Source organism: Trachurus trachurus, assembly GCF_905171665.1.
Source record: "Trachurus trachurus genome assembly, chromosome: 16".
NCBI lineage: Eukaryota > Metazoa > Chordata > Actinopteri > Carangiformes > Carangidae > Trachurus > Trachurus trachurus.
In genome coordinates, this window is record NC_139902.1 from 19,351,692 (window position 1) to 19,495,870 (window position 144,179).

The 144,179-nt window shown below is 40.1% G+C and overlaps 4 protein-coding genes across 4 annotated transcripts; 3 read left to right on the plus strand and 1 right to left on the minus strand.

Annotated features, from left to right (window-relative positions):
* The first annotated feature begins 32,207 nt into the window (after positions 1–32,207).
* LOC310999428 (lysophosphatidylcholine acyltransferase 1) lies at positions 32,208–51,155 on the plus strand. Its single transcript, XM_083989854.1, has 14 exons — positions 32,208–32,367; positions 38,240–38,379; positions 39,708–39,922; positions 43,856–43,968; positions 44,387–44,447; positions 44,750–44,808; positions 46,838–46,872; positions 47,383–47,437; positions 47,673–47,755; positions 48,983–49,108; positions 49,480–49,633; positions 49,880–49,978; positions 50,266–50,407; positions 50,634–51,155. The coding sequence occupies exons 1-14, from the start codon at positions 32,245–32,247 to the stop codon at positions 50,864–50,866; spliced, it is 1,638 nt and encodes a 545-aa protein (XP_083845980.1). The 5' UTR covers positions 32,208–32,244; the 3' UTR covers positions 50,867–51,155.
* Positions 51,156–59,630: 8,475 nt separating this feature from the next.
* Positions 59,631–73,112, plus strand: slc6a3 (solute carrier family 6 member 3; the record flags this gene model as incomplete). Its single annotated transcript, XM_083988926.1, has 15 exons — positions 59,631–59,717; positions 60,114–60,324; positions 61,077–61,208; positions 63,258–63,462; positions 64,379–64,517; positions 65,173–65,307; positions 66,183–66,286; positions 66,839–66,963; positions 67,586–67,698; positions 67,870–67,998; positions 70,021–70,120; positions 72,100–72,200; positions 72,502–72,669; positions 72,835–72,906; positions 73,089–73,112. The coding sequence occupies 15 exons, from the start codon at positions 59,631–59,633 to the stop codon at positions 73,110–73,112; spliced, it is 1,845 nt and encodes a 614-aa protein (XP_083845052.1).
* Positions 73,113–79,319: 6,207 nt separating this feature from the next.
* Positions 79,320–101,653, plus strand: LOC310999749 (uncharacterized protein; the record flags this gene model as incomplete). Its single annotated transcript, XM_083990303.1, has 9 exons — positions 79,320–79,606; positions 80,287–80,341; positions 83,286–83,362; positions 83,580–83,714; positions 84,129–84,278; positions 86,824–86,878; positions 87,882–88,056; positions 99,362–99,432; positions 100,736–101,653. 9 exons carry the CDS (start codon positions 79,320–79,322, stop codon positions 101,651–101,653), a joined length of 1,923 nt encoding a protein of 640 aa, XP_083846429.1.
* A 5,221-nt stretch (positions 101,654–106,874) lies between these two features.
* nrsn1 (neurensin 1) lies at positions 106,875–108,804 on the minus strand (the record flags this gene model as incomplete). The annotated part of the gene is made up of 5 exons (XM_083988942.1): positions 106,875–106,978; positions 107,151–107,338; positions 108,137–108,255; positions 108,364–108,456; positions 108,706–108,804. 5 exons carry the CDS (start codon positions 108,802–108,804, stop codon positions 106,875–106,877), a joined length of 603 nt encoding a protein of 200 aa, XP_083845068.1.
* Positions 108,805–144,179: the final 35,375 nt, after the last annotated feature.

Below are 144,179 nucleotides of genomic sequence, written 5' to 3' on the forward strand. Positions count from 1 at the left end.
GGTATTCAGCAGGAGGAGGCCCACGCAGGCCACTTACACTGGCTGCAGCTAAGCTGTTTATGTCCCCCATTTAGCAGTTACAGAGACCAGCGAGTGTAAACACAACAGTATCTTTTTAATTGTGCTGTTTCAAGCCTCGCTTCTCTGTCGAATTAGAGAGCAGACCACTCTCTGTCTCTCCCCCAGTCTGGCAGATTAGGGGCCTCGCTGTAAGGAAATGCCGGGGTGGCTCAGTTTGGGTTGTCACCGAATCAGCTTAAACTTTGCTCAGCGAGCATGGCAAAGAGCGATAACAACCGGACGCTTGTTTGCGGTGCAGAGATGCTGCAGCAGGGGCGGCTGGGTGCAGGCGTGCCACGTGTGCGTGATTGTGTGTGTATGTGTGTGTGTGTGTGTTCAGTCGACTTTCCCGCTTGTTGTCACCTTATTTGTTAGAAAGCGGGAGATAAGGAGAAACAGAGTGAGCGAAAGGGACAGAGATAGGTCCGTTGTGCGTGCATGAGTGTGTGATAGAGAGACGCTGAGTATGAAAAGCAGGAAATGTGAGTGAGAGATCATTCACTCCCATTGTGCACAGTGTACAGTGCAGTGGGTTTATAGTGTTTACATGTTGGATAAGACGGCTGTTATACAGTATCTTAACATTTATACAAAAAGATCGTGGACAGTCTTTTGTATTTGGGGTAGACTAGAGTTACCTTGATTAACAACAGGAACAATAATGTCATATGCAACAAGGCCTCACTCTGACATGATTATGGAATTACTGGCCAAGTGGATGTTGCAGAATGAGGCTATATCTCTGCAACTAGCCTATACTAACGATATGATGAGTTTATTTGTTCTTCATATGAGATGTGTTGAAGACCAAAAAGCATGTCTGATGAAAAATAGCAGCAATAAGTCTGTTGGAATGAAATTTGTTGATGTAATCATCTTTTTCTCTATTTTGAACACACAAACACACACGTACACTCACACTCAATGTTTCCAGCACTAGGGTACTCTGTTGAATGCTTTGCTCAGACAGCCATTTGTTTCCCATTCCCAACACACAGTCAACCTTGGCTCCTATAGGTATGTCAATGTAACCAAGCACTAAGCACAATGACAAAGGTTCTCTCACGACCAAAACTATGATCTTTCCCAAACCTTAACCAAGTTGGTTTTGGTGCATCATGTTCAACGTCAGAAAATGGCAATATGCACTTCAGATAGGCTAGAACATTTTTATAACTTTATCTTCCAGTAAAACAGCACTACCACATTCTTGTGCTCAAGCACACCACAGAGGTTACTGTATTACACCACAGCCACCTGTCGCAGCTCCCTCCACAGTTTGAAATCGAGTTATTAGACAGGTTAATCCCACACAAGGATACACAACTCAGTAATGTAGTAGGTTTAGACCCTATACCCTCACTTCATTCAAACCACCAACACAAGGCATAAAAGACTATAGCAAAAAAGAGAATTGCCAATGCAGCTCAATTAATCTCAAGTGAAAGAAAAAAAATCTTTTTCAGACATAACCATAAAAACAAATTGTCTAAAATGCCACCTACCAACAATAAACAACACAAAACAGTTCAGTTCAACCAGCAGAAAGTTAAGTTTATCTCAGTCCCATAAAATCTCTCAAAGTGACCCCTCCTTCTCAACAAAACATCTTCGGGTCAGTTTCTCTCCCCCCATAACTCTTCACACGAAAAAACAATAAAGGATCTTCCATCAAAGAAAGTATTCGTAGCAAGTAGCCTATAGGCTGCGGCCTTGCGCTTGACAGTTGTCAGACTTACCTTATGCCAGGTGGCTGGGATGCTTGCTGACCGCAGCGTAGCTCCGATGTTTGTGTAGGTCCAGGCTTTCTAATCCACAGGAGCAGGACGTCATGATCGATCTGAAACGACCGCGGACTACTGCAAAGGCCAGGGATAGACATGGTGCTGAGATGTCCCTACAGCTACTCGGACACTGCTGCTACTACTCCGGCATGGTCTTCTTCTTCTTCTTCTTTCGGCGGTTGGCATCCCTCCGGTATGGTGAGTCGCCATCTTGCTTCTGATGGCACCATTTTGAAAAACAGGTGTGTATTGTTGAGGGGGCGCCATTGGCTGGTGCTACAGCTAACAGTAGCCTAGCCGTTAGCACAGAGCTAACAGTAGCCTAGCCGTTAGCACTGGATGCTTTATAGACACATGTGACTTCCTGTGTTTACGTATCACTCGGGGCTGCTCACTATCAACGTTACAATATCAGACATGAAACTCTGCGACCAGCTGCGGCTGCAGTTATTGGTCTTTTAAAAAACGATTTATTTCCAAAAACCTTCTTTCTTGTGTGTTGTGACTCTATCTCCTCTGCTCATGTCCTGCTACTGCTCTGTCAATAAGCGTTCTTCCTGGTCGGGAGGGGGGAGAGGAGGAGAGGGGTGCACAAAGTGATTACATATTAAGTAGGTTCGGTCGCTCGTCAAATCTTATTAATCGGACCGAATAATATTATTGGTCAGACTTTTCTCAGAATTATATGAGAATGAAAAAATGATGAGTTTTTGACCCTGTTGGGTTTCTCTTACATTTTAATGTATCATCAGATTATTAATAGCATTTTAACTTAGACAAAGAAATGTGCAAAAGTTCCAGAAAGGTAAGTATTGCTTTAAAGGACAAATTCAACTCGGGGCTGTATTTTCCTAACATTTTCAGTCTAAAAGAAGGAATCTGAAGATTTTCAGTTTAATTGCTCCTGTTTGTGTAGTTGTGTCTGTCCCCGCATTGTCAGGGCAGCGATGGATGAATCTAACGTTTTTTCAATGTTCATAATGGGCTCCGGAATAATTTTAAAGTTGTTATGTGGTCGCAAAGTAACGTCACCGAATTTTGATTTACCGCGGCTTCCACATTGTTCCTTTCCGGGTCTCTTTTGCTGCTGTCACTGCAGAAAACTACACTTCACAAAGATATTATGTTTGTAATGGAAGCAGGTTTTCAGTGCTTTTGTGGTGATCTCAGGACCCTCAGCTTTGATCAAGAATGCTCTGAGATTTGAAGTTTTCTGTGAAGCGATTAAGTGGTGGAGAGCTGGTTGCCACATTTATTACACACAGTGGAGCTTGGAGCATGTAAATCACCCCTTGCAATGAGCCCGTAATTTAAAGCAGAAGTAAGCAGAATGTTTGTGTTAATATAAATGTTAAATAGTTAGATCTTCCGACAGCAATCACTTATATAGAGTGTTTGATCTGAAACACGGGCCTTTCAGTCACTCTGCTCTGCTGTAAGCCGAGGAGAAAACTTTCCTTGTATCCTACAAACTTTATCCAATGAGGAGAGAGAACGGCATAAATGGGCGGTCCTCTCTGTGTGTGCAGCCAAGGGATGCGGGTGAATGTGGTGACGTAGGGACGAGGGCGGGGACTGCCAGTGTTGGGAAAGTTCACTTTCTACATGAACTAGTTCAAAGTTCAGTTCACAAATTTTAAAATGAACTAGTTCAGTTCATAGTTCATAATTCAAAATTTTGAACTAAGTTCACGGTTCCAAAACTGAACTAGTTAATAGTTCTTTTTTTCCCCCAATATGTTTCTACAAGCTATTATTTTTCAAAATTATTGCCTCAGCCCATATCGAACCACAGACAGCTATTATTTTAGCAGTTCTATTAGTTATAGTTACTACTTTACTTTACCCAAAAAGTAACTGAGTTAGATGTGTCCAAAGTACGTTTGTAGCCTATTTGTGTTTATTAATCCAAACAGAGCGTGAGAGAGAAACACAGACACACACACACACACACACACACACACATACACCTACACACACATGTAGGCTACACACACACACACACACACACAGCTGAGGGGCAGAAGCGCTTCTCGACCGCGCGGAGAAGCGTCTGATGTGAACAGGAGGGCCGCGTCTCGCGCGTCCGGTGTGGCCCCAGCGTAACCCCCGTTTATCTTTTACCAAAGACGGTTTATAAAATAGAGTATCTTTGCTTTTACTAACAACTGGGTCAGTATTCCTCCAGACAGACAGGCTCCGCGACGCGCTGTATCACTCCGTCTCTACCATGCGCCGCTGATCCAAACAGCTGATAGGTGTTGCCAGATTGGGTGGTTTTTCCACTACATATTAACGCCTGTTTACAGTGTGTTTTAGCTGGGTTTTCTATGGAAATCTGGCACACTCCTGAACGAAGTCGAGAGCGGCGTTCACAAACGCCAGAATGAACGCGTTCACAATAACGTTCATCAAGCAGAAATACCTACGTTCAGTTCACGTTCGCCCAAAATATGAACGAGTTCATGAACGATCGTTCATTGAACGCGTTCAGGCACAACACTGGGGACTGCTAACTCCATCGGCTGACAAGAAGTTAGCCAAAACGACCGGATCGCTTACTTCTGCTTTAACTCTTTGACTCTTGTTTTTTCTTTTAAGTGCAGCTTTGTTGGCAGTGGTCGGGTCTTCTGTCGTCTCATTATTGAGTCTTTCCCGGTGATGTGTGATTTTACTCTATTACCGTGCGTTCCAAGCTTACATTCAAAATCAATGTAAATGACGCAATGACGCTTTGGGCGATAAGATAAGCGCGACGCGATGAAGCATCCATCGCGTCCATTGGAACCCCTGGTATACAGTAGGCTATACCAACTCTGCATGACTAGGCCTACCACAATAAAAAAATAAAAAAAAAGATTTGAAGCAGTTGAACCATTTGCAGTTAGCCACAGAAACTACATGAGGAAGTATGGCAGCATTAGTCTACACAAATTGAAAAATATAGCAAGAATGTAATTTACCAAGCAACTTTTTTTGAGAATTTATGTTTGAATGGTATATTTTGACATATCCGACCTATGTTTGCATTTGAATCAGTTTGAATGAATTACATGTTAGCCCCATCAGTTCACGAAGGCAGCTCAAGACGCGTTACTTGGATTAATCTTGGTAAACCCCAAGATTGTAAGTAATTCTCATTACTCGATGAAAATGAGACGCAGTTCTTTTTTTTCTCTGTCTCCATCCCAACCATTAAAAACTACTCCGAGATTGGTTTGGATGCATTTTTCATTGTGCCATTTTGTAGAATGATCAGCTGGAATTAAATTGGTTAGGACATGCAGCTTTTTAAATTTTAAACACTGTCTTTAAGAGATGGGGGCAAGGATATAACCCTGGCGGTTGAAATGAGGTCTGTACACACTGAAGGAATTAACCTTTTCTGTATTTAAGAGCTGTTTAAAAAGAGACAGAAAAGTCTCTGTCTGTCACCTCTGGCATTCAGGAGCGAAGAGATGGAGAGTTAAAGAGGAAGGCAATGAGGGGAGAAAAGATAAAGGGGGAGGGAAGGCAAGTGAAAGCTTATGAATATTATAATGAAAGTGGTTAAATTTATGTTTTTCAATACTATAGGTACTTCAGACCTTGATCATTTTGCTGACATGAGAGTGGCATGATACTGCATCCCAAATGTACTGTCTAAAAGTATACCAAGCTTTAACGGATCTCTGTATTTGAAAGTGAGGGCACTGTAGCCAGTTGGCCCTGTTTTAATGTTCAGATCACATTAAGGTTTAGGTTAGGGTTGTACCAGAACCTGGTGTACAACACAGTCGAGACAAACTCTGCTTACTCATTTCTGCTTCTACTCATATGTTAATATTCATTCGTTTTGCATTAAAACCGTCATAATTGAGAACTTAAAAGAAGCCTACTGTAGCCTACATGCCATTTACTTTTGTAGATAACAAGTGTTAATCTTGTGTTTCAAAACAAAAGGAAGAAATAAGAAAGTAAAGCTGTTTTAGATGGACATCATGTCAATAATCTGGCTCTCTAAGTTGGAGGAGTCACTTTTAACCAACAGGGTGCAAAATGAGATGTCTCAACTTAAAGCAGTCTTGATCAGTGAGGATCTATTTTTTTTCTTGAGAAATGATGACTTGCATTGGCAGCAATGCAGTTTGGTACAGCATGGTACAGTTAATTTAATTGTACACTATATTTTATCATCATCATCATCATCATCATCACCATTTTTTATTGTAAGACTCAAGATCCACAACACTCAATACATAAAAACATATCACTCAATCAATTAATCTGTCAGTTTATCAATATCAACAACATATCCTAGACATACGATTTTAAGAATAATACAAATATTGAAAAAGACTTATGATTGCAAGTCCACTAAATAGGGTATAACTCTCACTTTACTTTTGGACAGCACCATGAAATGGCAAGTTCTTTACAACAGACTATACAGGCAGTAGTTAGTGATAGTTGTAGTGGACCTTTGATTAACATTGATTTTTACATAATATTTTACTTTATGTATCAGCAATATGCTAATCAGTATTGTTAGCATTGTTATTATAACCATGTTATCATGCTGATGTTAGCATACAGCTCAATCACTACACAAGTGAAACATCAGAGAGTCTCTAGCAAAACTGCAAGGCTAAGTCTTGTTTCATTCTACAGTTTGATGAGTGTGACAGAACTGAATTCTGCGAGGTTTAAAACATTTTATTGATTTCTGGTATGGGTGTTGTATGCATTTGTATCATTTAACACAATTCAGGGTCTAAAGGGAGTTTAATGTCTGAGCCTGCAAAAGGTGTAGGTACATCATTAAAATGAATAAATCTAAAAAATAAAGTTGTACCCGAAGAATCACCTCTCTACTGAATGTCACTTGGTTTCAGAAGTTGCTGCAGTTGAAAAGCAGAGACATCTGTGTGAATCTCACCTGTGTAGATCTTAGAAAATACCTTTCATTGCCTTGATTGTAAAATGTCATTGATATGCTCTCAGTCAGGAGAGATGTTTTAAAATACATAAATTCAGCAGAAAAAAAATGAATTCATATTAATATTTTCAAAGGCAAAGAAAAAATCCAGTCTAAAGAGCAGTGAGGTGATGCCTATTAATCCCCCTCTATCCGACAGCAGCGTTGGAAAAGGTAGAATTGTGAAATGACAAGCCCCTAAAAAAAGTGAACGAGCACACTTGAACGATTTCGACTACAGCTCCCTTCAACCATGCCTGTGGTTTTGAAAAGGAGGCGAATATGGTGAATTCTGTCTGTAGACTGACGCAAAGCCGAGTGGACAGGCAGGTAATAGGAGGGCGAGGTGGGGAGAGAGAGACGGGCAGGGAGCAATCATGAAAATGAATGCAAATGGAGGCAAGGGCAGCCATGGGAGGTCCAGGAGCACAGAGAAGAGTGTACATTCAATAAAAAAGATCTGTCTGAAGAGCCCACAAGGCCTAACCCAAATTAATAGGAACAAATGGGTTAAAATCCTGGATAACTTTATAGCATAGTTACATTTTTAAAGAGTTAATGGTTCTGATTTTTGGCAGTTAGCCTTGATTTCACTGCAGTGTGTTGCACTGACTTTCTTGCCTTTCAGTATAGTATGCATAAACAGGAAGCACCTACTATCAAAATGACACATCAAAAGTTTAAGTGGACCAGTCTCTCAGGTGCTTTTATTTGTATCTGACTTGGAAATAACCATCACCTGTTTCACAAAGACAAGCTGATGGATTTTGTTCTATCACTTTCTGGTGTACCCAGGCAATAATACCTCAACGTTGTTTTGCCTTCCCTTTGTATAGATCTAGATTTGTATCTGTAGATCATCTCTACAAGCCCTTGCTTCTGTCTTTTCTCCTACTACCTTACCACTCCCCTCACCTCCTTCTCTCCATCCATGCCCACCACCTTCTCCCAGTTCCCTTTTCTCACTGTTATTCCATCTCCATTTTCTCCTCTTCTTTTCTACGGCCCTCAGCTCCCTCCTCTTCCTCCCCCCATCGTCCCCCTCCTTTCATCCTCCCCACAGTGTGGATGCAGGATAGCAGCTTTTCCGCTCAGTCGTCCCAGACTGACAAGTACCTTAAAAACCCCTGTCAGTTTGAAAACATGACACCCCGTGACCTTCCCACGCCCAGCAAATGAATGGAAATATATATCAAAACCCCAGATGTGTGTGTGTGGTGGGTTGGTTTCCACATGTGCAAATGCAAAATAAAAATGAATGAAAGAGTGTATATGAATAAACCAGACCTGGCAATCCTACTTTTGTAATACGTAAAAGTGTAAAATATTTTAACTGCACATTGCAATGGAAACAGACAAAAAGTAGCTTTGTGTGGCGTTGATTACAGTTCCTGGAGTTTAGTGACTTTCCAGATAACTTTGAAGCTGGGCTAGGTAGGGGCTCCTGATGAAGTGTTGGCAAACATGCATACATAATTCCTCTGTCTGTTTCCCTCTCACTTATCTGCCCTCTTTCCCTGCACCACAGGTTCTGTCCTTCCTGCAGCTTTGAACATCTCAGCTTGTGGTTCCAGATTAATAAAACAGGAAATTAATGAATTTTGGATGAAATCTTCCCAGTTGGGGGCAGGTTGCGCCTCATTAAGGCCTGTATTATTGATCAGATTGAAAACCTCCACCACCTCTGGAACCAAACTGTTATAACCAGTCACCCACATCCCCCTCCATAAAGAATGCTAATTGCACGGAGGTAAAGGATTAATAGCTAATTGAGCATATTTTCAGACAAATCATCGTCATGGCTTGACACTAAAACGAATGTCTTTAATATGCATGGGGCATGTCACACACAGTTAGCATGGTAATGTTGTGGATAAGATAAAGAAAGGTCTTGCAAAATCAAAAGGCCCATAAACCATAGTGTGTATTGTAAGACTTATATTCCACCGATATTATATGGATGAACTGGGGGGAAATTAAAGCAAAATGCAAACACACTATTCGGTACATGCATTTATAGACTTACACTCTTATCTGTAACATCCTCCACAATGCATCGCTTGTTTGATAGGCAATGACTTTCACTGAAAGATTGTTCTTCCTCAGCTGCTAAATCTTGAACTTGGTGTCCTTGAGGTTAATGTGCACTCTATTTTTATTTATTTGTTTATTTCTTTCAGGTTTACTCAGCTGGGTTCAAAGCTCAGACTGAACTCGAGGTTTTTGCACTTCACTGTCAATATGTTTCTTGTCCCCTCTCTGTGTCACAACTGTATAGTTGCATCTTCTGTGCTTCCACTTGCTTGTTTTCTCTTTGGTGACTATATTTCTTTCTCCCAAGCAGCTTGTCATGAAAAATTAAATGGATGCTAAGTGAGTAATGCATTTTCTCAGTCATGTGTTGAGACAATAAAAAATTAACAATAGAAATAATTAATTTTGATTGGTGCCCACAGTACTCAAAACTTGTGTTGTGCCCTTATAACTAATTCATATCTCATGCAAATTTGCTTCTTCACTTACATGCAAAATAATGTTGCATCCATGTTATATGAATTCTGAAAGACCTTTAACTTATGTTCCAGCATGTTGCAATTTCAATATGCTCCCCTGCACCTCTGTGTAGCCTTGACATTTTATTTGCTTTTATTTTGAAGTTCCACCCAGTCATCTAATATGCATTTAACCAGAGGTAAACATGCATCCCAAGCAAGATTTCACTTTGTAACTATTAATTCTTACCTTTCTCCCTGGCATAGTTCATTGTCACACTATTGTAAACATCGCTCCCTTTGTTTTGCTGTCTGCTACTTGGCATATCGCTACCAGCACTGCATGTCTTAGATTTAACTGTCATTTAGCCTAATGCGGCATCCAGTTCTCCTTGTTTACATGATGTTAGCCTGACTACTACCACTGTGGTTACGTTAGTTTGTCTGTTTCCTAAAGTGATTCAACAAATAGATTCAATGTTACCGAAATACCTACAGCACAAGTGTGAGTCACTGTGTTTACAGGAAAAAGAAAGTCTCTAATTACCTTGTGTAGAAGTGACTGCATGAGCAAAGGTTGAGCTGTGGACATTGTATTCTTTTTATTGTTAGGTATAACACTAGACCTGAGTAGAACTTGCATTTGCAATATATAATATAATGTATAATGTATCCATAAGGACTTCATGTTCTTTGTGCAATCCACACAGGTTTACTCCATAATGTAAGTTCTTGCACTGTCTTCTTCATGTTCCAGGTGTTTTGTAGGCTTTACACGGTCAGGATTTTTGGGGCCGATCACCGATTAGTGAGTTAAAATAAACCGATAACCGATCACGATCCGATCATGTGACGGAGCAATATGTCTATTTAAATAACTTGTTTATTTAGGCTAGTGTCTTATCAACTAATGAAGAACATTTTCAGAGAAATAAAACAGGCATTATAATATATATATATATATATATATATATATATATATATATATTTGTATATATTGTTTATATTCAAGCAGGTTTCAAAGACAACATTTAGTAGCTTGACTCAACTGTAATCAGTTATGATCTATGGAGAAAAAAGAGGAGGGGCCCGCACCGTACCCCCGGTCCGTTTGTTGTGTGAACACGGCCAGACTTCAATCCGCTCCAACTGCCTGGTGTCTCCATTGTGAAAGTTTAACGTTAGCCTATCAGAGTTTCATCAATCAGATCATTTTCTTTCGAGGCAAGTCTCATTCTCTCTCTCTCTCTCTCGCTCTCTTTTTTACCGGCCGTGTCCTGCTGACTCGCATGGCTGTTGTGGCTTTTTGTGCTGTGTGCGTAAACCTAACCTAGAGCGGCTCTATTCCAGCCACATAGCAACTCTCAGGCTATTTGTATTGTATGTCAAAACACGACTGAACTATCAACCATGTCTCATATCGTTATCGTTTTATCACCCAGCCCTATGACGTCATTGATCAGATCGGTTAATTAAGACATTACGGCCGATCACACAAATTGCATAAAATGCGAAATATCGGCCTATCCGATATACTGTAGCTGATCAGATCGGTGGAAAGCCTAGGTTTTGCCTGTATACTATGATCTAAACAGTCAGTGACAGAAGTTCAACTACAAACATTTTATCTATTTATTAACTATATTTGTACAGGGACATTGAATAACAACCCATCTATAAATAATGATGAACATATATAGACATGAATAAATAGTATATGATGCTGTTTATCTCATGTCACCTGCACTTTTTGTCTCTGGATATTGGATAGATGAGCATAAAAAAAGAAAGCACAAAGCACTGTGAAATATATGGTTAGAAATTTACAACAATACAATAACGGTGCATTTTCCCTCAGCCGTGCCTCAGCCTCCACCCGACCACTTAGACAAGAAAAGTTCTCTCTATGAACACTGACAATCCCACACACACTGACACACAATCTCCTCTCTGCCCCTCATGATCCCCCTTGTTATCCCCGTATGGCATCTCACTGAATGAGTGAATCCATCCTGACAACAAATGGGATATAAGACAAAGAATATGTTTCCCTTCACTCTCCCATATTACTAATAGATAGACTGTTGGGTTGCATAGCATAAATACTTTAACCATGTCGTCTACATTTGTAACAGTGTGGCCCAAACTGATTCAAACAGGAACATATGAAATATAAATTGGCATTTTATAATGGTGTGTGTGTGTGTGTGTGTGTGTGTGTGTGTGTGTGTGTGTGTGTGTGTGTGTGTGTGTGTGTGTGTGTGTGTGTGTGTGTGTGTGTGTGTGTGTGTGTGTGTGTGTGTGTGTGTGTGTGTGTGTGTGTGTGTGTGTGTTGCATTGTAGTGACACTCTACTGGGACTCTGCAGCCCTTGTAGACAAAGTAAATTGAGGAAGAAGAGAGACCAGGCTTTTCTGTGGGGATTTGAGTTGAGATGGCAGGGCAGCTGCAGCAGGTCAACTCAGGGAAAATGCATTTCATCCAGCAACATTTCTGCCCTAATTACACACACCAGCACTTTCAAAACCATTCAAATATGGGAGATTATTGTGCATATCAATAAAAATATTAAAACACAAAAGGTGCACAAGTACACATGGCAATTTTACTGTCATAATTAGGAAGCCCAAGATTTTGGCAAATGTTAAACAGACATATTTTGAAGTTGAGTAGTATAATAGCATTGCAGCAGTGTTCAGTTTTGTTGTTTCAAAATCCATCAAGGTTTTTGAGACAGTGTTCTTCAGAATTGTCATCTTGACTGCATAACACTGTAAGATGTCTCTGTGATGCATGCCGTATGCTGATTTATACATGACTTTTAAAACTACATAGTCAGAAAGGAAGACAAAAAGCTGAATATTAAAATGAAAGTTTAAAAAAAAAACTTAAACAAAAAGGGTCAAATAAAAGACTTGAGGGAGGAGGGGCGCCAGAGGGGGAGGAAAGCTGCCCAGAGGTGGAAAGTGCTTACCACAAGAGGAAACCTAGTTAGCAGAGCAAATGCACAGAGCATGTAGACCAGAAGCAACATGGTTTCCTGAAGCTTGTACTACACTCCTGTTGGACATCATGTCAACCCAGGGCTGATCCATCACACTCAGCAACACCACACACTCTAGTTGTGCATCTCCAACCACAGATCTGTCATTGTACAGGCTGTAAAACATCTTGTCTGTCTAACACACATACACACACTGGAGCTAAACTGCTGTACTACATCTTAAATCACAGATCCATCATTGAAAAGGGTGAAGAACATCTAGTCTGTCTTGTTACAAACTTAAGACTACGAACCAAGGCAATTATGGCCTTGTGGATTTAACACATGCACCAGACGCACGGCTTTTTCACTTTTGCTTGATTATATTGATGTGCACATCATTACACAATGACTTCATTGTAAGATTGTTAATAAATACATGTGTCTATAAAGCACACTTCACAGACTGACCAGTGTGCCTCACTTGGTCCTCAAACACACTCCAATACATAAAGACCTCCTGCCTGCACACATAAATGATAATTGAGAAGCACTCTGGTGTTTTCGACAAATGGGGTTGTTATAATATATCTTTTACTACTATGTTTCCAGGTCTTATGACTTTAAACACTTTTAATTTTATTTAATTCTGTTCAATGTCAGTTAAATGTGTTGCCATGGGTGGATAAGAGATTGTTCATTTTAGATGGGACACAAACCTTTGTCTTCAGCATCAATGTTTTCTGCTCTCTTAGTTGCATATCTCGGTGTTCGCATTATCTCGTCACAATTGTTCCTGTTGTACAGGCGCAAATTCACAGTTAGCAGCGGTTTGCTCAGCATGCCTTGTTTCGCGGAGCTGAAGTTCCACTACGATCTGTGATCACTTCATTCCGTTATTGATTTCCAGTGAGTTCAGAGAGAGTGGAGGAGAAGTGGCAGAGACAAAAACAGAGGGAAAGGCAGAGACAGTGCCTGTCCATCCAGCTCAGGGAAGTACCTGTTCCGATAGCACTGGCAGCCTTTGATTTAGAGATAATCTCCTTATCCTCTCCATTGTGATAAGTGGACATTGGATATATCTGGAGTGACTCACTGCTGCTCTCTGCCTGTCAGCCTGATTGCTTTAGTCTGGCACACATCGACACACATCTCTGCACTCATGCACATGCTGTCTGACCATACTGCAGTTAAACAGAGACAAATGCAAATTCAGAAACATTGTTAGGACTTTTATCAGCTCTCAGACGCAGACACACAATTGGTTTTCAGCACAGATGAACATTCTTTCTCTCTGAGACTCACACGCGCACACACACAGACACACACATATACCATCTGAGGGTCTGACAGAACACCCAAGGGATGGATAGCATCACATTTAAACACTTAACAGGCCAACTGGCTGTCTTAATGTATCTCAGACTCTTCCTCTCCATCCTACAGCTGCTGTGAGCGATAGACAGATACTGCAGATGTTTCTGCTAATGGATCAAAAGACAAATGGGGCTTTAAAAGGGACAGCCGCCCCACAGGAGTGGTGTGTCCTGAGGAGATAATTATATGACATATTCTTTGTCTGCTGATTTTATCATTTGCCATTTTTATTAGCTCAGGTGAAAATGTATTCTGCAACTGCAGCAGTGCAATGTATCACATCGTATGCTACATGTTTTATTACATTCTCTGTGGCCAATGATTTTGTCATAGGTGGCTGTCATTATAAACATCCAAGACAGATGACATCAGTTTTACATTGTTACATGTGCATGTTTATTATATCTTGCTAGTGTTATGCACTGGTGAACGTGCTGACTTGAATGCATTCTGTCTAAAACATGAAGGTCCTTCCTTGGTTTTGGTTCAAATTTTTGTGTCACTGTAGAAAATTAAGCAGAAAATGGTTGTAAATCCCTGGCGCCTGTATTGTCACAGCTCTCACACAAAAACACTTATTCATGAATAATGATATTATGTAGAATTATAGGCTTTTTTTACTTCCCTTTTCACTGCCTCTGCAAAACTTGACGCCTTGCATTTCATTTAACTCATTTGAAATGTACCAGTAAATGAGCCCCCCAAAATATCATAAATACAGGAATCCTATTTCTTTCATTGTTGTGACTGGAAACAAGGGCAACCAGATTGTCTACGAATCAATTCCATAAATGTTGAACTTTTCCTTCACGTTAACTCACACTGCAGTGAGAAATCAGACTCAGACAAACTTAGACGAACTTGCATCATGGTTTGACTTGTGTTTTGTGTGATGAACAGTCAGATTCTGTTTTTATTCTTTGTACAAATACACATGCCAGAAGAAGACACTTTATAAAACACAACTGATCTGATAACTGAGCTGTTTGCAGCATGTGTCTGCCTCACTGGCTGTTGATGTGCAGTATGAAAACATTAGTAATGTTGTTCTATCTATTTTCAAGTATAGAAATGAGAAAAAGGTGTTAGAGAGAAAGCCGCCAAGAGAGAAAAAGAGAACGAATTAAACCATTAGTCAAATGTTATTAATGACTCGCCCATATGCATGTGCTGGACAATTAACCATTCACAGGTGAATGTAACCGATAGGCGCTTTGCCTTCTCTGTGGCAAATCAAATGAACTTCGATAACATCAATGGCATCCCTCTTTTTTCCTGCACTCATTCATTCTGCTCCTTCTTTTTTAATGCGGTGTCCCCAGCACGCTGGTGTCCCCTTGGTTATCAAACTATCGCCAAAATTTGCTCACCCATCTATCGAGGCGGAAAGAGGGAAGGAGGGCAGGAGAGAAGGAGAGAGGGAAGAGCCTAATTACTTTAGCCTGTTCCACTGTCAGGTCATTAATAAAACCTAGTTATCTTCCAGTGACGCCCAGCCAGGAGCCTCCCTCAGCCATATCTTCACCTTATCTACCATAGAATATTTGGGAATTTTTTCTCAGAAAATAATTCAAGATTTTTGTCTGGGTTAGATATTAAGAAAAAGGAGGGGGGCATACTGGCCATGCCAGAGATATTCATGGCATAATGGAAAAATCCAGCTAAGTGTGTGAGCCTGCTGTATGTTTCCATGTGCATGTCTACACACATGTGTGTGTTCCACCCGGATAAATGTTCTAGAATTACACTGGCCTTGGCTTCATAAACATTGATGGATATGGGCAACCTGCAAATGCAGATAAGGGCTGTGGAAAAATCACTGGTGCAGCTTTATACTTCTTGGCCAATGTATATTTAAAAAGAAGTATACAGTATATGCTATAGGTTACATATGCATTACTTTGCCCACATACATCAATGACAAGCAGGGAAAATGAATAGTCAATAATAGGTTGTCCCACGAAGTCCAGCCTTGCATATTTTACACCTACCTCTATCAAAAAGAAACAGTTATGTGATATTGAGTTCATTTCCTGTAGTGTAACCTCTCTGGCCTCCTTGCCTGGGAGTCTGGTAGATAGAAAACAGAGTACAGAGTCTGTAAATCAGGTATGGAACATGGGCCAACACTTTTTCTTTTTTTACCGGCTTTCATTCGTCATTTAATCCACAGCCAGCTGTAGCAAAATCAGACTCCGACCACAGTAGTAACAGTGTGAGTGATAATTCCTGGATATTATGCTATGGTCAAATTGGCAATTTGTCTTCTAGTTTCTGCTAACAAAGTATGAATTGTACCAGTTCAGCTGTCTGGCTTTAGCTCCCAAACCCTGTTGTTACTCAGGTATTACACTTGAAACACATAACATGTGTGCATGCATGTGTCAATGGTGTATGATGTTCCTAAGCTTTCAGATACAACCCATAATACCCATCCATTTTCTTCTCTCCCCCCACTGATGACAGACCATTTCCAGCTGCTTTGAAACAGTAGCACCCTCAGCTGTGTACAGGTCTCTGATCACACAAGAGCTGTATTCAGTGGGAAACTGAGCCACTGGATAACTGGATATGGACTATAAAAGATGCTGTTCACTCAGAATATCCCATCCAAAGCATTCCAGGGAAACTTAACTCAACGGAGGAGGGCGGAGGAGTGTCAAGTTCAAACAAAGTGTCTGGAGAGAACATGAACAGGTGTCTCCTCATGTTCACTGGTCAAAGAGAATGGGAAACTATATTCAGTCTATTTCAAGTCATTGCACAGTTTTTCCAGTTTATTTATGAGCAGCAAAGTGGTCCTTTGTTACAACAAAATAGGTTCTGTTCATAATTCTCAACATTTGCTTAAAGCAGAAGTAAGCGATCCGGTCGTTTTGGCTAACTTCTTGTCAGCCGATGGAGTTAGCAGTCCCCGCCCTCGTCCCTACGTCACCACATTCACGCGCATCCCTTGGCTGCACACACAGCCCTTCATGCCGTTCTCTCTCCTCATTGGATAAAGGTTGTAGGATACAAGGAAGTATACAAGAAGTTTTCTCCTCTGTTAGCTGTATGTGCTAAGAAATGTCTTTAAAGTTGTTGTTGTTTTTTTAGTACATCCCATTTTTCCTTAAATCTAACCATTGTGTGCAGAAAAGAAAATTGAAAGAGCTGGTTAAATATGAGCTTTATTTATTAAAAAAAAAAAAAAGATACAGAATTGCATAAATGTTATAAAATACATCTTTCGCCTTGGGACACTTCAGCCTTGGCAACACTACTTCAGGTTTGTTTTGGTCTGTCCTAAGCCCTGTCCTCACGTAACCTCCATGAATTACACATTGTTGGAAAGCTCTAAGTCTCCTGAATCTATCAGTGCAATGCATTTCCAGATACCTCATATCACTGCATCTGCTGGGTAACAGGTAAGCACACACCAAAAAGTCGCTCTTCACATTTCTGGTTGTTTGTGTGAAAATACACGTCTCCATGGTAAAACCACTTGTTTTACGCCATTAATGTTTCACACCGGCTTTCCTACAGTTAACCTGTTGTCATGGAGAAGAAGTCCAAAAATCTTTCCATTTTATTTTCAGGCTTGTGCACAAAAATTGAGGTGTTTAAAAGCCTTTTAAAGAATTGTTAGCAGTAGTGTAAAATATGTAATTTGTTACTAATTGGCTAAAACATGCAAAACCAATCAGGTTAATTTAGCAGTTAATTTAAATAAAGACATGTTAGTAGTGTATCAAGAGTACTGACTGTATCCTTAAAGGATCCCAGACACAACACTTGACTACTCGCATACCCTCTCTGTCAAAAACTTGGAGTGCTTGGGCGCGACGAACGAACATGTTTTATAAATAAAGATTGCATATGCTCTTTGTTTATCTTAGATGGCCCTGTAGATAAAGTCAACATCCCAGCTGGTGCACCGAGTTTGATTCAATCACGCAGCTTTCATCTAATATCCCCCACCACACACGCACACACACCCATAACCCACCCCCTATGATTCAGGGTCAGCCATGCCCATCTCCTCTGCTCTGCATTTAGGACTCATGAATAAGTAATGACATCTCTCATCACCTCAGAGCACTGACAGTCAGGCCAAGAGCTTTCATCTGCTCCAGCCCATGTTCAATGTTAATGTTTTTCTTCCTTCCTGATCATGTGACAGACAAGCAGCTGACCCGAAACCACCATAAACAGTAGCAACCTGTAGGTGCATGACGGTGAGGAAATGGAAGTATCTAGCTAGATTATTTGATTTTCTTTTCAAGTCATTACCCAAGTGGAGTCAACACTCAAGTTTGCAAAGTTTTTTAAACCTAAACGCTAAAATGTATGGATGTTAAAATTAATTTTAAAATGTGTTTTCTCTTTTTTAATTACTTGAAATTGTTCTATGCTTTTGAATAAGGCATTAACATTAAAAGAAAGCAGTAGGCTATAATTCTCAAAATGAGAAGATAGGTAATCTAAATATCAAAGTCAAGTAGTAAAAGCAAAAATATTGGCATAAAATAAATGTTTTATTTTAATCGTAAACATCATATAGCTAAAGTGTTGCAATATTACAGTATATGAAGCATGAAGGATTCTCAGATGATCACACAGCATCAATTAATATTACATAATCTATAGGCCTACTTAAACCCAACCCAACCCAATCACAATTATACATTTTCACACCTAGCGTTTGGAGCATCTTTGAACATATTTAAATTCACTGTTCACATTCACTCACTAGTGAAGTGCATTGTACATTCTGAACGTCCCTCCTCATACAACAGTTGTACTTGCTCATAGTCCTCTTCATGGCTTTTCCCTGGCATATTCTTGAAATTGCACCTGTAGCTGATTGGAGCTGTGAAAGTCATAGCAAGAATATGCACAGGGACAATTTTTTTGCTCTACATTGCTACTCATGGCCAAAAACTATACCTTTAAAATTCAGTCAAAGTGAAGAAAAGTCTACGATTTTGGTTAAACACCAAAAAGGTCATTGCATCCCAGTTAGTTTTGTTATACCACAATTTTTCACCAACCAACCCCCCCCCCCCCCCCCCCCCCCCTCAGACCTGGGCCTTGTTCTGAAGTTGTCCTACGTATGAGACATAGTGAGCGTTGTCCTCACGGGTCGGTTGATTCATCTTAGGTGGTGTTACAATGGTGATGTATTTTCATTAGGTGATTTATTGTGTGTGAGCAACAATGAATTTGTGATTGTGATTTGGCTCCATTGCATCTTATCTGTCATTCTGAAATATGGTGGAAAAACAAAACATCTGCTGATGGATTTGCCTTGAGGATGGGAGTGTGGTTTCTGTAGGTAGTGGCTAATAATACCAAACCCATCGCCATCCGTTATGTTTCTTTTTCACTCTCTCTCTTTCTGTTCTCTTTCATTTATTTGTCCTCCTCTTTTGTCATTGTTGAAGAGGTTGGCCGATGCCCACTCCCCTTCCCCCCACCCTCCTACCACTTTTGCATATTCATTTCATGTTAAATTGATGGATTAAGTTATCCCTGGCTCAAAATCAATCGTGGCTTGCTTTTCCTTATTCCTTTACACTGGACCACAATCCCGGAGAGTGAGAGAGAAAGAGAGAGTGTGACTGGAAGAGAGAGAGAATGCATTGAGACACTGATAAGGCTCAGTCCCATTATATGTCATTTTAAACAAAGAAGCAAAGCAGCCTGTGGAGACTCCCTATCAGCTATTAAACAGAGACGTAGCATGCAGCCTGAGATTGATGATTAGCATTTTCTCCTGGTAGAATAAAGATGCCGGCCTGGACCAGCGATAACCGGAGAGAGTAAAAAGCTCCCCTTTTTCTCCCCTCATTTTCTCCTTTTTCGTTTGTTTTTTTCTCCTCTCACTGCTTTTGAGTCCATAAATACCCATATCCAGAAATAACTATTTCTTTCTCTTTTTTTCCCTTCACTCTCTGTTTCTCCCACTCCCATCACCCTCTCAACCTTCCCTCCCTCTCTCTTTACCAAGGCAAATAAATGCGCAGGCCATGTTGCTGTCCTTTTGTCTTCCATCCTTGTGTAATCTGTTAGGAGTGGACAACATGGAATCCCTTATGTCACAGCCGGAGACTTGTAAGTCCCGGCCAGATACAAGGCAGAATGACACAGAATGAAAGCGGGGTAAAAGGAGGGATTTAAGTAAGAGTTTGATAGGAGCATGTCGGGCTATTGTTTTCTTTGCAGCAAGACCAATGTCAACCATTGTGCTGGGACAGTTTTAACAGCATGTACGTGCTTCGAGACAGCTGGGTTTTAGATGTAAAGAAAGGATGTTTCTGCTTGATAATCTGTCTGCTGTTGAATGTCATTGTATGAAGCCACAGTGGAAAATTACATTTGCTCTTCAAAACTTCTGTTCCTTCCCTCCCTTTTCCCAGTAGAAGCTTTTCCACAATAATAATCTTTTCCTACATAATTACATGTTATGGGAGCAGTGTCACCAAAGTCAAATACACACTGACCTTCCCTTCCTTACTTAACTGTTTTTATGAAACTGCTGTCTGTTTAAATTGTTTTATGAGGGGGGAAAAAATCAGCTTTGCTCATGTTATTTGAGCTGTAAATCTTAATTCTAATTTCACAAAATACCTACCTTTAACACTTTTACAAACAGAAGGATTAAGAGACAGACATTTCTGTACAGTTTTATTTGATTCATACTTTGATTTAACTTTCCATAAAGATGTGTTAGTATTTGATGTTGTCTTTAGAATTAAAAGCAGATTCCCTATCGCATTTACATAACAAATCAAGTCACCTCCACTTATAGTAGGGAGGTTAAGTGACTTTTTACTTCGAGTCATGATGCAAAGGTCCCCTTTGGCATGGAAGTACCTTGGGGTCATACAAATAAATCTATCCTAAGACACAAGTGAGATCACACTTTGTATCTGAAATAAACACGTTTTTAAAATGCCTTTTTTTAATTGAGAAAACGCATGTTAAAAGCACATTCCATTTAGAATGTCCATATAAACTACAATGTTTTCAGCTCCTGGATGTTATCTACAGCTTATTTGTAACATGATTGCAATATTTCAGGATTGTTTCTCTGTTTGAATGATGAACAGGGATCTAATGCCTTTCAATCTGTAGGGTGGACTGACATAGGAAGCATAAAGTCCAGTCACAACATTCCATTGTGGCTAATTTGAAGTAAGAAATAAAGATACTATAACATCATGAGATTGATAAGATGAGCATTAATTCACAAAAGTAAAAATCTACCAAAATAATGAAGCTTACCAGTTTCTTAGCATTACTCTAAGAGAGGATCTTAGCCAGCTATACTGTGCAGGTGAAATAAGTCAGTCCTAATCATATGCTTTATGTGGGAGCTGCGACCTAAACTTCCCTATATGTACATAAAAGCTGAACATTGCTTATTAAGGGCGCTCTACACTAACATTTGTTAGTTTACTTTAGGAGCACAATGAAAAATGTTTTCAGTATCGGGTTATATAAGCTTTAAATAACGTAGAGGGTCCAATGTGACCCATTTTTACATTTGAGAACAGTAAAAACATTTTTCCTTTGACCTTAAGTTGACGTATAATATGACCCAGAATGGGTCATACATGAAAATTCAACTTTTTTAAATCAACATACACAAGGAGTAACTAGTTATAGGTACAGTAGGCCTATATTTTGACTAACACAATATTTGGCTAATTGGTCTTTCCTGAAACCACTGTGATATGAATTACACCTTATTATTTAACTACTTGTAGGCTATATTTGTTGCACTCCATCTGATGTTCAACAAATCAGTATCAGTATAGTTTTATTAATGTTTTTACATTAATAAAAACCAATATCCTGTCACACAATTAGCTCCATGTTGTCTTAGAAGCTGTAGATCACATCCAGGAGCTGAAGGCATCAGGGGATCTGCATGAGTTTATATGGACATTCTATGGAATGTGCTTTTAACATGCGTTTTCTCAATTAAAAAAAGGCATTTTAAAAACGTGTTTATTTCGGATACAAAGTGTGATCTCACTTGTGTCTTAGGATAGATTTATTTGTATGACCCCAAGGTACTTCCATGCCAAAGGGGACCTTTGCATCATGACTTGAAGTCAAAGGCCTATTTTTTGGGCTTAACTTTAAGTGTGCAAGAGAAAATGTGAAACACCTATAATCTCACACTGCTATGTAGCTACTGTAGAAGTTATGTACATTTGGCAGGTATACATGTCTCCCCTGCTTATCCTCTTTGGCCTTCGGATTCTTCCCCAGTCAACTTATGTATTTAAGCCACTGTTAGTTGTGTGTGATCTTTTTTTGCTCAAGTCAAAAGCTGTGCTTGACGTGGTAAATCTAACATTGTACAAACTTTCCAAATGGTGAGTTGCATGAGACTCTCAGTCAATACTGTCCATGTGATTAACCAACCAAATTCCACTCCAATAATGCAGACAGACCTTGTTTTCATAGGCACAAAGAAAGCAATGTTTTACCCGTGACCACAGAACCAACCGCTCTTGTATTTAATTGTTTCAAAACAGCATTGTTTTTAGTTGATGTCCTAGAATTCACATGGCCACCCCTGCATACACAAAATAACTGAAGGGGCATTCACATAATAAACACAAGTAAGAGAGAATATGAGTGTAAAACCAGATTTGACCTCCCTAAAGTCACGCAAAACCAAAATTGGTTTTCAGAGGGTAGCCATACATAATGTACATGAAGTATAACACAGAAACAGTAAGGAGGCTTATACACACATTTGTGCAGATTTAGACATTCACACACACACACACACATAGACACACACAATATTTATCTTTTGGTCCACCCAGCGGTCTTCCCAAGTGGGCTGAAGAACATCACCAGAGCTCCTCCCTTTGCTCACAGCTAGTACTGCAACAAAGACAAAAAAAAAAAAAAAAAAAACCTGCATGATTAGTTCCACCTTGGAGCAGCAGACAACACATAGGTATCTATTTACATATCTATTTAGCAATGTAAGTAATATATTTTTCTGTAACATTGTTGGTGTTGTGAGTAATATCATACCCTCAGATTCAAAACATTTGTATTAGCAGGTACATTAATTCAGAAATTAAGATGTGATACATAAGATGTAGTCATTTTTTTTTCACAATATATTTTTCTAAGATAAAAAATTGAATTTAACTATGCAAAATATAGAAATTAGCAGCTATATGATTATGGCCTGTCCCACAACAATATGCATGTTTATTTTTGCAGCAAATGACAATCTTCTATATGCTTACATGTAACATACTGACTGTATGTGTTGCCTTTTTACCTACCTAAAGCTCGGGTATACATGCATATACTAAAAAATAAGATGACATGACGGCTAAATCAACTAAACTTGACAGAAGTTCATGTTAGAATAATTATGACAAATGACAGGATTGTCATATTTATGTCTGAGGATTAGAACTTTCATAGTCTCAAAGTTTGACATTGTCACCACCACCATAGATTTTAGATGGACACAATGGAAAAGATTAGGAAATGACCAAGTGAAAAATTTAGAAAGGCACAAGGGGGAAAATAGGTCAAAATCCCATTACCTTGATACCTTCGGCATCACTTCAAATGATCAATTAGACTACACAGTATCTGGTGTACAGAACAGGAAATGATGACAAGTGAGTTTGAGAGTGGGAGAGAAAAAAGGGACACATGTGTTGACTGATGTGGGGAAATTTCCCTAAAAACTTACCAAGAAACGTGACATCTGCCTTTTACCAATCTGACTGCAAATTCATCCTCCAATGTCCCACACCATTTCTTTAATTCTCCCATTATCTCAACCATCTGTTTTAAGCAAAGGGTGGTTCATTTTGATTTGTCTTAAACTTTTCAATGTGCATGTTGACAAAATAATTAACCCTCTGCTCCTCTTGGCGAGTCTCTCTTTCTCTGCAGCCTTGTCTATTTGTCCTGTCTGGTGATATGATCAGTCCCGTCCTGTGTCAGCGAATTGAGCCAAAGCTTTCTTTTGAAACTACAGTCGCTGATTTTGCATGAGTGGCGATGTAGCCTACTATTTAATTATTATGTGTTGTGGATAAATCTGAGAGAGTCCAGTAGAAGAAGAGAGGCAGAATGAAATAAGTAGAGGAGGAACTTCAAGAATTTGGAGTGATGCATAACTAAGGTGTGTGGCCACATTCAAACCATGGGCATTGCAGTTGAAGTTAGATATCCAAGACCCAAAGAGATGGCATTAGAAATGAGCAAAAAATGTTGACACAATAAACAACTAACATTAATTGTTTATTTAAAACACATTTTAAGGTGTATTTGGACAAATTTACCTTCTCTTGAACAAGGCTAGATAAGAAGATCAGTAGCCTACTATTTTTGTGGTATAATGCTTCATGGTGATCCTGACATCTCAGCTTTACAGCAACAACAAGACTTGACAGAATTAGCACAACTGGTGAAGAAATAGTCCTGCAAGTAACCATCTGTAACACAACACCATGTTGTTTTTACTTATGTTTTTGTATAAATTAAATTAGTTATTTATAAGTTTTGCTACCAAAATCAGTTGTTTTCTTGCCAACATTTAGGCTGATTATGTCAGTTCAACATCAAACTTCACTTCTTTACTAGCCAAGAGCGGTTTCTGTGGAGGGCAAACTTTCTGTTTAGCTTATGTTTCTTTTTCTTAAATGGAAGCTAGCATGCTAACCAGTGTCCCTTTCAGATACCAAGTCACTGAGGTGTCTTGGATGCCCTGAAGAGGTAGCACTCTTCAGAGAATGTATTATTGTTTCTTGACTTGTAAATACAACAGTGACTGAAGCTCTGAAGGAAACAGCTGTTAATGCTAATGTTGGCAATGTAGCGATAGCAAAATTTGAAATAGCTCCCAAGACGTCAAATTACTGAGCTTTACAGTTAGTTTACCTTTAGGAAGACTCAGGATAGCCCTTCCTCAGTTGCCTGTCTTTGTGCTAATCTAAGCTTGCACAAGAGTATTGTATCACTCATCTCATCTATCTCTAATCAAAAAGAGAAGACAAGCCATTTTGAAAACATGCTGAACTATTCCTGTGATATGAGATGATGCTGCTTCACCATGTGTGAGTTCAGAAACTGACTTTTTAACCTTTCAAATCCTCAACTGTGCATTTGTCTGCTTTAAAACATGGAATCTACCATGAAATGCAAGAACATCTCCATATTACGTAATCTCAGGAGCTCCAACCCCTGCTTGTTTTCAAATGAGAGACCAGCTGAAATCAGTGTTTGGCAAAACCAACACCAAACATGGAGCATATTAGAATGACAAATTTCAAAGCAATGTGTAGGCTTTCATAGTCGTCATCTCACATATAACAAGAGTGGTGGTTCCACTGAAGTGATGGGTGTGCCTTTTAGTGAGTATCATTTAAGTCAAATCATATACATAATGGATTATTCCTACTAAATTATGAAGCATAACACCTGCCACACTATGATGTTGACAGTGTTGTTTTATACTTCAGAAGCCAGAGTGACACTCTTAACCAGTGTAGCATCATAGTCTGGTGAACATTGTCTTAATCTTTGAGATAAAAAAGAAGAGAGAGATCAATGATCACAACCTGTACCTCCTGTTTTGTCTCCTAAAGCAAAAGCCTTCTATATTTCATGTTTCACTCTTCCTTTACACACACACACACACACACAGGCACAGGTCACACATGTCCTAGTGCCTTATCAAGGTTTTAGCACTGAGGCAGATCGTTGGTTTCTGTCAACTAACACTCAACCCTTGTTGATAGCACAACAGGGTAGATTTATCTGTATTGTGTGTGTGTGTGTTTGTACAAAGGCTGCATGCAAGAGTTTATCTTCTTCCTCTTCCTGCTCTCGATCACCCAGTCACATTCCACAGCCATGACCTCCCCTTTCATCCTCAAATAGTTCTGTGTCTCTATTTATTGTGCCTCCTCTCTGTATTCAATGTGTCCGTGTATTTTATCGTGTATTTTATTTTTACCATCAGCGAATCAAAGAACAATTTAAGTTTTTTTAACCAACAATTTGTTTGTTAAATCAAGGTGAAAATCCCAAATTTACTCACTCAGTAATCACTCTGGTCATTGTCAAGCTTTCTCTCAAGGTCAAAGGTCATATCTTGAACAGTCCAATAACATTTTTTAGTGTCAAGTGCTAAGCATCGCATTCATTTCAGTTCAGTGTGTCAGTCTCACCTCCTGAGAGGCGGACTCCATTGAGATGGAAGGTGATGATGTTCCCCCATCAAACATTACCCTTCACAAGAGGGCACTCAGCTCCACTTACTGAATTCTTTACAAAGGAAACACACACACACACACACACACACACACACACACACACACACACACACACACACACACACACTCTCACACACACACACGCCTGTATAATCCCTCTTTATACACACACCCTGTGTAGCATGTCTTTGTTTTTGCTTGTGTAAAATTACAATTGTACAGGTGTCCACCAAGCAAAGCAATGCTGACAGACAGGCATGCAAGAGGACAGCCAAGCACTTGTGTTCGCCACAAAGATCTTTCTTGTCTTACAACTGGCTGTGTCCTGCCCAACATGTGGCGTTGGTTACAAAAACCCGCTCCTGCAGCAGCAGCCCCCTTCATCTCCCCGAGGAACACAGAGGACGATGGAAGGTGCTTTCCAAGATGAGCCGCAAAGTGGCTTCCTCTTTCAAAGGGCCGTGGATGTACATGGCTCATGGATTCCTGTGTTAGCTGTGAGATAGCGCAGCACCTGGAGAGGCCAGACAGGAAAAAAGGACAAGAGGCGAGAGGAGGGAGATGAGAAGAAAAAAGAGAGACAGAGAGAAGCCGCTTAGATGCGATGCCAGGGACCAGACCAGCAGCTCTCTCAGATTTCAGTTGTCCGTTGTGTGAAATTGTGGTTTCAAATGCGAACAATCTGACTCTCTTCCCACTGTTACCCCTCTCATCCTGCACTCATCATCAGCATATCATGAAATGTGTAGCATGCTGCGCAGAGCTGACTGTTGTGAATTCCACTCTCACCTGTCGGCTTTCAACAAAATCCCCTCCTGGGATAAATCTACAGCATTATATATTTTGTTTGAGCTTTTTTTTTTATCTTAGAAAAAAAGTGTCTCTTTCCCCTCAATCCAAATGTAAAAGAAAATTCATGTTTTTTTATATCATGTACAAAGGCAAATGAAACTGAAGGAAAATGTCTGTGTTCTTAAAGCTTGGGACAGAGGTAAAACAAAGGGCCTTTAGTGATTGACACATCCAGAGAGTCCCCTGCCAATCTTACGCACAATCCATTTCCTCAAGCCAAAGTGTTCTCTTTGTGTGTTGAATATGTTTTGGAACATGCCGGCCATTGATTGACATGGGCGCAGGGGCTGGTAAAACATTACTGTGGTGTGGAGCAAACAACGGTCCGTCTGTCACTCTGCCTCAGATGTTTGGCCTGAGGGGGTATACTGGTATTATAGTGGTACAAAACCCGGAAATTTTCGTTCTTGTTCTCATTCTCCCTCCTCTTGCTTCATTTCAGTCATTCAAACCACTTTAAATAAGAATGATCATTCTCATTTGGATTTTGACCCTCAAATTATCGTTCAACTCTCAGCCAAAGCTTCTGACCTTCTTGTGTTTCAGAAAAAGATCTTCAAACTTCCTTTTTCCGTGGGCTGATTCAACCGAGTGAAAGAAACACAGCCAACGTCAACATTAACAGATGTTTACAGAAGATGTAAAATAAATCTGGTACTGATTAACATGCTAACCAACTAGCTCAGGCAGGAATGGGTCATGTCATCACTTTCCAACACAAGATCAGTGTGGCATCCTGATCGCCATGAAGAAGACGGATTTGAAACTCTTTGCAAACATAACAATAACTGAAGCTCTTTGACAGACTGGTAAGCAATTGTGACATTGGCCTACAATAAATCTTACAAATAGCATCTTCAAACAAATTATTATATTCAACCATTTGCATATCTCCTTATAAATGGAAGCCATTTATTACTCCTCTATAGGCTATACATTTAATGATAATCACCACAAAGACACATGAATACATTGGAAAGTGTCCTATATGGTACACTGTACATGTGGCTTTTGGGTAAATGCTTTGTAGAAAAGTGATAGTGACATATTTATATATTTGTTTAGGATATTGAAACTTTATTTTCTTTCCTCAAACAGTTGGAAGGCATAGTAGTGACACCCAGTGCGAGTCACCACCTTGCACCTTTTTGTTTCAAATGAAAACAACAACAACAAAAATGCTGTCTATATAAAATGTCCTGATACTTGTGTATTTCCAAAATGTCATATGGATTGATTCAACACCGACATTACAATTTTAATCAGCGGTGTAGAACCAGGTGTTAAAACGCATGCGGCAGCCCTCCAGGCCATAAGAAATTGGACAAGGCAGCAGGAAATTGTGTCTCCTACAGAAACAAGTGTTTTGTGATTGTTTACCCCATGTCTTTAAATTGCATTTCTTCCTTTTTAATTTAAGCACCTCAGCTATGGGATTAAGAGAGAGGGAAGGGGATGTGGGAGAAATGGGGGAAACCTTTTCGACAGTTTTTCTTTTTTTTCCATCCCTCCTTTCTCTCTAGTATTAACCCTGTGTGATGTGATTTCTGTCAAATGCAAATGTCACGACCTGATATGGTCAGCCCATAGGGCACTTTCACTACATGCTTCACACCCAAATTAAAATAAGAGGGTGAATGGCATGTGTGTGTGTGTGTGTGGGGGGGGGGGATGTGTGTCCCCTCCTGCACTTGCCACATGCTTGTGCGCATGTGCATGTTTGACTGGTTGATCTTGACATGGTTGCAATTACAAAAGCCTAAGCAAAAACATGATTGCTGTGAGGACAAAGAGAAATCAAGTGTGATAAATAAAGTACAGCCTCCAAAATGCAGCAGTCACACTATGCTTGAGTACCTGCATGAACATGTCTTCCAGTCAATAGGTTTGCGAACAAGGGACTTTAGAAACTGCTGTGCGTGCACAAATTCAGCTTATAAACAATAGAACAAATCTCCGTGGTGTAGGTAAATGATGCTTTTATCTCCCTAGACAATATGTTCCCTTTGTATCAACTCTGTCTTCAAATAACTTTTCTTTCCAAAAGGTTGGCTGTTTTCTATACTGAACTTTCATACTTCAATAAAATGATTTTTAAATCACATAGCTGCACAGACAGTGGGCAAATATGGAATATAGATACTCCTCCATGGGGACAGTTCTGTGTTGTGTTCAAAATTAAATAATAAACAATTTCACAAGGTATTCTGTCATTTCATGCATGAGATTCATTGAAAGAACTGTTTTAGTTCTGTTTTCATACTGCAAAACATCCTTTACTCTTCCCTATACTTCTTTACTTACCTTTTACTTTACACCACCTGGCATGGTGTAAAAGAAATAAAAAAGTAAATCAAGTGTAAGATGTTATGACTCAGAGTAAGTCTATAGTACGTTGCCAGTCCACTACTGTTGTGTTGAGGATGAAAATTATCTACATGCAGGCCACCTCTATTACATGGCAGGTTTTGTCTCACTGACTCATTATACTTACTGAGAAGTTTTTATTCTTGGAGCTAAGAGTGAGACAGTACCTGCTTTATTGAGAATTAAAAAAAAAAAAAAAAAGGTTGTGTCAATTATTAAACTAGAGATGCTGTCCAGACCAGGCTCTTTGTGTATTGCACTGAGTAGACCACCAACCAAAAACTGACCCACTCACCCTGTACAATAATTAACAGTGCCGTATTATAGCAACATCCATACTGTTATACCATCTTTTTTGTTTTGAATATTTTTATTTTGTGTTTTTTTGTCCACTTTACCAATTACACTGCAAATTTCCTGGGCTGGGCTAATATTGCACATATCTTGTATCTTATCACAGTATAAACATTATCGTTTTCAAAGAAGGGATAAAATGTTTTGTAATGTACCTTAAAGCCATTGCTGTGCGTATGTGTGTCTGTGTGCACGCGCGCACACCTCACGTGTGTGTTTACGCACGTGTGATTACATGGGTTTGACGCTCCCTCGCCGTTTACACTGAAACAATGTACCTCAGAATGTAATGTGAGATATTCACCACTAGAGGGAAGCATATAATCAGTTATGAAGAGCCGTTCAATCGCACTACTGCAGGGACAATACGAAATGCATGTAGGATATGCACAAAAAAAGGCAGTGGATGTGAGGAGCGCGAAATCAGTAAATACTATGCAAGTAGTAGCTATAGTTTAGTGTTTCTCTCTTTTTTTCAGATCAATGACCCTTGAACAAGTGTGTGTGTGTGTGTGTGTGTGTGGGGGGGGGGGGGTTCCTGGACCTCACCACTGGACTAAATAATTAATCCTAAAAAGGTTTAAAACTGTAGCACTGAATGCTCATGATTTTATATACATTTTCAGGGATAATCTGCCAGTTGCCTACACCATTTTGTTTTGCCGTGAATGCAAAAGATCAAAAATCACTTGCAATCACATTTGTACATATTTTATTTCTATGTCTATTTTCATTTCGTCAACCAAGATAAACAATTTACATTTACATTTGTGACTAATACTTTTAAAAAAAATCAAAGGCATGAGTGTACAATTTCCAGTCCCCCACAATTACATGCAAATCATCTCTGAATATAAATAATCTATGAATATAATATATATGATGTCATGATATATCTGGTTGTTATGAGTCATTTCACAGAACCAGCGACTGCTCTGTGAGCACTAAACCCACTCAATTACTTATGTGTAGACGCACACACATAGACAAGACAGATATAGCTCCTGTGACCCATACAGTCCGTTTTCACCTAGCCATCCCAAAATAAACACCAGCTTTTATTACTCCCACACCTCTGCTACATGAAGATGGGGACACTAAGTGAAGTCCACTAATAATAGATAGATAGATAGATAGATAGATAGATAGATAGATAGATAGATAGATAGATAGATAGATAGTAGATGGATGGATGGATGGATGGATGGATGGATGGATGGATGGATGGATGGATGGATGGATGGATGGATGGATGGATGGATAGATAGATAGATAGATAGATAGATAGATAGATAGATAGATAGATAGATAGATAGATAGATAGATAGATAGATAGATAGATAGATAGATAGAGGCAGGCAGGCAGGCAAAGACAAGGTAAGCTATGCACATTGCATTTGTGCACCCTTTCACCACACACACAGTAGTTGTTCAATTTTGGAAATGGGCCTGTGATGACAACAGATTGTTTGCCTGTTGTTATGAATCTCAGAGATTAGCATGCATGTAGTAGGCATGTGTAATAACATTTTGCTGCAGTCATCAGTTTTTATTTTGACTTCCACCAAAATATAGATGAGTTATATTATAGCACAACTTTTCTCATATGTGTGTGCAATAGTGTGGGCTCATTCAAACAGAAGAAGTCTGAGTTGTACCAATTCCCAAACATATAGGCTAGTAAACACATTCTTCTTTTTCCCCTCTCTGAAATTAATTGATAGCCTACTAGGCCTACTCATTAAACTACATCATTTGGCATTTGCAGTGGTTATGGTTCACATGACAAGAACCAGAGGTGAATCGTTAGTAGAAAAATGTAGTTTTTAATATTATTATTATTATATTTTAACACTAATGTGAACTGTCAGACCATGCAGTCCAGCACAGAGAGAAATATTGCAAAAAAGTGTTATTATTACTAAATGGAGGTTCTGTTTGTTTCGTTTTGATACTGTTCACTTTACTTACTCTCTTCGAGTGTAATTTTCCTACAAATTTTGTTTTGTTTTGTTATTGTAATTTTTCTTCCTGTAAACAGGGCAGGCATTAATAAGCTTTGCTTCTGTCTTTGCCCTTTCGCCCATATTGATCATGAAATTTTGACTTGTTTGTGTATGTTAATGTTTTGTGGAATGGACGAATAAATCAATCAATAAATTAATCAATCAAAGTAGGTACCGCTACAACAGGTGTGATGGTAGTGGTACGCCTAACATTGTGGTTTTGTTTTGACTTCAGCGATTAGTTAAGTTAATTAGATCATTTTAAACCGTATTTATATTAAAAAAAGAAAGAAGAAAAAATTACTATTACTATTATTATTTACTATTCTATTTCGGCCAGTTGTGAAGGCAGCATCGTGCGATGCTCTGGATGCACAATGATGTGGATGCTTAAAACGCTGGGTCCTGCGCATGCGCCCTGTCAGAAGAGAGAAATCGTGGCTCCGTTAGGTTAGCATCCAGAGCTAGCAGACTGGTAGGGGAACGAGGTGTGGAGGAGGAAGGCAGGAAGATATCGGCGACTTCAAATATCCCCAGCTAATCCTTGAGCTAACCATTATCCCCTCCATGCTGCCCGGGAAAGGAAGATAACGTTAATAACCCTGCACTGCCACCTCAATTAGCCACGGTGAGAGACAGATAAGGGGGGAACTGCGTTCTTCGTAGAAGAGTCTTCCTTTTCTGGCCAAAATCAGTTTTCCGTGCTGAGCAAACCTCTGCAGCCTCGGCTGAAAGCTACTTCTGAGGAGAATGAGGCTGCCGAGTAACAAACAATGTGCGGTGGAAGGAGATGGGAAGAAGATGGACCAAGCTCCTCCGTTCAGAAACCCTTTTGTGCACGTCTTGAAATTCACCCCTCTGGAGAAGGCAAAGGTAAAAATGATATTTCCAGCCTGATAATTGTACTCTTGTGCTGATTTGTTGACATGCTGCTTTAGTTGTTTGTGGAGCATTAAAGGCTGTAATGCAGCGCAGTGGACAGGCTGTCACCGTCGTTTAACTTGGTAGTTTTTTTGTTTTTTTTTCACCCCCCGATTGCATGTTGTCAGCTGAGCTAGTGTTAGCTAGCCAGCTAACATTAGCCACATACATGTTGCTCTCTCCTCTGCCTTCTTGGCTCCCTGCCTTCCTTTAATGGGGCTGTAAAAGGGCCGGGGGTCTTTGAAATGGATGCTTAGCTGCAGCCATAGTGGGTATTTCACTCACGAGCATACGAAGCGTGGGGAGAGAAAAAAAAAACCCATTCTTGCTCAGGAATCCGCTAACAAGCCACTAAATTGAAATACAGTTATTAGAGCATGGCCGCCTGTGCAGGATGGGCCTAGCTTGTTGCTCCGTAACTGTTGCCATAGATATTATGGCAGCTTTTATCAGGAAGGCATGGCTGATAGGAGGGCAGTCAGATGTGGCGTTTATGTGAAGCACTGTACCATTTTCAGCTTTCCTTGCATTTTACTTTTATTGCATTGTTGGCCATCACGGTGCATCTCACTCAGGCAGAGCAGCAGCACAACACGTGTGGATGTGGAGGGTGGAGAATATGGGATGGAAAACTGACAGTCTTGTTAATTTCCCTCCCCATATGCAACTTTGATAGATTTTTTGTTGTGGTTATGGTTAGGGTTAGGGGTTAGTTGTTAAAGTTTACATGCTTTTGTCAGTCTCGTTGACCAGTCCCCTGATTTTTTAATTTGTTCATTTATTTATGTTACTATTTACAATTTTGCAGCACAGAGCAGACATACAGCCTGGCAGCAGATAATCAGACTGATAAGGCACTTATAGTAGTTTACAAATATTGCAACATGTTGCATTATACACAGATGGAGGACACTTCTACTCATTGCATACGTACCATTGAGCATAGAAATATCTTGTGCTGTCAGAGTACGGCTGTGTGTATAAATTTGGATGCTTACGTGAGCCCTTTATGGCTCACCTCATATGACCTCTTAAAATAGTTCAGTTAGTTAAAAAAAAAAAGTATGTATTCACCATGAGTTAGCATTCATCATTACAGTCAGATATTGCATCCTGGTTCATACATTTGTACAGAAACGTAGAAATTCAGACGAGGTCTTGGAGCTGTTTTTTTTGTTTCGTGTCCACGGGTTTAAGAAGTGTGAATCTATGTCCCTGTTGAACACTGTAAATTACTTTTATCTTGCTCAAGTGTGTGGTATAGGCTAGTTGCACCAGGGGGGAAAAAGGAACCAAAAAAGTGTAATTAATAATACCAGCATGCATCCTAAAAACTGTTTGATATGAATACATTGTTGATTATCATCAGGATAAACAAATGAATTATGTGTAATAAATCTTGTTAAAACCAATTTGCTTTGTCTTTGTAAAGCTTCCAAATCTGAAATTGGCAGCAGCTTTCCAAAATTGCAGCTCAAATTATGTCCAGCAGTGATTACATTTTTACCTGTAGGCACAACACAGTAAAGCATTTTCATTTCTTGACACACTGGCAAAACTGGTTACCATAAAAATTGGAGCATAGCATGTAGGCCTACACACCATAGTATTAGTAAACAGTGTGGAACTGGGACACAGCTGTGAGATATTTTCAGTAACCGACTCCAGTCTAATGGGAGAGCTTTGGTTTTATGAATGGCGCTGCTCTGGCAGAGCAGGTATGAGAGAGCATCTTGTTACAAGTAAGAATAGTGACCGAGGGAGGTTCACACATGTTTACTTCCTCTTGGCTCTAAAGACAGAGATTGAAGGGAAAAGTTAGAATGTCAGATGGATCAAAGGCGAGGTAAAAGGGACATTGTCTATTTTCTCCTAAAAGTGTCGCATCAGTGAAGTATTCATCTTATTTATTTGGACCAATCGCACAATCTGCTGATGTGAAATTTTATTCTACCAGGAGATTATGTGCTGACAAAATTTTGAAGAGTGTTTGATTTTGACATCTGGGCCAAAATTGTGAAACATTACACACAACTCCCATGACGTTTAGGCCACATGTTCTTCACAACAACAAAGCTTTTTTTTCTGCATCCATTCCTTTTTGTAAATGCACGTCTTATCATTACAGTAAGGAAGTCAGAACAGCTATGCACTTGAAACCAGTTTCTTGTAAATGCTAAGTACTGAAGGGTCATAGAATGATGATGGGCAATCAGTTTTCTAGTTGTTTAGATGTTACTGGGAACAACTGTTTTCAGCATGTCGCACAGCTCTCACTTTCACATCCACAGCAACATGAAGAAGTCACAGGCTGAACTGAAACACAGAGGATTACAGCAAAAAGTAATAGTTCTGTCTGGGAGCTGACTAGTATAGAGTCACTGCATTTTAGGTTTTACAGTCCTTCCAGAAAAAGCTTTTTTATGATTGTTGCAGGTAAAAATCCTTGATTACACTGGGGGTTTTAAAAAATTGCGATGGAATATGCGGGGTATTTTGCAATTTTATGTGATGAAGTTGTGGGAATTTTCTAAAATTGCAGGAACCTGCAAAAACTGTGCAAGCTGAAAGAAGAAGCGATTTGATAAAAAAGAAAAAAGTGTTTCCCTGTTCTCACTTAATTATTTTTAATCATTGGGCTATTTTTTTATTCTCTCTCTCACACACACAGTTTCTTTTATCTAACGTTGCACATTGTGCAGTTACGTCACTTCATAACATCCCATTACAGCAGGGGGAAAATGGCTGCTCCTGTGTGAAATAATCATTCAAGATTTTTCAACTTTCTTAGAAGATATTTGTGACTTTTTTGCAACGGAAATGCAGGGATTATGTAAGCCCCCTGTATCTTGCACATTTTGCACAGAAATCCACGATTAATGCAGTTATGCAGTTAAAGTGTGGCGTCTTTGAAAAAAAACCCACCCCTGCATATTATGCGGACTTTGGCTCTTTATGTGTTGAATTATGCGATCACGTAATCGTGTTTTTCTGGAGAGACTGTTTAAAGAAAAGGATTGTTTCTCCAGTGTCTCAATTACCTTAACTCATCAATTTTTTTTATATTGTAGTGATTGGCCATAGGGGGATAAGAATTCCTCAGATTTGTATTTTGTTAAGTACATGATTGATTTCTAGCCACCTTATGCACATAAATCCCGCCATAGTCCCCCCAAGTCCCCATAGGAGGGGTAACAGATGGTAATAGGAACAGACAAGTTACGTGGATTAACCCAGGCCACCGAATATACTCGGTGTTGGAGCACAAGGCTACAGTATTGACGTTTGTTTAGGCAAAAGGCCTGAGTGCTAACAGACTGTAGGTCAATGAAAAACTTTCCTTTTTGTGATGAGCCAACAGTGCAAGAGCTTGTGCAGTAGACCATAACAATGTAAAGTCACCTGAGACGTTTCGCTTCTTTTAAAATCCATTACTTTTACTTCTTTTTTTGTGTCTCAGATGGCTGTCAAGAATGACGGGTGTGGTCAATAAGGTGACCGTATCTGACAAATAGCAAATCAAACTTTGCTCTATTCTTAATTCAGTGTCCTGACCCTTTAATCTGCATAGAGACACTGCTGAAGTTTTGCGCCTTAATGAGCTTATTTATTGAGCTACTGAATTGATTGGCAGATCCCTCATGTGAAAACATATTGCTTTGTTTTTTTTCATAAGTGATTTAAGAGTATCAGAAGGAAGCCACAAACCCCCCAAAACTGAAAAGATGTCAAAGGGCAAGCTACTCATGTTATAATTAATTTAATTCCCAGCTTAGCTTTGACAAGCCTAATTGGAATTCCTTTGTGATTTATTGGGGGAACACAACAAAGACTTAAATCTGTTTTGATCCCACCAAAGCAGAAATGAGTCAATAGCTTATTCCCATACTGTAAAGGCCAGTATTGACCTTAGAGTCGGGCATCTGATTACAACAGTAGTTTTACATATTCATCAGGCTTCTTCGAGGTGTAGTTTGCTCAATTTAATGTCCCATTTTTAAAAGGTTCAATAAAGTGTCAGTATGTGAAGAACTGCTGACGGTGCATTTGAAATAAAGCATGTGAAGTTTCTGCTATAAACGTGTCTTTACTGCTTTATTTTTGTAGTATTTTTCATCCTAGAAGCCTTTTTAACCTGTGAATGTATTTTTTATTTTGAATCGTCTGACTGAAAACATGAAGCAGCTCCTGCATACCAATGCAGATTTTTATTATATTTACTTTTTTATTCCTTTTCTGCCCCAAAATAAACATAATCCTGTGCACAGACACAGAAAAATATACCCACTGTCATTTTTAATTGGCTAAAATGGAAAATATCTTCTTTCGCCACATAAATCTGTTTGCAAAATCAATCAATTAAATATTAAATAGTGGTTATCAAGGTAGTGTACAATTAATTATTCAAGTTTCAAATTTGTCTACATGCCCCACTACTGCACAGAACAATCTTACACAGTTATTTTAATACATGCTTGTGTACTACACACACAGGGTCGACTCGAGAATGATGGTGATTAAAAGTACAGCCTGTGTTCAACCTTCTTGGGTCGTCCTCAGCAGGGCAGAAAAAATAGCACAGCAGTAACATCTGGTTCACCATTGATTCCAGTTGTTGCTTTTTCATGTTGTTCATAAATACCTGCAACTGGCTGTAGTGCTAACCTCTGCTGTTTAAGAGCAGCTTGTATTTGTAAGAAGAAGCCCTGTCTGTACATTATTTACAGCATATTTACAATATAGTATGATGGCAGTTACAATACAATTCCCAAGTTCCATTAGTCCACATGAATGATTATTTTGTTTTCCCATCCATTTTTTAGCGCTATCACATGAGTTTAATGATGCCTTTTAGTGCAGGGTCTGAATTCACTTTTAACTCCTGAATAACCTCTGTGCTTTTGTAGCATAGCCCAGGTTTTAATTCTAACTGACATTCATGCATTCTCATGCTTTAAGTCTGAATAAATGTTTTAACAAATGCATTATACAGACGCTCTCAAACATTCCTGTCGAGTCCCCTTTTTATTACAGGAAACTGCACTGTTTTCATCTTTTCTTGTGCAAAACAGTAAACCTGAAATTTGTGCTAAATGTGTGATATAAGAATAAAAAATTAATTATGGTTCAAAAGTCCGAGACTTGTTTCCCGTGGGAAAGTCTCACATTTTCTGACCTCACTGTATCTTAAGAACGCCTTGGGAAAGTAAACATATTGGAGAACTATGAAGAGAGAACAGAAGGTTTTGTGGTGTGTAATTGTGTTGCTGAACAACATGTAGTGTTTTTCTCTCTTATGTCTTAGTGGAGTGACTGACTACTCCTCAGCTTGCCACCAAAATGTATTCAGTAGTTTAACAAGCAAGCTTTTAGTTGACTTATTTGAATTCACTAGATAGTGCAGATTACCTTGATGTTCCCCAGTAGTGGTTGCTATCAAGACAAATATTGACAGAAGATAAGCACTGTTGTTATCAGGAAGTCAGTCATAAAAAGCTCTAAAGTCAACAAACACCACTGGACTCAAACAGCGAAGTGTCAGGCTTTCCAGAGCCCTCAAGAATGAAGCCCAAATGTCCTACTTAACATTTACATTAAAGTGGTTGTTTAGCTGTGAGATGTATCACACACATGAAAGTCATTTTATGACTTGAGTGGCGGTGCATTTGTTTTAAACTGTCTTTTAAATCGGACAGTTCCGTTGTGTCTATTGCATGAAAAGTCTTCACTGCTAACAGTCCCACGAATGACAACATTTATTGTTGAAGTATTGTTTTGGATCTGTTCCAGTAATCCTTTTCTATTTTTCCTCAATCTCTTTCAGATTGCGTTAATGACAGTCACACTATTCCCTATCCGTCTATTCATGGCTGCATTCATGATGCTGCTGGCCTGGCCTTTTGCCTTCCTGGCTTCAGTGGGACGCTCCGAGACCGCCGTCGAACCCCAGTGCCTCTGGAGGAGGTGGGTGCTCTGTTATGCATAATTATTCCTGTTTCATTTTTTTTTCTTTTCATTTTTTGGAGCTACTACAATTGAGGTGATATTCAAATGGTGATTTTAAGACATTTGTTGTGGAAAGAGTCATGCTTGAACTTGACTCCAGCAACAGAGGAATGCTATTTAAATGTAAATGTAAATGTACTTTATTTATACAGCCCTTTACAACAATCCTTTCGGAGTACCAAAGTGCTTTACATAGTGTAATAATAAAAAGACAGAAGCAGAAATAAAAACAATTTAAAAACAATAAAAACAGTGAGAGCAATAAAATACAGCAAAGTCAAATAAAAATAAAATAAGATAAAAGTGCCATCGTGCTACTGGGTATTAAAAGCCATCCTAAATAAGTAGGTTTTTAGCCTGGATTTAAAAAGGCCCGGGTCCGAGATGAGACGCATCTCGGTGGGGAGCTTGTTCCAGAGCCTGGGAGCAGCGACGGAAAAGGCTCGGTCACCCCAGTGTTTATATTTTGATCTGGGCACTTCCAGTACAAGTTGATTTGTCGACCTCAACGCTCTACCTGGATCTCGGATGGTTAAAAGCTCGGATAAATATAATGGGGCAAGGCCATGAAGAGCTTTAAAAACAAACATTATAAGTTTAAAATCAATTCTAAAAAGGACAGGAAGCCAGTGAAGGGAGTTAAGAACAGGGGTAAGGCTTACAGGGGTAAGGCAGAACAATCAGCAGTGCTGCTTTCAGAGAAAATCACATGGCTCAAAAATATTAGTTCACATACAAGTTAAAACAACACCGCTGTATCTCTGAACAGACTTGGAATAAAAAATGAAACTTAATGTTTCAGGTTAAAAACAATGAGAATATAACTTTGTTGGGTATCTCATCTCTGAGTCATCCTTGAGCTTTGGTAGTTGAGCTGTTCGACCCTCTGTTTTGAGCTCCACACTCCTTGATTGTGTAATAAGCTGTCCAAGTAACTCCCACAGCAGCCACAGGTCTCCTCTTCTTGAACAATTGTCTCAAACGAAACACTAAAAATACCACCTGAAAGGTTAATGAATAAGCAGGTGAATAATGCCATTTTTTCATAGGAGACTTGGGTATAGACAGTGCAAGCGGTTCAGATATGTGGGAACACAGAGAGATCTAGAGAAAAGAAACTGAGTTTCTTTTTTGTTTTGTTTTTGCTGAAACTATTAACCCATCACTGGATTGTGTTTATCATTGGATCTGTTGTGCTATAAGTGACTATTATTTTAGAGTCTTGTGTGTCTTGTGTCTGACACTGTCTACGGATGCCCCTCACACATGAATGATCTCTTTTCCAGACTGGTGGACATAATACTGAAGATCATCATGCGGGTCATGTGGTTTGCAGGAGGTTTCCATTGGATGACAGTGAAAGGACAAAGGGCACTTCCTGCAGAAGCACCCATCCTCACCCTGGCACCCCACTCTTCATACTTTGATGCCATCCCAGTCACCATGACAATGGCCTCAATTGTCATGAAGGCTGAAAGCAAGGATATACCTCTCTGGGGCAGTAAGTAACATTACCTCTGTGACTATGGCCTGTATTGTGAGGGTGATTACTGGCTAAAGAATAGCTGAATCTTCAATTCTGTTTGACTTCATCACTGGACTTCTGCATGGCCACAGGTATTACCCTTGTTTTTACAGCCACATGTAGACTTCACAGCACCTTTAGTATTCACCGGTATTTGCCTTGTGTTGTGATGTTCACTGAGGCAGGTAAAGACACTTTGTAAAGGGCAGGCCACAACACTTTATGTGATTTTGCTGCCGCATCAGTAAACAGAGGAGATTGCTCAATGTACTTCCCTCGTAATGTTTTACATGAATTGTAGCCAAGTACAGCTTGGCTAATAGGCCTACTAGTTAAGGTGAATAAAAAAACACTACACGTGCTTTGCTGTAGTGGAAGCAGAAGTTGTTCAACAGAGACAGTTTTTGATTCAGCAGCTGTGACTCTGCAAGTTGATTCTGTAAAATATTACCATTTATTTTAACATCAGTTCTGTAGTGCTGTGTCATTAAGCATCTCATGATGTGGGGGAAATGAAATCTGATGTTCACGTCTGGATAAATGATCACACTATAGGAAAGGAAAGGAAAATAACTTGGTCGTGACTCACAGTACCCTTCCAGTACTTAATGTAAAAGATGGTTATCTTATCAAATAACCTGTAACTGCCAATAATGAGCATACACCCAGGATTTTATTTAACATTATCGACAGGACTGTTTGCTGCCCCCAAGCCTCAATGTGTAATCTGAACCACAAATGTCTGGATAGAAAAATAAGTTTCATTATGTCACAAAAGTGGAGAGTCCAGCTTAATCCTGCATTTTGTTTGTAACGATAGTTTCCCTAATGAAATCATCCACCTGCTGTTATTGCTGCTGAACTGTTCCGATTTATATGATCAAGAATCACGAGAGCTTTTCAGTATTATATTTATTAAGCGATCACCACTGCTGGTGGTGGACATCACCAAGCAGCAGGACCTTGAGAAAACTATTGTCTGCCATCATCACCCAGGTGCATGCAGAAGTAGGTGTTGTACAAGTGCAGTGAGGACACACACAGTGGTGTGAATAGCAGATCCTACTAACTAGCTAACTGACCAATTTAAGTATTTATTGTAATGCCATTGACAGCAGGGCAACTCAGTACAAGGGTAATGTGTGTGTTATTTTAGGCGTCCTTTCTTCTCCTCCTGCTCTTCCTGCTAAGTCAGAGATTAGCCCCTTTTTTTTATTTCCAGGCTGAGTGAAGCTTGCCAATTTACTTACTTGAGTGTATTTTGAGATGGAAAACATTATGGACACATTTGCTCATTGATAAATGCGCTGCAGGCTGAGATGATGTTTTGAAAGAATTTAAGGAGCGTGCTTAACTAATCACTGTGCAATTACAACCATTATTTTGGTTGTGTGGCATGTCTGGTCGCTGTGAAGTCATCTTTTGATTTGTCTGTTCAAGTTTAGTTTGACCAGGCCTGTTGGCCCTTCAGTAGGAACCAGCCACCAATGCCTGGCCAAGCAAGTGGAATCCAGAATAAGCATTAAGACCTGATCAGCCACTGTGACGTGTGTAGTGTGTGTGTCAAGGTACTAGCTAGAGCCATAATCCTTTCCTGTTGGAAGACAGCTCACTGTTAGAATCAGCTTCTTCCTCTCATGGCCTCACCTTCATCTCTCTTCACCTTGTGCTTTCCTCTCTCTTATTAACTTGTACCTCTTACTTTCTGACTTTGACACAGGGCTTCAGGCCACATTGCTTTAGCTAAATTTTCTGTCTCAATAAAGATGGGGTGTAGAAGGATATGCTTCTGACAACTGCAAATCTTCAAGTGCTCTTCCTCTTTAATTTAAGATATTTGAATCCTAGTCTCTCTGTTCACAGTTCCTTTACATTTCAATTGACACACTAGAAGAGAGTGACCAAACCTTTGACTCGCACTGTAAATTGCAAAAGGACACTTTCCATTTCTTATCATATTTGCCCTGCAGATATGTGCAATATGCAGATATCATGCATGGGTTCCCTTTTAACAAGGCACTGACTTGGTGTTTATTGCATTTCTCTGTAGTAGCTGTCCAGTAATGTTTTACAAGTTGCAAGTTTCTTCAGAAATGGGGAAGTTGTTCAGTGGTCAAAAGACAACTACGTGTTATGTTTTGTATCAATAAAATGGCTAAATATGGGGACAAAGTTGAGGTTTTAAAACTTCCTGAATCTGATTAAAATTGTTCACACATCTGAATCAAAAACAAGCACAGGTCATATCTACTGATCTACTGATAGTTACAAGTTTGTTGCCCAGTTCCACATTGTAGCTTAGTTTAGCATATTTAACTGATATCATGTGGATTTGTTCTGTTGATTCTCAGCCACTTTTAGAGGCAGACACAATGTCATCTTCTTAAAAAGTGAGCATCATAAATTCAGCTAGCAGATCCAAATGCCACCATTGCTGCTGCTGTTTTGTTTTTACTTGAATTTCTCAGCTCACCTCACTGGTGACTTGACTCTTGTCAGTATTGTTTGGATTGTAGCAGGAACTACTTTATTCCTGGACGGTCTGTAGTCTGGAGTGTGAGAGGCAAACCAGACTTTGAATTTGTGACCAACATGTGAGACTCATCTGACTCATGGAACCAGCATTGAAAAAACCCATGACGATGTCTCAATGCAGATGAATACAGTCACCTACATGATGCCTTTTTTTCCATAAATGAGGACAAGTTAGCTACTTACTCTTGTGGTCTCTGTATGAAGATTGGCTGGGTTACAAGGCCCATAAACTCTGTGATATTACACTAATGATCAGTAAGCATTACTAGATACTGCTTTGCCCTTATCAATGGCACTGTCATTTAGATAACAAGGTTTTCATTCAGCAGCACTGTACTCTTTATATGTAGAGGAATCTTTCAGTACAACCACATTCTCCCACTTTTCACCACTGTGCCGCTCTGAGTGATTTTGAGTTAAGTGCTTTGTGAAAGGACACCATTAGAGTGATGGTTGATGTGAAGAGCAGCTTCTGAATTTTCTTAACCAGTACAGTGAAGTGTTTGTGCTACTGAAGTATCGGATTATTTAACGGTTATGGTCTTGATGTTTTTTTGCAAAATGTTTTTCTCTGGACTAATGTAGGCATGACACGTTTTACCAACTGAAGTGGTAGTGGTATCTGACTGGCTTCTCTCAAATTACTGTAGTTTATGGTTTATACCCACTTCTGGAAAAAGGAGGTTTTTATACGCACATCATGCTGTAGGCTATTGAGGTGCAGGGCAATAAAAAGTAACGTAGAAAAAGAGAGGGTTGCCCGCACACTCTTACAGGAGGTCACAGTGATTTATTCAGCACAAACGTTTTCGACCATGTGTGGTCTTCATCAGGTGCCAACAGAACAAAGGAACACTCACGCCCATATATAGGTTCACAGGTGTATGGGTGTGAGGTCCAATTAGATGAGGAGGGGCGAGCCTGAAGGCAAGGGGCACATCCTTAAGCTTACATTATTGAATAATACACTTTTTAAATATATGGTTTTAAATATACAGTTTTTAAATATAGAAAATCTTTTAAATATAGAAAACATCATACACTTATCATTAAACAAATGGGCCCAGAAAAACACAAATATAATCAGTGGGAACCCATTTGTAATCCAAAAGTTTTTTCATCCTATAGCAGTGAAACACGTTTGTGCTGAATAAATCACTGTGACCTCCTGTAAGAGTGTGCGGGCAACCCTCTCTTTTTATACCCACTTCTGACAGGAAATCTGATTTTGTCTCACTCAGCCAGACCACAACACACAGCACACAGATAATGACAAGAAGCTGTAGTTGCTTAGCTGTCAAAAGAAATATCAGAAAAATAAGTTTCTTGATCAATTTGTATTTTCTCTTTTCTGTGTTTGCCTTGTGCTTTTAGCTTTGATCAAGTACATCAGGCCAGTGTTTGTATCACGGTCAGACCAGGACTCCAGAAAGAAGACTGTGGAGGAAATCAAACGCAGAGCCCACTCTGCAGGAGAATGGCCTCAGGTAAGTGAATGGAAGCCTCACATGCACATCCAAAAACAGTTATATCTGCAGCTATCAAATGACCAAAACCACTCGAAACAGCACCTCAATTGTAACATAAACAGACATCAGAGGACAGATATTGTGCAACAAACATTTATGTTGGTGACAAAATGACATACATTCCCTGCCAACATATTTCCATTATGACTGCAAAATGTAAAATCCAAACTCAATGTTTTCATTGAATAGAAACTTCTGTTTTTGTTTTCTTTGTGGATATTTGTAAGACTCCATCGCAACAAAAAGTTTAACCACACTATCCATCCCTTCAGAAAACATTGTTGAACTTACTGTAACTTGCAGTATAGTATTATGCAACATGTTGCTCTAATTCTAATTCAGTGCGGTATAAACCATTTTGTTCTTTTACCTACAGATAATGATTTTTCCTGAGGGAACATGCACCAATAGATCCTGCTTGATCACCTTTAAACCAGGTAGCTCCCCTATTGTCATTCTCTGCCTTTTTCACCTTTCTTCTTTACTTCTTTTGAAGACATGCTGCTAGCCCTGTGTTGAGTTCTCATGTAAAATTTAAAAATGAAGTTCAACCTGACATGACCTGGTAAATGTAACTTTCCACAATACAAAGATGTCTAATATTTAAATAATATTAAAAAAAATATGTAATGGGGTTTTATGTTCATTTTAATTTTTGATGTGCTGTTATCAACCCAGTTTATTACTTATAAAAACTTCAAATTGAAATAAGTCTTTTCTGTTTTATTTACTTTTCCAGGGGCCTTCATCCCAGCTGTACCAGTGCAGCCTGTGGTGATTCGTTACCCTAATAAACTGGTAAGATTGTCAAAGGACACATACGTTATCCATCTTAATAGCACTCATGTTTGTAGAAAAAAATCCATTTACATTTTTAATTTTATGTTGTCAGTTAAATAATCTGTTTGATATAAGTTTAAGTCATCTCCTCTCTGGTTAACTGTGACAAATTTCAGATGTGAAACACAGGCTCCCCTAGAGATTAATTAGTGGCCTATTACCTGCTATCTGATCTGCATCAGTTGTCTTCTTCCTTTGATGTCGCTGATAGTAACCTCTGATCCTCACTCTTTTCTTTTACTCTCTGATATTTGTTGCTGTTAAATTGCCACAGATACAAAAAAAGCAGTAAGAGTGTTGAGCACCTTTACCAACTGTATCAACATTTGAGAGGTGCAAGTTAAACAAAGCATAGTCAAAACCTAATGCTGGCAGTGTTAGGAGTGCTGTGGGGCATTTTCATGGGCCATATGTGTCCCAGTATGTATATGACACAAACCCTGTAGCTCGCTTGGCGAGTTGGCGTGTCTCCAGAGTTAAACACAGTGGCAAGGTAAATATCTCACTGGTCACATGGTGGGAACAAAGATTTTACAGTTATATATAGTATCCATGAAGGAGAAAATGTTCAGAGGAAAGCAAAAGCGCTGTGCAGAGTCAGCATAGTGCCATGCAGCATTGTGAGATCCTTCCTCACTCAACACTTGGTGTTGTGGTCAGATTCCTTGAAGCTCTTAAGGCGGCAGCAACTAGGGATATTAATGATTAATGAGTGATTAAACAACATTTTGCAAAACTGACACTGCAGCATTTAAGAATCCCCGGAAAATAGTTTTTTTTGCCCTGAAGCTGAATTTCTGTTAAGTTTACATAATGTCAGTAACACTGACCACAGCCTGTGCAGCAGGGGGAGGTACAGTAAAAAAGAAAAAAAGTTTGAAATAATGAGGAAAATAAAAGTGAGAAGATGTGCTGAATGTATCGGGGTTTTTTTTTTATCAGTAATAACCTTTAATATTTCTGTGTAGGCAACAGAGTTAAGCTTTAAAATCAAATAATTAATCAATCACAATTACACTGCACTGGCTACATAAGGCTTGTTTACTGATAACCTGTGTGTTCTCACCTGCAACGCTCCACTGCTCCTGTCCACAGACGTCATGTGGGTCTTTTTTTAAAGGCTTGGTAAACCAGTAGAGAATTGTAGTTGAGAAGATGGAACATGCTGTAGTCACATGGGACTTGTAGCCAGGGCAGCAATTTTGAGTGGTTTTTATTTTACGGATTGTGCAAATCGTACCTTTTTATAATTCTACTTCTGTTATGCTTCATAAATTGCCCGTGGCATTAATCATATAAAGCTTATGTAAACCCTTCATTAAAAAAAGCACATGTGTGACTTGTTTAGCTATCAGCTGCTATAATTTGACCCAGACAGGATGTGTAGCATGACATGCATTGCATGCATTTACATGTTCGGCAATATGTGAGGTAAGCTGTAGAAATCACAAATGAAGTTGCAAAACTTCTGCCGTGACAGTAAAACTAACTCTAGAATTCCCCACTTCTTTCAGCAACCTGATTTGAACATAACACTTTCTTTTTGTTTCTCAAAGGAGGTTGAATCGAAAGCAACTGGACTTAGTTATTTGTCTAGGAAGACGTTTCACCTCTCATCCAAGAGGCTTCATCAATCGAAAGCAACTGGAAGACATTTCACCTCTCATCCCTCTCATCCAAGAGGCTTCATCAGCGATGAAGCCTCTTGGATGAGAGGTGAAACGTCTTCCTAGACAAATAACTAAGTCCAGTTGCTTTCGATTCAACCTCCTTTGAAATACTATGACCTGGGCAAATGAGAATATGCACCGGCTTACTTTCTTTTTGAGAACCTCACAATTATCAGTTGCTTCATATGCCCAACTTCATAATTAAACATTTTAGACAAAAATAGTATACATTTTTCCAGAGAAGAGTACGCAAAGCATTGTAATTTATTTTTATTTTTTCAATCTAATACAGTCTTGGCTTCATGTTGTTTTTACAGGACTCAATCACATGGACTTGGCAAGGACCTGGAGCGTAAGTACAATTTTGATGTTGTTCACATGGTTTTTATTAGATTCCACTGTTAAGACACAGTAGGAAAATGTTTTTGCTTTGGAAATGAACATTATGGTTTGAATCAGAATCCACAATAATATCTTAAAAGAGACTTGAAAGCAGAGTATTTATTTTTGCAGGAGCGAGACTGCTCTTGTTTCCCACCTCCATAGTGTTCATGTAGTACTACGTCAGGTGTTGATTCCACTTTCATTGCTATGGTGGCTGCCTGGCTGCTTTTGGCTGTTTTCCCAGCATAGCTAAGCCCAACTGTTCACCATTTGACAATGTGACTTTTTTAGTTGGCCCAGCTAAGGTCTGAACCTAAACATGTGAAATACCTGCAGGCATCTATCTTGATTAAAGCATCCATGTAAAACCACTGAATTTGAATTTCTACTATTGTATTAATATGTAGGTCCTCACTGCCTTTGGACATGGACCATAATTAGGCCGTTGTTGTCTTTTTGTGTCCTTTTTACTATCCAGGTTTAAAATCTTGTGGCTGACACTCTGCCAGTTGCACAATGAGTTTGTGATTGAGGTAAGAGTGAAATGATCTCTCTATATTACATACGTTAACATGACTATAATTCGTTTGCCCATGTTGATGATGATGATCTTTTACAATATTCTCTAGGTTTTTTCTCTTTATTCCTCATTATTTCATGTAGTGGTTATGTTGTAGTGATTTCCTTTTAACAGTCTTTCTCATTCTTGTGATTATGAATTAGTTTACTGTAAGTTTACTTTAATACAAGTCTTCTGCTCACCCATAGTTCCTGCCTATTTACACACCATCAGAGGAGGAAAAGCAGAACCCTGCCCTCTTTGCTATCAACGTGAGAAGAGTCATGGCTAAGTAAGTTTGAATATATTGTTGTATGTCATCATTCGTATTATGCAGGCAGTTTGTCTTTGAATGCATAAAAGAAGAGTTGGAAAAAAAAGTTGTGAACATGTGATCACCAGAGCTCTCTCAGATTAGGGTTAGGGTTGTGTCTAAACCATCATGGCTCCACATGGTCAACAGTTGTCTGAAAAAGTAAGAAACCAGATTGTGAGACTTCATGAAGATAGAGGAGGATACGACAGCATCAGCAGGCTACTGAACATAAGTTGAAACAGTTGCAGCAGTGGTTAGGACGCCAAAGAGGAATCATACTACCATTAAGAGAAGGCACAGTAGTCACCATCAAAAAAAATGATGCCATGCACAATTTGCTATTTATGCACCATTGGATTGGAAAAACAGACGGTTAAGTGCTTCTGATTTGGCACAGAGATTATCTGTGGAAACTGGTTTTTCAGTGACTGATCAGGCAGTGTGAAGAAATAGCATGAAGTCAACAGCTATGGATGGTGTCCAACTAGAAAAAACATTTGTGAAAAAACAAGTCGAGCCTTATGAATATTGGCAATATATTCTACATATTCTTTGATTGGTGTAAATAAGATAAGAAGGTTCTGGATCCAATGGATCCAACTTCTTTGGTGTTGATGTGGCTGGCACCAGCACAGTGACCCATGAAGGTTGGAGTGTGCTGATGTGGGTGAAAAAGTGAAGATATAGGGATATCCATAGATTAAATGAAGATATTGATTCCAAACACCCTGACTATGAAGAACAGTACAGCATCTGTATGTCAAAAAACTAAAAGATTTCATTAATTCTGCAGTGACTTTGATTGAAGAGGTTCATCTCTGTATGGCTCTAGTCTGAGGGGGTGAACAATAGTTATGGAGGCAGATGTTTGTTGTTTATTGTCCTTCGAATCACAAATTGTGTACTTTTCAAACAAATGGTTAATAAACTACGTACATAAGTAGGTTTATGTAGGTAGTTTTCACGTGAACTCCTTTATTCTCCTTTATTCAGTCCTCATGTTGGACAGGTTGTCCTTACTACCTGTGTGCCATAGACCCTGGGATGGAAAACCTCTGCAAGTGGACAAAAAAGACTGCACACAGTTCTCAATATCAAAGAAGTCATATTGGCTACTATATTGGCCTTATAAGCCTTAAGCAATGGTTGCATCGATCGGCAGACACTGATGTCCCTCTATTGTCTCCTCTGCGTTGTGCTCAGAGCCCTGGGCGTACCCATCACAGACTATTCATTTGAAGACTGCCAGCTGGCCATGGCAGAGGGCCAGCTGAGACTGCCAGTCGACACCTGTCTGCTGGAGTTTGCCAAGCTCGTCAGGAGACTGGGGTGAGTCACTCAAACCTTCCGACGCAATATACTCAATCAATGAGAACTAAGTGAAGTGCACAAGGGCGAGACGGGCACAACGCTCCACGAACGCCACAGGCACCCAGATTCAGTTTCTGGCAGATGTGTCTGTGGTGTGGATGGGTGTGTGGGTGGGAAGCAAGTTGGGGATCGTGTCCTTGTCCCCTGCGATTGTGATCAGAAAGAATGGGGAAGTAAATACACTTGATTAAATATAACAAACATTTCAAAATAAAGCAACTACAACAAAGTCGAACACCAGTCGATGCTCTACTGACTCTGTTGCTTTAAAACTCTTTCTCCTGTGGTCACGGTGTTAAATAAAAAGTTTTCTCCTCTCACTCTTCCAGGCTGAAACCACAGAACACGGAGAAGGTTCTGCAGGAGTATGGGAACAGAGCCAGGAAGCTGGAGGGGCAGAAGCTGGGCTTGGATGACTTTGCTCAGTTCCTGGATGTGCCAGTTTCAGACATGCTGCGAGACATGTTTGCTCTTTTTGACGAGGTAGAGGATGAGGAGATTTTTCGCTCATAATCGTGATTAGTCCCCGAACCCTCCTCATTTGGCAGCACTGAGGAACTATAATTTAAAAATACTATGTCTGACAAATTTTCAGCGTAGTAACAAACAGTTATGGTTTTATTTGCAGCTGCTTGTTTGTAGCAACAACAGTCACTCTTAGCTGTTCCATATCTCTTGTGCTCTGTCTTCATCTTTTGTAACCTATTGTTTTCTCTCGGCTTTTTCCAGCGTGACGATAACTGCATGGATATCAGAGAATATGTGATAGCCTTATCTGTCGTATGCAGACCTGCCAAAACTCTGGAGACGATGAAATTGGCCTTCAAGGTATGTTCTGTTTCAAGCTTTACGCTCGTCTAACCAACCATGCACGACAGACTTTATTTTCTGGGCTTGCCTAGGATCAGGGTGACATTTGCTATGTTAATGCCACATACTGTTGGTTGTCTTAGCTGTAGAGTAAGGGAATGACAAAGTGCATCCATTGGGGTTATCATTTCAGATGATACGGTGTTGTGTTGCTTCATGAAAATCAAGTCTGAGGCATTTCCTTCTTTCACTTGACTTAATCTGTTATTCCTTGAGTTGAGCCAGTTGCCTCTTCTCTTCTCCAGATGTTTGAGGCAGAAGAGGATGGTGCCATCACAGAGATGGAGTTGGCAGTTATACTGAAGACAGCTTTAGGAGTCACTCACCTCAGCGTGTCCCGTCTGTTTACTGCCATCGACTCTGAAGACACAGGGAAGATCACATTTGGTGAGAGAACTAATGAGATAAACCATCCCCTGGTCACCGATTGACCTAAATATTTCAAAGTGGTGTCTGTTTCAGACTTTGCTTTGTTATCAGTGTAGTTGTCGGCCTCCCCTTTTTCCCCACCCTCTTGTGAGTATATTGAACAACCAGGCCACTTAACCCTCAAGTGTATTATTTTGTTTAATATTTTCTGTGTCTCTGGTGCCCTCTTTTGGTCTTCCTACAGATAAGTTCAGAAGCTTTCTGGAGCAGCACCAGGACTTTGCTGAGGAGTATCTGCACACAGAAAACACAGGCCTGCACAGCGCTCCCTGCCACGCTCACCAAATAAAGTCCAAGCTGTCTTCCCGGAACCCGCACGGCACTGCCACCACTAAAACGGCCAACGGTATCTGCCCTGATTTTAGCCCCAACGACCACCACGGCACAATAGACGGACTTCTCAAGAAACACAATTAAAACGGTTTAAAATGTAACGACGGGGGAAAAGCAGTTCCTCTCCTGGTGAGAGGCTGTTGTGTAAAGGGGCGCAAAGGGTTGTTAGTTACTTGTTAGTTAGTATCTTGTTTGAACAGTAAGGGACTACATTTCAGTAACCACATCTACAAAAATGAAGAAGTTTACCCTTTTTTATTAGTATTGTATTCATGAAATTTTCTGAGGTTATTTTCAGCCTGGTAACACTTTATTTTGTTATGAATTCCTTTTGTTTTTTTGTTTTATTTTTTCATAGCAAGGATCGTCAAAATGCCAAACACTGGTTGTTTCAGATACAATGCTTGAATACTTGAAGGGCAAGCACTTATAAAAGAAAAATCCTGGGGCAAATGTTTTATTTTAATTTTTTTCCCTCCAACATAGTACTGACTGTGCATGTTTTTAACGAGAGGGAAGCCAGAAAAAGAAACAAACCCTGGACAGCGAAGTGAACTAATTTTTTGTGAAATCAGTGTTCAACTCTTCTTTATTTGTAACTTTTAACCATTTCTTTCTTTAATGGTAGCTGCCTTTTGAACTGAAAGTGCAGAATGCATGGGCTCATGTTATTTTGAGCAGTATTGGGGATTATTTATCTAAAGAAGGGAGGCCTGACGGTACCAGTGACAATTGTGTGACCAGTCAAAGCGTTAAGCTTGAGCAGCCACATTTGAGGTGACCTCAGGTCTCTGCGAGTAGTTGGTTTGAATTGCTATGAGTCTGTTATAAATAAATAAATGTATATAAATATATATATTTATATATATTTATTTATATGTACACACACAGTGATATATTTGATTTAGCTCAGGGTTCAGTGACAAAAATGAAAAATTTAACTTGTATGATGTCATCATTTTTGATGCTCACTGGGTTACATGTTTTATCTTACAACATCAGTTCTCCTCTTCCCAGTCCTTACTCATTCACATAAACTTCACTGATGTGTTTTTTTTTCTTTCAGGTTGGCCAATTCAAGTGTTTTTTGTTTTTTTTCTTGTTGTTAAAATTGCATAACGTGGACCAAAAATGTATCAAGTGATTTAATGTCACCCTTCATGTCACCTGACTGTTTTCCAGTCACTAGTGTAATCGCTCCAAGGGAAAAACTTTTACAATGCGTGGCCTATGAAAGCACATAACAGTTTGGTGGCTAAGTTTGGTTTTCCAAAGGCAAGGTCATGCTATTTTCCTTTCTGCGTTACACTGCTACACGGTTTTAATCATTCCTCCGCCTTTCCCGGCACATTATTCTCCAGTCTGTCTGAAATCCCCACTCGTCCAGTGTCTTATTGGCCTGTTAGTCAGCCGTGAATTTGTCCCCACTGCTATGCTTCAGATGTGAATGATGTTCTCCAACAGGCATGTTTCAACTGTGATCCAAGCACCTTTGCCATCCAATCATAAACAAAGTACAAAACATTTAACTTTTTTGCTGATGCTGGTCGTATTGGCATAAAACTATTTGTCACAAATGTGATATGGTGACTTCCCAAAAACTGGTATGCAACCCCTTGACGTAAAATGTATTTATAACCATAGGCCAGGTAGACCTATGCTTTCGATTTTTAATTAAAATGAAGGAATATTTAAGATTACAAATTTTATCTCAAATCAGACGAATAGTGGAGATCATTAATGTGTATTGGTATTTAAATTATTGTTGTTAGGACACAATTACCTTGACTCATTAGGTTGTATAATGACTGAGAGATTTTCTAAATTATCCATTACTCTTACTTCTTTATTGTAGAAAGTTTTGAAATTACAATTCTAGTCACACTCTTGATGTGTTTATGAATGTCAGTGTATCAACTTGATGCTCAATTCAATCATTTGCTAACAACTATTCAATTAAAAATAATAATAATCTTCTGTCTCTGGAAGCAGACAAAACAACATAAAACTGTAAACACACAGAGAATGAAAGCTGGGCAATGCTGCAGCTTCTCCATAGATGTACATACAGTACTTTATATCACGTAATTTTATAGGAATATGATTTGTCAAAGGGATTACTTTTCCAGCAGATAAAATGAAATGCATCAGAATCACTTGTAGCCAACAGTACTGGTATCTGTGCATTCATGGTTTGATTCTGTTGTATTTTTTGTTCATGGATTTTTTATGAGGATTTAAAACTTGCGGTTTTTCTTTTCTATTTTTTCTTCTTCTTACATCTGTAAGTTCTTCTTGTCAGTGAGCATCACATTTCCATCACACTCATGACCATGCATACTGTACATGTGTCCCTGTTAATGGCTTTCAGTGAAGCAATATTTCACATCTTTTAAGCCTTCTCAAGATGTATGCTTTTGAAGAGTTCTGATATGTATTTTGAATATTCCAAATGCAGGACATTTTGTGAATTTTTGATATACGTATATGAATGATTTTTATTTTCACTGCCATGACAAAGATCTGTGATCTTCTCTCCTCTGCAGATTGTATCGTTGGTGAAAATTGAGCCACTTTTTTTTTTTTTCCTTTGTATGATATCGCAATTGTTTTGTGCTGTATTCCTCATACACAGTGTAAGGTTTTATTGTTGTTCTTACTATTATCACTGAGTTGATTGCTTAGAAACAAAATGCAGATTTCATATGGAAACCGATAGCCTTGAATCTATAGAATTTTTATGCTAAAAAAAGAGAATGTATAGACAATCTTGTCACAATCAGAAGCTACTCAAAGCGCTGATCTCCAGTGGACATTTTCCTAAGAAGTCATGGTTTTCAAATGTACACTTTTTATCCTGTTGGAACCCTGTCTCCATTGACTTTTTTTTGTTTCCGTTATGTTTGAGACGTGCAGGTTGAACTAAGCAAAGTGTGAGTGTGTTAAGTGCGTTGGGCCCCGAGGTGCAGCTTCCACCACATGACGGGCCACATCGCACAAACACTCCAGACTGTACGTACATATAAACTAACATTTGATACGTTCAATCACAATCGTTTAGTATTGCCCACGTACTACTTTGTCCTTTTAAACTGTATGTATTTGTGCTTGCACTTTAGATTTTTTTCTTTATTTTTTTAAAGAAATATCACATTGCTGTAAGGCATGTTTTGTTTGTAGGTCACAGTATTGTAGCTCCTTTTTGTTAACATGATTTTATTTTATTTTTTCATTCATATATTTGCTACAGTAACGGGAGCACAGAGGAAATTAGGGATCACACATGAATGGAAGTTGTCCCTTTCCCCACATTTATTTCTAGACCTACTTTTCTGCTTTGTCTCAGGATTGTGGAAATTTTGTAGCTTGAAAATGACTTTGTAAACTTGTAGAGCTCGGCAGCATCGTACAGATTTAAATGACTAAAAGTTGTTTGCACCGTGGAATGGATAGGTATTAAATGTACTCCGAAGTGATGTGATTTTTACAACAGGTGGTTAAATATACAATTCACCCTGTCTGTATGTATGAGGGAAATCATGCTGTTTTTGTATATAAGTGGGGATTGTGAATTGTGAAAATGACACACTGACATGAATTGATATCTCAAAGCCCTGACCCAGAATGAAATGTACTGAGCCACAGTGACCCCTCATGCTGTTTGTTTCATACGTCATCAGCAAGTCAAATATGTACATTTATATATATATATATGAATATTCAATATTTACATCCAGAACAATTCCGCTTTGGGGTTGGAAGAAAGTACTGGGTCCCTCTCTTTTCACACTTGTTTTACTTCCCTTTATTTCAAATACCTCAGTAGAGGAGAATCTCATTTTCTACTTGCTATCAGTCTGAGAAAATGTAACCCTGCAAGAGATAAACTTGTATTTATGCTACTGCTGCCTGCTTACCACAGTTTGTCCAGCAGTGAGCCTAAGACGAAAGACTTGTGTACTCTCACAGAGCGATGATGTCTTTCTGATGGCTTCTGTGTGTGGACCAAGAAACTGAACTCTGCTTTACTTCCTGTTTCTTTTTTCTATACTCAACAGGTTTTATTTTATTAATGCATTTTGATGATGAAGAGTCATAACTGCAAGCTCCTTTGGATTTGTCTGTTCAGGACTGCTATGATATAACTTGTTCATGTGACTCTTGGATTGAATTAAAAAAAAGAAATGTTAACATAATGCTGTCAATGCCACTGTTGTGATTTAATTACGAGTGTGTGTTTGTGTGACATAGAGATGAATGATATTTTAATTGTGTTGCCGTTGCACTTTGTATCTTTTCTGTTGATGAATCCTCTGTATACACATTACAGTAAGTATGTCTACAATCACCAAAGTCCCTTTCTTCCACATGCAGTAGATCACTGTGGTAATGTCTCCCTCTTGAGGTAACACTCTGAACATGTAGTCATTTTAAGGTAGGCTCAGAGTGTTCTGCATCACATCAGGTGTATTGTATTTTGTTTTTGTAGAGCATGTGAAAGTTGCAGCAGAAATCCATGCGATCAATAGAAGTGGATGCAACCATCAATACAACTTAAATGAAATGTCTATGATATATGATGTGGGAGAAGCTCTCCTTTTACTATGCCCCACCTCTGCTTTCATTGATCGCATGTTGATGTCTATAGATGTTCTGTCCAGCCCAGATGTATGATTGGAATTTGTATGACAGTGATTGAAGCCTTTCCACTGATAATGTACTAGGCTATATTATATTTTCTCATTGAATACATGTTGATGTTCAACTGGCTCACTAAATGTCATGTTGAAAGACTTAAAATACTCTCTGCTCTCTTTCCCTGCAGGTTTGACTGACTGACAGATTTTCGGTTGCCAGTCCTCCACATCCACTCAGACTGAGCTATCCCAACAGCTATTGGATGGCTTGTCATTAAAAAAACAAACAAAAAAACATTCTCCAGGTGAATCTAAACAGCGTCCGTTACAATCCATGACATTTTGGATGCACATAAATGGTTCCCAGATGTCCTTGCAACTCTTCAGTGGGTTGCCATGGCATTTGATGCAAGCATCACATCCTCCTAGTAACCAATGACGCCTCTACATTTTCAAGTTTCAGCAGTACCATTCTGATCAGTCTCTGCACTAAACACTGACCTGTGCTAGTTAACAAACTTTAGCATGATAGCACACTGTTGAATATAGTAAACTATGCTAAACAGCATCTTTCAGTTAAAGTACTCACACAGTTGAAACCAGTCACTCTACTATTACTACTACTACTCATCAACAGTATGCAGAATTTAAAAAAAAAAAGTGCTTCTGGTGTTTTTCATTAGATATGCACTGTGTTTGTCTGTTGTGCTGAAGTGCATCCTTTCAAATTAAGTGTTTTCTTTTAGCCAAGAACTGTTTTCTCTTGCAGGTCTTATAATATATGACATCATTTATTACTGAATCAGTCCTCATCAATTGTCCTCCCTGCAGAGCTCAGCAGGTAAAAATGACAATCTGTGTTTTGGGGGCAGAGTTTTAATTGTCTGGAATCACTGGTTATGGTCATGACTCAATACACAAAGAATTTGTCCTCATTCCTCTTTTGTGTCTATATTTTCTTTCTCCTCCGTCTTCCTGCAGGAGTAAGCAGACAGATGAGGCCAGACAGGTGGAAGGAAAGGCTTGTGCTTTTACACCGTCTCCAAGAATCGTTTCTGCCTTTTAAAGATCCAGTTGTAACAGCTTGAACAGAGCAGGAGACATGAAATTTCCAGAACAAGGTGGGATATTGCTGTCAGACACTATGTGCTTCTCACCTTTGGAGGTATTGTATGAGTGAGGCTGGAAGAGAAAGCTTCAGTTGTTCACAGCACTGTCACCTCTCTTCACCCCTCTCCTATCCCACTTCCTCTGCTTCACATATCTCCTCCTCTCTCTCTCTTCTTCTTCTCTCTGGGTCTCAGCTGTTGCGTTTATGAAAACAAGACACTCGATTATGTTCACCTTGCCCAAGCTCAATCGGAAACCTCATACATCCAGCACGGCTCGGATTGATCCAACGATTTCTGATTTGAGGCCTGAGCCTTGATGGATGATTTCACGTTGTAGGTGTGTGCGCTGTGTTAGTGTTGGGGATTAGTGGCCGATTGATCATTACGATTGGCTTGCAAACAATAAGATGTCATCGTGGACATGAGGGTCATAATTCTGTCCGTGGGGAGCGGGCTGATTGTGTTATTTGATGCCCTGGCCCATGTTTTGGTTGAGTATGAAATGGGAGAGGTCTGGGTGTCAGGACTGATTGTGTGTTAGGCCTGTCAGACATTTATAGGTAATGAGATTTCTGCCACTTGACAGGGTGGGTAGGTGGGTCACTGGGGTCCACTGAGGGGTGGAGCAAGAAGAGAGGAAAAGAAAAAGGGCGAGAGGTTCAATGGACAGTAGCTGGGAGGGACAAAATAAAATGAACATGAAGAGATTTTTAATTAAAGCAAGTGAAAACATATTTTCTTAATCAGGGTCTATGACCAATTAGGTCAACTCACGTGAGCCATAGTAATGTCTGAATCAATATCTGATGGCTGCAGATCTGAGTAAACCACTTTCATACAGTTCTTTTTAAGCAATTTTAGAAAAAATAATACACCAGAATGGAGTTTCTGTAAAATGTGAACTTCGATTTCTGCTTTACTCATAAATCTTTCATTTAACATGTTGTGAATAACTGAAGGATGTCATGCCCAGTTTTGCCTACTGAAGATATCACCATCACAAACAACAGCACACATTTTTGATTATTTGTTGACGACCTATTAGTTTATATTGTCATCTTTTTCACAGTTGGACACATTAGCTGAGATGCTTCAACATAACTAAGAGAAAACCTATGAAAATTAGAAAACACTGCAATACCATTGTGCTACACACAGGATTCATTGTCCAGTCGGTGCATAATATCCCCAGTCAAATGAATCAAAAGCATAATATTTATTAAACGGGGGTTTATTAAGGTTAACACATGCTAAAACTAAAACATGGTTTGAAATCTCTTTTGCATCCTTTTTTTCGTTTTCTAACGCTTCCAAAATGACCATATACCAAATCCTAATTTGAATAATAAAACAATACTTTTAATTCTGATCTATAAAGATTATAAAGATTTTTTATTCTGATTCTGAGTTATAGAATATAGTCTTATCGTTGAAAATTAATTTTTAAATGATGGGGGAGGGAGAAAAATCTAGGAAGTAAACTCTATTTATTTTTCCATAGTGACAACTGAAGACTTTCTTTCTTTCTTCTTGTTTTTATGAAACAGTGTATCTCCCAAGAGATACATACATTGTTTCATATTAATATTGATTTGTAGGCATATGTCTAAGCATTATCTGATGCATTTTTCACATTATGTCATACTGTCAGCAGCTTTCATTGGTCTAATTGTTATGAGTATAAATTGCATTACTGATACTGTAAGTCTCAGGCCAAGAGAGATCAGTAATATGCTCACATTTAGCAGAGTTTTTACATTTATTAAGTGTCAGTGAATCTGTGGGTAGTGTTTAATTCAATATTACTTTAATTCCTTTTTTTAATGTGGAGAAATAAATAAGGGTCATCCAGGAAAATGGTTAAATCAGGTGAGAAAATGTGCAATGATAGGAGAGAGAGGAGGAGGGACAGACTGAGGGAAGGGAGGGAGTGAGGGAGGAGAGTGACGGTGATGGGGGGGGGGTGTTGTTGATTGTTTCTCATATTTCAAGAGTGGTCCCCCAGACAGATCTCCACACCAGACCACAGGGTACTCCAGGCTCTGTGTGTCTGTCGGGGTGGGAGGGCTTTCCTCAACTCATCATAGATTTGCTAGTTCCTCTCGTCTTCTTCTGTCTTCATCTTCATCTCTTGTCTCACTGTGACTCCGTCTCTCACTGTATTTTTCCATTTTTAATAACATTTTTTGCCTTAATCTGGGTCTAATTGTTAACTTCTCGAGGACGGTCTGCCTAAATATGGTCAGCATCAGTTTGCAGCGCACTGAGGAACATCAGCACAACTGGAATTAAATTGTCCAAACTGACAACTGGAGGAGCTTTCACCTGTCATTTTACAAAGGTGAGGGTTTCATGTTCCTTCTTTTGTTGATATGTATTTAATATATAATCGTATTTGCAATTATTACAGAATTTGGCTGTAACATATGGTATTATTTGTTAAAGTAACAGAATAGGTGACTGAATCTGTCACAAATTTGTAGCAATGTTGTGGCATATAGGTTCAAATGATGAAAGAGAATGCATATTTTCCATTGTAGAAATTAAAAGGTGATCACCTCCCTAAAGAAAGTTTGGCCCATTACTGATCTTTTTTTTTATATATGTCATATAGATCATTTTAAAGAATAAAATTTGATACTGAAAATTCAGAATTTAATTTGGTGAATCTCAGGATGTATTAGACAGGGATTATAGATGCTGGGCCATATCTGTGAGCAAAATGGCGATCAACAAGTGTGAAATGAAATGAGCACGCTGTGATGGCCTTGTGGAGACACTCGCCTACCCCCCTTGTGCTCCCCTCATCCCAGATCCCATTGGTTTCCCCCCCTCCTCTTGCTCTTTCTGCATTTTATGTAATAATATATAGTCACTAGGCTGTGTAAATTATTGAAAATTACATATGTACAACTTCACTGTTCTTTATTGCTTAATTTTTGTTTCATTGTTATATGAATCTCCATTGAGACTTTTTTAATATTAAACAACAACCTGATTTCCCCTAGAGGGAATGATAAAGGTTTTTATATGTTTTCTGTCTCAATCTGCACCCAAGACTCATCAACTGCATCTACCTTCTTCCCTCTGCACCCCTCCATGCTGACAGAGAGAGTCCCTGTCGGCCTCATGTCCTCAGTTGTAGCCCCGGAAAAACCCGCCTCCAACACCATGGGCCCCAAAGAGGTCAGTGCAGATCTGACATGTGAAGTCAATTAATTGCATAAACTAAGCATGGTCGAGAAAACCTCACATGCTCTTGGTGTCAGCGTATATCTATTTGACTTAGTCTAACTCAATCTATGTTTCTGGTTGCAGAGAAAATGAAAATAAATAAATAAAGGGGACATAGACTGCATGTACTAATACAGATAACATTATAAAATGCATGAAATGAAGGTGATAGTGACTGTCTGTCATGCGTGGGAAGACATTAAGTCACACAAATATATGTATATGCTTGTACATGTAAACGTTGTCCTTCTGTGGTTATGTCATAGAGAGACGCTTGATAATACTATGTAGCCTATATGACGCTGAATAATATGCATCCAATTGATTATGAACTTCATGACCCTTCAGGTGGAGCTGATCCTTGTAAAGGAGCAGAACGGGGTCCAGTTCACCTCCACCACCTTAGTGGCTCCAGCTCCAGCTCAGACAGCCCCCAGTGGGGAGGAGGAGAGGGAGACCTGGGGGAAAAAGATTGATTTCCTCCTGTCAGTCATCGGGTTTGCCGTGGACCTTGCCAATGTCTGGAGATTCCCCTACCTCTGCTACAAAAATGGTGGAGGTGAGGAAGATATGGAGGGGGGGGGGGGGGGGGGGGGGAGCGGCTGTTTTGACCCCTTTTTAAAGAGCACCCTCATCTGCTACACTGAGAGGCGGAAAATAGATAGAAAAGGGAATATGGAATCAAAGGAGGTATAGGAAAGAGTTGAGAGAGGGAGGAAATAAAGTCGGAATTTATATACACACTCACCTGCATGGACTATACGTGTGCACACACACACACACTGTCTACTTTCACAGGTGTGTATCTTTGCATGTGTGCTTCAGCTCCTTATCTGTGCTGCTTGCTGTTTGTGATTTTTCCAACCCTTTACACAGATCAAAATAAAGGGGAAAAACCACCACAGCTGCTCCGAATAGATTAGCTCTAACAATCACTGCCACTAATTATGGCTGTTTAACATAGAGCTCTAATTATGTTTAAGAGCTGTAAATGATACTGTAGCCGTGGTTGAGGCTGACACCCTTCTCTGGTGATACTGTATGTCCCCAAATCTAACATGCTGTCATATCTATGTCTTTACTGCTGAGATTCATTTAGGGAAATTAGTCCAAACTATATCATAAGCACTCATTTGATTTATTTATAAAATTCTGTCTGAAAACTGCACATCAAACCAATTCCTTATGTTTAATTCAGCTATACAGTGACATAGCCACTATATTATTATATCTAATTAGAATAATCTGGAGTCTTTATTAAAATATGTGTGTGTACAGCTCAGAATCTCACTTGAGTGTGTGTGTTTGCAGGGGCTTTCCTAGTGCCATACCTGTTCTTCATGGTGATAGCAGGCATGCCTCTCTTCTACATGGAGCTGGCTCTGGGACAGTATAACAGAGAGGGGGCAGCAGGGGTCTGGAAGATCTGTCCTATATTTAAAGGTAGGAGGTGACCCCACTCACACACACCCCCCACACACACACATGTGGACGCACACCCAAATGCACTCTCTGTATATCCTCCTTCAATATCCTACATGTCATTCTGTCTGCTTGTCTGCCCACATGCCTGCCTGTCCACATGCCAGTCTCTTTTGTCTGCACGTCTCCGTGCTGAGCAGCGACAGGCATTGTTTATCCTTCCCAGAACATCAGGTTCTGTTGGCACTCAGATGGAAAGCAAATGAAAATTGGGCTTTTAGACTCTTGTCCTGATTGTCCAAACCCTTCTGTCAAATAGTGGTGAGCACTGGGCTGACACTCTCTCTGGGTACTTTTCAACACATCAATAAGCAAAGCGAAGGCCACCCAAACGTACACTAATGGAGAAACACACATTAAGACCAATTTACATTTCTGAGCAAAGTCATTGGGTGAAAATATAATGATACACTTTGTGTGTTGTTGTTTTTTATATTTTACAAGATGTCACTTGTGTGTGTATTGTGTGTTCATCCATCTGTTGCTGTACTCTACCCTGATCTTATGTTTGCAAAGTTATGGTTTCACTTAAACACATTCTATCAATGTAAAGGTGCATCAGAAATACAGCATCAAGTGCCATACCATGTGTTGCCTCACAGTTTGAAGCCATAGCACTGTCTGTTGTTGATCACGTCCTCGCTGGTCTGAAAGTGGCCTGCAGTGTGTTCGTGTTGCTCCATGTGTTTCTAAGTGCGTGTGTGTGTTCGCGTCTCAGAGTGGGAGCTTTCCTGTGTGCGAACATGTGCCGTCTGTCAGGGACCACACTGAGTACGTTGACGTTCTAATCACACGCTTCACTCTCTCTCTGTCTCTCAGCGGGGGGATAACAGTAATTATTCAAACACACACATACACATGCCCATATTGACAGTAATTATTCTGATCAACAAGCTGGTTTCCTCTCAGGATCAATGCATTTGAAGAAAAGGGCTGAAGGAAGGGAGACAGAGAGAGATGGAGAGATAGCATGGCCCCATGCGGCGCTAATAAGAGGCATCGCTCCCCGGACAAATATCACATCCACATTACAAAGGAATCAATAAGGCACAGTTCTGGTCATGCCTCTTAGCAAAGGTTGACAATTAAATTCAGCCTTAGAAGATTGGACATAGTTTCAGGTTTATAGAAAGGGTAGATGTGGCGATAATTAAGGCATGAAGAGGCAATCTGGAAAAGTTGTGCTGCTTTCTGTGAGACTGCAGGCATTTGTGACAGGCTACTGTACTCACACTGAGACTGTGCTTTCTGTTGTGTAGGGATCTGTCACGATGTATTCACTGCCTAAGTCATGCCTAAGTCTTGACTGTACATGGAACTTGCCATCTTTTCTGCTGATTCAGATGGGCTCTTTGGTTTATACCTTTAAGATTAGCACTAACCAGTGGCTTTGGTTCACTGTTTCCAGCATGATGGCAAATGTGTTGCAGGAAAGCACGATAAGGAGCCGAGAAAGTCAATAAATGATGTTATGATCATCTATGTTTCACTGAAATCCAGGCAGACAATAGTATGTGTCAAGCTTTTGTGTTGTGTTGTTGTGCGCATCCTCCCACTAGGACATCGTAAGTGATGGGAAAAGTATTTAGGTCCTTTTCTTAAAATGATCACAAATAAAACAATATACAAATAACACCATTACAAGTCATATATTCAAAATCTAACTTTAGTTGAGTAAATTAAATAAAGTGATTGTTGCAATGGAAAAATGTGGTAGAATGAAATGGACATTGTTTGCCTTTGAAATGTAAGAGTATAAGGAAATTCATGTATGTAAGCAAAGTTGTTGCTACTTTGTTACTCTTCACTGGACTTCTCTACAGTCATGGAAATCAGCCATGGAGAGCAGTGCTCTGTAATTAGAGGCCGAAGGCATCTAGGTACCTTTTCAGATATCTCAGGTGCTAATTTGTGGAGTGGGAGCTGTCTGCCACCCCTCCCCTCTACTCTCTATCCCTGCCTGCACTTCTGTCTTTACTGTCTGTACTGTCATTTATGTCCTCCACACAGGCGTTGGTTTTACAGTCATCCTCATTTCCCTCTATGTTGGATTCTACTACAACGTCATCATCTCCTGGGCGCTGTTCTACCTCTTTTCCTCGTTCACTGGTGAGCTACCGTGGGTTCACTGCAACAACACCTGGAACAGTCCTAACTGCTCCGACTGGGCCGACAACAGCTCTGTCAGGGTCACCCCTGCTCAGGAGTACTTTGAGTAAGTTGATCTAAATTTCACAACTTTAAATCTTAAAATTCCTATTCACTTCCACTTTTTGAAAACATAGAAATAAAGTTTTACTTAAAAAGTTAAATATTCAGTATGGATCCCAGGTTTAGCTGCATTTAGCTCTTGCTACCGCCCTCCTTGTGCAGACAACCAGGTGTTGCCTTTTCCAATAAGTGAGGGGTTGTTCTGTTGTGACAGTTGAGGCATGTGATCCATGCTAGTTGAAATGACAGTGCTGTCTGCACAGAAGCACCTGCAGACAATTTGACCACATCAGTGGAACATTGGAAGATCTTTTCCAGTCTCACTCCTTGAAATTATCTGACTCAAGTCGTCAACGATGTGCAGCGATTTTTTATAGATGATATAAGCAACTCATTTCAAAGATGATAGAAAAGTACACATTCCCCTTTTCTAACCAATGCACCATGTTTTTCTATCCTTTGGCAGGCTGTTGGGATCTTAAAGATATTTTAGGCTACAATAATACAATATTTTGCAGCATTGCCAACAGATGCACAAACACTCATGTAGTATCTAGTGTATAGGCAAAACCACGTGTCCCCTGTCGCTTGTCACTGATGAACACCAGGCACTCAGCTTCCAACGAGACTAGGCACTAGGCATTATCCTTTTAGTTTTATCTATGATCCAGATGCAGGTGTATTGCTTAACCGATGTCGTGGGTGACAGTATATTTCAAATATACTGTGTAGGCACTGTCATTTGGGGTACATAGATTCTGAATACATCTACAATCGGTTAATTCAGGGTCATCTTTAAATGTCTCTGGGTAAAACTCAAAGTGACCTCAGCAGGACCCAGGTCCCTCAGCATTATAGCCCCTTGCTTAGCAAAAAATAAATAGTGTGATTGCTCTAAACAAGGAAATTCCTTTCCTTAGACGAGGGGTGCTCCACATCCAGGACAGTAATGGTATTGATGACCTGGGTCGTCCACGCTGGCAGTTGACCTCCTGTCTGGCTGTGGTGATCGTTCTGCTCTACTTCAGTCTCTGGAAGGGAGTCAAGACCTCGGGCAAGGTAGGAAACTACTTAATAGGCATGTTGCATAATATGGGAGTCAAAAGTCACTTCAAGATGCACAGTTATTTTCAAGGAGCTATTTGGAAGTTTTGTTTTCACTGCGTGATCAGTTTTAGCATTAACAGACGTTGACTTTCAAATCGAGAAGAAATGTTGCATGTTCAGCATCAAATATAATTCCCTTACTCAAGGAGTGCTGTCTCCTGCAAAGGAAAGCAACACTAATGTTAACTGATGTCTTTATCTCATCTTTTCTTCGTCCAAAGTTAGCATGCTAACCAGCCTCCAACTGAGCCTCTTGTCACTACTGTATAGCCTCAAGACTTAGTGCTGCTCAGACAGTGTGCTGCAACCTTTTGTCCAGCAACTATCACCACCACCCACTCCTAGCAAGAAACTACATGTGGCGACGTGAAAAAAGTACAATTGGCCACTTTAAGGTTATGTGTGAAAGGGAAATATGGCATCTACAAGTATAGTTTAAATAAACACCAATATGCACAATAGGAATGTACAACACAAATTAACTTTTTCACTCTAACTTGCATGTGTTCATCTGTCTATCTCTGTGTATGTGTGGACTTCTTTCCTCTGTGTAAATATGCGGGTATTCTGTATGTGCTGTGGTGGCCATGTGTGTTACCCTGATCAGGTTGTGTGGATCACGGCCACCATGCCCTATGTGGTCTTGACTGTGCTGCTGCTCCGCGGAGTCACTCTGCCTGGAGCCATCGATGGCATTAAGGCCTACCTCTCTGTGGACTTCCGGAAACTCTGTGACGCCAAGGTGAGAGGGAAGGGGGAGGGCACACGTGGAGTGAGAGAGGCAGGGGTGCAGAGGAAGAAGAGGAAGCGACATTGGAGGAATTTGGTTAAAAGGCTCCTTAAAGGAAAGCTTTGACAATTGAAGTTTATCACTTAATATATATAAGTGTATGATGCACAAAAGAAGCAATTAAGGGCAACTTGACTTCATATAGAAACTGGTAACAGTGACAAATCAGTACTTAGAGGGTGTTTTGACATTACAAACTATTAGCCCCAAACACACAAATAACAAACAACAATCCTCAACTCCACAGTCAAATCAAACCTTTTTTCATCATTATTATCCACAGGGCTGAATGACACAAGCCTGAATATGAGTTCAGTTGAAACAGCAACTGTAGGGTCAATATGTAGAGATGTTAACTGTCTGCCCAGAGAGGGAAAAAAATAAATACACTGGTTTACAATGACAAGTTAGAGAGGGATTTCCCTAAGGTCTAAAAATAGTAAGAAAATTGTTGCTATAAACATCTCTAATATTTTCCTTATCTGTGACACCCACTATCACAGCTTATAACAATGTCTTATTTACATTAATAGCAGGCACCATGGAGCTCAATAAGTAACCATGCAGGACTAAAGGACTCAGTTATGGAGAAAGGCAGAGAAAGCAAGAAGGAGAGAGATAGAGAGATGCATGGCAGCAATTGGAGAATTAGATTAGATAGATGCATGGAGCAGTAATTTGCAAAATTACCCCCCATATTCACAAGCGTCTTTCATCTACTGCCGTTGAATGAGTTTCCTGCAATTATCCCTAATAATGGCTTTTTTCCTCTCCTGTGCCTTTTGTTTGCCGCTTCACACAAGTGAGCTTGTTCTGTCGCTCCCCAGGTCTGGATTGAGGCAGCGACACAGATCTGTTTCTCTCTGGGAGTGGGGTTTGGTGTGCTAATTGCCTTTTCCAGCTACAACAAATTCAGCAACAACTGTTACAGGTAAACACACACAGGGAAGGGCAGGGAGTGGCTTCTACACAGAAACACATGCACACGCAACATAAGCAGGTGAATTACAATAACCTTTGAAGCTCCTTGAATCCCGCAGCAGACAGCAGTAACACCAATCAAAACTGTCGCACTCTTTGAAAATGGTCAGCATCCCACTGGAGGCTTTTATCTCCTCTTTTTCCTTATTTAACGTTTCTGATATTGACACTGGCACTGCCCACCTCGTCCTCGTGGACATAAACAAAAATGTAGGTTTGCCAACCCCCTTATTTGTTAATGACAGTTTGATTCTGGGCAGTTGCATAACAGACAAGGAAATAACCAACCGACTGACATAATAATCCATATATTCTACCCAGTCTTAACCCGTTTCCGCCCAGCGGGCCATGACACGCTAAAATGAGACCACCACTCACATTATTTTTTCATGAACTGTCTAGTCAATAATGTTGATATTGACTGTGTGATGGCAGATGACTGATGAATATTTTACACCGGACATCCCTTTTTTACCTTCTTATTTATTTTCATAAAATACAGAGACGCCATCATCACCAGCTCCATCAACTCTCTGACCAGTTTCTTCTCCGGCTTCGTGGTCTTCTCCTTCCTCGGTTACATGTCCCACAAACACAATGTGGCCCTGGACAAAGTTGCCAGAGATGGTACAGTGTGTTTTTCTTTTGGTGTTTTTGTCATCAAGAAAATGTCATGTCATCAAGTTAAGGTTCTCCACTCAGCTGTCAGATATTGACAATAAGAAATAATATAAACAGAATATTAGGTGAAATATTAGGTGTAGCAGGGACATTTTCCCTGAGGTTTTCAAAGTAAAAATAAGTCATATCTCTTCTCTAATTTGACTACAACCCTACTCTATTTTTGTTTGTTTTTCTCAGTCATTAACTATGGGAATCAGGGGAGTGGAAGGCATATTCTTATAGGCTGTTGCTTTTGAGTAACCCATATCTGCTTACCTTTGGCATTATTCCATATTGAGTGCTATTAAATGACACTGCAAACAGCTGACAGTGGCAAAAGTCAATGCCAGATGAGTAGAGGCAGTATCATGTGCATTATACTTTAACTACTTCAAGAGTCAGCAATATAAGATGTGTTACTGTAAGTTGCCAGTACTGTAATCAATGAAGAAGACCCAGTATAAATAGATGCAACCCACTCTATTTTCGAGGCAACTTTTGGGCTGTTTTATAAATGTTCCAAATGTGTATGTGTCTGTGAGTTTTGCAGTTTTCTACTTAAATCTTGACTTTCTTGTTTTTTTAGGGGCTGGGTTGGTATTTGTCATTTACCCAGAAGCCATTGCAACATTACCTGGGTCATCAGTATGGGCGGTTATCTTCTTCATCATGTTGTTGACACTGGGCATAGACAGTGCAGTGAGTATCTGTGTTGGAGCAGATTGATGATGATTATTTTTGTTTTATTTTATCTCAGGTGGTTCTTGGTACTAATTTCATTTTTCTATCTTTTGTTTTGGAGCTACAAATCCAGTGACTCAGCAGCTCAGCTTTCACAGACTTGGAGTTTTCTTGTGTCTTTTGTTGCAGATGGGTGGGATGGAGTCGGTGATTACTGGGCTGATTGATGAATTCAAATTCCTGCACAAGCACAGAGAACTTTTCACCCTCTTCATTGTTGTTGCCACATTTCTCATCTCCCTCTTCTGTGTTACAAATGTAAGTATGACAGCAGTGGTGGACAGCAACAATGTGAATTTATTTGAGTACTGTACTTAAATACATTTTTTTTTATCTTTTTGATAAAACTAGTTTTCAGAGAAAACTAAACTTAACTTTGGCGGTTCACATGCCAGTGTTGTTGGCTTTGGCAGAGAAAGGCCAATTAGATAATAACATGAATAGAGAATTTTTTTCTTTATATTTGTTTTGTTAGATGTTGGGGGCTAACAAAGATGCAGGAAGTGAAACAAACAAAAGGATGTTCAGCAGCAGCAGAAATAAGAATATTCTGCACAGCTGCAGAGTTTAAAGGGGATCTATTATGCTTTTCCGGCTTTTCAGACTTTTATATATGTTTAAAATGTTGGATAATGGTTAGAGGCCGTGGAAGTGTCATATCATGAGGTTAATGCATTTGGAGGTAAACCCTGCTAGATGATTGGGATTTCTCTTGGATTTCTCTGTACACCTGTTACACTCGGTTGCGCTGACTTTTTTTTTACATGAGCTCGCGTCGACGTCATGGAGTGCCGGACTCCCCTACATGGTCATGCCGAGGTCTCTGCTCCAGCCGGCCCCGCCTCCTCCCATGCTGCTCTGTTGTGGCTGGGGTCACAGCGGAGAGCGGAGCGGACTACTTCCTGCTTTTTCCCTGCATGTTTTACCCTGCATGTTTTAGCGCTGTAGCGTCACTTTACTAAGTTTTATTTAGAAGTTTACGCCGACGTTTCATGTAAGTGAAGCTGTACCTGTGTGAGCAGCGACGTACCGCCGGGGCGACGTTGTTCGTCGGACCGACGTGACGCTGGACCGACGGAGCACCGGAGCTCCGGAGCTGCAGCGGCTCCTCACACAGGCAGAGCCCGTCTGCAAGCCTCCTTGGCCGGGCAGACGTCCGTGCTCATCGCGGTAGAGAAAACCCTCGCTAATAAACATACCCGCAGGTTTTTTAGACGTTTACCACCGTGTGGTTATTGTTTTTCGGAGATAAATGTTGGTCTCATTGATGAAATCTTACAATTGTGGCAGTTGAATTAGTTTGAATGAAAAGTGAAGCTGTGAGAAGGAGGAGGAGAGGAGCAGTGCTGCGGAGCTCTGTAGTCTATGTGCACAAATCACCACATTTACATCAATAAATAACTGTTTTACAATGAACTGACCAGTCTGCATATATTTTTAATTTATTTTTGCATTTTTATATTACATGTTACATGGTTACAGTAGCCTACATGGCAAAGACTACTCTATACCATCTTTGGTTAGGGTGAGACTAGGTCATGGGCACATTTCATTACACAATGTAGACTGGTCAGATGCAATTTGCCTACTGCAGATTTAGCTTTTGTTTGCATTTGGCCAAATCAGTATAGGTACTAGTAGTAGACATCGTCATGGTAACGCAATGCTGAGGGAGTGGTTCATTTGCATTTAAAGGGAGGGGCCACTGAAACAGACCGTTTTGCAGAACCCTGTTTTTGAGAGTGCTGTGATGTTTGATCTTTGGGGTATTTTGACCGAAGCACGTCACAGACATGTCTTTAAGACACCCAGGAACTATTTTAGTTTGTGCAAAAAGGAGCATAATAGGTCCCCTTTAAAGGGGCCTGCACACCAATTGAAATGACTGTTTAAAACATGGTTTCACATTTTCTGTGCTCAGCAGCTATTTTTGGTTGTTCCCATTATTTCTGAGCTAACATACTGATTGTTTCATAAATTAACACAATGCAGCATCAGTGTATTCATATTTTTTAAGCAAATGCTTATGTAGTTTTACTTCAGTAATATTTTGACTAAGCTACTAAGCTACTTTTACTTGTATTGGAGTAATATTTGACAAGGAATGTCTGTTCTTTTACTCAAGTAATGAAGTAGTGTGCTTCATCCACCCCTGGATACTAGGGAATCTGTTGTTGCATGCTGGTCTTGTTGCTGTGATTGCTCTTAACACTGTAAGCTTTATGATAAAGGCTTTTATAAATGAAAATATATGTTACCCATTCTCCTCTGTTTTTCCAGGGTGGGATGTACGTGTTCACTCTGCTGGACCACTTTGCAGCAGGAACATCAATTCTCTTTGGAGTGCTTATTGAAGCCATCGGCATCGCCTGGTTCTATGGTGAGAAAGATGGACAAGAGAGATGAGGAAGGGGAAAAAAAGATGATTCATGTTTTCATGGCCCACAAAGCTGATGTTAAATTAGGGCTTTGATGAGAAATCTGTTGGTGTAGGAGTCCTGTGCCACATCACAACATACCTCTATTAGACATGAGGATACTGCAGCTAGAAGCTCTATTCCTGCTAATGGTTTTGGCCTCTTCATTCTCTGTACACATTGGCGTACAATGATTATACTGTAGCTGTGGTGCTGACAAGAGCTCAGTGCGGTTAAATGGCTTTCGGTTTGGCCGCTGCTGCCTGTGGTAGGCTACGTATTCACGTGTTCATGCATCAGTGGTGAGGCACCAGATGAAGAAAGGGAATGGTTGTGCAGGACAGACAAGTAGGGGTAACTTAAAAGTAGTTTTGTAGCAGAATGCCTGTAACACTGTGTTTTACATCCTTTTGCCATCATCTCCACATTGTTGTATTTTTTTAGTTTACTTTTCTCATCACAATCTGTCACTGAAAGTTATTCGCCACATGCTATGGAGTGAAAAATGAAATCATCTACGTGTGTAGGGGTGAATAATTTATTTGTAGACTTTACAGACTTAATAATCTGCCCCTTCTCTTATGGTCATTAAAACAACTAACACATAGAGTGTTCAAATTAATGGCTAAAGTCCGACTGGGTTCTCGATGGATGTTTATCATTGCTTGTCTTTTCACCTTTTGGACCACTAACAGAGAAAAGATGTTTCATAGCGTGTGAAAACCTAACCTCCATTCTGAAGCATCAGCAGGCAGAAAATATTAGAAAGGCAATCTGAAAGGTCAGGGAGAGCAGTTGACCTGAACTTCTAGATTGAGTTTCTTGTCTCATGTCTGCTGAACCTGACTGTGGAGAGATCCATAAAGGGCTAAATACTAACAAGGCCCCAGGCAGTGGGGGGGTCATTGTATTGCCCCACTTTGGTGGGTCCTGACCTTGGCAAGCCAGATAAATCAAGCCTTAGGCTTCACTGGGCCTTTTTCGCTTCCTCTTAACTGCTGACAGAAACCCTTGACCCCTGGCCACTGTGGTCTTTCGTTCTGCTGTCCACTACAGAAGTACATTTAGCTGTGCTGAATACCTGCTCGTCAGTCTGGATATCTCCCTCTGCAGTGAGAGTTGCCTTCCGGGCAGGAAAGCACTAAAAGAAGATGTAGAGCCAGTTTCAGAGAGAAAGAAAATCGTGATGCGATGAAAATGGAGCAAAAACGTATTATAATGGGCTCTGTAGATTTCTCCAAATGTTAATGTAAATTATGTTTTAATCATCTATTCATCCATTTTTGAATGGCAACTTTTGATTGATTTTCAACCACATTCAAAATGAGGTGGTTATACTTTATAGTACTTGATAACCCTTAAATTGAAAACATACCAAGCAGAAGGGACGTCAAACGTGCCTTAAAGCAGAAGTGAGTGATCCGGTCGTTTTCGCTAATGCTGCGTTCCAGGCAGGCTTTTGAAATCGTAAATTACAGCTTCAAGTCACAACTTACGACTTTGTAGCGTTCCAGGCAACCCACTCGTGTTTTTCCGACCTGTTTTACCGGTGAAAGTCACTATAACGGCCACTCGTAACTTCCGACCAGTGAACTCGTACCAGATCGAACTGGTACCACTTCACGGTCGGAAAAATACGAGTTTCCTTGAACGCACCATAACAGTCCTCGTCGCTACGTCACCACATTCACGGCGTTCCTTGGCTGCACACACAGCCCTGCATGCCGTTCTCTCTCCTCATTGGATAAAAACTGTAGGATACGATAAATGTTTTCTCCTCGACTCAGAGCAGAGCAGAGGGACTGAGAGACCCGTGTTTCAGTCCAAACACTCTATGTAAGTGATTGCTGTCGGAAGATATAACTATTTAAGACTTATATTAACACAAATATATCACTCACTTCTGCTTTAAAGCACCTGTGAATATGTCCATGTGTTTCAGGAGTGGATCGTTTCAGTGATGACATTGAGGAGATGATTGGCCAGCGACCAGGCAGGTACTGGAGGCTGTGCTGGAAGTTTGTCAGCCCCTGTTTCCTCCTGGTGAGTCTACTTTATGAACCCTACCAGGGAGAGTTAATAGACAGATGAATGAGACTGAATTGAGACAGTGAGTTTAACCCCATAAATGCCACTGTAAAAATGCAAAGTAAAGAGTGAGTAGAGAGCTGACCTCCCAGGCTACCTGAGCTATATAACCCTTCTAATGTGTCCTGACTCTGAGATCACCTGCTGACTACATCTACACAGCATTAACTCTGAACGCTGATCTCTGAAGACACACCATGGATGGCATTTTTTATCAAATTAAGTTGTTTTATATTCATAACATTTTCTCCCATAGGTCATGGTAGTGGTGAGTTTTGCCACATTCAACCCTCCAAACTACGGCTCCTACACGTTTCCACCGTGGGCTAACATGGTGGGGTGGTGTCTGGCCATTTCCTCCATGACGATGGTGCCTCTCTATGCCATCTACAAACTCTGCACTCTGCCTGGAAAATTTTGCGATGTGAGTCTGAGCTACATATTCTGTGCCAAAATGAGGTGAAATGATTCACGTCAAAGTTTAATCATGTGTGCTCTGCTGTGACATGATTGAGACCTTTTAACATCAAGTGCAGCGTTGTGCTAGAGCCGAGGCTCTAACAGCTCTTCTTTCTCTCTGCTGGAGCAGAGACTGGCATATGCCATCACCCCAGAGACAGAGCATCATTTGGTCGACAACGGGGAGGTTCGACAGTTCACTGTAAGTGTTGACTTGATTTTGATTAATAATAGTCTCAAGCATCACATCTCTGCATGCTTTTACTCAAATGGGTATATTTATATTCCTCTGACTATGCTATTTCTGTTTGTTTAACAAGTATGATTGTGCAGTACATCAGTATCATGTTTTACCTCATAGCCATATTTTATTTTTTCCCACAGCTGCAACACTGGTTGGTGGTCTGAGAATTAGAGAGCGTGTAAGAGAGAGAGTGATAAATATATATATACATATAGTATATATATATATATATATGGAGAGAGAGAGTGAGAGAGAAAACAATGAGTGTGTGGACATTAGGCAGATGAATGAATGCACAGCAAAGGCCTGAAGAAGAAGAGACAAATAGCCATTTAAATTGATCAGCGGTGGTGGTGGTTGGAGCAGTTTAAAAGTGCCGATGAAAAAAACCCATAGAAAATGTAGTGTTCTTTAATTTCAACAGTGGATGTGTGAAGCTGTGCATTGACCCTCTCCACCATTGTGTTGACACTGGTGAATGGGATTCAGTCAAACAGGTCATGTGGTGTTTCAGCCTACTACTCGCATAAATAGAAAAATCACCTTGAAGGCATGCCGTGTAACTCCTAGCCTGTTGGTTATCTTCACTTTGCTCTTGTAACAGTGTGAAACACATTCTTTAGATTTTCTTGCATTTCTCTTCATAACAAGAAGCAGTGAAAGCCACAGGTGGAAGGACACAGACTGGCATTTCTTTGGGGTAACAGCTTACAATTTTATCAATCCACATGAAGCGTAGACATTGAGGTGCTACAGGTACACACAACAATAGAAAGTTTTGCTGACATTACCAGAAGGCAGCTTTTTATTTTTTTTTGTATTATTATTATTTTCATGTAGTTATCTTGGTTTAAGTCTGTACTTAATGCTATGTTTTACTGAATCCCAGTCCATTTCTCGTTTGTGTAATTATTTATTTACTTGCTCTTTTGAAAGACTGTTATGATGTTATGTCACAGACTTCTAGTGGCTTCGGGGGGGAAAAGGACACTTTTGTTTACATCAAAATGATTTAAAGGAAAGAACAGCTGCTACATCAGTGGACCAAAATGACATCATTTGAATAAATTAAGGCTCCAGTTGTTGTTGTTTCTCATAAACACAAAGGACTCATCAGTTACAAATCAATAGAACTAATTGTCTGAAAAGAAAAGTCACTTCCTCTTGCTGTGTTCCCGCTTTTAGTTACATTGGATGGACAAACAGAAACTAAAATCTGACACAAATAATTGTTGCTTTATTGTATAATAATCCTTTTAAATGGTAATTATATGGGTCCTAAAAATATATACTAGAACTGAACCTTGCTGTCACCTGTATACACAGTATACAATTTCTGCATAGCGCACATAATCAGACTGAAAGAGTTTGAAACATCTGCCCCAGAGACTGAAAAACTCAACCTCCAAATAATTATCACAGACACACTTAACTAACTCAGCCAGGCTGTTGATTTAATCAACCAAAGACCGAAGCAACCTCATAAATTCAGATATCACATTCTCATGTAAGAATATTTTATTTTCTGTAATGGACCACATGATTGTTAACTTTATCCTTCCAGGTTTATCTTTCTTCCCCATTATAAGAAAATTGTGCCAAAGTGCAAATCTCTAATCACATTTGTTACATTTTATCCCCCTCAGAGTTTCAGGTGATGATTAGGAAGCTACGACTGTCACATTTCCTCCAGAAAGCATAAAGCTTTAATTTTACCGTTTACAGACTCTTATTGCGTATTTCAAGACTGTTTAAAAAATAACAAAAGCTGCTTTTATTGAACTGCAAATGAATAGTGTGTAAAGTAATATGAAGTAATTTAAGTTACATATCTGTGTAAGTAAATGTAATGTAGAGGGGCTTGTATTGTATTGTATTGTATGATATTTAATAACAAGGACCTATAAGATAAAACAGTATATGGAGATTATTGCTTTGTTACTGTGAAGTTGATACATATTAGCCTTAAGGAACTTGATGAGAATTTGTTGGAAAACCCATAGAAACTCTTTCTGTTTGATCAGAAACTATAAAACCCTTCTCACCTTGTGGTACATATAACACACTGAAGGGTTCATTATGTCCCAAATTGTATGCCTGTGCTGCTGTACTGTGCCTTGTGGTGTTTTTGACTGTATGACTTTGTTTTGTACTGTCAAATAAAGTACAATTAATTCAATTATTACATTTAAAAAGCACCTTTATTCCCCCCCAGTTTCTCCTTGCTTTGCTACATTTTGTAATTAAATAACTGTGACACTTTCAGTCATTCTCATAAGCACTCCTCTGGTTTTATAGAAGGTCAAAACTGCCTCCTTGCAATTTTGGCAAAGCCACTTGCCAACGAGGTCAAATTACTATTTGTTGCTCCTGAAGATATCACTATATTTCATCACTGTGCTTAGATTTTGGCAATTTATATCAAACTGAATGTTTTTTATGATCATACAATTCCAGTTGCTGAGTCACTGAACACTATTCTTCACAAACAAAGCTATTATTGCAATATCAAACCACATTTAACTTACAATCAATTCAATTCTACTGTTGCATTTTCACTTCATTAGGTTGTAGAAAGTGAGCATGAGCAGCAGAAATGTTATGCTTCCTCTTTAACACTTGCGCTGACAAAATTAATGAAGTCGACAATTATTGATGATCCATGATAATGTTTTGTTCAAAATTCGAAATGAGACATCAGTGGTCTAGCCTACAGATCTATACGCAAGTCTTCTATCTAAGCAAAGTAAACACACATAAGGAAAACACCAGCACAGCCCAAACAGGATCAGGATCACCTATAATTGTTGTGAGCTTCTTCAAGATTGGTCGGCATGACCCTGAATCAACAGTGTTCATTACAGTAACCAGAGAGTCAAAACACACTGTCTCAAGCACAATCCACACACAAACACAGACACACACACACACACACCAATCTCCTCCACATACAGCAGATGGATGGATGATTGCTGTGGATATACTGACTGTTCTCATCAATAGCTGCTTCGACCATCATACTTGAATTACATATTTTTTTCACAAGCTTTATTCACTATTGACCTGTTGCTACAAGCAACCGTTCATATTTATTGAGGATGGGGGCAGTCTAGCCTCCCATTGTGCATGTAGGTGTAGTTCTATATTTGTGGACTTATTCAGTTGAGTACATATTTATTATAGGTTATTTTGTCACAGGAAAGGACAGAAATACTTTGTGGATTAAATGTGTGTGTCATCTTTGTTATTTCCCCCTATTTCATCCCTGACCAAGCACAAAATCTCCACACATTTGTCCCTGTGGGACCAAGATTGATTGATGTGCTTACAGTACACACTGCAGCTGCAGGGGGAATTATTCCAGCAACAAATATACTTGTAGTTCAATTTTAATTAACATTTTTCTTAATGATGAGGGTTTTAATGTAAATGTAAATATTCAGTAGCCTATGTTATTTTTCTGCGACACATCTGTATTCCACTATAATTTTCCCCCCAGCAAGCCTCTTAATGTTGGCACACAACTGCATTCAATTGAAGTGATAAGAGAAAAGCTAAAAATGTCACATTAGCATTAAGCTTCATTAACAGTGAGCAAATATTGCTGTAACAGTAGAGACCTGGTTGAATGTGAGTGCATGGTATTAAACCTGTTGATATACTGTCGACTCGTTAGTCGTCTTATATTTTGTATGCCATAGAAGGAGATCCTTAATACATCTAAATCTGAATGTTTGTTGATGCCACTTAACCTCCGTTTGTTGACACTCCAAAAAAAAAAAAAAAAACTGTTGCTGGTTTACAGAGTGTTGTGAAGCTGGGACAATTGCAAAGCAATTTTGGCCATGTGAGAACGGAGTTTAAAAGGTGCTATTATCACATCCAATAAACAACAGCAATTATGTATAATTTCATGTCTTGCCAGTGCTGTTGAGACTGAAAGGGTATACACAAGGAGACGAGGTAGGGGAAAGGATTGTCTTATTCAGGCTATATTTGTGATTTTGGCTTTGTCTTGTGCAAAAGCGGATTTCAGGCATCAACAATGCAGCCACTGGCTTTGACTGAAAATATCTGTAACTCTAATGAACTAATGAAATTGACATAATGATCATTAAATACTCTAGATCTACATAGACATGTGATGGGAAAAGTGGATAGGATAGCAGCAGAGGAGCTAACATTAAACTTAACAGTCGTCCTAAATTGTGTGTGATGGTGAAGTGTTAGCTGTTGTTTGTAGCACACTGCCGTCTGCTGGTGAAACATAGGCACTGCATCTCAAACCATTGCTGCAATTACAGTTTTTCCCCATTGGTTTTTGCTCATTTCTTGAAACGGAAATTACATTCTCAAAACAACATGGACAAACCTCCAAACCACTTGGCAGTTGTTCACAACAGAATTTAATTTCTCATTAATTTTATCAAATTGCAAATGTCTCAGTACATCTTTGTGAACAGGTAGCCTACAGTTAGCACAATTTTCAAGTGAATATATCTTGTTGATCTAAACTGATTGTTGATTTCTCAGTCCTGTACAGTACTGTATCCTACTGTAGGTTGTTGAACAGTCTTCAAATACCAGCCAAGAGACTACAGTTATTGTGGACTACTACGTAAGCTGTAAGGATTTGTAAAGGCGAGTACTTCATTTACTGTATTTTTGAGGCACATGTGTCGAGGTGTTGCACCTCATCTTTTGGAGGCTGAAGTCAAATCCTCCAACTTGGACTGTCATAGCTGATTGGTTACAGTTGGACCCAGCACCATAACTGTAAACTGTCATTCTTGAGTCTAAACTTTTGTCTCATCTGCCGTGTCTCTGATAAAATTTGTAGTTTCAACTGATTAACTGACAATATAATCATGAGTAAGGTGAGACACATCAGAATTAACGCTAAAGATTGTGTGGGTCTGATCACATCCTTACTACAGTAACTATCTGATTAAAAACACAGGCTACAATATCACCACCAGGTGGCTTCAAGTGTGAATTACACCTAAAGAAGTGTATAAAGTCCTTACGTTGTAGTATGATAGTGCAGAGTAAAGCAGTTGCTTGGCAGAAAAGATGTAGCTAGGTCATGATAAGCTCCAGCTCAACAATATTGTATATTGTATACATTTTTTAATATTCATACAGAGAGGTCCAAAAGTCTGAGACCACTGTCCTCACTGTATTTCTACTGTAAGTTAAGTTGGCCTCTGCTGACCTTATTGTTGGCACCCCCTTTAAGTAGGCTACATCCCAGTGGAGCAGTCATTCTCAGGCTGATTGCTGCTGCTGATGAAAGAGGTCATGTACAATGAGGTGAAGGAGGACAGAAAAGAATGAGAAGAGGTTTTCGTCGTGGTGATTAGCCCCTCTGACTCCATGGCAGCTGACAAACCTAACACACATTAAACTGCAGCCTCGTTATTTGCATGTACAGTATACACACACACACACACACACACACACACACGAATTACAACTGCTATTACACTATTGCTACCATACTACTATTTAATCTCAGCAGGAAATGTGCCACCTGACAATACTGCGCAAAAGGACATGGAGTACAAATCTCCCCGTTGTTGCGCAACGCAATTGTAGTACACAAAACAAACATGTTTTTTGTCCTACTTTCTGTCACCGGCAACCCGGGGTTTCCAACTGGTCTCTTGATGCCCAATTAACTTTCTCACGAGAGTGTTGGAGAGTTTGATTCCTTTTAAGTGTTTCAAATTGGTTCACCTTTTTTTCTTCTTATCATACAAAACTTGTCGTTCATTGTTCACTCATGTTTCTGTACATAGTGAAAAATGTACATTTAGTCAAATACGGGTATTTTTGTCATCGGTTAATGACTGTCTACCTGCTGATTGCCACAGTGTGAGGCCCCTGTTAATCGGTGAGGAGAACAGCGGCGTGTTCCCATAGATACATCCCAACAGATGAACTCCCATGATGCTCAGCCTTACAGCGTGGGGAAACCGCACAGAGCCGCTTGGCTTTCACCATCACCTGCTGCGTGTCGGCGCACGCGAGGCAGACACCTCTGCAGCGTTTCCTTTGCAGCGGACTGAGAATCTGCGAAAAGAGAAATAACTTATGGATAGCTGACATCCAAAACGCTCGATCACAACAGCGGTTGCATGCACGTGGTCCTATTGTTATTTTTTCCATTCATCCATCCTGGTCCCGGACGCTTTCAATACTGACCTCGCGCCACAACTCAGCCCGAAACATTTGGCCAGGATGGACCCGCTCTAATGTCATTATAATGGACTGTAAGCTTTCACCTCGCAATTGGGACCAACGTGTTGTAAGATTATTATAACTAAGACTCTTCTCCTTCGCGCGCCAGCCCGCCGTTACGCACAAGGATGAGCTCGGAGAAGCCAAACTTTCTGTCCCAGCCAGTGGTGAAGAACATTTTCATGTTCCGCAACGGCGACCCGTACTTTGAGGCTCGTCGGATAGTGATCAACCAAAAGAGAGTGTCTAACTTTGAGACTTTGCTGAGAGAGGTGACCGGTGGGATAAAAGCCCCGTTTGGAGCTGTGAGGAACATCTACACACCGAGAGCAGGTCACAAGGTGGACTGCTTGGACAACCTGCAGAGCGGGGAGCACTATGTGGCAGCTGGAAGGGAGAGATTCAAAAAGCTGGAGTAAGATATAACTACTTTGAAATGCTTTCTCACAGCCTGAATAATAATTAAGTAAAAAATGACTGCTTCTTGTAGCTTGATTGAAGCATCAGCTGAATTACACACACTCACTAGGTTCCACAGTAGGTAGCCTATTATCAATCCATTGGATACATAAACTACAGAAAATTAGTCACTTATATAGTGAGACCTGTTGACTGTGGTCTTCAAATATATGACTCAACAGTTTTGAACCAGTGCTGAGTCACAGTATGAGGCAGAGGAGCTCAGTACAGTATAGTGAAGTGCTGTGCCCCGGCCTGGACAGCAGTTAATGGGATTTGTGCAGTCAGTGTTCATAGAGTACAGTGATGGAGCAGGCTGAGTGGGGAGGTATTTATGGAGACATGAAGTTTGTTTGCTCTCATCATGATCTGTGACTGAAGTGTTTTAAGTAACCAAGAGGGAAGATAATGGGAACTGCACGGTGTATATCCTCATATGCAGAACCAAATTTATAATGTTCTTCTATAGTCAACATGCAAATGTATGATGGGAAAAAACTGTTCAAATGCAAGACATGATAAATTCACCAATAATTCACTGTTCACTGAATTTTTGACATTATATGTGCTTAATTTGGATTTTATCAGTATGTTTTGAATGATTAATTTACGTCACTTTATTTTTTTTATCTACAGTTACCAACAGATTGGTTGTAGAAAGAGGAGGATGCTACAGACTCTTCCACTGCTGGTGAGGAGAAGGTCCTGCCTTCTACAAGTTGTTCTCAGAAAGGAGACAGTTAAATCCTGTTGAACAAAATGCCTTTGTTGTGTTTGCTCTGTATGAAGCACAGAAGCTGAGGCTCTGTTGTGTAGAGTGGTGAGTAGCAGCAATAGCAGTGACTGTAGCTCCCAATGATTCTGATCTTTGACACCATTAGACCATAATCTGCAGAAATCAAGCCTGTTTTACATCATTTAATTAGTCCTGTCAGTCACTCAGACAGTCCGTGAGTGTGGTGGATCTTAATCTGCCCTTGAAAAAAAATGCTTATTATATACACATTAGTATCTATTAGATTTTTTTCTATTTTTATCTCCAGTTGTGAAAGCTCTGTGGAGGTTCAGCAACAATGTGACAATATACCTGCCTCACACATTGTTTATTGCACAAGTTTAAATTTAGTCTGGGGGATTAATGAAACCCTTCAGCGCTATGTTTGTGAGACAGCCAGGTTTCAGTTACAATATCCTTACTCAATCCAACTCAACATTTGAAACGGCAGCTAAATGCAAGATACATGAGGATTTGGGGAGATCACCTCTGCACTCTTGCCCGCACCCACGGTGTGAAGGTTTTAGAAAGATCATTTAAGCAAGGTGTAATGTTCAGCATTCCTCCCCATTGTTCTCTGTGAAGAATCACTTTGTTGTTGTCTCAGTGGCCATGAATTATTAACTTATGGTTCATAATCATCCCTCCTATCAATGCATCTTTAATCACCAAGTCACAGCCAAAACAAGAGCGGCTTAAAGCAGGTTAATCTATTTTGAAAGTCAACTGTAGGTCCTTTTTTTAAAATGAGAGCTCATGTTGTGTAAAAGTTTATTCTCTGGCAGTGTACTGTACTTTATACTGTACACCAAACCTTTTGAACTCCACTCTCATTTTTATGGGGACAGCTTGGCAAAAAAGAAGTAGAAAATTTAACACAAACGTCAGTCAGAGCAATGAGCAATGAGTCCAAGGTCTTTGTCGGGACTCCCTGTACTTTTGTGTCTGCTCTTGTGGTCAGAGCCTCTGAAGCACTTACTGTATGTGCAGCGTTTCTCTTTCTTTCCGTATTGTTCAATGAGAATCAGGAATGTTTCTCCGTTCTCTCGATTTTGAAGCTTTTTCATCAAACCTCAAGGACTTGTTGTTGCTGTTGTGATTGTCGAGCATAAAAAGAAGCCCTTTAGTTCACAAGGATCCTGCTTCCTCCTGGCTTATTGCACTTAACCCGGCTGATTGTGTCGATAATGAAGAGTGAAGGTTTTTTTTCCTGTCTGTATCAATTTGTTGGTGGAATAATGAAGTTTTAAGGTCACTACCTTCAATGAACCATTCTCTTTGACCATAGCTCAGTCGGATGCGTTTTCTGACAAATAGTTCCTACAACTAATTCTTTTTTTATTTGCAATAATAGATTTTCTCTTTTTATTGCATTCCCCCTCTCACCTTGAAATTAGAGTTTTGAATCTCTTTGTTTGATTGAACCTGCTTTGGAGGACCCACTTAGAGCAGTGCTTAAACCTGCTGGTTTTGTGATTTAAGAGTACCAATTGAGCATTTAAGTGAAATTAAAATTGGTCATAGTGATTTCCACCAGAAGTCCAAATGCAGATTCTTGTTATATATAAAGACCTTGCATTGGAAATAAAGCGGACTGCTTTTGCTAATTAACCTCACAGATTCAACTGAATTTCCTTGGTCTTTGTTTCCTGATAAAGGTGTTATAGGTTTGATCATGGGACTTGTTAAAGCTGTGTGAGCTTAGTATTAACAGCACTAAGTGGTGTTGTTTGCCAAATGGGAGCTAAGTGGGCTTTTTTCCACTTTACAATAAAAGATCACACACTGATATAAATGAATAAAAATCACTTCCAATAGAAAAACAAACAGCTTATAGCTCCCAGGGGACTGATTCCTGATTTGCCGTGCTTGTTTCTGTTTGTTCCTGGTTACCAGCTGTGTGTTTTACACTACTCTCCCTGTGTGTTTAGCATACATTAAAGGTAAAAGGTTAAAATAGATGCAGTGCAGTTGCCATTTTTAACAAGCAGCGTTTACAGGTTCAGATTTTTTCAGCAATTATGTGAATGATCTTTTATGAAACGTGTTATTTCTACAGTTAATAGCCAAAAATATGGGGCAAGAGCCTGGCCTTATGCATGCTTACTGGCATCTCTGAATATGTTCAACGTGTTGAAAAAATGCTGGGTTCTTTTAAGGTCTTTTTTTTTTCTTTCGATCTAATTCTGACCTTCACACCCCTGTTACCAGGACACACTCACAAGCCCTAAAGGACTTTTAATATGCCTCCTCGCTTATCTCTTTCTCTCATAGGATCCAAATCTCAGTCTTGGTGTCACAATGGGTTACCAGGTGCTATGGAAGAGGACCTGCAGAGCTCGCTCTTTGCAACCTCAAAGGATCTCAGAGAGATCAGGCTTTTGCTGTCACAGAGATCAGAGATCTTTCAGTGATTACAATAGGGTTTTCTCTTTGGCTTTAGGGGTAAAAAGCTTTAGATGTCAAACAAGACTGTTTTCTTGTTAACTGAAACTTCTCACAGCCAAAGTAGAGAAAAATAGTTGAAGGATTTAAAGAGGAATATACATAACAATTTCTAAAATGAATACATGCTGCCACCCTTTGTGACTCTGATACTTCAAGCACCTTTAGCCCTATCACCATCCCAAAATAGGTGACAATGTTGTCCTTATCAACTGGACTATCAATACAAACCCCAGTGTTAGTCCCTAAAGCAAAAGTCCCTAAATGTTTGCACCAGTATGTTTTTCTAAGCCTCCACTGGGAAACAAGAGCTGTCCCTAAATCCCAGCCTGGTACACTGATCTGCTAACACATTTTCAAGGTGTTCTTAAGGTCATTACATGTTTTTTCTGTCTCTATTTTTTGTCTCTTTCAGGCCAAGCCACTACCACCGAATCGAATCGTTGTGTCAGCTCGATTTCTTAAACCTATCAAGGAGCCATGTACCATATTGTAAGTTAAAGTTCTCATATGTCACGCCAAGCATCTGGCACCGTTGTACCACAATCCTAAACTTTTAATTTGGCCTTCAGAGTTTCACTTATGTATGCTGTATAGTCAGTATATAACAAAGGGAGACACTAAACTCAGAGGGGAGACTCTTCACTGTAGAAAACACTCATTGTCGCTGTTGGATGTCTCTTTAACCACATGTACTTTCTCCTTACAGCGTTGTAGCAAACGGTGATGTGTTAAACCCTGCAATGAGGCTGCTGGTCCACCAGAGGATGCTGGGCCAGTTTGACAAAATACTAGAGCTGATCACAGAGAAGATGGGTCTGAGAGTCCTGGGAGGTGTTCGAAGGTACCACACACTCAACATATGGACTGTGTTTTGTTTTCTCTCTACATGAAGATGTCAATGTCTGTCTGTACTTGTTAACAATACACGTCAAGAGCAATACATGACAGAATCCTCAGATTTACACCATATGTTCCTCCTTTACAGCAGATGATCTCATTAGTTTTTCTCACACCTTGGCGCACTAATTTGCATATAAATGAGCAAGAGAATCTTTTTTTGTTGTTAACTGATTCAAGACAGTTATTTTTCATTGAATAACTTTGCACTTGTGTGTGATACACACTCACACATATAGACACAATAATGTGTTTGTCATTGGGAGGCCATTCGCCAGCTTAAGTTCATCTTGTTTTGACAAACTAGTACAATCACACGATGAGACCTTGGGGATTTGACTGTCTTTGTGTGCTGTAGTCTCTACACTGATGAAGGTCACCAGCTGACTGATGGGAATCAGCTGGAGAGCGGGCAGCTTTACGTGGCTGTAGGACGAGAAAAGTTTAAGAAGCTGTCCTACAGTGACCTCCTCTTCACCAGACCAAGAGGGACAAGGAGGGTCAATGGGTAAGGATCACATTACAAAAAATATACATAAATAGCATGCCCAAAGACGGTGACTTCTCAATAATGAAAACAGAAAAAACCTTAACCTTACTTTCAGAACATCTAAAAAAAAAAAGAGAACATTAAATGTGTCTTTTGAATAATACAAAATGGTATTGATTTGTATTTCAATGTTTTTGAAATATAAATAAGGGCCTTAAAACTTACCTCTTCCAAAAATCTTTTAATCTGTAACTTTAACCTGCATTACAGTATTTTGATAACTGTTTTTAACTCTTCTTTTCATTTTTTTTTCTTTTTCGGTTGCTGTTGTAGCACTTTCAGATTTCTTGTTAAATGTAAAGTGCGTTACAAATAAAATGTATTTTTTTTTTTTTTTTTTTTTTAAGTTTTGTTGTTGGGTTAATTAAAAGACCACATCACCAGCATCAACATCTTTATGGAAGATTTAAGTGGGTTAATGATTGTCATTGCAAAATGTGCCAGTATGAGGGGCCATTGGGGCCCTATTTTCCCTCTTTGACACTCACACTAATCCCACAACATAGAAATGAAAACCTTGATATAGCATAAACTGGGGTAAAAGCTTGAAATCTGGATGTCAACAGAACAGATTTGTGCTGATATCTATACTGCCTTAACACATTGAATACTTTATATTGAGCTTGACATCTCGAGTTATTGGGCCCTAGTTTCGTCGACCAGGTGAAGTCTGTGATCAGCGCAGCTTCGCCACGTCAACGGGGTGTGGCCCAGGTCCATTTCGCAAGTCTGGTGGGCCGCGCAGTCAGACTTAGACCGGCGCAACCCCTCCCCTCGTCCCTCCCACCGGCGCAAACGGCGAAGAGGGAGGAGAGAGGGCGGGAGGGAGACAGAAGGAGGAGAGAAAGGCGTGGAGTGGGTTTGACACAGCCGAGTCAGATCTTCACCAATCAAAGGAGCTCCTCTCCTCACCTTTAACTGCGCGGAGGGCGATGCGCGCTGCAAGTTTGTCATTTTATACTTTGACATGGACGGAGGAGACAGCGACGCCAGAGGCCGAACCTCTCCCCGAAGGAAACAGCTGTTTCCCCGGAGGTCCGAGCTCAGAGTGACCAATAATGAGTTTACTAATATACTTAACCAGGATTGATCTGATACACTGAGAACCCCTACGCAATCTAAGAAACAACAACTAATAAACTAATAAAGAAACTCACATTTATTCAAACCCTGTGTATAAGATCAGAGGTGTAGGCTACACTAATCACAACATAAACACACACCATGTGGATGAAATCAGCAAGGACGCGCTCTCTCTCTCTCCCTCTCTCTCTCTCTCTCTGTCCTCCTCTCTCTCTCTCTCTCTCTCTCTGTCCGTCTCTTTTTTTCTCTTTTTTTTTTCTGTGATAGAGATGCTGAGTACTGTAGTAGGCTATATACTGACTATCTGATACCGAGGCTGTTGTGCTGGACTAAGAGAGATGATGATTTGTGTTTTGTTTTTCATTACGGCCGCGTGATGCGGTCGCACGTGCTTATGAATTAATAAGTAAATAAATAAATACAGCGATCATCACAAGGGCAGAGTGGTATCTCAACACGGCAGTGACATGCAGTCATCCACCCTCAGTCCTGCTTGGGACATCCACAGCTGCTTTTCAGTGCCAGTTCGTCCCTGCTGTGTTAATTCAGGTGGAGTTTCCTTTACGCGCCGACAGCCTTTGATCTCTGCTTTGATCTGACGTAAGATGTGACGGGACAATCTATATAGATATAAATTCACGTGTTGATTCCGTTAGTTGCATTAAATAGTGGTTATTGTGGATATTTATTGCATTGAAATGTGTCTGGAACTGTGGAGATCTGCCTGTGAGGTCTTGGTGACGTGTGTGCACTGCAGGTCAGTCAGCCAAACTTCCACTGCACCTGCTGCGCTCCGCGCTGCGCTGAGACTAGACCTGGTTGGAGGTGGCGAGCTTTCAGCGCAACCTCGGCGGGACATTTTCGGACGAAACTTCCACTGCACCAAGCAGAATCTGTGACGCCTCCCCCTGCTGCGCCGCCACGCCTATCTCAGCGCAGCGCGATCTACAAATCTTCCAATCTGACTTTGCGCTCGGCTGCGCTGGTCGAAACTTGCATTAGACCGGCTGCGCTACCTTGCGCCACCTGCGCTGCGCCAGCAAACTAGGGCCCATTATGTGAGCATTCACTAGATAATGCAAACCAATTTTATTCACAGTAAGTATTCATCTGTATGCCAAGGTGAGATCATTGTAAACTCTGCTCCAATTGATGAGTCTTTTTTATATACAATTTTTCACACACAATATCAAACCCAAAGCAATGCTGTTTCTGAGATCTGAAAATATTAAATATTAAATATACATACGTTTCATATTACAGGTATGTGATAGACTTGAGTGTTACTGATGAACACAACATTACACAGTGCTGAATTATCATTTAGCCATCTAGCTTTTCAATTTCTGATCAACTTGTGTTCATGAATCAGCGTTGTGAGGCCAACACTTCATACTCTGTCTGTCCGTTTTGTCTGCAGAATGAAAGCTTACTCTCTTCCACCCATCTACAGGTTCTCCAAGCAAAATGGAAATGTAAGAATTATGGGCCTTTTGCATGAATTATTTATATTATTTCATTTAATATTGTACAATCCATTAAAGTTGAGCTAAGAACAGTGTTTGAAGATTTTTCAGTAACGGTGCTGTTGTATAAGTGCACAATGGCAGGCTTGTATTTACATGCATTGTTGGCAGAAGAGTTTAAAACGACCATAGTTAGTTATTAGAAAGTTCTTGTTGTTATTTGTCTGTTACTTTACTGGGAGCCGTGGAGGCCCAGAGATATTGAAGAATGGCTCATTGAAAATTCAGATCTAATGTGACAAACTTTGAAGCTGACATCCCACATGAAGACAAATGGTTCCAATAAAATCATTTGTATTTGTTTGTGCAAATTTGTGTAGGCATAATGAAACACGTTTTGAGCAATAAAACCAAACATTTTCAAGCACAGGTCTAAAAGTTACGATACACAACTTTTAGTACCTATTAAAAAGATTTTTTTTTTTGCTTTTTGATGTAAACTGTATTCTCCGTTTACCATTACAACAAGAAAAATAGGAATTGGTAGAGTTTTGTTTCATTGTAAAAATACACATGTCACACAATTATCAGAGTGACTTAAGTAAAAACATTAATAGATTTCATAATTTATCAGTTTCAAGTACCGTGCTGCTTAATATTTAGGAGGATAATGAAGCATATTGTTTTACTTCCACCTGATACCAGCATATCACATTAGTGTGACCTGGACTTTCTGGCTTGAATAGTGCACAACATCCAGTAATGGAAAACAAACGTAACATTCAAAATACCCAATACATTTATATGTCCACATCTGGTATATACCACGGAATAAATTCAAGCATTGACATAATTTGTCATTATATTCTGAGTTAAAGGGATCATTATTTTAGCCTACCATTACGGTAATATTTCAAGCCCTAGCTAGTTTACATAACAGTAAATTATTGCACACATCATGTCATTCTATACATTTGTCTTTGCTTATGTTTTTCTCATCAACTTCCCCCAGAATAAATCCACAGGTCAGAGCAGTGGAGATGGAGACTCCAAGACCTCCCCCCAAGGAAACAACGGACACAGCAAAGACCACCTGTCCTCCATCGTCAGAGAAATCTCTCAGGCCAGGCTCATGTCCTTGAGAAGGAAGAGGAGTGGACAAAAAATGACCCTCAGCACCTCTGATGGTAACGTAGGAGAAAAAATAACCATTTGAAGACTGTGTTTATACATCATATGATATATTCATATTTTCTGTCCATGTTTTAATTATACAAAAAAAATATTTCTTACAGCTCTTTGTAGTCACCTGACAAAACGATCTGATGTAATATGATGACATTTTAAACAGGGGTTATATTTTGTGTGTGAATGAGTGTAAACATCTAAACACCCAAACTGAACATCCAAATGGGAGTATACAATACATACATATTCTTTCTAACACACGCCACTGTGATGTTGATATATAGTAACATCTACCCAGCCTTTTATGTTTATACGTCCGAATTGTCCTCATCTATAAATAATTACCATAACATGAGGCACAAACAGGGCTGCACAGCCTACAGTTAGGATTAATGTAAGATATAGAGACATATGATGTAATGCATGGTCCTTAAAATCTTATGTAACCTGCTGCATTCTTAAATGCCCACATAGTGGCACTGTTGCTCTTTTAAAAGATATATATATATTGAAAGTAGGTCTAGTATGATGACATGGACCACAGTTACAAGAAACACATTATGTCATCTTCTGGGCTTACGATCAGTGTGTTAGAATGTCCTACAGGAGCTCTCCTTAACCTTTGAGTTTTTTGGCAACTGGCACTGCTCCCACCTTTAGGATGTGTTGTTGCTCTGGGACTATAAGAGCAAGATTATTCCATGAATAGCGTATGTATTTTATATAATAACCATAGGGATGGGAAAATTAGAAAAAAAAAATTAAAAATTAGAGGATTTTTCTAACTGTTTTTTAATTAATATTTTTTTAGAAAAAGGTATTTAGATTGTCTCCATGCTGCTGCTGACCTTATTGTAACTCCTACTGCGGTATGAACCACATTACGTCATCTTGAGGCTCATGATAGATGTGGCCTGTTTTCTCCTCTGGCAGGAGAGTTGACAGCAGAAGCCCAAAGGAGCGTGGAGAATTGTGTCTGTGGTTCAGGGGAGCTGGCATTTTGCATCAAAAGAGAGGGAAATAAGGAATGTGTGCATATGTCCGTGCATGTGTGTATTTGAAATCGTTAATGTCACCCCCAAAATCCTCTGTACATCAGACTGCGTGGCATGTCATATTATAGGCGGAGAAAGCCATGTTGCTTTATTGGTCCCCTTGGGTGACATTGACCAAAGATTAAATTAACAGACAGACAGGTTGGAGAACAAGATCGGGCTTTAAATGAGATTGTTTGAATGGCTAAGAGTGCATATCCCATTCTCATGCGCCCTCCACTCTTTGACCTATAAAGTCATTTGTTAGATAGTCCCATGCTTACAAGAAACATCTTTTTGCTTATTTGTTGGGAGGCACATTGGAGGTAATGCAGTCTGTACGGCAGTAAGTCTGTGTCTGTCCATGGTGCTGAACAGATGTTGTGTGCGATACAGTACCTTGAGGTTTCCTGAAGCTCTTTTTGTTCATTGCTTCCTCCAAAGAAAATCAATCCTAAAATATTATTTGTCCATTTGGATTCTCCAGAGCTGAAACCATAGATGCTCACTGGTTTACCACAAACAAATTAGTGAGTAAGTTTAGTATTGCGGTTTTTGTTTGTCCAGTTTAGCTCCTCAGTTGGAACATGGTGTTTGTATCGCCTCTATTTAGTGATTCACAGCAGAGCAGAGTTGTTTTTGGTGTTATTTTCCCCCGTGGGGAAATCCTGCCCTGGTTGGGTCTGAGGTAAACACAGCGCGTTCTGCTGCCAAAGGGAACACAGCCAAAAAGTTGGCTGACTGGCAGAGGCTGTGGAAAGAACACAGCATGAAACCCACACTTCAGATCTCTGGTGTGTTGGAACATTGGAGGGAAAACAAAAGATTATTATACAGGTGTCATGTCATTGTAAATGTATTTGCAAGTGAGGGGCGGGCGGGGAAAGGGCTGGAGAGACGCATAGAGAGAGATGAGAGAGAGCAGAAAAAAGGGACAAAGGAGACAGAGGGACCCCGTAACTTGAGACTGACCCTCTGTTCTGTGCCGACTCTGTTGTGACAGCACAGGGTTAGTTTGCGAGTGTGTGTCTATGTGCGTGTGTCGGTACGCCAGTCCCCATTATTCACTGTCTATCAGCTGCTGGGGAGCAAGACTGTGGATGACTACAGCAGTTTCTGTGTGTTGTATTGTAAAGCTTCTGACTTTTCTGCTTCATTAGAGGGAACACAGTGGTGAGTGGCAGCAGAGACAAGGGGGAGGCAGTGAGGCAAGTCATGCAGCAAAGGTCATGGAATGAATTTGAACTCACTATAACAAAGACATTTGGCTTAAAAGACTTAACCAACAAGACACATTGCCTGTCGTACGCTTCAGCCAACAGAGTTATACTTTATAGTAGCTCCTTTAGATTGGGTAAATCATTGGTTCAGTTCGGCCAGTGTTAGCTCCCTCTCTCAGAAACACACTCGCGTTCAGTTTGTAACCAATTAGCAGCTGTTGCTAACCTCAAAATAGAAAAAGGATGTTTTTCAGAGTTCATTTTATAGGAGGGCCTTTGTGATCAGTTCAGTTTAATGGTGCAGAGGAGAGAAGAAGCAAAGGGAGCAGAGTAGGTAGAAGAATAAAGGATAGGAGGAAAGGGACAGGGAGGAATGATAAAAGAGAGGGTTAAAAAAAGGGGGAATAAAAGGCTGAGATGATGAAGGGAGGAGAACATTATGAGGAAGCAGAGGAGGGGTACAAAAAAAGAGCACAGGTGGAATCAAATAGTGAATGCGATGAATGGGCTGAGATGGTGAAGCATGAGCGCTGGGTGTAAAGAAAAGCGCAGAGAGATACTGAAGTGTAGACGGATGGGTGGGGTTTGGATAATTGCCTTTCATTTGGATAATCTCTCCATTTAGAGTCATCAAAGCAGAATTTTACTTGTCTCTGCCCCCTTGCTGGGGCCAAATTGCTGCTCTGAAAATCAACAAAAGAGCCTTGCACTTGAAGAAGGACGGACAGACAGAAAGGTATGGGGAGAGAGAGGAAAGGCAAGGAGCGAGGGAGAGAGCCTGTCAGAGAGAGAAGTGTGTCGGCTGATTATGTGGACCCTTGCATGGGTTTTACATTCCCCTGTGCATGCATTAATAAGGGGGCACACTATTGTAGGCTTTTTGATTTGCAAAATTACTCCTTTCCTTTTCAGGTCTAACCTGAACACGAGCATTATCTGTCAATATAAGCAAATTGTCCTCCTTTAAGTAATAGCCCACAATCAACCAAGAGCCACAGCATTGGTATATGACATACAGGTCATGTGCTGTGATGCTATGGGAATTTATTTTCAAGTTTCCTTCTATTCTGAGCAGCCCAAGACCCAACGGTTTGCTTTAGGAGCAGTATGCACTAATAGTAAATTTTAGCCTTGAAACCTCAAGGGCATCTGCTTTTACGCCAAACCTCATGTTCTGAATAGTCCTTTTCATGCACTAGGCCCCATCTTTGAATGTATTGTAGCAGAGGCCAATTTAATTTATGATACATGACAGATCCACTTTATGTCTCTTTCCATTCTTCTCCTCGAAGGGACTTTGATTTGAAGTCAAGAAAGTTTGAAGTTGAGGTGCTTTTTAGGAAAAGGAAAAAAACGAATTTAAAATCATCTAAATGGAAACATTCTTGCTATTATTTTCAAGTTGAATGTGAAGGAAATGAGGATTGCTGCATGTGTGTGTCTATGTGTTTGTGTGTGTCTCTGCACATGCATCAGCCATCCAGCCAGATCAACCTTCTGCCTCTGGCGTCATAAAATGTGATGCCGCCTCGGGGAATTAGCCCTGTTAGCATATGTTTCTATAATGCCTGTCAGCATGGAATAGGGTTCAAAACAGCCTTAGGAGGCAGGAGACATGTACACAATGAGGCTGTGTGTCTTAAATCTTGTGCCTGTGTCAAAAAACGAGGCTAAGCAGCGAAGGATGAGAGATGGCAACATTTGAAGGAAGTTTTTTTCCCCCTTGCCTTGCTCATATAGAGTCTTGATTGTGAACACTGTTTTAAAGCATGTATGTGTGTGTTTTGTGCATGCATGTGTTTCCATGACCATCTTTCCCTATCCCTCCTTCATTCTTCCTCTCCTTTCATCTCCCCCTTTTCACTACAGCTGAAAAAGGTTCTTCATGACCCTTTGATGCAGGATTACTGGATTAAAGAGCAGGGTAGCTGTACTAATCTGTCACATTAATCTGTTAACAAGAGTTTCAGCTGTGACATACAACAGCGCCAGCTACGCCATACAAAGTATAAGGTTAGGGGAACGCATGACACTTTCAATGACACAAATTTTCCTAATGTCTGTCACGTTTAATCTCGCCCGCTTTGCATGTTCTAGGACCTATTTGAGGTTGAGCTGGTAAACGTGCATCTGAAGCAGTAGCGATAGGGGCATCAGCATCTGCAGGGTTTGTATCAGCTTGAGACAGTGAAGCAACTTTGACACAGAGCCTAAATGGCAAGGAGCAAATATCCAGCATTTATGGAGATCTGAAGTTTATATTGTGTGTTGGAGCCACGCTTAGGAGGACATCTGAAGCTGCTGCACTGCCAGAGCTAAATGTTCTGTGTTCATCACATAATGCACTCATACATACCTTTTCACATGCTGTTTACTTCTGTCATTTGCCAGTCGTCATCAAAATAATGTAGTTTAAGAGCCAAAGAGAGCATGAAAACACACTGCAGAGGATTTGAAATCACTTCATCAAAATGCAAAATGTAGATGATCAATGAGAATTATTTCACAAAGGCCTTCATAGAGCTTGATTTATGAGTCAAAAATATTGCTCTCAGTGTACCTTGGTTTTCATGATCAATACCCAAACATACTCGATGATACTGAAGCTATTGGTTGTTAAGCTTTCATAATATAAAAAACCTGCATTTCATAGCAACGAGTCTTGCCTTTCTCTCTCTCTCTGCTTCTCTCTCTGTGTATGTGAATGTGTGTTGAAGAAAAATCCAATTTTAATATCTGTTCATCTTACACTGATTAGACAGAAGCCATTTGAAATGAAACCATTATATAATAGAGAGTGGATGTAAGGTTCCAGTCGACTGTGAGGAAAAGTGAAATAGAACAAACTCCATGAATTATTAAAATATTAAACTGAAGCCATGACCTTTATAAATATTACTCGGCCTGTCGGACTGCAGAATTGTCAAGCAGAACTTTCCTCTGATTTAGTGTCAAAGCTTCTTAAGCACAGGGCTGCACAAAGGAGGAATTTCTTTAAGCAGCTGAAAAGGTTCGCTTGAGAGATAACATACAGTATGGTGTGGTATTTTTTATATGCCCAGAATCAAATTGTTATTGATATTGTTATACACCACAATACATGGATAATAAAAGTCATAGAGCATATGCCCACACCCACACTACAAGACCTGTGTGTCTGTTTGTGGGGGATGATGTATTAAGCTCATTATGTTACAGTAGTTTAGTTCTAACCACAGTTTCCATCAGGGGCATTGATTGAGCATCCGGAGGCAATCAGAAGAGACTAAAGAAGCAGAAGCTGAGATATCATGACCTGTACTCTGTAGTATGGGTCAAACTGCATCCTACAGTCCCCACAATGCAACTCAACTCATCTTTATATATTTGCCTCTTGTGACATGATCAGTTTGACATGCTCCACTCTGACATGTTGGGGTGTTGACTGTAAAATTTCTGCACACTACTGTATGTTGTTAAATAATAAGACAACTGTGATATTTTTTTATTGGTAACATCCATCAACTTAACTCCAAATCTAATAATTCTCTTGATACCTTCACCGTGTGCTAATTCTGCATGAATGAACATATACTGTATGCATGCATGAGAGAAACTGTCCAGTCATCACATTTTACACTAAGCAGCTGGACTAGTTTCTGTGTGTCACATCACTATAAACTCAGCACCAACTGGGCCTCTTTCATGGTGGCTGGCCATACAGTAATTAAATGCTTTAACAGGACCCTGGTCAGTGACTGGAGCATACTTGCTAAGTGGCAACATTTCATAATTACTGTTCAGAGTTACTACCCATGTTGTTTTACACCCTACCATAACTCAGACATTTGCTGACTTGGGTAAATCAGCGAGGAGTATATAAGCAATATAGGATAGTGTATGGTGATATGTTGTGCAGAGTGATTTAGGTACATTAAGTAGTATGTCAAGGCTAACACTGCAGAGCTAATCCACTGTGGAATTGGCTTGCGGAGGCCCTGTCGATGATTTTTCTCCATGCTTTGGTGTATAAGCATAAATAAACCGGTGATTTACATTTATTAACACTGCAGCCCCTACCATTTAGGGATTTTGTGTGTTTGTTTTCAGAGGTTGTTTAAGGAGAGTGAGAATTGTGCTCTTGTGCAGCCAGAGAAAATTGACCGATTGAGTATTGACCATGACATCCAAAGCATTTCCAGGAAGACGTCTTGCCAGTCTGCTTGTAAGGCAGATGTCAGCCTGTCAGAGGCAATAATGCCCAAGTGTCTCATGGTGCTTATAGAGTACAAAAAGCAGGCATTAACAATTGTGTACCCCATTAGGCAGTAGCAACGTGGCCTTGATTGTGTTCAGCATTCCTTTCCGTTCAAGGACTGTATTGGCAAAACAACCTACTGTGCTAAAACTATTGTGGAAGTGACTTTGTCCAGTACTAAATGCTGGGATCAGATATTCTCTAGAGTAATTATCTTGATAACATTGCAAGACCAATTGTTTTGCGTGATTTTACATTTAGTTTTATTTTGGGGTCTGGGTGGATTATGAGTACATTTTGTGATCTGGAGACCCTCGTTCATATAGTTTTCCAGTCGTGATTCAACTTTAGGAAAAGCCTTGCACTGTTTCCCTAGTGTCACTGCATTTAGGACGTCTTATAATTGTAGAAAAGAAATTACATGACAGTTTATAGAAAAATTAGAATAGATCATTAAAAGAAACAGCAAGTTTCTCCAGCAAAGTGACTTCACAGTTGTTAAAAGCATCTTACATCCTCAGTGATCCTATTCATGGTTCGATTTGCAATGGAATAAAAAGTATTTTTGAACCAGCCCAATACAGATTTCCTGTGGAGTCAAGAATTTGATTGCACTGTTAGGCTTTTACGCAGAAATGCTTCCTGGAGGAATGGAAAAGCTTTTAAACATCATATTAGACCCTATAATTCTCTGCAGGGCAAGGCTGCCCGCTTCAACCCTGCAGTGGAGGATATATTGATGTAATGCACATTGTCCCATTTGCCATTAGAACTGCATGTACTTCATGAAACAATATGGTTCTTTAATTTGGTCTGAGAAAAGAAAAGCTTTGCTCATACAAATCATTATCCATCTCCCTTGAGTTTTAACTCAATTCAAACTCAACTACTTCTGTAAACAAGAGATGATTGGTAGCAGTCCCTTTCGAAGAGATGGGAGGATGAGCTATTCTATTCTGTAGTGGTTTGTTGACAATGTAGTTCAAGGTCTAGTTGTTCATCTGAGCACATGGAAGCACATGGTTGCTTCTTGCTGTGATACATGTTGTGCTTTTAATTAAGTTGAGTTTATATAATATAGACTTGGCATATTTCATGGAATAGCATTTACATCATGTTACCTGGTTTACATTGCACACTGGATTTCCCATGTGTGGTTATTGGGTTATTAGACATGAATGAACACATCAAATGGAAACGCAGATCAAAGAAATGCTGCAGCATGTTATGTATCTGAGGTGTGGGGACCAAGATCACAGAAATCCTGTGTTATGATGCAGTCCCCTAACACTGAAGTCCTGCAGAGTGGTGTAATGTGTTTATGTCTTCGTGTGTGTGTGTGTGTGTGTGTGTGTGTGTGTGTGTGTGTGTGTGTGTGTGTGTGTGTGTGTGTGTGTGTGTGTGTGTGTGTGTGTGTGTGTGTGTGTGTGTGTGTGTGTGCGTGTGCGTGTGCGTGTGCATGTGCGTGTGTGTGCGTGTGAGTGCGTGTGTGTGTAGAGAGAGATATCGAGTTGGCTTGCTGAGGAGTGGGAGGTTATTGCACTTTACTACCTGCTATCACTTCATCTTCAGTTGTGTTTTATTACATTTCTCTGCAACACCAGTCATTTATAACGTTGCCTTTCATAAGAATGGCAACGAGAACCATTTACATGAGTAATTATACCCGCTTACAGTTGCATCCTTGTTTTACCTGCACACTGATGGATGAGATGCAGCATTACCTCTGAAATGTGGGTGTGCTCTGTCGCTGTTTGTGTGCCAATACTGCACAAATGAAAGAAGGAATCTGCATGTGTGTGTCATTTTGGCTTGATTGTGACAAAAATACACATTTTATACACACATTAACAAAACTGTTGAACCATTTGCAAAGCCAAAGCCCCAAATCTACTGGATATAATGAGGAAAGGGAAGATTCTAAATATTGTATTTAATTTGATTTAGCATTTTCATGAGCCTGTGCCTCAACCTCAAATCACCTTAAGATGTTTAGAGACGTAGCAGCTCATCCACTGCTTACTGCTTACACTCAATCGTCCGGCCCTCGCTCTTAATGAATGCAGCCGATTTCCATAAAATATTCTTAAAGAGGTCCGTTATTATTACCATAACGTTTCATCTCCTACCATAGCTAAACTTCAATCAGTTTTGCATTTGAAATGCATTAAATGTCTCCATAAACTCTTCTAATCTCTACCCAAGTCATTTTTCTTCTTTAACTGGTATGTGTAGAAAGGGAAACTAATATTAAAGACATTAATTACACTGTTATTTTTTTCCTCCACTCTTTTGCGGCTTATTTTCTGATTGGAAATTTCAGTCTCATCCAGTGTTTCAAAACAAGTGTGTAATTATGTTGTTTATCAGAGCGTATAGTTGTATTCCTCTTATGATGTTTAGGGTTAATTACTCCAAGGCCTTTGATGCACATGCTCACATGGAAACTGAAAATCCCCGTATTAATTTTGCACTCCAACAAACCTGCCTTACTGTGCTGATTGCTTCAATAGAAATGAGTGTGGAGTTGCTAGTGAGTTGCGGTATGATGTCTTCATTTAAACACCGGTATTCACAGTATCACTTTGCAGTTGTTTAAACCATAAATGATGACAGGTGTTTCCTCAGGGGGCCAGAGGAAGAAATTTTCCTGAGCGGAAACTAATCTTGTGGACTATTATTAAGGCTCATCATATTTCTTTCTCTCTTTTTTTCCGCCTTGTCTTTCTGTGCTGCCATGTTACAAGCTTCAAGAATTTTACTTTTGTCTGACCAGTCATTTCTCCACATTAAAAGGGTCCATTTCTCATTTCACCTCCCTGAAACACACTGTCATGGATAGATATCAGTACTTGAATCTCTTTAAATAAATCTGGTTTGTTCATAGACAAAAAAAAAAAAGGTCTTATAAAATGTAGGCTACCTGTGGTGATTCTCTGTAGTGGTGATGGTAATAATAACAATGATGAATGTTGCAGTGATCCAATCTGACGTTTGTATTTTGAACCTCCCCCTGACCCTGAACTTCCCTGCAGTGCTCTTTCCTCCCTTCAGCTTGTAAAATGTTTACTGTCACTCTCTCTGGCACACTTCCATTGTCTGGGGAAGTTGTTTACTTGCCTGAAGAGAAAAAAAAAAAGATGGGTACTTTCTGCCGTGGCCACTAGGTGTCACTCTTGTTCTGTGTTTGTTCAAGCCTAAAAACACAGCCACTGAATAAAAGCTGCATAATTCCAACAAGTCACTTACTGGAGGATGAATAAAAGATCCCTTGTTTATGGGAGAGGTTTTATGGATTTCTGAGATGATGTAATGGGCTCTGACCGAGGAATTCACATTTTAGGGTCTTGAAAAGTAGTCAGCACTAAATTGAATACTTAAATGGTTTAAATTACATTAGAGAACGAAAAGCAAGCTGATGAGGATTTTACGTAACAGTCCTGGCTTTAAATTAATCAGACTTAACTAGCACAGAGCTTATTTGTGTTTTACACACACATTGCTTTAAAGAGCAGTTACTTTGCCCACTGCTTCATCTAGTCTTATAGGCTCTTCAAAACACAGTGCCACTAAGTGAATGATGACTATAGCCTATTACTCATGTCTTGAGTGCCTTTCTTTCTTTCTTTTCTTTTTTGAAATTTTCTTTTTATTTGGACAGGCACATTTTTGTTACAAACAATAACTACAGCATTTCAGACTTTCTTTAGTCTATAGTAAATAATTTGTCGTTCGTTTGTGCCCCATCTCCCTCTGGAGACATGGAAGGGTGGATGCAGAAGAAGAAGTGATTTTATCCACATCGCCCTTCCATGCTTTTCTCTTGCAAATCACTAGTTATGAACAACAACAGGACAGAACAGGGGAGCTCACCATCATAACATGAAAATGAGGGTAGGTTTACACAAAGCTCAGTCGTTTTCCAGATCCTATAGAATTTTTCTTTTTCAACTCAACATAACATAAATCTCATATTCAATGTCAATCTATTCGTCAGTGGTGGGTGGTTCTACTTTTAACTGGCTGCCAATAATATACCTAGTAGCTTTTTTTCTTGATTATTCACATTTTCAAGCAGTAAATATTATACATAGTTTCACATTTGAACGGAATTTTACGCCACATACATTCTTTATGTTTTGTGGATCTCTTCCCAGTAAGTCACCCGGCAGTCCCAGAAGATATGAAAGTGGGTGGTTACATTAGAGGCAGATGTTGTCTGACAAACTGGTGTGACAAAAAAATCTTCCAATATTTTTCCAGCACAACTCCCACTGCATGTTTTACCCCGTTGAGAGCGTTGTAACTGGCATAATTTTCTCCAAGCTCGCCGGAAGATCAATACCTTCCCTTCCTTTTCCCGCTTCTTCTTTATGTATTCTATACTCTCTTGTTTGGACAGTTGTATGGCATTATAATTTGCAGATCATTTTGTTGCATGATCTGGGCATATTTAATGAAAAAGGGAGGGGGGGGGGACTCCATGAACCCTGATTCACCTTTTCCTAAAACCTATTTGGTGCCAATTTTCTGCTTCTATTTTGTCTGATTTTGCCCAGACAAGTCTTCTCATCATGTTTGTGTGAGATTGAATATAAATGTCACTAGGATGACACCTATCACTCACCTTCAACTTACATTGCCCCTAACAAGCCCACTCAAGGCAAAATATCACACTTTAAAATGAAACACATTGATCTATATGTCATCATATCATAATGGAACAGGCTTTTTTTTCCAGCCAACTTTCTAGTCTGGTTTCTGTGCTATGCTCAGTGCTTCCAGGTAAAATGTTTCCCACCTCTGTTCCCAGATGATCCAGAATCAAAGGCTGAGGATGGAATTGCTAACAACAAAACCCCTCAAGACCAGCCAGCTGAAAAGGTATAAACATAACAGGGGTGCATAATAGGCTATTGTAGTCGCACAACAATGACATTTTTTAAAAGCGATACAGGACTACATTGTGTCTGATGTGACTTCTCATTACACAGCCAACACATTTCCAATCATAATGTTTGGTTCATTCTCGCATGTCATTCTTTCTCTCATGTTTTTTTTATATATATATTGTAAATTATTGTATATATATCAACAGTAATTGGCTAAGTCTGATGCATACGTTCTCATAAAAATGAACCAAAGCCTATATTTCAACTGTTAAAGGGATAGTTCAACATTTTGGCAAATTGGCCCATTGCCATAATTGCTATAGTCATAGCAGTAGGTTCGTTACCTTTAATTGTAGGTGTAAGCTATTTTTAGTACAGCGGAGCGCAGCAGCAGGCTGCTCAGAGCTACGCTATGGAGGCTAAGGGAATTTCTTGGTTTCCCTCATCAAACTCATCAAATACAAAATCCCAAAACTCCACAGCGCTTTTGTAGACAAGTTGTGAGCTGCACAACCACCACGCTATGAGATAATGACGGAACGTTACGAGACGGAGCCGTTTTCGAGGTAAATTCATACAAAACCGCTGATGCGCGTTGCGTTCAGGGACAGTTTTTCAGCAAGCAGTCTCCGTATTTACCCTGTATTTACCTCGAAAACGGCTCCGTTTCGTATCGTTCCGTCATTATCTCATAGCGCGGTGGTTGTGCAGGTCACAACTTGTCTATAAAAGCGCTGTGGAGTTTTGGGATGTTGAATTTGATGAGTTTAATGAGGGAAACCAAGAAATTCCATTAGCCTCCATAGCGTAGCTCTGAGCAGCCAGCTGCTGCGCTCCGCCGTACTGAAAATAGCTTACACCTACAATTAAAGGTAATGAACCTACTGCTATGACTATAGCGATTATGGCAATGGGCCAATTTGCCAAAATGTTGAACTATCCCTTTAATGCATTAAACATAGAATTATTGAGACTGTGATGAAGGACTAGACTGTGAATAATAAGCTAATTCATTTTGATACCTTTTTAATTACCCGTGGATTACATATTAATTCTTATCCATTTGCTGATAAACCATTGGACATTGGGAAGCTCAAATGCCTGCCTTGTGACTCCGCTACTTGTTGCACATTGATTGACATTTCATAAAAAGGTACTCGAAGGGTATAGATAACCACTTCATTCACAAGAGCACATGGCTCTTTAGCAGTGCCACTCTCTTTATGTAAAATGTAGGTCAAAAGGTTCAAGTTTTTAGAGTTTGAAATTGTTTCTGTGGTATTATTTCATTACAGAAGCCTGCTGATGATGATGCAAAGGCTGCAGAGGAGAGCGGTGAAAAAGCAGGAGAGCAGGTGGATACTGCTGCCGAAAACATCACAGAGAAAGAGGCCTCCACCAGCAAAAAAGAGAATGAGGAAAACCAGGGGACAAATGGTGAAAAAGAGGGAGGGGAGGAGGAGAAGGAAACTGAGGAGCCAAATGATATAAAAGAGGGAGGGGAAGAGAAGAAGGAAACCGAGGAGACAAGCAATGAAAAAGATGCAGTGGAAGAGCAGAAGGAAACTGAGGAGAAGAGTAATGAAAAAGAGGGTGAAGCAACAGCAGGAGCTAAGGAGACAGAGGAGGTAAAAGACGAAGTGAAGGAGGAGGTCACGGATGAGAGTAAGGAGGGGGTTAAGAGTGAGGAGCAGGGGGCCAGTAGTAGCAACACTGATAAGAGCCAGGACAGTAAAGAGAAAGAGGAAGGAAACCATACATCTTCTGAGGGTGAAAAGAATGAGCAGAGCAAAAATACAGAAGAAGAGGAGCAAGATAAAGACAGTGGAAAGGGTGAGAAAAGCAGTAAGGACCAAAATAATGATGTAGACAAAGAGGAGGAACAGAAAGAGACAGAAAACAGCAATGACCCAAGGAAGACTCAGTCAGATAACGAGACAAAAGACACCGATAACGGCAGAAGTAACAGTAGCAACAGTAACCAGGAGGAAGATGTGAGCAAAACAAAAGAGGGAGCAGCCAAAGAGTCAGGGGCAGAGGAGAGAAAGGTGAATGGAGAGGTCAGTGGAGAAGATGATGAGGTGCAAAGTGAAGCAGAACAGGACGCAGAGGAGAAAAATTCAGCCAGTCACAAAGATACCACAGCAAATGGAGAGAAAGCGGAAGACAGTGATAAAAAGAATCAAGATAACAGTAGGAAAGAGAAGGATTAGTAGAGAAAGAATAAGTGTCAAAGTCAATGGATGAGCAGTGCTGAAGCAAAACTTTACGATAGAACATAAAAAAGAAGGAGTACATTCACAGAGCGAAGCGAGACTTGACTGCAGTCAGAGATAGTTATGTCCTTGTAGAAGTTGCACTGAAAAGAAAATGGTTCCACAATGTTGAGCAAGTAATAGAATATTTGTATGGCTGGCTGCTAAATGATGTCAAGTACAAAACACATTTCAGGTATATATTCAGAATAAAAGCTATTCATCAAAAGATTATCCATGTCTGAAAGAGACTAAACAAATAAAAGCAATGCTAATATATATTTATTTTCCAGGAAGACATATTGTTAATTCTCAGGCTGCTTTATTTTGTCAGTATACACCGTAAGCACTGTAGTGAGCGAAGCAGGGCAACTGAAACGTTGTTGAAGTTATATATTAAATGTTTAATATGAAAAATATATGTTTATTTTATCATGTATGATTCTGCTTTTTGTATGTATGGTATTTATGTCTTTATTTCTAAACAAGTGGGCTTTTTTCAGTGACTACAATAAGCTATACAGTAAGCTATTGTATATGTAGATCTACTGTATGTTCAGGTAAATTATACTTAACCAAACTTAATTTGAAGATCTTCATTCTATTTCAAATTATAACCCTTTGTCATTTAGTCACTGTCAAGTGGATATTTGTTCATTTGTATTTATGTTCTACAAATAAATAAATTTACAGTGAGGGACCCGCTGAATTGTTACAGACTTTTCTGCTTCTAATTAAAACATTATCACTCAAATCACTAAAAACACCAGAGATTTCCAGCCAAATCTACTCTCCAATTCTTTAATTATTCATTGTAGGCTACGGTGTCCTTGAGTGCTAGAAAGGCCCCTATAGATAAAATGTAGGCCTATTATTATTATTATTCACAATCAACTGTATGTAACATGGATGGAAGTAAGAGTTTATGTTTTCTAGGGTGAAGAGAAAATGTTGAGTTTTCAATTCAATTCAATTCAATTCAGTTCAATTTGATTTCCTTTCTTTCCTCTTTCTTTCCTTATTTCCTTCCTTTTATTTCCTTTGTATGTTTTATTTTGGTAACCAATAACTATACCAGCCTAAAATATATGTGTATTATTATGTAGAATAATAGAAAGTATATTGAAGAGTACGATGCTCCAGACCTTTAGTTTAGCCTTTAGAGTAGCCTATGTGCAGCATCCACCTGTAGATACGTAGCTTATGGATGTCAGCCTACATGTAACTAAATACAGGCTGCCCTTTGCAACATGGGGACTTCATCATTAAGCAAAGGGAGGAGACCGTCTTCACCCCTACAGTTACAGGACATAACAAGAGAACATGGTGTTAAGTAACATCACTATCTGAATCAGACATTAGCTTCAAATTCAGCACAAGCAGCAGCTCCAGTGATGAATACAGTGCTGTTGGGCGGACTTAGCTAAAGGCAAGTATATGTTAGAAATACACTAGATGATGTTGGAGTCAGGGAGAGAAGGGTAGTGAGTAACATTGTGTTTCTATCTCTGTCAGTAAGATGAGCTCATTAAGCGTTTCTCTCTGCATGCATACTAGTAATTTTGTTGAACTGCATAAAAGCATAAAAATGTGTGTGTGTGATGCTAATGTGAGCACAAACTAACAGCTTATCATTACATTATGAAACAACTTTTTAAAAAGTCAGGCTAGAGCATTATGCTGAGAGATGTTTTCAGAGGAAAGAAAAAATGCCAGTATTTATTCAACCAGTTAATGTAATAATAATTGCAATATCCATATGGTGTATGCCTACAATTTTAGTTTAAGAAACTGAGATGCAGAGGTAACATGTAGAACACGTTGTAGTCGACATGTTTCATGTTCATTCAGTCATTTAGTCTCAGTCTGCCCATGAACGAAGGTTCCAAAATGCCTCCCACAGGCAGGAAACCATAGTGTGAACTGTGATCTATTTCAGTGTCGATGGCGGCCTCACCGCCCTCTCAACCCTGCAGCTGCTCAAATTGGGACTCATGCAGCCAGGCTGTTTGTGACTCACCATCCCTCCAGAGAGGGAGAACATGGGTGAGAGAAAGGGTGAGGTAGAAGTGGAGAGCAAAGAGCAAGCGATGCGGCGAGAGGCAGAGGAGGCGGTGGCTGGTGTGTGTGTGTGAGTCATACAGCCTGGCTGGTCGGGGTGATGATCCTCAAGGTGCTATTTCTGGAGTTATCATCAATTCTGTCTTATCGCCTCCACCGGCCCCTTGTGCATGTGTGAGTGCATGTGTGTGTGTGTGTGTGTGTGTGTGTGTGTGTGTGTGTGTGTGTGTGTGTGTGTGTGCGTGCATGCGTCTAGAGTGTTAATAGGGCCTTGAATAGCACAAGCACTCTTCTGTACTTCCTCTACCTAAATGACTCTCCTGATTGATTACAATCTCCCACACACAGCGTAATGAAGGCTTAGTATGTTGCGACACAATATTGAGGATTTGGAATCTATATATTATTGAAAACCAAATCCTACAATCACTCATTTCCTCTCCTTTTCCACTCTAAAGTATAAGGGGATATGTTATCTTTTAAAAGACCCTAGAGCCTGCACTACCTCAGATACGTCAACGTACATGAAACTACAGAAAACACATTTAGCCTAATGATCTGTGTGATGCATTGTTATCTATTATCTAAAAAATGTTATCAATCAAGTGACAGTTTATGAGGTAAGCATTTCTTTTCTGGTCATTTGCTACTAATAGTTCAGTGAGTACTGTATGTTTTGATACAGTATATGGATGGCTTACATAGATTCTACACACATGAGTTGAACTGTGGATATTTCAGTTTTATTGTGTTCTTTGAAAAATAGACATATACTGTATATAGACAGCGATATATAATTCTTCTTTATCCAATCCACTCTTCAGTAAGAACATTATAGTTGTTTTTTATTATTATTATTTACTGGGACAATCCACTGTTACATCAGGAGACAATTAAAGATAGAATCAGGGGACATGAGGTCAGAAGTAGGAGAGTGTTTTCCAGAGTCAGAGCTCAAACATCTCCGTTTTGGATTTTGGATTGTAATGAAGAATTTCACTTTGGTCATTTCAAGGATAAAAATAAAATCACAATTCACAGCATGTAACTATAAGTCAGCACATTTATTGACCACTTACAGAAGTTTTGACCACACTGGAGGGTTGCTTTATAGGAGCTTGTTTTTTCTTCTTGTACTGTAGGTTTGCAGTTTAACAGTGCTCGAGTAACTTCCTTGAATACGTCTCAATTGTTAGTATGTTGTTCTTCATAGTTATAGCTACATGTTTGTGTTGAATTTGAAATCAAATGTGTTGAAATAACAATGTAGAACCTCTTAAAGTAAAAGAAGAAAGGCAGTAAAGAAGAGAGCGGAGGTTGTTGAGAATGATATTTAAAAGGTCAACTTACATGGACATAACCAGCACAGCAATAATTCATTATTTCATACAGTAAGTATCCAGCACCGTGGCTGCATGGATTTTAAGAAAATACGCTGCTTGGACAGACCTGCTGTATTGATGCACAGTAGGAGGCAAGTAGCTTGATGGCACTTAGACAGTAACAACCACTAGTACCATGTGAAGTATCTGTGTGTGATTAATTCAAAAAATGAACAAAAAAGTAGCATAGTCACAATATTTAAAAATATACTCATGGTACATGTAGGGAAAAGGTTTTAAAAGCATAACCGTTATAAGCTTTCTTGTGCTTGTATGTGAGTTTGAGCTTGTGTAAAATAAAAACCTTCATGTTTAACGGCTATTTCAAGTTGAAGTGAAGTGAGCAAGTGAACATGCAACTTGTAAAAAAAAGTCAAAAGAAATTGACGATGCTTAATTAATTTCGCTTTTACAGTATTACTAACTGTACTGTTCAGTGGCCGTGAATCATCACAGCCTGAAAACAATGAATGCTGTCAAACAGGACGTGGCTGATGTGATCTCACTGGAGAGCTGACTGCGCTCACTTCATCCCCGTTATGTAACACGTCTGTCATGTTGTTTGTCTCTCTTCATGCACCCTTGCACCAGCTCAATTTTTAAACATGCAGAACCTACATACCCTCTTTCACCATCTCGGTAACTGACAACAGCTTAATTCAAAATGCAGAACGCAGCAGTATAAGTAATGAAGTCTTCAGGAAAACAAAGAGAAAAAAGTTTCAAAGATAGAAGGCATGAGGAATGCCTTATTGTTCTTATTCAGACACTAAGCCATTTGATTAAGTGTCGGTCTGTGCTGTTCTGCATGTTCTATCTGGTTCAATGTACTTTTCATCAGTCTGTCTGGTCTCAACTATCGATCCTGTCTGCAGATTTACTGAGGAGGACAAGGTCAGAGGCCTAACAAAATACAAGTAAATGTCAGTGTGAAATCTCCCCTCAAGGTATGTTCTAATCTGTTCCTGTTTAATTTGCTCTGATGACGTGAGAACATGCAGCAAAGATCTACTCCTAGCTTTTTGCTTCAGTACTTGGAAGTAGTACTCATGAGCTCAAACATACGTATTCATTGTGTGATTCAAATTGACAGCTCAGATGTTCAGTGAGCTGCATATATATGTACACACAGTACACACAAAGTATTCTGTACATACAAATACTCATCCTCTGATGTCCTTTTTAGACACTGGGCAGAGATAATGGTTTTTATATGTTCAGCACTTCTTTTGATCATTTCTGTGAATGGAGCCCAATCACCGGTAGTATACTTCAAACAACACTGCATCTGCTGCTTTACACCTTCCAGCAGGAAACACCATCCAATTTTTATTATGAAAGAAAATGTGAATTCTCTTGACAGAAAACTGTTCTGTGGAAATTATGATGGTGTTTTTCAGCCACTGTGTCTTATTGATTTGTTTCTGTGGTTTGTATTCCGCGTGTGCTCTCTTAGGTTACTATGAGTTTTAAAAAAATAAATAAAAGACCTCATTTTTGTTCAGCTATTCCATCTATCTAACTTTAAACGCAAACTTTACCGTCAAACAAACACAGCAAATTAGGATGACGAACCAATACTATCAGCCATGTAAGCTGACCTTTCAAAAAGAAGAAAAAAAAATCACACATAGATCGACCTTCATAGCCTACACGTGTACGCACCCACACACAGTCTGCTCTCCAGTCAGTCCTCATACACACTTCTTCACGTGATGCCTCCATGTGGACTTCTGTCAGGTTTCCGACTTTGCGGTCGCTGGCTGGATATTCTGGACTTTGGAAAGTGTGACTGGCACCTTTCCGTCTCCTGGAGTAGGTGCTCTCATTATGGGGGTCCCTGTGGAAAAAACAGTTCTGCTATGTGGGATATTCATATGAAACAGAGTGACTATGATAGTATTTTTTTTTTTAACTACAGTATTGTTTTCTCTTCTTAGTGTTAAGCAAATGTATTTTTACCCATTAATCCATATTGTGCAATAATGAGAGAAAACTGAATGAAATCTCACCAACTGTTGCGTGGAGATCTGCCAACCTCTCCTTAAACTTCTGCTGCAGATACAGTTCTTCTTTGGAGTAGCTTTTTGCAAATGCTGACAGCAGGAGGCCCACGGCCATGGAGGTGCCACCCACACAGAACAGCACAGCACCGGTCAGCTTACACACATCCAGGGCACGGTTAAAACTAACAGCGTGGCTGTTGAAGGCAACAAGCATAGATTAGAAGTGTAGGCTACCATCTGTAACTGTGAACCTGAAAAGTCTAAGTGTCACCTGTTTTTGTCTGTTGTATAATATGTGATCTAGTTTTGAGCTGTGGTCAACAATGCAGTGTTTAAATTTAGATGAAACAGCTTTTCATAACCCTAAAAAAAAACAAAAAAAAAACGTCATTTGTCATAGCTTTGCTGAGTTCCATTAGTTTATTTTTGTTGTTAGGGAACATCTAGTTGTCATAGTAATCGTGTAAGTGTGGTGCTGTAGTTGAAGACCATGTAAGGGTGAGGTTGGGGTGGGTGAATGGTTAACTAACACACAGATAAACAATAAACAAAGTCAACAGTGGTATTACTGTAGTAACCATGACACCAAGAGCCAAATGTTGAGGAAGGACATATTTTAAACAAAATCATGATCTTTTTCTAAACCTAACCTAGTTTTAGTGCCTTAACCTAAACAAACCATGACCATTTTTTTAGTAACCACAGCAACAGTATACCTATACTGAGGCTACCATGACAACGAAGGTCCATTATGCATGCCGCTGTGTGTGCTATTTGAGTAGACACTCCTATGGGTTGTATCTGAGGGTTGGAGGTTAGACTAGTTGGGTAAAAATACTCTTTATTCCTTTTATACAACCTGCACTCTACTGCATGTCCCACTAAATAACTATACTGTATTCTTCATAGTGATCAAGCCAAAAGTCATGTAAAAACGTAAATTAGCCAATTGCACACATGTACTAATGAAGTGTGTTTTTCATATAGCCTACCTATCAACAAACAGGAGATCATCCTCGCCAAATGCCTCAATCCTAGTTGGAGTGGCATAACCCACCAAAACAACGATGAGACCTGTAAACAAGATCAGGGTGCCGAACGCGAGACAGACCTAGGAGGGAAACAGAGAAGTTACAGGATAAATGGTCTCTTCAGTCTCTTGTGTGACGATAACAGGAGGTGAGACCTTTTTTGTGAGCAATCTGAAGGCTAACCTCACCTTCCAGAGTAAAGAGCTCCACCTGCTAGGCGATCTCTGAATCTGAAAATCTTCATCACGTTCCCAGATAGAAGCTGTGCACTCCTCATAAAACTGGATGAGGGATGAAAGGGATGTTTTTTTTTTATCACATTTCAAACACATAAATTGAGACCCACAAAAGATCAAGATCCACAAGTTTCAAAAAGAAACAGTGCAGTGATTACGATATGAGGCTGTGAAGATAAAGAGTTTGTGTTAAAGAATGGTTGATATTTGATTGTATATAAGAGGATCCTTGTCTTTCTTTTTCATGTGTGTGTGCACGTGTGTGTGTGTGAATGTATGTGTGTATTATTGTACCTGGTGTAGGTAGGAGCGGACTCCATACTGCTGGTAGTTCCCACCGGCTTGAGCTTGCTCACCATACTCCGAGCCACAGATCTCTGAGCAAGAAGTCATCCTTCACATCTGTCTACCTGCTTGAGGTCACACACACATGCACAGACATAGACATACATGAATGCAGACTGAACTCTTGCTTTGAGAAATCACTGATATGGATTTTGTGGGAAAAACTCTGCATAAATATGGACACACACATACATTTCACATTTACATATTTATGTACACAAGCCCCTACCCTTACACACACACACACACACACACACACACACACACTGCCAGACAGTTATGTAACATTGTACGGAAGGCAGGGGTGGCTCAGTACATTGAGATTAATGATGCATTCTCCTTGTCTGCTATTATGAAATAAGCCATGAAACATCACATCGGTTCAGCTCTTTAGATTTAATATTATGTCGGCTGAATACAAAGTGCTGACAACACATAGAATGAACCTCATCTTTTTATTTTTATTTTGTTATGCCCATTTTTCACCTACAAATTAGGCAAAGCGATATATTTCATCTGCAAGGTATCACCTTTTTCATTTGCAATCCCAGAACAAACACCGTCGTATATTCTGTAAACATAAAACTGCTTCTCTATTTGTCACTAGCATGCAGTAGACATCTTGTTTCAGTTGTATCACATTTGCCATTTTTTCATATCTATCACTGTTTTCATTGTTCTGTTTCCTTAAAAGAATCCCTTGCATCCCTCTAAAAAAAAAAAAGACAAAGAAAATATTTGGTAAAGGAAAAGTTCCCAATTCCCACAGTATCCATCTCAATATCACCTAACATTACACAGCTCAGTGCCTCTACACAAACACACATAACTATGTTTCAAGTTTATGGCAGCATGGACTAAATCTCAGCTGCAGCTTCTGTTGAACCACGACAGAAATAGACTGGGGAGCAGAAGTGGGAATAAAACATTGATCCTGGGGTTGGCAATATTTCTTGTAAATGCTAAAAAGAAAAAAAGAAAAAGGGCAAGATGAACATCCCAGTGAGGCATTATTTTTATAATATATAACACATGTGACAAATGGACAAAAGAATCGCCCTTGAAACAAAACCAGAGGCCTAATGGGATCAGGTTAGGTATGTAAATCTAGATCTACTGGAGTGGATGATGTTAAATCAGTGGTTTCACACCTCTTGTATCAAGCTCAAGTCTTGGGAACTAGTAATGCAACTGTGTGGGTTAAACAACAGTCACATTTACTGCAAGTAATAAAGGTGTGTGGTAAATGTGCTACAGTACATGAGAGTATCCAGTGTCACATGGGAGGAAATAGGAGGGGTCGACACACAATAGAATATTTTAATCTTCTGCACAGTTTCATCGTCATCGAAGAGCTGTTGTGTGTTGTGTTTATAGGCCTCAGTATCAGTTTGTTTATAAAAGACATCACACAGCATCATGTGATGTTGTATTCAATTACTGTCCCCATAAGGCTTTCCTTACAACATACGACATCCTAAATCCTTGGATCTTCTATACAAGGCTGACTTGTTGTGTTAGACTGAACCCATGTCAATAATCACAAAGGTAAAATCAGTTTGCGGAGTTATTGGGAAATCTAGGAAGTGATCATTTTAATATAAGAAGTACACAGCTAATATTTTGCCTCCTGTATTTCCCATCCTGAACATCCTTATAGATGTTCAGGTTGTTAAGATGAGATGTCTGTAGCTCATGTCTGAAAATTACTTAACATGGATTCACACAGTGTGCAATGGAAAATTACATATTTTAGGTCAGATAATATAATATGTATGTGATGAGTGAAATGCTGCATTAGAATGAAGCACACTGTTCCCCGGGTACGTCATGTTAATCACATTACTGCTTAATTTGTACCTGCTGAGGACTCTCATGAACATCTGGCTGTTGTTAAGTCTCTTTGTACCCTGATCTGCATATATATTTAAGAAAGTTTATTATTATAATTATTATTATTATTAATCATCCAGCCGAATAACAATAATAATTAAAGCCGCAAGCGGCTATGACGGGCCCTCGTTCCACGCCACTCGGCGTCTCGCTCCCACGACCCCCCGGTCCCCGCCACCCCCGGGGCGCTCTTCGAAACCCCCGCGCGCCACCGGACGTCGGCAGCTAGTAGAGGGTCGTTCCCTCATCAAACACGTGAAATTTCGAGAAAATCGGACAATGTACGATGGAGTTACGGCAAGTTTACGGTTCGTCCACCAGGGGGCAGTAACGGGATGTGGGTCGTTGCGTTCAAGGTCGTGACCTCATCACACATGTGAAGTTTCGAGCAAATCGGACAATGTCGATGTAAAATATGGCATTTCCTGTGTCCACAAGGGGGCGACTTGAGCGAGGTTGCGTACGATCAAATGGAGGTGTAGAGGGCGGGTGTCTGATCACGTACATAAATTTTGAAGCAGTTCGGACGAAGTACATGGGAGATAGAGCAGCCCGTGTATGCATGGCGAGGCATCAGAAATGGCGGCGGCCACAGTGGCCACGCCCTTTGACCTACCGACCTGCAGAGCACAAGCTGTAATCAGGGCGGTCTGAGGATGATGTGTAGCGAATATGAAGCCGATCGGGCGAAACCCCTAGGAGGAGTTCGTTTCTGATGGACCGCAATACGTGGCGCCGCCACACGGGGGCAATTAGCCGTAGCCTCAAAGCGTACGTAATGTAGCTTCACCGATTTGTTTCACATGTATCAGAAGTGGAACGAAGTTGCTGGGGTGAACTATGTACGATTAATTCATGTTAGCGTAATCTGTGTCGACTTCCTGTTACCACCGGGGGGCGCTATGAGTAACGTGGGAAGTTAATATGTCAGATTGTCCAGGAAGGACCCATCATCATGCCCACCAAGTTTGAAGCGGCTACGATCAAGTATGTCGGCGTGAGAGCCGTTCGAAGTGAAACGGCGCCGAACACGAACAGTCGCCAAAATGTGTCGCATCATAGCAGCCACGCCCTTTGACCTACAGGCATGTAGTTCACAAGATAAGATCAGCATGGCGTCTCGATGGTCCATAGCCAATTTGAAGTCAATCGGACGAAATCTGTAGGAGGGGTTCGGTCAAATAGGTCAAAATTTCAATCCAAAATGGCCGACTTCCGGTTGGGTATAGGGCGTGGCTTTAAGAGGATTTTTTGTGTGTCTTCCCATGTTCTATAACCCCACCAAATTTCATGCATGTAAGTGCAACGGTGTGGCGGGGCTGATCAATTCAAAATTTCAAGGGGGCGCTGTTGCGCCATTACATTCTGCGCACACGAACGGATGTCATGGTACGTCTATTTTCACCAGACTACACGTGTATGCCAAATTTCATCCGTTTCTCGCTTCGGCAAAGGGGTCGAAATCGCGTTCAAACGCGCGTAATAATAATAATAATAATAATAAACATTGCAATATCTGGGGTATTTTGCGCCAGGTCTATGCAGTACTTGGTTACTTGCTTGCTTACTTGTTGTTACTCGTCGGCTGGCACGTTGATTTATGTGCATGTCGAATTACAATAGGGTCCTCCCTGTGACGTTGTCACTGGCTCGGGCCCTAATAAACATTACAATATCTGGGGTTTTCGCTGCCAGGTCTATGCAGTACTTGGTTACTGGCTTGCTTACTTGTTGTTACTCGTCGGCTGGCACGTTGATGCATGTGCATGTCGAATTACAATAGGGTCCTCCCTGTGACGTTGTCACTGGCTCGGGCCCTAATAAAAAAGAAACTATGGAAACTGTACTGTCCAAGTTATTGAGACTCCATAACAGTCTGGTTTCTTTGAACTGGCTTTTTTGTTTCATTTACTATTACATGTTTTTGAAGCAAAAATGCATCTGCAATGGTTTGCATTGAATTAAATAGTTCAATTGACCTTAGGAACCCAAGGAGAGAGACATGCAACAAACATACATGGTTGTACACATCAGGAGACCTGCAGTTTATGATCTGTGGCTATGTAAAAACCTAACATCTCATCTGTAACTGAAATAAGACCAAGCCACCCAAATCAAACAAACCGCAGACATCTCAACCTAAATCAAACTAAAGCTTTTAATAAATCAAACCGTAATACATAGAACAGTCATGATGACATACGTGTAAACGCTCAGGAGAAGCAGTAAACCTGCCCTACAACATGTCCTAAGAGGCGCTGAACCGGGAACTGCGCCATTGTTGCCATCCAGCTCTCATCATCATCACCCCGGCAGGAAAACACAGACGTAACATGTGACGCCAGTCTGAAAACAGATCTCATCCATTCGTCCTCCCAACCCCCCATGAGACGTGAATAGACGCACAGCGCGCTTATGTGCAACATAAAGAGAAGCACTTTGCATTAAAGCATCTCTGATCAAATCAGGTCAGCTGACGTCCTGACCACCTGAAAATAAACCCGGTCTCTAAGGAAGGAGAAGGACAACTACAGCTCCAAGCGTCAGGGTGAAGTTTTATTTAATTTAATTAGAATAGCAACGCCCCGCGAAACGCTCAAGAATTGATACTGAAATCTTTGCATTAGACGACGACACAAAGTTTGAAACAAATATTTATCTACATTACTCCCTCATATGGAAGCTACTTCCAGATGTGCAAGGCAGCTGAGATCGTGTGCACGGATGACACCGCTGAGAGAATCTATGCAGGAGATAAGAATCTATGGTATTTTATTCACTAGAACAACAATCAAATACGGCAACCGTAGCATTATCAAATATTAAATACCATTAAAATCGTCATTTACCTGTCATTACCAGCTCGGAGAGTGATCACTCGCTGCTGTTCCCTCAGCCGGGTCCCATCACTCTACAGTCACCTCTCTCTCTCTCTCTCTCTCTCTCTCTCTCTCTCTCTCTCTCTCTCTCTCTCTCTCTCTCTCTCTCTCTCTCTCTCTCTCTCTTTCCTTCGATGATTCAGATTTTCATGCTTGTCTACTGCGCAAGCGTCACATCCATGACAATATATTATGATTCAATGGCGAATATAAATAACCAGGCAGGAGGAGGCTGGGAGGACTTAGCTGAAGAGGGGCACATTCATTCAAGATTCAACACTCAGAGATTAATTGGTAAATGCATTTATGGGTGGATAAAATAGTAGTACAAATAGACATACACAGCCCACATGTACAAGTAAAAACAAAATAGGCTACACAATGAGAATCACCAGCTCAACATTCAGTTGTGCAAATAGGTCTATCAGCTATGAAATGAGGACCAACAGTGAACAAAGTCAGGGGGAAAGACACAGTGAAGGTGGAGGAAAAGGAAGCATGTGACTCAATCTGAGTCATGCATCCCTGTCCACACCAGGGACACAATAATAATAAAAAAAGATTCACACTCACACACATACACTAACTGTCCAGAATTCCAGTCACATTCCTCAGCAGTCTATTTTTAGCGCTGTCAGTGACGTACACTGCCAAAGAAAGTGTTCGTCATCATCTCAGTGCTCCTCTTGAGGAAGGTATGACCCAAAGGGACGAACCTACATCACGACTCAGATATGAAATGCCCATTCAATAAAAAATGAGAATGAGTCTTCAGCGCTATCAGAATCATCTCCATGGTTTATTCATTAAGAGTCACCTCTTCAAAGTGATGCGTGGTGCTTTAGTTTGAAACTTCCAGATCATTGTAGATTTTCAGGGGAGAAAACCTTCATACAAAAACACAGGAGAAATATACAGTATATCCAAGTCTTGCTGTAGGAATTTATTTCTCCAAAGTAATTCATTGGAATCATGAAAATCAGATTACTTTTATAAACGTATTGATGATAAATTATCAAATTCTTTTATTTCTGGCTTTTTCAATGTTAGTTGCTTGAATGGGCCTGTGATAAGTCACTGTTCCCATAACTTTTCCCTCTCTGAGGTTTTGACAGTGTGTGACAGCTAAAATGAGTGAGTCCCACTTGTGCCATAGGCAACATCAGTAAACATGTACTGTTCAGAGAGAGGAAATTTTCCTGGATGGCAGATCTGCATGCCCAAAGTAGATCCAAGAGGCAGAGAGGACTAGTAGTTGCTGTACTACTTGGTCTATCTAGGTAGAATTTCATATTAGGGAAGGAATATTCAGAGGGCTAACATGCAAAACATAGGCTAGACCATTATGGTGACAGACACATTGGCAGAGACCCACTGGTATCAGTCCTCTTAATATGCAGGAGCTTGCAAAATGACAGCAGGTGAATGTGTAAGATGATGTACGGAGGCAAGAAACTCGCGACTGACAGCTGGTGGGCAGGTGTGAAATGACAGGTTTGTGTATTGGCAGGGAAATCAGCGGAGGCTAATGTGCACAGAACAGACAGTAAAAAGAGATGGCAGAGAGACGATTGCTGCAGCTGTCGCTATGACAATGATCACCAGGATATTTCTAAAGTGAGATGGTGTTTAGTCTCAAAGGAGAGATTGTGTTGCGTTGTTCTCTAAGTGAGCATTTGTTTTTACCTGCCTGAGGACAAGTGACACAACATTGCGTTGATTATCGTGCACGTAATATAAAAATTAAAAATGATGTACTGTATCTCTGTGTTACACTAGTACAGCTACATTTTTTTATGTATTAAAGATGAGTGTAAGAATTTACATGTCTTCAATAAGACATGATATGAGTTTATGTAGAAAATTTGATTTATTTGAAGTGTATAGGCTACTTAACTGTGTTTCATCTAATGCATTCTTAATTGTGAAAGTGTTACAATTGAGAAAGACCACTGGTGAGTGTACGATGACTCTGATTCTGACCTTACTTTCAGTCACTTGAATGGGATGTGCTGCAACATAGAGATACGATGACAGGGGACCCATTCAGGATTGCCCTTTGCCTGAATGGTGTTGTATAGGCCTAGATCACAGACAGACACAGAAGTAAACACGATTGGCTGATGACACATAAGTGATAACCTGACTAGCTGTTTAAAAGTTGTTCTTTCTTGTGATATAATTGCTGCAAAGTCAGAATACACCTGTGAGAAACAAGAGCTTTCCACATGTTAAATGTTTCTCAAGTATTTTTAAACAGACCTCTCACAGCATTCAGTTAACTAACCATTGCAGACACACTGCATTCATGATAAATCACACCATGAAGTATCCACACTTTCAAAACAAATAAAGCAGAAAGCGTGTCTCAATGAGGCCATGCAGATAAGATTTTATTTTTAAAAGAAAGTGAAAAAACACAGTCAAACTGTAGTTCCCATTGAAATTAATGTTCTACAGCACTCTATCTGGTGTAAATAAGTTTAATATTTACCTTGGTGATTATATTACTTTTAAATATAACTTGTAAAGCACTCAAGGAAATCCAAATATGGATTAAGGGCATGCATTTAATTGACCTCAGCTAGTAGGAAATGTGTTTGTGAGAATTGACTTCGGGCCAGAGGAACAAATGAACCTCCATAGTCCTATTTTTAAGATAAATTAGATACAATTTGCAATTCGGTCTAAAAATGGAGGCTTGTGAATGCCCTATGTTTAATAACCAGAGAGTCCATGTCTATTTATTATTGGTTAACAAAAATATTTTGACTTCCGCATCACAAAATGATTTGTGCATGTGCTATCGCGTAGCAGCATACTAACGCACTTTTTGTTTGGAAGAAAACGTTCTGTTATCTCTCTCTGTGTCTCTCTCTCTCTCTCTCTCTCTCTCTCACTCTGTTTACACGCACAGCATCTCTGAGCAGAGAGAGGTGGTTTCTATGGCAACATGAAAAGGTCACCTTCAGGAAGTTCTCTGTGAGCGTGTGCAGAATGCCAGTTGGATAATCAGGCTTCCTGTAATGACTGATAACAGACCACAGCTCATTAGAGAAAAAGAGAGAGAGATGGGGTGGAGGGGGTGGGAGAGTGGAGGGGGTGTAGGGGGGTCAGACAGAGATTATTAGTCTTGGTGCAAAGAAACAATGGAGCATTTATACTAATGGTGTGCCACACTTAGACGCTGAGTGTTATGTGAATGTCTTTGGTTAACAAGCAGTTTCCCCCTCATGCAACACAATTAATATAAATGCCACATTTTCACTTTATTCATAGATTAGGTGATACAACTCTACCAGAGGTAGTAAAACACCCAAGCAGACATGAGCTGCCACTGTAGAGCCATTTTACTTTTTTCTCTGATTCAGGTGCATGGCGATACTAAAGGAAACATGACTAAAAATCATTAGTCTGCAAAAATATCTCTGGACCAATGTCTTACCTGCATCACCTGCTCTTCCCTGAATAGAATTATTTTAAAAAGCACAGTGTTTTCTATTCAATCTGTGCGTACTGTAAAAGAAGCATAACCATGGTTTCCATATCCATCACATTTTTTCATTACTGTTCAGGAATTGGATAATCCAAGCTTTCTGTCATTAATTTCCTTTTATTGTTTGCCGTAGGCTACTGTTTGGATTAAATATGGGCATGTTTCCCTCAACTGTGTGTGTGTGTGTGTGTGTGTGTGTGTGTGTGTGTGTGTGTGTGTGTGTGTGTGTGTGTGTGTGTGTTCTGTTTTGTGTTTTTCTTCTCATGCTTATATTCACCCATGATTACAACCCTTGCCTGCTAAATTACTTACAGACCAAATTACACACAAGACAGTTACATTTGTGACTCACTGAAAACAAGTTTAAAAAAAAAAAAATTAAGCCCCCTCCCTGAGATTTTGTCCAACTATGAACAAAAACCATTACCACAAACACATAGTAAATCCGTGACTGTAAAAGTGCACATGCTCAAGCTACTTTGGCCAAACCCTGATATGAAACACTCACTGTGGGTAAAGCAATTAAAGCACTGTGTTATGCCACAAACCATTCATTTCTTGATACAGTGGCATTACAATTAAAAGTTAAAGATTGTAAAGTTGGACAGTGCAACTTATTTTGCCACCTCATTCTGTGATAGCACAACTTGCTGAGTTTTACAATAACACCTTTGTTTTAGTGTTTCCCCATGATAATTTATATATGGCACAAAGTGTCAGCCTTTATAAATGTACATCCTACTACTTAGTATGAAACCTAGATCTAATCTACAGCATGCAAGACAGAGAGAGCAGTATAAACCGTAATCATGGAATATGATCTTTCTGTCAAGAAGACTAATATTCAGCTCTGTTTGTTACATTTCGTCTTATATTCTGTGAAAAGTATCTTGTTATGATTATGTTTTCTCTGATAATGGATCCAATAGGCACAGTCTTTTTTGCTGGCAGTGCTGTGCCTATAAATTAGATTAACTGATAAATCATTCAAGCAGCTCATAGCTCATTATCTGCCATTTGTGTACCTTTGTGAACACCAGCACTGACTAACAAGGCTGACACCTACTGGACACAATGGGCTCTGCATCAGCACTAAATACATGTGTAGTTGTGGATTTTTTTGTCCCATACGGTATGTATTGAAAATGTGTAATTCAGGGGTTACGACCTTCTATTGTCTGTACTCTTGAGTGTGGTGTTATTACATTAAATTGCTTCAAAATGTGGTTGTAATTTTCCAAATTACACTTCATGCATTTTGTGTAGGGGGTGTTTATAAAATCAACTCTGACAATAGTTAGAGATTTTTGCCCCAAAGGTCAAGGCTTGTGCAATAATTTGGGGGAAATGTACCTGACATCGCTCGTTTCCTTTTCTATTATAATGAATGAAATACACAAAGGTAAAAAATACTCCATGTACTGCAATTTATTCAATGAGAAAGAAAGTTTGTCATTTTTTTCCTACTTTTAGACAGGGTTTTGGCTGTCTACCTTTAGTCCTCCCTCCCCAAGCTGTTATAGTGTATGATAGATGAGAGGGGGGGACAGCAGATCTATCCATCTCAGGAACCTTAGCCTTGGTGCTTCTGTCGATTCTTCATCTTATTGATTACTCTGTCATTCTGCCACGCCAGGGCTGGAAGCTCGGACTTTCCACTTGGGCCATGCTGTATGTCATAAACCACTGACTTGAGGGGGAAAAAGGTGTTGCTCCAATGGAAGTGATCTTTCTTTCTAGGACAAAGCTGTCAAAGTTATCGCTGTACAGACATTAAACTGTACCAACATTTACACCGTCTCATAGAACAGTGGTACATGAGGACCTCTATTGTGTAATTTGAAAAACTGACATGAGAGGTCATCTTTGCAAAAGTTAATTGGTTTAAATTCATCTCATGTCCTGTTTTGTGATAGTGGACTATACAGCTCTATACAGGAATGCTGGAGCTTTAATTTCTCAATAATTCTGAGTACTTTAAGTGAGCGAGAGGACCAGATTTCTTTTATGTTACATGAGAGAACAAAAAACACACAGATAACTGTTATGCATATTTCATTGTAATCTGAACACATGCTCCCCCATCACTAATATCCATAATAGGACTGGGGCCAAAGGCTATCTGTTTCACGTGGTCTTCAGCAAATGTAGTTATGAGAACACATCACTTATATTTCCTGTAATCATTTGTTAACCAACTGAGAAGCTTCAGGGGGGAAGCAGAGAATCAGGTTAGGATGGTAAAGCCACAGTTGGGGATTTCTAAACAGATCAGTCACGTAAATATCCAAAGGTAGGGGTAGAGCTATACGGGCAAAATGTAATTTTCTAATATTTTTCTTTATTATGAAAATGTAACATCATTAGATATTTGGCTTTTCAGTACAAATCTAACTATTATCATCATAAAATTGTCTTGGTTCTGTTTTATATTAATATAGATTTTTCTTTTAAAGAAATAGGAGTACAGTGCATGATTCAATAATCAGGTTAAAAAAATATATGAATAAAGAAATTATAAATTTACCCTCTTGTAGTATTCATTTAGGGTAGACGGCCACATTAATTAAAGTTGTGTAAAAGGACTTGCTCAGCCATGTAATGTCAGTATCACTTTATACCAATACAAAGAGCCTGAGAGAAAGTAAATGTTTCCATGTGGAAAAAAGGTGGAGGTACAGGTATTAATCATACATCATACATATATAATGGTCAGTGATTTGTTTAAGCTTTTTGACAACTCTTTACCTACAGGCCCTATACACACACACACACACACACACACAATTTCTGTGGCAATACCCTGATGTTACTCGGTGATCCTCGGCTACCCCCATATTTTAATTGTACCATTTCAAACATTTGTGCTGAGTGGTCATCAGTCACCGGTCTATGGGGGTTGATATATGGGTCTGAGCTGTAATAGTCTCTGCTTTGCTCTCCAGGCACAACATCACTTATGAGAGACACACTTAACAGCAATTAATCATGCTGGATCACACCCCACAGACTCTCTCTCTCTCTCTCTTTTACACACACACACACACACACACACACACACACACACACACACACACACACACACACACACACACACACACACACACACACACGCGCACGCACACAGATACACACACACACTTCTTCCCATTGTGTGCTTCAAACCATTTAGGTGAGCATGAAGTGTTCTGAAGAATAGCTTGCTGTGGGGAAAAAAGCATGATGTAGAGATTTGGAAGTTTGGTGTGTTTGTAGGGCTTGGATATGAGGGTCTGCCCACCTCTGCCAACAGTGTTCTCCAGCATAACATTTTTGAGTCATAATTTGCAATATTATACAGCCTCTACTGGTATCCAAGCATATTTTGCTTTCTCTGTGGAAATCCCATACTGTAGACTATTACAGTAAACTTAACCTGAACCTGAGCTAATCCATGCAACTATGCACCTGCTCCTCACAGTGGACAGAGTGAATGTGGGTCCAGCTGGATGTAACATGTCACACACACACACACACACTGCAGCACCTCTACATCTACAGTGCTGCTCTTTTCTTTTCTTTTTCTTTTTTTTTTTTTGTTTCTGGTAGGTCCATCTGCCGTTCAGTTTACTCTCCTCCTCAACCCCCTTTGCTTCCCTTCCTTTCTCTTACTCCCTGTGTCTCTGTAATTGGCCATTTAAATGAAAAAAACTCAAATTGGAGGATTAGAGGTGCCTGTCTCTCTCTCCCATTCCATGTGTGCGTGAAAGAGAGAGAGACAGAGAGCAAGAGGGAGAGAGAGACAGTCCCGTGGCGATATGGCAGACAATCTCCAGGGGATGTCCTTAAGAACAAAAGCATCTGGAAGAGGTCTCCTTTGCACTCTCTGTTACCGTGGTTACAGACTGGCAGCTTGTGTGTTTGTATATGAATCTGTAATGTCAGTATTATTTTGGGCAGTTACTGTAAAATACAGTTTGAAAACATCCTTTGGTTTTAAATTTCATGACAAAAAGTTGAAATGAGATTGAGAATCACAGTTGAGGGTTATGAATAAAGTTTCAAAAAAAAAGTTGTTTGGTGAATCAGGAATGGATTAGAACAAACCTTTGTCAATGGAAGGCACTCAAAAGTTTAAACGCCTGTGTGTATTGTGTGTCTGTGTGCATGAAAGTGTGTACATGTGTATAGACAGGCCGGCTGGCGAGCAACTGTCACCACGTGGCAACAGCCAACCACGCTTCACTTCTGGCTGTGCCAAGCTCTCCAATTACAGAAGCCAGCTCTGCCAAAAGCTCCCTCTTTTTCTCTCAATAGATGGGATGACTGGGCTGCATCCTCTGACACACACACACACACACACACACACACACACACACACACACACACACACACACACACACACACACACACACACACACACACACACACACACACACACACACACACGCCTCTCTCCCCTTCTCTCTACTCATGGTGCACCTGCCTCCCTGCTCTCCAGGCCAGCTCAACTCCTATCAAAGGAGCTGAGCTCTTTTCTTCCAGAAAGCTAATCCAACACCTGTCTCCAGGCTTTATACTGGGAATAGAGGACTGTGTTCTGTGTGAGTGTGAATGCAGGGGTACAGTGTGTGTATTAGAGTGGAATAGAGGGAGTGTGTTTCAGGGAGAGGGAGACAGTTTGTGTTTCTATGAGATCAAGAGGAAAAATAAAGAAATGGAGTGTGCGTGGCTCTTTTGTACGAGGATTTGAGAATGGACATATGGAGACCACAGAGCAGCAGACTGTATTCCTTTCAGTGGCAGTGGACTATCAAAGGACATTTTGGGAATAGATGGGGGTTTGCAGGTGGTCAGATTAGTTGTAACACAAAGATCAAGAGAGCTTCCATGTACTGTGAATGATACCCACTGTAACTGTTGAATGTCTCTTTTTTTCTGGCAGTGACTGTGGATACAGTGTATGTCCCAGACACATTATGCAACAAATAATGTTAGACAAAAGGCATGTTACACTGCACATACAATAGATCTTACAGTCCTACTAACATCCTGATTCAATGGATTTACTTGTCACATGTGGGCTTCTCAGTTAGTATTCACTTCATGACTTTTTAGCCCTTGGCCTATTTCTAGGAACTCAACAGTAATAGGCCCTGAGTCTCAGAGCCCTAGAAACCATGATGGTAAGTGATGCATACTGCACTGTGTAAAGAACATGGATGGTGTTCTGGTCTTGTTGCTCTGTTTAGAAACACGGGGAGCCATTGAACTATTTTGCTATTTTTTTACAGACTTTAATTTAACAGGACAACTCAAATCAGGCCTTCTGAAGATTCGCCTCCAGCAGCAGGGGTCTCTCAAATTGGAAATTGGAGGTAAAATAAATCTAAGATTGCTTCCCTCCCTGTAGAGTCCTGAAAATGGCTGCAGGGGAGATATTAGAAAGAGGTACTGAGAAGGAGAGTTAGATGGATAGAAAGCGGGGGCAAGCAAGAAAAGGGGTAGAGGGGGAAAGAAACAGCCAAGAAGGGAAATAAACAGAGTAGGTTAGAGAAAAATGGAAAGAAGCGTGGAGAGGCGGAGAGAGAGAGATAGAGTTAATGGAGCTTTATTCACTTTACCCATTGGCGCCTGAAATAGTCTTTTTTTTTTACCAGAAAAGGGTTCTGAAATCTCTGATGTGTGTGTGTGTGTTGCCTGCATGTCAGTGACCATGCATGAATCTATGTGCATGTCTGTGCTTGAGTCCTCCTGTCATCATAGGAGAGCAGTGATTGGATAGACCTAGCCGTGGCATGTGATGCGAGTGCCACATGAACATGTGTCACTGAAAATGAAACAAGGTTCATCTGAATTAGATGTGCCAATATGGCAGCAGCTGATCGGTCACACAAGTGAACACACTGACAGTTTAGCTCTGCAAAGGCATGTCCTTACATGAAAAGTGCTGGTTAGATCATAATCTAAATGTGTTACTAGGTCAAGTCTCAGAGATAGCAACATGCATGTCCAATTGATTGGCCACAAGAATGGAAGATAAACTCACAGCTATGTGAGGAAATTACATTGTCTATGGGTTGTCAGATCTTGAAGCTCTGATATTTATAGATTGCTTTTATCCAAATTTGCCAAGGATTTTGTTAAACCTTGTCATAAAACCATACAGTCTATGCATAAAACAATGGTTTGCATACAAGTAGCCTGTGGATTGGCCACAAGGTGGCCTGGGCGGGTGGGTGCCCGTGGACCTCTCTTGGGACCTCAAAACCATAACAAACTTTTTTTTTTTTTTTTTTTTTTTAATTAAATGAAATACATTTGTTCAGTGTGTCGTGCTATCTTGGATTACGAAACAGTCGATGCACAGTTACTTTATTTTGCAAATAAGAAAACGATTTCGAGCGGTTTTCTGGCCGTGTCTGTATCGCATGATGATGACGTCAGGTGGTGACTCTGGGAATCCGGCGGCAAATTCAAGTCGTCGGCCCCGTAAAACGCGTCGTCAAACATCATGGAAAACAAACATTGGCGTGGTCGAGCAGCAAAGAGAAAGACGAAAAACTGAAAGGAGTACGAGAAACGGGAATTCTGACAACTTTCCATCTCAAGGAGCCAGAAGAGGAGGAAGCTGACTCGAAGAGGAAGACCGACGCAGCATTAGCCGCTAACGCTAGCTTAGACACCTGTTCAACTGTCCCACCCTCGTTGGTTTAACAGTTTAGCAGAGCAACAATTTATCTTTACTTGTTTTCTCCAATTAAATAATTCAAAAATGAAGTGAGGACAAGGAAGAAGCAACAAAGCCGGAGCTATTTTATTGGGACTGGGAACAGAATCGGAGAGGGTCAGTGACTTGGACTAAAAGTGGAGGAGAGCGGCCAGAAAGAAGACCGTCACATGAGGTAGGCATATTATTCTTCATATGACAGCACACACTTATATGTACGGTTTAGTCTCCAGGGTGTAGTGTTTAAACAAACAATGAGAGATATTAGTTATTGGCATGTATATACTGGTAAATGGTTGATATTGTGGCAGTACTGGTTACATACATTATTGAGCCTATGAGTTTGCATATGCCATTCAGCTATATTATAGGTCAGTTGATGTTGTTGCTGCTGGTTCAGGTGAGTATACCATCACATATTGTAAATCCTGTATCGACTTACAGGTGTTGATAATGTCCCTCAAGTTGTCAGTTGCTTGTCAGTGTAAATCCTGTAAGCTACAGGTGTTCCCAACAGATAGTAAACTCTGTCCAGAACATATTTCAAAACCTTGTATTGCATTGTAGGGAGGGGGGCTCTAAGATTTTGTGCTGAGGGGCCTCAGCAGTCTTAATCTGGTTTTGTTGGGATAACACTCAGAAATACAGTTGACACATCTAAATTTGTGACTATTTTTGAAATGTACTTTTGAAACAAGACCTCTATCATGCAGACTTATTGTGTGTATAGTTTGAATGTGTACCTGTCAATTCAAGACAAATAATTGTGGGGGACTGGGGACTTGTGGGGGTTGATCATTATATGTGACAGAGGAGGCGTGGCCTTCCTCTCCCTGCTTCTTCTCAGGAAATTTACATCAAAAGAGTTATTTCAGATTGTCATATTGTTTCCTTGAGGGTTTTTGTCAGCAGTGGAAGCTACCGCAATCCCCTTCATTTACTCTTCACACTTATGCTCCTTAATAGGGATGCAAATTATCGAGTAATTCATTAATCGATAGTTGATAGACCTTATCGATCGATGATCGATTAATTGATAAGCGGCGATTTTCCTGAGAACCTAAATTTAAGGGGAAAATTTAAGATCAACATTCCTTATGGACTTTACACTAGTATTTGTTAATTTATTTTAAGAGCACAGCACAATGAAAATGTTTAAGTAGCACGTTATTGGGACAGAGAGCTCTGAGGTTGAAGTCCTATCATAATGAGATGAGATGAGAGACACCGCTGCATTTCCATTACAGATTTTCGCAAAATAAAAGCGATAGGCTATTTCTGAAACTTCGAAAAAGTGCAATTGCCATTTGCGGGTGTTTCCATTGAAAGGTATTTTGCGAATGAGCCGTAATGCGTCTTGCGTTTCTATGGTGACGGCACAGCGATCTCAGCTGCCGACAGCTGTTGCTGTTATTGTTTTTAACTTTGACAAAAACAGCGCTTGATCCCTGAAAGGCAAAGCCCGTGTGGCGCTGGCAGCGGCCACAGATAAGGACTCACTCACACTAGGGCCAGTTGTACCGCGCTGAAGCCCGAATGCCCCCCCCTCTCCCCCGCTGGCCCGCACTCACACCACCTCGAACCCAAGTTGGCCAAGCACGGTTTCCTCCGTTGATACAGAGGGATTATTTGCTTACCAACACGGCGGATGTGCGCTTTAACCTGACTGCAGAAAGAACGGAGCCTTTTAACACCAGCGGTGATGAGGCGCTGACAACAATATACAGTAGGTGGTTGTGTCCACACACCCGTACTGGTTTATGTGACTTAAGGTGACATTTCGGCGCAGGAGGGAGTGGGAGTGTGGATGCGAGCCAAATTTCCTTCAACTATGCACGGAAAAGGGGAATGATAGGAAAGGGTTTTCTAATTTAATGAGAAACAATGCCCAGGTCAGCAATGCATGACAATAAACATGTGGTTCATTTGTCCCCTCAAGTTACATAAACCAACACAGCGTGGACACACGCGCTGTTCTCCGCGGCACCGCAACGAGCGCTTTTTTTTCTCTTTTTTTTTTTTTTAAATTAAGCTCCGGTAGCGACCGGCTAAACTACGGAAGGATACTGTAAACCAGCGCGGATCCGGTGTGTTTATCAAAGCTTGGTCGCCGTGCTGAGGCACCGGGTCGGTTTGAGCTGCGTTCAGGCTGCATTACAACTCCTCAGGCAGCTCCGTGTCGGCGGCTTTTTGACTCGTTACTCACTGGTCGTCTCTGTGTTAGCGATGGTACAGCCTGAGTCCCGTATAGCTACAACAGGTAACAGTGTTGTCTCTTTTCACCTCCTCTCCCTCTCTCCCTTGTGTGCTGCAGTGCGCTGCACACGTTTACACAGAGATCCGCTACATTATGTCGGCTTTGCTTGTTTACATTTCACAGTAAAACTCCCATTGAAAAGGAACGATTAATTGCAAGTAATTTAATTTAATCGATTAAATTCTTATCGACAATTAATCGATAGTCGATTAATTGTTTGCATCCCTACTCCTTAATTTAAAATTCAGTATCAACATTATTGGCCGCCTGTATGACGCACCACCGATGACTTGTCATTTCAACCACCAAAACAATGCTCAGTCAGCACTGGCTAAGATGAACAGCTGCAGCTGATGTTCTTTGCTGTAATGTATGTAGTGGAAACACTGTTGCCAAGCATATGGCCATGCATGTCCCAGAAGATGAATCACACACCAACACATCTTTGACTTTGCTGGCAACTTATGCATCTTAGAGGATGAAGCCCTCCAGTTTTATGGCCTTCACTCTACAGCCAACAACAGAACAAACTTCAGTATTCATAAAAAAAACATGTTCTTATTTGAAACTTTAATTTTATGGGACATAAAGAACAAGGCTGGAAGCCTAACATTGTGGTTTTAGTCATCTTTTTATGTGCTTCAGAAAGGAACTCTCTGGCCTTTAAGATGGTGATGCATGGGCCAAAGAAAGAGGCAGAGGATTGTTTTACAGAAATGCACAATAGTTTCTGTTTTCTTACACATGAACGTGCGATTGCAGCAAACAACCAATGCTGCTGTTATTCTGGTATGAACATTTTATTTAGATGAGCTGAAAACAATTGATTCACACAGTGTCTATCTGGGAAAAAAAGAGTCATAAGGACATAATATTATTCAGCATATTAAGCTATATTTGCATTGCTCTCAGATGTGCCTGCATCACTGCTTCATAGCATGTATTAGTGAAATGGATTCATTTTAAGGCCAACCATCTAAATACTTAATTTTAATGCCTCTACCACTGTCAGATAACAATCACAAAAGCCAGAGAGTACATTTTTCATATGGAACAAGCTAATTTAAATGTGATTGTGTTGATGAAGCAATGCCTTTTCCTTGATGACATAAAGCTACAGTATACTCTGGCATGAATGACCTTGCTGTCCACATCTAAATAAGTATATTTTCCAGCTGTTATTTTGCATTTGATTACCAGAAACCCGTTTACACTGATACGCTCATCCCTCTGTCCCCCACACCATCACTCCATCTATAACTTGAATACACTACTACTCTCATTTTCCTCCCTCCACACACAAATGCATGTTTCCAACCCACATATACTGAACTCATGTTTGCACTTTGCCTTACACACACACACACACACACACACACACACACACACACACACACACACACACACACACACACACACACACACACACACACACACACACACACACACACACACACACACACACACACACTCACTCACACTCACAGTAGCTAGTGCCTTGGAGGTAATTTACACTCACTTTTCCTTTGCAATGAGATTATAACTGTGACATTCGGTAGGCAGAACTGGTTTAACTGGAAGCATGATGAAAAAGGACAACTGGGTCTCTCTCTCTCTCTCTCTCTCTTTCTCTCTCTCTCTCTCTCTCTCTCTCTCTCTCTCTCTCCCTCTCCCTCTTTCTCTCACACACAGACACACACACACCCCAGCCCGGCTGTTAAACTCATATCAGCAGAGGCTCACTGGATTAGCATATCTGGGTGAGATAAAGAAGCAGACGATGGTTACTTAACTTTGACTTAATGTCCCCCATCTGCCTCTTTCTATCTCTTGCTCCTGCTGTCTGGCTGTCTTTGTCATTCCTTCTTTCTGTATATCTGAATGTGTTTTTATTCTTTCTAGTACTTGTTCAGTCTCGATATATGACTAATTGTCTTATGTCTGTCTTTCTCTCTGTTTCTCCATGTGTGCTGTTCTATTTCTCTCCTTTTTCACTCTCCCTCCATGCTTTTGGCAACTGATGATATCAATGAAAGCACATTCGGATGACAATAAATTTCTTATCATATTGCATCCACCATGAGGGATTATCTATTTGTGCATTAAACTGGTCTGTCTCTCTGTACACATCACTGACACAGTAAATCAAGGAAATCTATGAAAAAGTAAAATTACAAAGTGCACCTGCAAACAGTCACAAATCAGGCACAACAAATAACACAGTATGCAATAAACACTAATAGAATGCACTAAAAGCCACACATGCAAATGCATAGACACATACATAACACACAGATACAGTGATAAACAAAGTTTATACCTCTACGCTCAAGAAATGTCACGGGTATGTACCGGAGATAGAGGACCATGACATTTTATTCCCATTTTTGGAATTTTGGATTATCCAGATAAGGATGAGATGGAAAAACGTTGCATGGTGTCTACCCAGCCTATCAGCATGGTTCAAATGGGATATGCCTTACTGTTTCCATGCATGAGTAAAATAGAAATTGAGGTTATATTCTGCATTTTTTTTCCAGCATAGAGCATTACAATATGGTTTATTCTGTATACAACAACTTTCCATTGTGTACAAATAAGTAGTTTATAAAAGTAGTACAGTACAGTACAGTTAGAAATAAACCTGACAATACTAGGTCCTGACCCATATGGATTTTTTTTGGGGGCCAATTCTGATGTCGATATTAGGGGATCAAAATTTCTGATAACTGACATATTGGCCGATTAAATTTTTACATTTTTTGAAGGAAAAAAAAAAGGTAAACAGTTGCTTTTGGTCCCTTAAATATAGTTTAAACACATGTTACAAACTAAGATATGATTTGAAGGGAGAAGAACATTTGACTATATTCTTATCAAAAAATGTTGTGTGGGGCAAGTGTCTTTGCTACAGATACTGTGCCTGTATTCAGTGGTACATGCATTAGGATTTTGTACTTTCTTGTGATTGTTACTCATATTTGTTTGAGTATAAACGCTTCCAACTTTCACTCTGTTTGTGAGCCTGTCATCATAATGGCTTATCTGTGGGCCATTTTGAGTTTGGTTAAATTAGATTATGTCCATCACAGCTTGATAAAATATTGGTATTTGAATGGCTGGAGTTAACCTTCCTTGATTGTCTGATTTGAGCAGACTTTGTTCTGTATTACAGCTGGCCATTACCAATCACCAATGATAATGAAATCAGCCCACATTACATTCCACAATTTCACCTCGTGTACAACCTGAAGAACAGTGATCCATGGACATGAATGTTCCATTTGAATCAATTGCAGTTCAAAATGTCACAGCCATACATAATCATAAGACTGAAACAGGAATGATGGTTAAGAAAGCGACTGCACTGAAACCTATGAATCTCTATTTTGGAGTAAGTTAGTGTTTTCATTTGTCAGAGCTTAATGGTGCTATTAGGCAGCTCATTGGCATTTGCTACCCCCAGAATGAATTCATGCATACAGCTTTTCATCCCAAAAGGGGACATACACAGTACACAAGCACCCACACAAACGTACATAGACACACTTGTAGTCAGTAATATATTTGGCTGTACTGTGCAGGCATAAAAATAATGTATTCAGTTCACTGTCACCTGTCAGTGTAATTGAGATTTGCTTGCTACTGACCACCCGTACCGTCTGTCTGAGTCCCGAGGGTAAGATAGTGATTGTGGATGCAACTATACACAGTAATTCAAATAGATAGTTACTTATTAAGAAGGGTACACAGGCGTGTTCTGTACATGGCATACAAGAATGTGTTTCCAGGCAGACAGTAATGACTCTGGTTTCTGTTATGATACAATAATTTTACTGGATGGCTGCAGAGTAAAATATGCATCCATGCAAACATGATTACATCAACAAAAACGTACACAGTTGTGCACACTCACACACACACATTTGTGTACATACAGAGAAACAATGTCTAGTAATTTAATAATTCAGTTGGACAGCTGCACAGTGACACAAATATACATGGGCATACTTTATGCAAATTTCTAGAAAACACTTTCATCCACTGTCACATGCACTCATACAGTATAAACATAGCAGCTTCCATGGCAACAAGGGGAAGTCATTGTTGGCAATCTGGAATGATCTACAATAATTTCACCAATGATGTAATTCCCAGTGGAGCATAGTAAATGCAAAATGGAAGGCCATTGCACTAAGGGTATAATGTCGTGCAACTCATTCTTGAAGTTGATTTACAATTATCTTAAATAAATGTGCTTGAAATAAATGTAACTCCACCTGTCTTACATACCACCACTTTAAGAGCCAGTGTCCTGTCTTCCCTTGTCTTAACACCTCTTACTTCCTCCCTTCTCCTCTTCCTTTTCTCCAGTTTCAAGATTCCTATCTTTCTTGCCCTGCTTTCCCCCATTCCTTCCTTTTCGACTCACTCCTTCTCTTTCTCGTCTCTAATTTACCTCAATGACAGATCCCCCACCTGCCTCAGATAATAAGATACTCCCACTGGCCTGCGAGACTCATTCCCCCAGCATCCATCACTCCCAGAGTCACATTACTGCCCTTTACAAGCACCAGGATGTTTTTCTCCTTAATTGTAGTTGTATACATACCTCACCCCCCAGTAATAATAAATGGTCTTGTCCTCCATTATGGCCATTAGGGAACTCACACTGAGGGTAGCATGCCGCCCACAGTGAGGAGGGCTTGTTTGAAGTTGGGTGTTGTAGTCAAGGAGAGGAGGAATGTCCCTGCAATCTGGAAACACGTTAACACATTCAGTGTTTTGACTAGGACGGTGCCACAGAGATGGTCTCGCTTGCTCTTGGTTCGTCTCTCATTCTGTCTCTTTCTCGCTGCTTCAGACAAGTACACACAAGTAAATAGAAACACCAGGTTGGACAGGCGAAGAGCAAAGGAAAGACAGAGGCCCCAGGGATTGAGCAACATTATGCGTCTGCAACCAGATGTCTCAGACAGTGAGCCAATTTCTATCCAAGAAAATGACAGTTCCCTCTTGGGCCAGAAGATGGCAGTATGTTCCCATTATATTGCCAGCAACATGCCTTTATACTGTAGTCATAGAAAGGCATGATGCTTCACTAAAACATGCAAGATTAGATGCACAGTAGGACTTGAATGAAAAGGTAGAGGTTGAATGACTGACTGTCTAAAAGCTGCTGTTTTTACTGTTCTGGCATTTATATAGTGTTGGTGCCTTTAAAAAAAAAAAAAGTCAATACAATTAACTAATTAAAGAACCCCTAATGCTTGATTGTAGATGCTGATGTTGCATTTCAGATTGAGATTTTTTTGTGCAACTAAGTGAACATGAAGTCAAGTCAGCATTTAAAAATGTATGTTAACCAGCTGAAAATATGGGGCAATATGCACCATTAATTTAATGTTTTGCTCGCTATGTTGTACACTTGGCAAGCATAAAATTTCTCTTTTGAGATTTTTTCTTGCACATCTGGCTGACAGAAATTTATGAATGAAGTCACTGCAAGTAGAGTATAGTGACAGTAGATGTCTGCAGTATCTTCATTCTCCTGCCGAAAGCGACCTCTATTGTTGTTATGTAGAAACACGGTGATGTCATCCTCTCCTGTGAAGAGCAAACAGGTGCTTGCTGGCTCTGGCTACTCTGTCTCGGCATATGTTGCAGTAGCTATTTGTTTTTAACACTTCTGCCGGCTGTGTCTTTACTTGTGGAGGCATACTTTGCTGATAAATGCATGTAGCCTGGAGGAACCACATCTGTTATCTAACAATTTTGATGATGAGCCTTTGTTTATTCTGTTTTCTTACTGATCTTTGAGAATCAATATGGTAAATAATAACACTGACGTCATATCGATACTGGACTATTTTTGTAACTGGAAGGTGCTTTTCTTTTTTCTTCTTCGGCAACATAAAGAACATACAACATTAATAATTAGGGGCTATACAGATTAAGTTCACTTACAAGATATCAATACCGATTTGGCATCTTTAAAAAAACTAAATAATTACCCTCTTAATTCAAAAAGACCTCTTTTTTGACAGAATGTTATTTGCAGAGCGCATTTATTTTTAGTTTAGTTTTTATTTTGTGTTGTTAGGTTTTATTTTCAGTTTTTTTCTCTCTTGTTTTTCTTAAAGGCCGATTTTGAAATCTTTCACAATACAGTACTTTAAATCAAACACACACTGCATGGTGTTGTGTCCTTGTCCCTGTTTCTCTTTAACAACACCCCCACTTTCTTTACAGATTGATTTCATGTGTTACACTGAGACATTTCATCTCTTTTTCCGCAGTCTGCTGTCATGTCTGTCGCTATATGTGCCTGATACCAACAGGCCAATTTACAGATGGCGACACGAGAAACGGACAAGGAAATCATTACGGACAGATTCATAAATATCGGCTGCTCTGTTTCTTTTAATGGTCAGGAGTCAGAAGTTTAAGGTATGGGAGTCCTGGAGCTAAAAGACTCAAGGATAGATCAATGTCAGTCGTCAAGGGGAATCAAAGCCAGTCTGGTGGAAAAAGAAGGAAAGAAGGAAGGAGCTTCAGGCGCTGAAAAGTCATATCATAGAGTCGTCAGGGTGGGCTGTGGTGGTTTCAAATCATGAATTCTTTAATGTACTAAGTCCAAATGGTCCCTTGTGCCCCCCCAGTGCCTTGCCTGGCAGTCTGAAAATAATTGAGGACTTGAGCTTGAGCAAAGGGGGGGTGAGTAAAAAAAGAGGGAGAGAGGATGCGGGACAGGGAGAAAAGGAGGAGGGCGAATGAGAAAATAAATAAATGACAGAAAGAGTGAGATGGAGACTCTGCTCTTTACAAAAATTACCTTACCTCTACACTTACACAGCTCTCTTGTGACTCAGGAGCTGTCATTTGTTCGTTCCTCTTGCCCCTGTATCACTCACACCGATGATAAAGCTCTGGTGGAAGGTGGAAGGTAATCTAGTGGCATTTCAGGGAATGGACCTCAGAGGAATACTTCTTTCATCTAAGGTCATTAATCGCAACGTCCAATCACGTTGCTCGTAGATCAATAACACAGTCCCGTGCTAAAAATGAGGGCATGAAAAGTGATGCTGAAGTATAAAACATGTGGTATATGTTCCCCCTCAGCAAGTTTACAGCTGGCAGGGTCAGTGAGTTGGTGCTGTGTGGCCTTTCAGATCACCATGAAGGAGCTGATCTAGAGGTTTGGTTGCTTAGGCTGTGATTAAGGACTCAGAAGTGCTTGCATGCAAACTTTGGATAAGCCTATATTGGAAACTATTTTTTTTATTTCTGATTTACAGCTACTTTGGAGGATCAGATTCAGGGAAGTATGCCCCAAAAAAAGGGTGTATTGGCATTTGTGTAATAATGAAAACTGCTGCAGGGCTGCTGCAGTAAAACCAGGATTCTAAAACCAAGGTTAAAAACATTGCTCTGGGCAGCAACCCTCATTCAGTGCTGTTTGGGAACCTTGGTAATTGCCTTTCCTGGTTTCTCAGTTCAGTGAGTACTGGCCACTAACTCTCTTAGCTGGTTGGGTGTTCATTAGAAGTCCTCATTCAGTAGTTAGAAGGGATATGAGTTTTCAGCCAGCCCATTAAAGGCCAAATGTCACCAATTTAACTGTGTGCAAGGCTCATAAAAGAAGTCATGCATGCTATTGATGTTCAGTACCTTTCCATTCTTAATAACGAGCTGCCTGCACAGAACTGCATTGTGTAGAATGGATATCTCTGACTTTAAATGGACAGATAATGAGCATGACTATTCCATTACAATTGTGTATCTGTCTGCTATAGATAAAGAATTATTTTAACCCTTGTGTTCCAGCTTTGCAGTGACTTGGTTTGCTAAACATATTGCACAAATGTATGTTCTTTTAGATGTAACCATTATCCTAGTCAACCTCTACATGTTTCTTTTTATTAAGGTATATATAAATATAAATACACCAATTATTTATTGGGTTATCAAGGGACTACAAACATGTTAGTGGCTCAACACTTTGAGCTTAACTCACTTAACTGGTCAGCTGGTAGGATTCAACTTTAGGTGACTATTATGTCTCTACAAAATGTACTTGTTTAGATGTTTCAGCGTCTACCAAAGTGGAGGACGGGTCATACCTACAGTAACTCCTGGCTATAAGTGACAACAATAATAAAACAACAGGAAGCAGCATAAGAAAAAATAGCTTTTATTTTGGGTTTGTAAGTCTTCCAATCTGCTGCAATAGAGGAGAGCATACTGCAACAACATCAGCTCAAATATACTTACTTCATGTGTTCAGCATGAGGGGACAAATAACCCACATCAGCAAGCCTCTCAACATAGCCACAAGGGGGGAAAGAAAGAAAAGGATTGGGTTATTCCAAAGATGAATGTGCCTCGCAGCTTTTGGGCACACAACACAAAACCAGCGAAAGGGAACATCGGCATCATTTGATGAGGCATTCCAAATGTCTCAAGGGAACTGAATCGCCAAGGGCTAAATGACAAATATATGTTGTTGGTGGTAGAGAGTGATTCTGCTGGCTGCCCTAAGGTGCTCTGTGGCTGCCAGCACTATTCCATTTGTCCTTGAAGATGCTGGCTGAGAGTGTTGTCATCTGCTCGGGTTGTCTTTTGTGCCTAGTTTGTGTGTACAGTTACCTACTCTGAAGCTCTCCTCTCTTGGAAGTAAGTCTCACTTCTTTAACTCTATGAGACTGTCGATCGTCCTTGCTATCTTTAGTCATTCCTTGTCACCTTCTTGTTTTTTTTTTTTGCGCTTTAGGTACTTCTAGTCATCTATGTTCATACTGTCTAGTAGAGTACATGAATATACAAAGTTGACAGGTATAAGTAGTTTTATTTAAAATTCTGCTGTAACTGTAAAGAAGTCATTGTAGCTAAGGATTTAATGTGTGTACCGTATTACAGTTATTGAATAGAATCTGCAAATACAGAGGCCAAATTGTAAACTTTGGAAAAGTCTTCAAGTCAAAATGTGCTTCTAATAAAACAGTTTCAGCATAATGTAATGCAGCTGCCTCCACACACAAAATCTACCATTTTCATAAACGTCACCTTCTTCTATGCTATGCAAGACATTATTCCCATTTCAAAGTTTTATAATTCTAAAAGGCTCTCACTTACAAAATACATGGAAATGAATAATTCTACATTGGAAGACTTACGTACGCCTTTCTTTTTTTCTCCCACCTATACGCCTGAATTATTGATATAAGTCTCAGAGAATTTCTTCTCCAGGCACAATGTGGATTATCTATGCATATGCCTAAAGACAAAACAACATTGTAAAAACCTCCATCAGAGAGTGAGCGCGACAGAGATGGAGTTTGAATATTTACAGTCAGTTAATGACATTTCCATTCTGTGGGCTTGTCAGAAATAACAAAGCCCTGCATTTACCCTCTGCATCTGCTTAAGTCTCTTTTCCTCCTCCCTGTGCCCCAAGTGGCTCAGAAATCCTACTTTATAGCGAAGAGGTGTCAGAATTTTAAACAGGCCCCGTCTTTATCCCCTGCTTCCCCGAGCTCTTTCCCTTTAATTCCTGGAAGACTAGGCCGCGGTCGCCTTTTAACCCTCACCTGCTCCTCTGCTAGAATAATGTTGGCTTCTCTCTATTCTGTGGGGGGAGGAGGGGAGGGAGCAGAGGGGGGGATGATGGAGAGAGAGTAAAAAGGGGAGGTATATATGAGGGAGAAGAGTGTTCCAGACCAAAGAGAGAGATAGGGCTAAGATGGGTGGGAAAGGGTGGGAGGTGTGTGCGCACGTGTGTGTGTTGGAGGTGGGGAGTGTCTGATGGAGACAGCAAGTTAAAAAAAAAAAGAAAAGAAAAATGGAAAATACTGGCAGAGGTACAGACAGGAGGCATGGACAGACATCAGCAAAGGCTGGAGTTATATTATTTTCTGGTGGGACGCTGACTAGCCATTTATCACGCCTCACTGTGAAAAGAAAAGAGGGGGGAGAAGGATGGCAGAGGGTTTTTTCCATCTCTTGTCAGACAAACCTGATGACAAAGCACTATCCACACACCAGGTAACTTCCCCATTGTGAAATTGGAACAACTTTATACAAAGCCAAAATAAGTGGGTGGGGGGTGATTGGCCTACATTTTAAGCAAAATGGATGTGTTCCTTTGTCTTCATAACAGCAGGTACATTTGGTTGCATGAGGAATTGATGGGACTGTGTGTGTGTGGATTATGTATGGAGTATTTACCATCTAAATGACCATTCATTTTACAGACTCTGCACTCTAAATCAGACATAATTTGACAACTATTCTGTCCAGAGAACATATCGTGTCGAAATGTTTTCTGATCCTGACGTGTTGAGAGGAAATATCACTAATATAAATGTAAATACTATAATACATCAGAAAAAGAAAAAAAAACACAATATATTTAAACTTAACATTGTCTAGAATTTGCTTGGCACTAAAAGGAATAAATTGGCAGAAGTTTCAAAATGAATTGTCTATAAATGATATTCTGCTGTATGAGTAATTGCCTGCAATTCACTCCCCTTTGAGTCAATCTCATGTGTGAAGTCAGCGCTGTTAATTAGACCTGTTTTTATGTTCAGGGAACCAGCTGAGCCTGCGTCTTTCTCTTTCTCTCCCTCTCTCGATCTCTTTCTCTCTCTAGCATTTGTACTTAATTACTGAGGGACTGCTGTCTGCACCAGCGAGGCATAACAAAGAGATGTAATGCCATTAGCAAGCACAAAAAAATGAGAGACATTTAATCATTTCTCTTATTGTCATGTCTTAAGAGAGTAGAGAGGTTAAGATACACTTTGTAACTAGCTGTGATATTTCTCTATGTCTAGTATTGGAAATGATCATTACATTACTGGAAATGTTTTGGTCTGATTTATGTACTGTGTGTATTAAATGTGTAGGGTTGTTATAAGTGAATGCTAAATACACTAAAACCACTGTAAATCTTTGGCATACTGTTTTCTCAGAGGTTTGAACATAAATCACAGAAAACAAATGTTGTTACAGAGACCTGTCTACGAGAAAGATGTAAACCAGTGCTCTGTAGCAGTAAGTACCGATTGTGACAATAGTTTAAAGTAAGATTAGATGTTGCTATTTGAAAAGAACATGCGTACATGTGGACAATGAGGGAGGCCAGTGGCAAATTTTCCTTATTGTCTACCCCTGATTTCACCTGCTAAAGACTAAACTTCAGACAGGAAGACCCACAAACAAACAGCAACTGAAGGCCACTGCAATAAAGGAATGTCAGAGCATTAAAACGAAAGAAACCCAGTGTCTGGTGATGTCCATGGGTTTAAGACTTCAGGCAATCATTGCCTGCAATGGATTTTCAGAAAAATTTAAAAAGAAGCATTTTCTTTTTATTTGCCCCAAATAGTCGACCAAGCACTGGTCAGGAAGTCATGATGTGACACTTTTTTTTGTTTGTTTTTTTTACACGGCACGGCGTCTCTCTCGTATCACCGCTGTCACCATTAGCGGGTGCTGTCTGAGCCCCGGTCCCGTCCCACAGCGCTCACCGGCGGTCAGTCTCACGCCGGGTTCACACCGGACGCCGAAGCGCCGCGAATAGCCGCGGAGCGGAGACCGCTTCCCTTCGGCGCCCAAGTTAACAGGTTCTGTAGTTCAGACCAGAGGCGACGCGCCGCGAAGCGCCGCGATCGCTCGCGCCGTGCATTTATCGTTTCGGCGTCTGTTCTATTTTGTGCGCGAGCCGCGAGCAATCGCGTCAATCTTGGCAGGAAGTCACACATGAAACAACGAGAGAATCCGGTCAATTTTCAAAATAAAACACTTTTCAAAATAAAATACAGCGATTGACAAATGCGACCGTATTTATATTTGTCAGACTCTCAACAGAGAGCAAGAGAGATGAAAACACACACACAGGATAGGGAGACACGGAGTGGGCTGGCTGCAGGGAGGAGGAGGGGGGGTCAAAACACACAAACAAACAGGGAAAGAGAGAGAGAGAGAGAGAGAGAGAGAGAGAGGCAGAGACGAGTTGTTGTAAAGTGAAGGAGGACGTGAAATTCATCTTGGAAGTGAAGTACAGGGAGTTGTGTGACCCACAGCACATGGTGTTATAATTATATGAGGTTATTTACTTATCCATGATGTAAAAAACACAGCTATGAATGTGAGTGAACAACAGCTGAGGAGCAGAGGCGCTCGCGACCGCCGCGGAGAAATCAGCGTCTGGTGTGAACTGGAGGGACGCGGCTCGCGCGCGATTTCCGCGGCCGCTCCGCTTCGCAGCGCTTCGGCGTCCGGTGTGAACCCGGCGTCAGTGTCACGGAGCGGATCCATGATAGTCCCTGCTGCAGTCAGAGACCCGCACCCATAGACACATGTCTATGCCCGCACCGCTCCACGCCGCGGACCCCCACCCCCGCACCCCCATCACACAGCTTGAGCTCAGTAACTTTTTACCTTCCTCATCTACTGTGTTTATTGGTGATAAACGGGCATTCTGCCGGTAATAACGGTGAAACCCGACCGGCTTGTTGTTGAATCTCGGACCCAACACGGCCGGAGTCATGAGCATTAATTAATTAATTAATTCTCAACCTGACCACGGGCAATTTAATTTTTGAATTTATTTATTTTTCCCTCAAGGTGGGGGGTCGATTAGTCGACTAATCGCCATAAGTGACGACTACTGGTCGACCAACAAAATCTTTGGTCGGGGGCCCTACTTTTCAATTACCGGTATATACATTTGTCCAGTTACTTTTGAGCCCCTGAAATGAAGGGTGTCTGTATAAAAATGATTGCAGTTCAACACATTGAATTGAAGCCAAAGGTCTGCACTTTAACTGCATATCAGTTAATTCATTTCAAATCCATTGTGGTGGTACAGAACTAAAATTCTAAAAACTGTGTCACTGTCCAAATATTTATGGACCTAACTGTAAGTCCAGTTGCTTTTCCGCTGTTTTGCTAACCCTCCTCCTGGCCATGTGCATTTGTTTACAATGAAGCCAGTGAGAAAGCAATCAATAGAGTGGTAGATAACCAGGGTTTTTCCTGCGTTCAAAATTGCGTGGCGGCCGCCTCCACCTTATTTTGTGCCGCCCCCAGCGATATGCAGGGTTTTTTCTGCATTATAAATTTTGAGGCGGCCGCGCGCCTGAATCTTGATTGAAAATCAATGAAAGCTCAGTGGCGCTGTTTTCAACCAGAGACGTTCTCAACTCGACCGCAGCAGAAGGGGTGCGTTTGATTTCAACTCCGGGCCGGGCCGCAAGGTGACGTTGACGCGCTGCTTGTGTGCCCGCGGGGGCGGGGCTCATCGGGGCTCCGCTGTGCTCCGTTGTACTGAGCGTGAACCAAAGCACCCCACCGGCGCAGAGCGTGAAGAGAGAGAGAAGGAGACGCGGTGGTGTCCTTTGCAGCTTGGTGACAGGACTTCGGGTACCCATAAAAGCCGACTCCCAATTTACTGCCGGTCCCAAATTTTTAATAACCATGCTAGCGTTTCACCAGCTCTCATCTCCGCCAGTCAGCCTCTCAACCTGCCGCCTCTCTCGCGTGCGGTCGCACCGCAGGTACACTTTTTTTTTTTGGATACTTTTTTTTTTTTATGTTAGTGGGAAACACTGATCAAGCTGTCCGTACGCACAACTCTCCGCAATATTCCAATGATAAATCACACCGGCCCCAAGAATGGTGCAGACATGAACACACCTCATACTCTACACCCCCCCCCCGCCTCAGCCGAAATTTTGGCCAGGAAAAACCCTGATAACGTTATATATCAAATACAATGTTACGACGTGTCGTGTATATGTCTGTAGTTTAATCTGTCATAAACAAGCGATTACGGGTTACAGGGCATGTTTGTGTCGCGGTGCGCAGAGATGAGAGCTGGGACACCGGGGTAGCAGCCCCAATCTTGCAAAGTTGGTTTTCAGCCAAGAAACGCAATAAGTGACAGGCATGTGGAAGGCAGAGAGCCTCCATTCTCCCTTGTAACAAGTTAAGTAATTTATTAAACCATCACAAATATTCCAAAGCTGTTTAATTAAGGTAAAAATGTAGGATAGTTAAGCTACAAATCCTGCATGGTTCCTCTTTAAGGTAGACAACAAGCAGTGATGATCATATTTCTCTGATATTAATTTAATAAGTATGATTAAAGTGAAAGTAATGTTTTAATTTTAATGATGTAAATGAAATGTGCAAAGAGGAAAGATTGACATAAGGCACACAATGACACCTACTGGGTGTTGAAAATTGGATTCACACCACACTGGTTAGTTCCATTTGTTGTTCAATGAGCAGTGAGCGATAGTGTGGGTATTGAGTGGCAAGATACAGTGCACGCACGCACACACATACACACAGTGTGAAAGGAAGTTTTACAGGTTTTGACACTTTTGATTGCATTTCACACCACAGAAGTCCACAGGACATGTAACGTGGAAATTATCCATTGATTACAGGCTCCTGTCCCAGGTTTTTATATGTACTGAATTGAATCAGCCATAGCTTTGCTAAGCTCTGCAATACCTGCGGTTATGAAAGAGAGTTCATAATTTAATGCTGCCATAACAGCTTGAACAGCAAAAGCAGAGGCAATCATGTAGTTTGAATGTATGTGTTTGGTTCACTCAATTCCCGGAGGTCCATGGCAATAGCTTTATTTTGCTGATTAGAGTAATTGCATTGATTTCTAAAAGATCATAGTTTCCTTTATTACATTTAGGCAGCTTTTATGTGATTTGAAACATTTAAGAACAAAGATTGGACTGGACATGTGTCATTATTACACATTGCACAACAGTGTGTGATCTGAAATTTACACTGCAATTGGAAGTTCATATTTTTTCTTCATATGTATGTACATGTCAGGTTTTCCCTATTTCATAGGGTCACTTTAATTGTTGTTATTTTCCAGTTCAAAATATTTATGACTTCATAATACTATATATTATAAAATATTTAAAATTGTGACATCTCAGCAAGTATATATGTTAGGGCTGTCAGTTTTTAGAAAAATGAGGTTCGAACGAATATTGAATGACCGTAATTCGTTCGGATATATTCGAATATATCCGAACGCGCCGCAGCCGCAGCACACACAGTCGCGGTGTTTTATTTTGAAAATTGACCGGATACTCTCGTTGTTTCATGTTTGACTTCCTGCCCAGCTTGACGCGATTGCTCGCGGCTCTCACACAAAATAGACCAGACGCTGCACGCCGCGAGCCGGCCACGGAGGTGCACGCCGCGACACCACACCAGCGGTTAATATGGGCACAGAAAGTAAACTGGCTCCGTTTCTCGGGTGTTCGCGGCCCTTCCGTGTCCGGTGGACGTTCTGCGGCGCTATGCAGGCACTGGGCACTGCAGCCAAAGACGGTAAATAGAGTATCTTTGCTGCAGCCTGCATATCGAGCAGGTCATTACTGCTCGAATATGAACTTTTCCCCCCACATTCGAACGAATATTCGAATGTCGAATAAAAAGTGACAGCCCTAATATATGTGGACAGATTGAAGTATGGGTAATTTTTCTACATCCATGACCTTCTTTCTTTGAACAGTTTGAACACGTAACAAAAAGCTTAAAAGACTTAATAGCTCATGATCAATGCTTAAAAAGATTTTGGTATGTAACATCTTCGGCCCCAACTACATGACGTTAGCCCCATGGTTAAAGGTAGGACTCAAGTTTTTTCAGGAATTGTTCAGGGTGTGAGGCAACGAGCAGGTGGTGAGGATACTGACAGGGCCCCAGCTGAGCTCTCAGTGTTGGAGTGTGTCCAGTGTGAGAAGGTCACCTCAATGCTAATGTTTGTTGTGGGGGTCTTAGGCAATGCTCCACCTCTGGACTCTAAACAGTAATTCTACAATTAGCTTTCAGAGCTCAAATTGCTTTGTATTGAGAAAACAGAAAAAGGTTTTGGTAAACGACGGACATGAAAACTTACTTCAGCATGTTTTGATTATGGTACATCATAATATGGTATATTGTTATACGTAAGACTAAAATAGTTGCTGTCGACCTATCATGCACATCTCATCTAAACATCTGATCTGACATGTTAAGATTATCAATTTCACCGAAAATAAGCAAAAGTACATGTGCCATTTAATTTGTCTACTTAAATGCCACCACCTTTTCATCAAAGTTGACTATTATTGACTAGTGTTTAATCAGATGGCTGATTAGAAAGCATGATTAAATGTAGCAAGTGTAGCAAATCAGTCTTGGACGTAGATGGTGATCATGCTCCTATTTCTGCAGACAAAGACTTTGGAGTGTTTTGGTTCAGACTCTTAAATGTTTTTGCAGATGTAAGCTCTATTGCCTTTATCTCTCTACAGTTCTGATCTCGGGGGGCAGACTGGGGCAAGCCTCAGGTAAATATGAAGGGACCCTCGTTGAAGTGTCGGTAATCACCTCCATGGGTAGTCAGTAGTTCTTTGTAGAAACGTGAGTGCAATATCCCATCAGGGTTTAAGATAAGTTACTGCAGACCTTAAGTACCTTTGAGTCTTCTGCCTGAGTGAGAATGATAATAATAAAGAATACAGGATCAGTACGACAGCAGTTGCAGTCTTGTGCCTATTGTTGTAGTATAGACGGGGTTAAGCCAGTTGGTCTACTTTATGTTTCCGTGTGAGTAAGTATAGAGTCTCAAACTTTGGGTTGTGATCCATAGAAGAAATAAGCAGATCAAATATGCAAGTGGTGAAAGTGCAGGGTGCTTGGGCCTGGAATGATAGCATGAGGAGATCAGACATCAAGGAGTTCAAAGAAGATCTACAGCCTCCTCTCAGTCCAAGAGACAAGCTGAAGCATCTGATCAAGCTTTTAATCCGTATACCTCCTTGACACACTCGAACCATCCTAACCTGAAGGAAACCCCAGGGCAGAGCCACAAAACACTGGGAAGGTGATATGTAGCCTGCAGAACACCTCAGGAGGCTCAGGGAAGAGCCAAGGGATAAGACAAATTGTGTATGACAAATTCATGAAATACTGATTTTAAGCCAATGGTAGATCCTCATCACATCACCCCCCTCTCTCTCAATATGTGCTCTTTACTGTTGATGTTAAAATCTTAAATGAATGCCTGCAAATCTCCACTCATACCGTATGCATATTCATTAAGAAAAAAATAAAATTAAAGGCACAGCTCAAGAGTTTGACTGAAAGATGCTTTGCGACAATGGATTCTCTTATGATTTCCTTTTTTTCATGCATACAAACATGCACACGTGCATGCTGCTGGACACGGTGCATTTCAACGTTATAGTCACAACATCAAAATATCTCTAGATGTTAATATCAGAAGCTTTTGATTGATGGCACAGACTTAGAAAAAGCTATTTCAATTCTAGAGGCATCATGCAAGCTATATTGAAAGAAGGGATTCCATTGATTTGACTCAAAGTCTTGGAGGCAAATTCCATTAGTCTCTATGTCTGATGTAAAGTAAGAGTCCTATCATGCATGACTGCATTTTGCACTTTCAAATGTGTGACAGATTTCCATTCATCAAATGCTAAAATAGTGCAACCTGCCATAGGCAACAAAGGATCTCATTGATCAACCTGATCACTTCCTTTTAGGAGACCTCAGGGTATGCCTTATGGATGGTCTGAATATATGAATGGTTGATTCTTCAGTATATTATTACCATCAACATTAAAACAGGGAGGAGAATTTTCAAAATCTACAAATGCTGGTGCTGGTGGATCACCAACTACATGTGAGCTCTCAGCTGTGGAGTGAAACGTTCACCTATCTGGTCAAGTGCAGCAGAACTTTGTAAGCTGCAGTTGGTGCAAAATAGAGCTGCACGTCTTGCCCTTCGGTGCTCAATGAGGAAAAGCATAGACAAAATGCATGTGGATCTAGCCTGGCTGAAAGTGGAAGACAGATTAAGACGAAGTCTTCTAACTTTATTTAGAAATATTTGTGTTTTAAAACAGCCGACTTGCCTTTACTCAAGAATAACATTTGTTCAAAACAGACATGGTCATGAAACAAGACAGGTGAGAAAGCGTCATGTTATGATTCCTAGACCAAGAACTAATGCTATGAAAAAAACAGTCATGTTCAGAGCCATTTCTGAGTGGAATAAGTTGCCCTTAACTCATTGAGTGCCAACCACGTAATTTCTCGTTTTTCGTTCCCATGCGTTGAGTGCCAACAACG

Coding starts and splice junctions, on each gene's coding strand:
- LOC310999428 (XM_083989854.1), top strand. CDS start 32,245: ATGAGGCTGCCGAGTAACAAACAATGTGCGGTGGAAGGAGATGGGAAG. Junction 44,448..44,749: donor CTTGATCACCTTTAAACCAG/GTAGCTCCCCTA, acceptor TTACTTTTCCAG/GGGCCTTCATCCCAGCTGTA. Junction 50,408..50,633: donor CACAGGGAAGATCACATTTG/GTGAGAGAACTA, acceptor GTCTTCCTACAG/ATAAGTTCAGAAGCTTTCTG.